The sequence below is a fragment of the Callithrix jacchus genome, chromosome 4 (assembly GCF_049354715.1).
Source record: "Callithrix jacchus isolate 240 chromosome 4, calJac240_pri, whole genome shotgun sequence".
Lineage (NCBI taxonomy): Eukaryota > Metazoa > Chordata > Mammalia > Primates > Cebidae > Callithrix > Callithrix jacchus.
The window spans coordinates 141,679,141-141,808,025 of NC_133505.1; the positions used below are offsets into that span (position 1 = coordinate 141,679,141).

Here is a 128,885-nt window from a genome sequence, read left to right on the forward strand (position 1 = left end):
TGTTAATTCCTGCTCCTTTGTAGATTTGACTTTTCTCTCTGACCAATTTTAGAATCTTTGTCTTTGGTATTCTGCAGTTTCACTGTAATGTACTTAGAAATGGATTTCTTTTTTTTTTATTTACCATTCTTGAAATATATTGTACTGATTCTATTTGTGAATCCATATCTTTCATCAGTTCTGGAAAATTTTTCAGCTATTATAATTTTGGATATTATACATCTATTCTCTGTATTTCCACTTTCTGAAACTTTAATTTTATATAATATATACCTTCTCATTCTCATCTCCATTCCACATGAATTTTTTCATATCTTTATCTTATTGTGCTGTATTGTGGGTAAATTTTCTGATCTATCCTCCCAGCCACTAATTATTTCTTTTGCTCTATTTAATCTACATAGTTTTTAGTAGCTGTATCTATTTAATCTAAAAAGTTTTTAGTTTCAATTATATATTTCACACTTAAAAGTTATATTTGATTTTAAAACACATATGGTCATTTTATAGTCTCTTCTTGTTGACTCACATTTCCACCTCTTATAAGGAAATATTAAACATTTAAATATTTTAACTAGCCATATTGTATTTTATAACCAGTAATTCCCACACCTGTAGTCCAGTTACCTTTTAGGTCTGGAATCATTTAAATGATAATCATGCCTAAGCACAGACAAAACAAAGTCACTGTGCAAACCATAAATAACCAACCTCCTCTTGTGGCTAACATGGGTGGCTGTTGCTTCTTGTCTTTCCTCCCTCCCACAACATAAAAATTAAGATACCCAATTGCAAAATCACTCCCACTTTCTGATAGCTCTCAATCCAGAAGAAACCCTCACTCACTTGAGCCCTCCTTAAAATCAGCTACATGTGCTCAAATTCTTAGCAAGCCCCTCCTTAGACCTTCCCACTGAGAAGTACCTATACACCCCAAAGGTGTGCAGTCTCTCTTGCTGCAGCAAGCATTAGTAAAACTAATTCCAACTACAGTTATACCCTGGTGATCTCTGATGACATCAACAAATGCTTGCCACAGAATTTTCTACCATCACTTCCCCTGCAGTCTTAAGTTTAAAGTTCTGAATTATCTCTTTTTGATGAAGACCCAGGCCCCAGAGCTTTCTCTTGTGCCCAGAATACTGCAGGCTCATAATTAGATAAGGAAAGAATGAATGTTTTTCTACTTATATATTTCTATAAATATTTTAGAGGGAAATTAGAAGATGATGATTCAGTAGTTTGTATTGGGCCTACTTGTCTTGATTTTTTTAACTGTCTAATTTTCACTAATTTCTGTACATCAGGATCTGTAATTGTCATTTTTGTATCAATAAAAAATACCTCTAACATTTCTATTGAAAAATATTGATTACATAATAAAATGAAAATAACTTGGCTAATGCTCACAACTATGTAAAAAATTGCATTGGAGAGACAGAAAAGAAATCCATGAAAACATTGGCAGCAGTTACCTTTAGGTGACAGAACTGTGGGTTAATTTTATTCTTCCCTATATTTTCTGTATTTTCCAGATTTTCTGAAGTCAGTATGATTGCATTTTAATAATGGTTAAAATTATTGATTTGCATATTCATGGGAGAAAAAAGGCTATGCCTAGAAATTGGTGTCTAAACCATTTCTCATAGTAGAGAGGCCCAAATGTCATGAATGTGTGAATAATACCAACAAGTCAAAACACAGTTCCGTAACATGTTCAAGCCAAGTTATCCTAGAGGTTAACTGCTTCGTAGAATCTGACAAAGAGTCAAAGTCAGAGGACAAAGCCATTAGTGTGAAGAAACAAAGAAACCATAAAAAAGAAGAGTCAGGACAAGAAATACCTGAAGCAAAATGACACAAAATGAATGCATTATAAATTATGGATGGAAGTATCAGGGTAAGGAAACCAGACCATAACCAAGCTTGGGCATGCCTGCTGTACCTCTTTGTCACTTAATTAACTCGAGCCTTCCACTGCCAACAGTCTTCTCACACAGTGGGTCCTCTAAATAATATCACCACTCCTTTCAACCACAGTCGATCAATAGAATGCAAATAAAGACTGTACTTAATCACTAGTGGAGAATAAATGAATAAATGCATTCATTTCTTCTACTATTTGTTTATGCTAAATTATAAACTAAAATTCTTAATTCAACCATGGTCTTATATAATACATAGAGTGGATGGTTTCCTGTTTTTACCCCCCTACCTTAAACCCCACTCCATTTCCCCTTCCTAACAGCAACCTGAATTTCCAACCCTCCCACAACTGTTAGCTGTACGCTTTGCATAATATTTACTTCACACTCAAACACAAGATATCCTAAGGAAGAACTAATAATTAAAACTCAATCATAGTCAATGATGAGATGTATCTAGGACTTCTGGAAAAGATAAGCTCTTCTAATCTGTTCTTGCTCTGGATGGAAGATCTGAGGATGTAAGTGTGAAATTATCACATTTTGTTAAGAACCTGGCATTACAGGAGAGGTTTTTTATTTGTTTATTTAAGACAAGGTCTTGTTTTGTTGCCCAGGCTGGACTGCAGTGATGTGGTCATGGCTCACTGCAACCTTGACTTCCTGAGCTCAAGTGATCCTCCCACCCCAGCCTCCTGAGTAGCTGGGACTACAGGCATGTGGCACCACACTCAGCTAATAATCTGTTTTTAAATTTTTTTCCTGTAGAGACAAGGTCTTACTACATTGCCGAAGCTGATCTCAAACTCCTGGGCTCAAGCTATCCTCCCAACTCAGCCTCCCAAAGTGTTCTGATTACAGGTGTTAGCCACCGTGCCCAGCCAAGAGTTCTATAGAGTCTGAGGGCAAAACCAGCACCAGGGAAGGCAGATTGGAGATGAGTCCTTGCTGACATTGTGTGAGCTGCTTGATCTACACTGATTAAAGCTAGAGCTAGCTCTAATTTTCTTAGTTATGTCATTCAAAAGTTTTTCTTTGTTGCTTAAGTTACCTGAAGTTAGATTTCTGTCACATGTATCTGTTAAATTCCTGCTTAACATTAATATATAAATAAAACCTTCTAACTCAGTGAATTTATTCTGAACTGACAACTATGTATGTATTTTGGTAAAGAAATATACAGGTGTGTTCACTTGTATATTTCTCTTGAACTGACAACCACATATGTATTTGGTAAAGAAATATACAGGTGTGTTCACTTGTATAATCACTCACTAAGCAACACATGTATAATCTGCCTACTCTACCATATAGACATTATGCTTCAGTTAAGAAGTGCTTATGTTTAATAATGTCAGGTTCACGAAAAGGGGCAGGGAGAAGAAATGATGTTGTATATGTTAAGCCATCCATATGCAAATCATGCTGCTCTCTAATAAAAATAAAGCTTATTTTAAACAGTCCATCAGATCAGAGTTCCAGGTTCAGTTGAGGACAAAATCTATTCTAAAGCTCCTTGCACCCAGGAGGCAACTCAATGAATACTTGTTTTCAAGTAAGTAAACCTTGGGATTTGTTATGCACAGGGGACTTATAATCTATAAGGTAAGCAAGATAAAGATAGGACCACCACAGGTGTAATTCTAAAAGTGAGAATTTTAGTGGAAAAGCAAGGTATGTTTAAAAATGGATGAGATGAAATTGGATCTGCCATTAGGATAAAAAGGAATTCATGTGCCAGAGCTAGGAAACTCTTATGTGAAAAAAGATCCCACAAAACCCCTAAATCATATTTTGTGTTAGTGGCAGAGAATCTTTCATAAATATCTAAAGAACAAAACACAGTTTGTATTATGCTCAAACTAAGGCATTTTATTAGCTGGCTTTAAAACTTAAATAATATCTTGTCTATCAAAGGAACAGCTTCCACTAATTCCAAATTAAACTTTCACAAGTTTACTTGTTTGGGGAGGGGCATTCTTATGCTCACCACAAAATACCTTTATTATAACCTTCCCCAAATCTTTTCTTAGAGTTAACTTAAAAAAAAAAAAGTTTAGGTCAAATATCAACTGCCTGAAAAACCCAATTAAATTACTTTTCCTTAAAACATGTGCAGTACAATTGACTCAAAAGAGAAAACTGCAAATACATTGTGCTTTGGCTAGAAGTAGAGTTCATTTCATGATGATTCAATATCTTCAGATACTATTTTTGACAGGTGACATAAATCTCAGCAAAGTAAATTAATTTACTAACATTTCCAAGGAGAAGTTGTTTTTAATACTAGCCTTTCTTGGCCAGTTGGCAACTTAGAATTTTGCAGAGGTGATTATTAATACTTCTTTGCAGCTAATTTTATCTTTAATTTTTCTCTCTCATCTAAAAAAATATCAGTTGTACATTGTTCCTTTGACTTAATAACTCGATTCTTTGAAACAGAAGTTGACTATTTCACTGTATCCGGAAACATGGTAGAAATTCTGAACCGTCATTCTTTTATCTGTTGAAAAAACAAACAAAAAGATATTTGCTATAATTTAATCAATCACATTATAAGAACAACAAAGGGAAAATTACGGTGAGAGAATTATTATGTCAAGAGGAAATATTTCTCTTTGTCTGGCAAATTTCTTCCTTTCTATTCATGCTATTTCTGTAACTATACTCTCTCCGTTATTCTCCACAAACACAGTTATGCATTCTAGAAATTCTTATTTCTAGAATGCTCTTTTAGAAAGAGTGCTTTGATAGATTAGATGTGAAGTTGATGACAACGATATCATCTACCAATATCGGATGCTCTGCAGGTGCCAACTACTGTGCCAAGTGCTTTGTACGTTATCATTTCATTTCACAACAACTCTAGGAGGTAGATTCTATTATCCTATTTTTAAATTGAAGGAGGCAAATTGAAGGAGAAATGCATTTATGCCGCTAAAAGTTGGTGGAGCAAGAACACAAATGGGCAGTTTGTGTGAAAGCTTCACCTCCACCCCACACCACCTTCCATATGTATTTTACATAAATTATGTTTATGAAGTTTCTTAGTGCGACTCGTTTTTAGCAACTTAAAAGAAAGATTTTTCATGATATGTGTAACTCACTTGTGATGCAACTTAAAGCTTATGTTATATCCAATTTTTTTTTAACTAGTTTTAGGCAGAAAACAATCATTCAGGGTAATGAAGTACCCTTTAAAATATACAATATTCATAAGATTCATGTTAATTATGATAGTGTAGAAGAAATTAAATCATTGAAATTTTCTGGCTCATTTCTATTTCCTCCAGCACCTTGCATTATATAATAGATACGCTGCAGAAACATTCTAATATGTTAAATTTGTTGGATAAATCACTCATATACAATGAGAGCCAGTTTTTTGAAGAAAGTAATTTTTTTTGTTTTTGAGATAGTTTGCTTTTGTTGTCCAGGCTGGAGTGCAATGGTGTGATCTCGGCTCACTGCAACCTCTGTCTCCCAGGCTCAAGTGATTCTCCTGTGTCACACTCCCAAGTAGCTGGGATTATAGGCATGCACCACCACACCTGGCTAATTTTGTATTTTTAATAGAGACGGGGTTTCTCCATGTTGGTCAGACTGGTCTTGAACTCTCTGAACACCTCAGGCAATCCACCCACCTCGGCCTCCAAAAGTGTTGGGATTGTAGGTGTGAGCAATAGTGCCCGGAAGAAAAAAATTTTAATGAAAGCTTTTCTATTAAATAAAATCACTACCCTAATTCATTTGATTCCTAAAGGCAGTACTCATTTAATTTTGAGCAATATCACTGTTGGGAATATAATTTGAAAGCCTTACTATGAGAAAGTATAAAACCAAACATTTTCTTCCCATCATTCTTTTAATTTTTAAGTATCAATTCTAATTCCTTGTTCTAATAGCATAACTGTGTTACCTTTAAGCCATAAAATCTCACTGAAGATTTTACCATCTTCCAAATGTAACTCTCTCTCTTAAAAAACCACTACAACCTAAAATGCTTAAGGCCTCTCCTCATCAATGCTCCTCTTTTATTCCCCCAGTGCTTTCTTTTTATTCCTAAAAGGTAAAAAAGAAAAGACATCATAACTATGGCTATATAATGAGTCACTTGAAAATAAAATACCTCCGTGACCACACCAGCAGCTATTGTAGAACCACCATAACGTAGCATAAACCTCCCCAGCTCTTTAAAGTCTTTATATAGCTCAAGAGCTATTGGTCTTTGTGTCTGTAGCTCCACCAATGCATTCTGGCCTTTAGTCAAAAACCTATTAAGTAAAAAAAAAAAAGAACAAATAAATATATGATAGAGGTGAATAAATGCAATAATAATCTGAAAACCAAAGATTTCACAATCAACCAACCCATCAACTGAGTCTTTCAAAAACAGGAAAAAGATTTTTTTTGAATGAAAATGTATGTCTTTGGACTTTCTGCTTTAGTGAAAGAAATGAGGAGTAATTCTAGATTTAAGAAACATTAGGTAGTTCATTTTTACTAATCTTCCAAATATAACTCTATCCCTTACAGGACCATGACAGCCTGAAATTCTTAAGGCCCCTCCTCATGAACGAAATGTTTTTCTTTCATACTCTCAAGAAATTGAGTTCAATTATCCAATCACACTCTCTCTCTCTCTCTCTCTCTCTCTCTCTCTCTCTCTCTCTCTCTCTCTCTTTCCCCACACAGGAATAAAAGTTCCTTAGCAGGAATTCAGGATAAAAATTATGTAAGTAGCTTTTCCACAATACAAAACTTGTAAAAAATGAAAGGAGACAGGGCATGGGCCAGACTGTATGTAAATGGCTTCACACAAATAAGTAAACAGAAATCTCTACACTAGTCCCTGCTCAGACTTAGTGAGAGAGGCAGAACCTAAAAAGGGCCATTTTGGAATTGTTTTCTAATTTAATTTTGATATACTCTAAAAGGATAGAGGACAGAAATCACAAACTCTCCTTTTGAAAAATTAGTTCAGGGAGAGACAGAGTAAATCAAAGAAGTTTCTAAAAAAATACACCAAAAATTCCAAGTATTCATTTTGGATGATTTCAGCCTTAAGTTCATCCCTTAGGAAGGAGAGCATCTAATATATACATGGCTTATTCCAAATTAAGTTTCTAGAAAATTAAATTCCATTTTTCATAAAGCAATCAAGAGTCTACTATGTGCCTGAACAGGAATAAAAGGGAAAGGCCAAATGGTTGTGCAAAATAAAAGGATAAAGCTACAAATAAGGTGACAGGAAACACAAACACGAGACTACGTTAAACCCTACCATCGCTGAGCTAGGACTTTGTAGCAGGAGCATGGAGGAAAAGACTCAGGATTATACATGATCAGCCAATTTCAGTTTGAAAATTCTGCAAATCAATTGTCTGGGTCAAACAGCCTGGCTCCTGAACAAAAGAATATAATTTATGTAAACCAATTGACTAGGTTAGAATCCTGCCTCTACCACTTGAGTTTTGTGACACTTGCTAGATGCTTCACAAGATTGCTAAGAATCTAAACCTTGTGAAAGCATTCACAATAGAGCCTAAAAAATAGTGGTCCTGAAGTAACATTAGTCATATAGTTATATCATGTTTCTCAGAACATTATGGCAAACACTCATGCCAGAAGCTAAAGACTCAGGTTAAATATAAAGATCTACCTTTAGGAGAGAGGTAAAGTAGCCCTTTCCTCTTAACAGAGAACAGGCAAGGGTTTAGAGCAATGCAAGATTTTCTCTTCCACCTGCAGCCAGCCTATTAACCCACCAACCATGTTTGGCCTCTTCTGCAGGTGTAAAAGATGAGGAACACCAAGGACAGAAAAAAGGGAATTTGGGATGTTATTCCCCATGCGATGAAGTTGGAAGGAGAACCCCAAAGCTAAAGCAGCCAAGCCAAACTGCAATTAGCTTTAACTTAGATTTGGGTAAGAAATCTTTTTTTTTTTTTTTTTTTTGAGATGGAGTTTTCACTCTTTCACCCAGGCTGGAGTGCAGTGGCGCGATTGTGGCTCACTGTAACCTCCGCCACCACGGTTCAAGCAATTCTCCTGCCTCAGCCTCCTGAGTAGCTGGGATTACAGCTGCCCACCAGCACGCCCAATTAATTTTTGTATTTTGGTAGAGACGGAGTTTCATAATGTTGGCCAGACTGGCCTTGAACTCCGGACTTCAGATAATCTGCCTGCCTCGGACTCCCAAAGTGCTAGGATTACAGGCATGAACCACCGCAGGCAGCCAAGAAATCTATTTTGTCACATTCATGTCTAGTCTTGTATTTTGTTTTTATTTACAATACTCAGTTTCTGAGGAAGTGCTTCCTTTGAAAAATCCCAATCTTGTCCTAGCCAAAGGGAAGTGTCACACCTAGGCCTGGACATTAATGGTAATCATCAGGCCCAACAGAATGTGTTCACCACAACTTAAGGCTCCAGGTGGACTTCAAGCAAAAAAGAAAAAAAAAAAACCTTTCCACATGGGAAAAGAGCAGGCACTACAGAGTGTGTAGATGATTTTCTTCTTAGCATAGGGAATGATCTTATTAAGCATGTGACAAGAAACTTAAACACATAGTTGAAATTTGGAACCAGTGTCTAGACATAGTTCAAATTCATCTTTAAAAATGTAAGTCTGGTTTTTGAAATGCCCTTATGTTCACATCATCAGTATCTACGGCTTAAAATGTACATACATATATGTTTACATTTACGTTTATTTATAATTCACATCCTCCACCACCATGCATAACAGATATTTATATCTAGCATTCATATCTAAACAAGAGCTTAAATACTTGCTTGTTTTTGTTTAATTTAGTCCTTGAAGAAAAATAATTTCTCGAACAAGCAAAAATGGGTTTCACTTACCACAAAGAGAAATACTATACAAATGAGTTGATCTTTAAAAAATGTGTTTAAATTGTTGATCATTTCTGCATTGAAACACTCACTTAGGCTTTTTCTTTGTGACTTCACCCGTGCTTTTGTTTAAGACACTAATCAATCGTTTAATAACGGCGGGTTCACTGACAGTTTGGTAGTGTAACAGCACCTAAAACAAAAAATTATAACACTAAAAATCTGCTTCCATAGCATCTCTGGCCTTTTCTTTTGGCACTTACACTTAATTATCTTCAATTCAGCACTACTGCTTGGAGTCTTTCAGGATCTCCAGTTGCTTTCTCTAGGGCCTAACACTCTAATCAGGTGGTTACTTAACTGGGAAAAATGTCAGAAGAGGCATTTCACATTTCTACTTCACCAATTACTGTATCAGCTTTAGTTCAGTGCATAACCTGCCAGCTTTTTCCTCTGTAATGACGGAGGGTAACAACATCTTAGGGCTGTCATAAAGATTAAGAGAATTCGTCATATAGAACAAATGTTGTCATTGATGTCATTTTTACCATTATAAGCAGTAGTAGGGAAAGAACCTGGGATTGAATCTCAACTCTTTCTTTCTCTTCTATCTGTCTGTACCTCAGTTTCCTCAAGTGTAAAATAAGTAGACTTTTAGAGCGTTGTGATGAAAATTAAATAGGATCAGACCCAGTGCCTGCCATGGTAGATGTTCAACAAATATGAATTGTCTCATCATAAAAGTTAAGAGAGGGGGATAATATCATATTCACAGTAATTAATGTATTCATTGTTGGATAAGAATAAAATAAATATAGAGGTAAAGAGGAAGGAAAATAACATTTTTAAGTATATTGGGTACAAGCATTGTATGGTATGACTTACATGTACTATTTAATTAATGTGGCAGCTTAGTAGGCCCTGAAGTCAGACAGACCTGGGTTCAAATCACCTCTATTTGTGTAAACTTTGGGGCAAGTTCTTTTTTTTTTTTTTTTGAAACGGAGTTTCACTTTGTTGCCCAGGCTGGAGTGCAGTGGAGCAATCTTGGCTCACTGCAACCTTCACCTCCCAGGTTCAGGCAATTCTCCTGCCTCAGCCCCTCGAGCAGCTAGGACTACAGGCGCACGCCACCACATCCAGCTAGTTTTTTATTTTTAGTAGAGACAGGGTTTCACCATGTTGGCTAGACTGGTCTTGAACTTCTGACCTCAGGTCATATGCCTGCCTCAGCTTCCCAAACTGCTGGCATTACAGGCATGAGCCACTGCACCTGGCCTGGGGCAAGTTCTTTAACAATCCTCTACCCACAAAATCCCCAGCCTCCAGTTCCTTATAACTGAAATAAGGAAAATCAGATAATGTTATTTTAAAGTGGTGCCTGGCACACAGTAAGCATTCAGTTAACTGATAGCCTTTTATATAAGCTATTATTTCCATGTTTTATATGTAAGGAAAATTAAAATGAAAAAGATCAAGGAATTTAATGTGTCCATAATGCTATGTATAGCATCATGTATAGAGCTGAATTTAGGCTTACATCCGTTGAAACTACAAATTCAAAGCTCTTCCCACTGGAGGCCTATAGAAATCATATAAATGGAACATTTCACTTTATGAAAGATAAAGCTAAGGTTTGGATATGTCCTAATCCAAACCAGAACATAGTTAGACTGAGTATCCTCATTCAATAAGTGTGCAGGCTGGGCGCGGTGGCTCACACCTGTAAATCTCGGCTCTTTTGGAGGCTGAGGTGGGTGGATCACAACGTCAGAAGTTCAAGATCAGCCTTGCCAAGATGGCAAAACCCTGTCTCTACTAAAAATACAAAAATTAGCCAGGTGTAGTGGCAGCTGCCTGTAATCCCAGATACTTGGGAGGCAGAGGCAGAGAATTGCTCGAACCTAGGAGGCAGAGGTTTCAGTGAGCCACGATCGCGCCACTGCACTCCAGCCTGGGCAACAGAGCAAGATTCCATCTCAAAAAAAAAAAAAAAAAAAAGTGTGCAATAAGCATTAAGTGTGCAATATGTCTACAGTTTGGAGATATTGAAAAGACCAAATTCCCAGGACACATCAGAGCTATCAAAGTTTAATTGGTTTATAAGTATCATTTAATGCTCTTTGTAGAAACATTGACACTTCTACTCCAGAATCTTCTAGCCAAAATAGTTTGTACATTCAGAAAACAGAAATGCAAGGGGGGCTGTAAATGTACAATCCTAGACTTTGGGAACTTTCTAAACCAAGTCATTCGATTAAAAAAATAAAAAGACACAGCTGAGCCTCCATTACTCCAAAAGGACAAAGTGGTTTTCTGTTTCAATGACATTTGAGGAGTCAGAACCAGAAAGATCCCAAAAGAATTAAAAACTGACTACTGGGGTTGAAAAACTTGCTACCGTGCATGGTAAAGTGGTGAGAAACACCTCTGTGCATTCAAAGGATTCAGGTCTTACCCAGTATTAATGTGACATAAATGTAATTCTAAATATCTAAGAAACATTTCTTTTGTAGCAAACAACTTACGTGAGCAAGTAGAATTCACTTCACTGAGCCAGGGTTCAACTAAGGAACTGGAACCAGTCTCCATGGCCAAATTTGAAAGAACAGAGGCACACAAACCTAATTACGTTTTTTCTACCCTTGGTGAGCTATGTGTGGATTCCAGGTAAAATCAGGGTGGACAAAGGATGGGTGTGGCAGCATGAAGGTAGGTCTTGTTTTTGTTCGTTTGTTTTTTTGAGACAGAGTCTCACTGTGTCCCCAGGCTGGAGTGCAGTGGTAAGATCTTGGCTCACTGCAACCTCTGCCTCCTGGGTTCAAGCGATTCTCCCGCCTCAGCCGGGACTACAGGCATGCACCACCATGCCCAGCTAATTTTTGTATTTTTAGTAGAAACAGAGTTTCACCATGTTGGCCAGGATGGTCTCCATCTCTTGACCTTGTGATCCGCCCTCCTCAGCCTCCCAAAGTGCTGGAAATACAGGCATAAGCCACCGCGCCCAGCCAAAGTTAGGTCTTACGTCTTTTTAGCTCCTCAGTATCTTACAAATAGTAGCTCAAACAAAATATTACATGAAAATAACAGATAGAAGTGACTGTACACTATCTCAACATTTTAATTCATATTATATTTAACCAAAGTCATCTGTAATTCAAAGCGATGTGCAGCATAGTGTAATAGGGGAAAAAAGTACTCAATTTCAGAGCAAAAGTAATGAATAAGGAGTCCTGGCTTAATCATTTATTGAACATGGCACAACCTCTCATTCCTTTTCTATAAATGAGAACCATACTAATACAGGTCCACAATCACTTATCTGCAATTCCCAAGTTCCAAAAGACTGAAAATCTAAAGTTTTTTCCTAAGTCTGTAACAAGGCCATTTAAGTGCGAAACCAGACCTAAAGTGAAGTAATTTATAGATCTTATTTATCTCAGTTAATGTTAATAAGTTTTGGTACAGAAACATTAATATTTTGATTTTAGAGTTTTGTTCTCTTCTATTATGTAACTTGCATGCATCACTTACCTTTTTAAAGTTCTAACATTTCTGAATTCTAAAACCATTGGCCTAAAGGGTTTCAGATAAAGGCGGGGATTCTATATTTCATGTAGGGTCATGAGAACCAAATTACCTAGTGTTTTATAAACTCAAATGGGCTATATAATCTGTTAGGTGACCAAAAAAAATTATTTTCCTTAATTTTCTAGGTAACCTGTATTTTTTAAATATTAACAAATATATAGTCAATTGGTTTTCAGCAAGGGTATCAAGTCCATTCAATAGGGGAAAGAACAGTCTTTTCAACTCATGGTGCTGGGAAAATTGGATATCCACACACAAAACAATGAAGATGAGATTCTACCTTACATATATACAAAAATTAAATGACAATGGATCAAAGACCTAAATATAAAAGTAAAAACAACAAAACTCTTAGAAGAAAACTTAGCACAAAAAGCTTTATGACACTGGATTTGGCAATGATTTCTTAGATAATACGCCAAAAACAAAGGCAACAAAGTAAAAAATAAACTGGACTTCGACCTAAGTGCTCATCAACCAATGAGTAGCTAGAGAAAACGTACGTGTACAACATGGAGTACTACTTGGCATACAAAAGGTAGAGATAGTGTGTTTTGCAGCAACTTGGATAGAGCTGGAGGACATTATTCTAAGTGAAATAACTCAGGAATGAAAAACCAAATAGCGTATGTGCTCATTTAAAAGTGGGAGCTAAGCTACAGGTACACAAAGGCATATGGAATAGTATAGGAGACACTGGAGACTCAGTAGCAGAGAGGGCTTGAGAGGGATGAAAGATTAAAAAAACTTGCATCTTGGGTGATGGGTGAGCTAAAATCTGAAACTTCATCATTATATAATTTATCCACATAATAAAAACCCGCTAGTTGGTAAAAAGAAGTAAAAAGAAAATAGACAAATAAATTTTAAAAAACAAAGGAAAACCACTTGTACCCCAAAAGCTATTGAAATTTAAAAATATATTAAAAAACATAGAGTTTCCCATATAAAATAGGGGAAATTTAAATATATTTACATAGTATTATGCAATTAGTCCCTAAATAGTAACATTTTAATAGCTTAGGAAACACCTTTGCTTAAAAAATTTTTTTTGAAGTTTTTCTCCCATAGAGGGTAGATTGATAAAATATGATCATTTTTTCCGAAATAAATTTGATCCTGGTGTTTCTGAATCAATAAATGCGGGCAGAATCTTCTAAAGGAACACTGAAAAACTTGCAATTCGTGATTATTTTTAAGAAACTACAGTAGTCAAGAAGACAGTATTAGTTTTCAAAGTAACTACTGACCTCTTGACCTCTCTACCTCCCCATTGGCAAACATTATCATTGCATGAGTAAAACATGCCATAACCAACCTCTCCTTTGTCCCATAGGACATACTGCTTTCTATGAATGAGTTCCATTTGCTCACAGCAATTAACTTGTTGTTACTTGATGATCAATACATGAATTCTGAATATTTAAGTATCTTCAACTATAGCATTTATTTTTTTAAAAAAAAAGCTTTTATTTCTGTTTTAGTGTAGGAAGAAATGGAATATAATTATGAAAGTAAAGTACTTAAATAACACCTTAAAATACAATTTTACATAATCAAACTAATATAGAAATAATTACAAAGAATTATAAAGTACATGGTTATCTCAGATATAAGTGTGTAAGGATAAATGATCCAAATAAATGTATTGCCAACCTCTAAACCACTATCACTAACTTAAAAAAGTCTTACTTTTATTTCAAATATGCATCAAATGGTAGAAACATCATGGAGAAACAGTTATTGTCATGCAGAATCTGTAGTATATGAGATAATCAGAAAAAAAAATTCTAATGGGAAAATGGCCATCTGTTGTATGGCAAAAGCAAGATACCAAACTACAAGAGTATAGTCCCAAATATCTCAAAATAATTACACATAAAACAAAAAATCCAGACTATTCATAAGTAACAACTTTTCAAGGTAAGTAACATTATTGTATAAAATCTCCCTCTTCACATAAAGTGTATATGTTCAAATGATGCTGGCAAACCAACCTTACAGCATGCAGGGTCTGAATGTGTTGCTTCAGCACCACTGAAGTTTACTGATGTCTAGGATCCCCAGAATACACCCAATACCTATCAGTATATACACAGACGGGGTGGATAATATGATTACATAAAAACACTGACATGTAAAGATACATGTATTTAGGTATTATGCAAGTATACGACATTTTTATTTTCCATGTTTTTATATGTTTTCCAAAATTTTCTAAAGAATCTATTACTTTTATTATCAGAAAAACTGCAAATCAACATATTAAACAAAATGGTAACCCAGAAAGATTCAACCTAAAAAACTTGGGTAAACTTCAGAACACAGTGAAAATGTGTCTATCATTTTTCTCTGGATAAATTTTATTATCATTATTTTGTATCCTATTTGTTATGAAATATCTTCTCAATGCCTTTTAAAAAGTCCTCAGGCTCAAGGATCAAAATAAAAATGATTTTCTAATTACAATTTTAAGTTTTTCTAGACTATAGCAATAAGATGTTAATTGAAAATAAATATAGTTCATCACTTGTAAAGAAAGTTATCACTTTTAGGATAAAGTTACTTTGAATTTATAAAAATAGGAACAATAAAACATTTTGGAACTTACAGGAAATCCTTTAGTGATAGGAATTTCAATATTAAAGATGAGGATTCGGGCTCTGAAACGAGTGCAAGCTTTAATGGGTTCTTTGGGGCCGCAAAATACACAGCCAACACTGTAAGAACAACAAAAGGAGAAATTTACATCAAATAGAAAGACCTCAAAACCATTTACAAGGAAAGTAAAACAATTAAGTAAATTAGGGACTTTTTCTAAATACTCCCTTCTGAGTTAAACCATGGCTTTAAACTTACATCACTTTTACACATTAGAGCTTTCACTCGAAGCACATGCCAAGTATGTGCACTGACATGTATTAATTCAAATTTTAAGTAGTTTTGCTTACATTTCCACAGAATTTGGTCAAATGAAATTCTAAATTGAACTAGTAGACTGCAAAATATATGTGTTTAGAGGTGAGGTCCTATATGAAGACAACACTTGCTTAAACTCATTTTCTCACTCACTTGATTTTAATGATATCCATCCCGACCAAAGTAAGACTAACATGATCGCCTGCTGCTGCCCAGTCGACAGGTTCATCATGCAGAGTAATTCCTGGAAATGAGTAAGAACCAAAGCATACAGTGGAACACCTCCATATCCAACCATAACAACCAACAGTCTGGCTGATTTGTGCTTCATCAGTCACTACTCATCATTTTCAATATGAATGGATTGAGAGTAAGAAATATAACTGTGAGCGTTGAGGAAAACACACATCCTCTAGAACTGATTCTCCTAGAATACCACCCTAAACATAAAGGGACTTGTATTTGCCCATAAAAGGCTGACGTCTGCTTATTTAATCAAGATTTTTAAACTCATTGACACAATTGGTATATTCATTAAACAGGCCTCATTCAAATATTTGAATGTTATATTAATGGATACAGACAAATAAACAGTTCAAATTATTCAAAATGACCTAAAACATGGGACTGGAAAAGATGTCTAGCAGTATTTTCTTCTCTTGAATTTTGCTTTTAATTAGACAACCACCTAAACAACTAATCCTTGTTTTCCAAGTAACCTATGGGACATGTACACTAGGTAAGAATTTCAGATGGTCTTCTCAGCAGGCCTTTTAACTACTCCTGGCTTAAAAAGAACTTCTTCCCAGAGAAAGATCTGCATACTAATGACTGGTTATATAAAAAGAAAAACATTAAGGACATAGTGATAAGATAATTTAAAAATGATCCTAGGTGTTGCTATATATCTGGAGATATACATGTATTTACCTAGACACAGTCCTGAAGGTAGTCATAGAGAGAAGTTCCCAAAAGCAATAGTCAGCTACCTTATCCAACGGCTTTTAAAATATATCTCGCATTGTCTGATTTCATGAAATACATTTATGGATTAAGTTCCTTTCCACATTCTCTTCACAAAGAGAATGTGTCGGCCAACCCCCGTGGATAGTCCTTGACTGACATGTGGACATGTTCTTAGTAAATTATAATACACCCATATCTTTCTGAAAATACTCATTTCCTATGCAGCAAGGAGAGTTTCTGACTTTTAGGGAGTTCAAGGATAACTTTAAGATCTCTGAGACAATCTAGAATTTTATGCAAAACGTCATGTATGTGCACATGTGCATTAATTTGAGAAAAGAAGGCATAACTTTCTTCAAGTATCAGAGATTCTTTCTCCAAACATGTTAGCAATTGTGGTATTAAGGAATGTTTGCTAACTATCAACTAACTAGATTAATTTTAAAATGTAAATTTAGAATGAACTTATCTGAGTTTTGCTATGAAATATGGAACTGAAAACAGAAGCTAGATATTTACATATAATAGAGATTGCCTCTGGCTTAAAAATTTGTACAGGTTTCAGACTACAAGTATAAAATTTTCCAAAGGTACTTATATTATTTGGTTCCTCTTTCCCTCAATCAGATTACACTATTCCACATATAAAAATTATCAAAATAAACTTTTCTCATGGGACAAACATCACAAAAAGAGGCTCTTTTTTAATACTCCAGGAGTTTGACATGTTAATAAAGTAGAAACGGAATTGAGAATTTCTATTTGTTGGTAGGAGATTCAGTCAAGTCTTTCTTTTGGGACAGTACTGGTCAGAGAGTCACAGTAGTGCCTAAAAATGTTTAGATAGAAGAGTGTATTCAAGAACCTAAAACCAAAGCAAAAGCAGTAAGGTGAGAAACTGAGGACTGAGAACTCACCAATTTAAGTTAAAACCCTCAATAAACTCAGTATTGTCGGAACATATCTCAAAATAATAAAAGCTATTTATGACAAACCAACAGCCAATATCATACTGAATGGGCAAAAACTGGAAGCATTCCCTTTGAAATCTGGCACTAGACAAGGATGCCTTCTCTCACCACTCCTATTCAATATAGTACTGGAAGTTCTAGCCAGAGCAATCAGGCAAGAAAAAGAAATAAAGGGTATTCAAATAGGATAGGAGGAAGCCAAATTGTCTCTATTTGCAGATGACATGATAGTATATCTAGAAGACCCCATTGTCTCAGCCCAAAATCTCCTGAAACTGATAAGCAACTTCAGCAAAGTCTCAGAATACAAAATCAATGTGCAAAAATCACAAGCATTCCTGTGCACCAATAACAGACTTAAAGAAAGCCAAATAAAGAATGAACTGCCATTCACAATTGCTATAAAGAGAATAAAATACCTAGGAATACAACTAACAAAGAACGTAAAGGACCTCTTCAAGGAGAACTACAAACCACTGCTCAATGAAATAAGTGAGGACACAGACAGATGGAGAAACATTCCATGTTCATGGTTAGGAAGAATCAGTATCGTGAAAATGGCCATACTGCCCAAAGTAATTTACAGATTCAACTCTATCCCCATCAAGCTACCAATGACCTTCTTCACAGAACTGGAAAAATCCACCTTAAACTTCACATGGAACCAAAAGAGAGCCCACATAGCCAAGTCAATTCTATGTCAAAAAAACAGAGCAGGAGGCATCACACTACCAGACTCCAAACTATACTATAAGGCTACTGTAATCAAAACAGCATGGTACTGGTGCCAAACCAGAGATATAGACCAGTGGAACAGAACAGAGGCATGAGAGGCAACACAACCTATCTACAATCATACAATCTTTGATAAACCTGACAAAAACAAGCAATGGGGAAAGGATTCCCTGTTTAATAAATGGTGTTGGGAAAACTGGCTAGCTATGTGCAGAAAGCAGAAACTGGACCCCTTCCTGACACCTTACACTAAAATTAACTCCAGATGGATTAAAGACTTAAATATAAGACCTAACACCATAAAAACCCTAGAAGAAAATTAGGCAAAACCATTTAGGACATAGGAGTAGGCAAGGACTTCATGACCAAAACACCAAAAGCATTGGCAACAAAAGCCAAAATAGACAAATGGGACCTAATCAAACTCCACAGCTTCTGCATGGCAAAAGAAACAGTCATTAGAGTGAATCGGCAACCAACAGACTGGGAAAAAATTTTTGCAGTTTCCCCATCTGACAAAGGGCTGATATCCAGAATTTAGAAAGAACTCAAATAGATTTACAAGAAAAAAACAAACAAGCCCATTCAAAAGTGGGCAAAGGATATGAACAGACACTTTACAAAAGAAGACATACATTAGGCCAACAAACATATGAAAAAATGCTCATCATCACTGGTCATTAGAGAGATGCAAATCAAAACTACATTGAGATACCATCTCATGCCAATTAGAATGGCGATCATTAAAAAAACTGGAGACAACAGATGCTGGAGAGGATGTGGAGAAATAGGAACACTTTTACACTGCTGGTGGGAGTGTAAATTAGTTCAACCATTGTGGAAGACAGTGTGGCAATTCCTCAAGGACCTAGAAATAGAAATTCCTTTTGACCCAGCAATCCCATTTCTGGGTATATATCCAAAGGATTATAAATCCTTCTATTATAAGGACACATGCACACGAATGTTCATTGCAGAACTATTTACAATAGCAAAGACCTGGAATCAACCCAAATGCCCATCGATGATAGACTGGATAGGGAAAATGTGGCACATATACAACATGGAATATTATGCAGCAATCAAAAACGATGAGTTCGTGTCCTTTGTAGGGACATGGATGAACCTGGAGAACATCATTCTCAGCAAACTGACACAAGAACAGAAAATGAAATACCGCATGTTCTCACTCATAGGCGGGTGTTGAACAATAAGAACACATGGACACAGGGAGGGGAGCACTACACACTGGGGTCTGTTGGGGGGAATAGGGGAGAGATAGCGGGGGGTGGGGAGTTGGGGAGAAATGCCAGATATACGTGAAGGGGAGGAAGGCAGCGAATCACACTGCCATGTCTGTACCTATGCAACTATCTTGCATGTCCTCCACATGTACCCCAAAACCTAAAATGCAATTTAAAAAAAAAAAAGACTGGCTCTCAAGGAGTAGTGTGGTTCTTCCCTGGGGCTTCTTCTGATAAGACTTCTCTCTTAACAAACACTGATTAAAGATAATGCTTCCAGTTTCTCTGTATGAAAAGTAGAGAGAAGAAGGGGGTAAAGAATGTGAGACTTTCAGAGGTCACTAAGGATTTTAGAGGTTATAAGAGAGTCAATCTTAAGGTCTGTGAGAACTTTAGGATCATGGTTTTAATTCATGGCTCGACCATAAAAAAAATTCTTGTTCTCAAAAATGATCGTTAGCACACCAAAAACATAGTGTTTCAAAATTATTATAGCTCGTCACTTTATAACACAAAAGCAGAGAGCTGTACTTGCACACAATGAACAGATCTATAGAAAATGACACTATTTTTAAAGTGCATGTTACTTTCTATCAAAACAGAAATTTCATGATCCCTAGTGGGCAGAAATAAAAAAGGTCAAATGGAAATAACTGGTTTTCATTCCCTTACTCATCTTTAAATGTAGGTTAAACCATGTAACTTCAAGAGATATTCATTAATTTCTTAAACTTTTCAAGAAATCTTCTTTTAAAGACAGTATAATAATTCAAGCAAAATATACATTCAAATTTATAAATCAATCAGGTACAACTCTAGATATGAACTATAAATTAAGAGTAACAGGGAAAAATACTAAAATCAAAAATTTTTTCTTTTTAATAGGCTATACTTCAGCTTAAAATGGTTACAAATAATGTTATTTTATAGTATAAAATAGATCTTCACAAGTCAGAGGCTAAGTTGGAAGCCAGAATAAAAGAGATATAGAATTATAAAGCTTTAGTCAAAATTTGGAAAATAATATTATACAGACATATACATGTAGCATATAACATGTACTCACATACATAAATATGTATGTATATATGTCTGTATTAGAAGACAGAAATAATTATCAGTTACTATAAAAAAAATTAGGTCTATGTGCAGAAACAGTGACTGTGGTAATTTACAAGCTCAATTTCTCCTTTCAACATTGGGTTTTTCTGCATTTGAATCTTACTTACATCTTCCTATAAAATAAACATATATTTTTGGCATAAACGTGACCAAAGCTGTTAATTTATAGTTATTCTGAAATATACATTTCAAAGCAGGCTGCTTTGCTATTGACTGGTTAGGGTCAGGCTAGGACTAGATTTAATATCTGCTACAGAATATTATTCCAAATGTATCTGTGAGGTATCCATACATATCTGGTTAAATCCTAACCAGTCTACTCTAATCAGTGTCAAAAATAGAATGCTACCCAGTTAGAATGTGATATGTAAATATACATACATAAACAGTCACAAAAGAAAAAAATCGTTTAATGTTTTCACATTTTCATCTTCAACAGTTAGTATCATTTTGACAGTCAGTCACAATTTCAGTAAGAGGTTACTTACTTTGGAGTGGTAACTGAACCACTTTTTAAAAATTTGCTGTCTCAACTTAAGGCTTGTTTAGCAAAAGCATCTTGCAGATAAATACCTTTTACGGTACAAGTTTCATTAGGAGGCATTGCCAGTAGTCGGTCACCAGTTTGAATATAACCAGCTTCAATTTTACCAGTTATGCAAAATCCTGATCCCTGATCTGCAAAACATACCAAAATCTTATGATTCATACAGCAATGTTATCTGATGATTAATATTACTAACTATACTTAGTTCCTAAGTAGTTACATAAAACTAGTAGTTCAATGGACAAATAATCATTTCAGAGTTAACATCTCTACTAAATATGGCATATATTTTACTTTTTTGGAAATAAAAGCACTCATATTACCAAAAATAGAGGTTCATTCCTTTCTCAAATATTTATTGAGAAATAATAAGTATTTCTCTATAAGTACCAGACATTATACTGAACTTGGGGGATAAAAAAATAAAAATATAAGTCCTTGCCCATAAAGATATTATAGTAGTAAAGAGAAAGATGAAAACAATTACATTGTCCTGAGACAAACGCTATTTAAAATGTACAATAGAAACAGAAAGGTATACCAAAGAACCCATGATGGTGAGAACAGAAATCTGGGCACTTTGAAGAAGGAATAAGTGTTTATTAGGTAGCTTGTATGTGGGAAGACATTGCTGCCCCAGGAAACTGTGCAAAGGCATAACCAAATAAAGGATGTGCTAAGAGCCATCTGTCACTTTTGGGGGCTGTGGGGAGGGGACCATACAGAATAATGAAGAAAATGCAAGACAGGAGGCAACAGAGATAGGCAAGGGAGAAATAATAGAAGGGACTCACAAATCACACTTCGGGTTTAAATTTCATCCTGCAGTTAAGTACTAGGAAGCCAGCAAACATTGTGAACGGAGGTATTTCTGTGTTAGAGTAGAAGCTGATACAAATGCACACACACACTACAGAAAAATCAACTCAAGAATTTGGGAATAAGGATTTGGGAACAAGTTTGGAGAGGTAAGAAAAGTGACGAGTAATGACAGAAAGGGGAAAATCTGAGATCATGATGCATTAACTGTGAGATATGAAACTAAAGACAAGATCCATTTTAGGCTTGGCAAATCTGAAGTGTCTGTGAGACATACACATGCAGAAGTTGCATTCCAGTGGGGACCAATCACACCACATTCCATGAGAATGGTATCCCCAAAAGAAAACACTCTCAGGAGAGATGTACAAGTGTGCGGAAAATGAGAAAAAGGTTTGGGTTAGAGACAGAGATTTGGAAAGCATCAAGATGCAGAAGGTAGAGAAGCTCATGAATGTCAGTTCAAAAGGAGCTTGCAGAGTAAGAAGAGGACTGAGGCAGCAGAACACTGTTTAAGAGACAGAGAATGACGAGCCCATAGAGAAGATACACAGAGGTCAGAGAACCAGGCAAGTTAACGGAAGAAAGCAGGTCACAGAAACCAAGGGAGGAAAGTTTCTAGGTGGATGTGGCTACCAGCATCAGAACCAATACCAAATTCAAGTAAGATAGAATTGAAAATGTGATTGACTTTAGCAGCGTAGCAAGAAGCCAGAGCAGCCTGAATGGGGAACAGGAAGTGAGAAAGTACAGTCAGCAAACACTGTTAATAAAAGAAAAGTAACCAGCTCTTGTATTCTTGATAAACAATGGGCATTCTGGAAACCATTAGCATATTTCCTCTATTACTAGAACACTGGAAGCTAATAATGATAATGATAAATTTCAATTTCATTGCATGATTTTTTCAAAGCACATTCATTCATTCATTTTTTAATTCATATATTAAATGTATTATGCGCCAGGCACTGGGCTCGGGCTGCAAATATAGATAAAGAAGAGATAGTACTTCCCTTCAAGGAGTTCATAATGTAAGTGAGATAAATAGCACAGAAAAAATTTTGCATGAAAGTGCAATGACAGAGGGTAGAGAGAATACAGAGGGATGCATCAGGGCATGTGCTCAGGTAAGCACGCCAGTTATCAGTTTAATGCTGCTCAGTTCTAGATCCACTCTGCATTGCTTACTCTGTGACAATGAAGATTTAGAGAACAAATGACATCCTTACAGTTTTTATTATTCTAATAGATAAATCTTATATCCTTTTATTTATTGAGTTTTTACATTGTATTTCCATTTTATAGTTTTCTATATAGGATCTTGCCTATATTAAGTTAGGTATATTTTTGGGCATTTAATACATTATCTCTTACAGCAAGGTCTGAATCTGTTCTAAGCTGGTCCTTGCTCAGGCCTACCTATAAAGTTTCTGTATATCTTTTAGCTGCATTTTTATCATAGTCAATAATTCTTTATATTACATTTGCCATTTCACCTATGTGTATCTAACTCCTAATTGGACCCAGATGGCTACAGATGGGTAGGAAATGGACAAGTAAAGGGAAAGAATGACACAACAGGGAAGCATGGGTAGACGTGTGGCAATAAACACATCCGGTGTGGTTAAAAAACAATGAACAATCCAGTTGGTTGAAGAACCCGAAAACTAAAGGAATCTAACGGTACGAAAAAAACTATAAAGTTGGAAAGACAAAAGGTTTTCTTATGCTTGAAAGACGAGAAATGGTAAGTAAACTGAGGGTTTTCCTAGACAGGGAAGTTAAGTGACTAAAACTGTGCACTTTAAGATTGACAGTGATCCTTACTTGGGCATGAAGAAGAGTGACTCTGAAGGCAATATACTGCCATAACTTAGTCCAGGAAAGGTCAGGAGGGAATGGGGAAATGTGGGCTCTACTGAAGAAGCACTGCCGAGGTAGCACTTACCTTTGAAAACATCGGATACACATAATCTAAAAGGCTTGTCAATAGATCGCTGGGGAGGCTTAAAGGAATCTGGAAAAAAATGCAAAAGGCAAGGTTTAATTTAAAATTAAATTTTTGACTCACTTCAATAAACTCATTATAATTCCACTTCTACTTGAAAATAACTACTTTTTATTATTACTAATAGCAAATGAACTGTCACTAATATACACATTGAGCATCCGAATCCAAAATTCTGAAATCTGAAATACTCCAGAATCTGAAACTTTTTGAGCACCAATAAGATGCTCAAAGAAAATGCTCACTGGAGTATTTTGAATTTCAGATTTTTGAATTTGGGCTGCTCAAATGGTAAGTATAATATAAATATTCCAAAATCCAGAAAAATATAAAATCCAAACACTTCCAGTCCCAAACATTTCAGATAAGGGATATTCAACCAGTAATACTTTGCAGTTTATAAAATGAATGTTAATCTCATTTAATTTCAACAATACTCTATGAGATACGTAAGGCAGGCACTGGCTTCATTCACTGAGGAAAACAGAGCTAACAGGTTAAGTATTGCACATGTGGACAAAACAGGCAACTTAGTTCCTCTGACTACAAATTCTATGCTTTTTCATACATGTGATTATCTCTCATAAAGAGCTCTAAATAATAATTAATACCAAGTTTATAATGCAGTAAAGCTAGAATGGCAGTATACTTACCAATTTGTTCTAATAAACACAGTCCTTTATACCATTTTGTGAGTTCACTTGACTGAGATCTTGTGATTAGATTTTCACCACTGAGACCACTTGTAGGAATAAAAGCTACGTCACTCTCCTATTAAAAAGATTGACTTATGAAACTTAACACATTTTTTAAAAACTTAAAAGATTCACCATTACCATAACTGTACCAAGTTTGCAAAAGCAACCATGTACTTTTTAAAAGGTAATAGAAATCATAGAACTACAGCCCCAAAGTTATCTGATCTAATAATTTTCAACTTTTTTGATTTTGGGAAACTTGCAAATTTATTCCAAAACATTCGAGCATTTGGTATTACATATGCCTCATGGACAAATTCCTCCCTATCAATTTCTACATTCCTCTGTGACCTCCCTAAACCTATACCATCTAATTTAATAGGTAGGATATAAGTATTTTGCTTATGTAAAAACGAACCTGAATGTTAAACATATGCAATTTTCTAAGGTGAAATAATCCAAAGAATATATTATATACAGGATATTCAAGAGGAAATAAAGCAAAGAGAATTAAACAAATTTAATAAGAATATCAAAGTATTAGTTTTCCTCTCATGACTTAAGGAAAGTAATAACAAATTTAAAATGATCTTACCTTGAAACCTGCTTGCTTAAGAAAGTGCCCCAGTTTTCCAGTAATCTCTTGAAATCTTTCTTGTTGCCAATTAACCTGATAAAGATCCAATTTATTTTTAAAGCTATGCTTCAGAACATGATACATAAAATTAAAATTTCTGCAATGAAATATAAATAATTGACTATATAAAATATAAATATAAAATCCATTAAAATCAAAACACAGAATATCAGATCTTGACACTAATACAATTTAAAAGTAATTTTCCCTAAAAGAGAAAGCCTAGAAATAATCTCCAGTACATTTAGAATTTTATATATATGCTCAAAGTGATTTCAAATTTAGGTTGGAAAAGTGAGTATTTTACTCCCTTTTGCTTGGGCCAGCTGTTAGAATAAAATAAAATTGTTAGCACTCCCCTCAAGCCAAAGAGACTAAAAAAGTATATGTAATATGAACTCTAGATAATGACATGCCACTGCAGTATTTAGGGGTTTGCAACTTACATGGAAATGCATGCCAAAGAAATGGATTAATGGATGGATAAAGAAGTAGACAGAGAAACCAACATGTGATCAAGTATGAGGCAGAGTTTTAGTAAGTGGGTGTAATATGGGTGCTTACTGTAAAATTCTTTCAGCTTTTCTTTATATTTGAAAATTTTCATGGTCAAATGCTGGGAAAAAATTTAAAGTACATGTACTTTTAATAATACCATAAAGGAACTAATAGCAAATGTAGGTGAATCAGATCCCAGGGTAAGAAAATACCTAAGTAGGCTGGGTGCAGTGACCCACACCTGTAATCCTAGCACTTTGAGAGGCTGTGGCAAGAAGACAGCTTGATGCCAGGAGTTCCAGTCCAGCCTGGGCAACACAGAGAGACATTATCGCTCCAAAAAACTAAAAATTAGCAGGGCATGGTGGTACACACCTGTAGTCCCAGCTACTAGTGAGACTGACATAGGAGGATTGCTTGAGTCCAGGAAATGAGGCTGCAGTAAGCTATGATGGCACCACAGCACTCTAGCCTGGGCAACAGAGCGAGACTCCATCTCAAAAAAAAGAAAATACATAAGCATAAAGACAGAAGTCAAAAGGAACTATTTATAAAGTTGAGTATATATCCAAAACATACGATAAACAAAAAGTAAAGTAACAAATTGGGAAATATATCTAAAAGAGGATAGAGGGGTGATATCTTTAATAAATAAAGTATGTTTACAAATTGGTAAGAAAAAAATACAACTCCAAAAATGAGCAAATTATATAAATAATTCCCAAAAGAAACAACAAATTGTAAATACACAGAATATATTTACATACCAACATTCACAGAGGAGTAAATTTTTTAAAAAAGAGGAATTATGTTTTATATATAAATTGGGAAAACAATTTTGTAATAACAACAGTGTTGATAAGAGTTAAGGAAAGTAAATACACCATATGTGCCAGGAGTAAATAACTAGAATTTTGCTCAAAGGCATTTTAATTATCAAATCTTATAAGGTTCAGCAAATCTTAAAAGGTATATTCCCTTAGGCCCAGAAATTTCCATGGAATGAACCATTTCTAAACACACACAGAGGAAATGTTCAAAAGTAGATATCTAATAAATTATATCTTTAAAATAGAATAGAGCCATTAAAACAGCACCCTTTTTATCCAAGGATTATTAATTACTTGGAAACATGCACAAGAAGACAAGAAAATTATCTTTTTTAAAAAAGCAGAATAAAACAGATAACCCAATGTTGTAAATAAGATTATTTTTAAAAATTGGATGAATATATAAAATGAAATGTTATAAGCTGCTGGGTGGGAAGGAGAATTGGAAATATAGGTTTTTGTTTTTGTTTTTGAGACGGAGTTTCACTCTTGTTACCCGGGCTGGAATGCAATGGCGCGATCTTGGCTCACCACAACCTCCGCCTCCTGGGTTCAGGCAATTCTCCTGCCTCAGCCTCCAGAGTAGCTGGGATTACAGGCACGCGCCACCACGCCCAGCTAATTTTTTGTATCTTTAGTAGTGACGGGGTTTCACCATTTTGACCAGGATGGTCTCGATCTCATGACCTCGTGATCCACCCGCCTCGGCCTCCCAAAGTACTGGGATTAGAGGCTTGAGCCACCGCGCCCGGCTGGAAATACAGGTTTATTTCTGATTTTTATACTTTCATTCCACTATAATAAACATGTATTCTTTTATAATTTAAAACAATGTTCGGGTTTTAAAAATTAATTTTGAAAATAAGAAGACATTCTCTTGCTTAAAAATTACTAACATCTCACTTATTTAAGATGAGAACAGAGAATTTATTTTTAAAAACATGGCAATTGACTAACAAAATACATACTAGTCACATTTGAGGTCATCCATATGAGCAGAATAACATCTTAATTAACATCTTAAACAAACCCTTGCAAAGCCTTTAAATACCTGATCCATTTTATTAACTGCAACTGCAAGCTGCGTCACTCCCAGAGAACGGACCAAGAGTCCATGCTCTCGTGTTTGTCCTCCAGTCTCAAATCCAGCTTCAAACTCTCCCCTGCTGGCGTCTACAACTAAAACAGCTACATCTGCCTAAAAAAGAAAAATAATTGAAACCAGAAATAATATTTCAGCATTTTAATTCAAAGGACAGATTATTCAATTAATTATGTTAATCATATTTTTAAAGGAAGACCCTAACTACCACCACCAAAACAAATCAAAAAAAAGACTCCCAAAGATGGATTAAATTTTAGGATAAAAAAGTCACCAAAAATAATGACATAAAGAACAAGAAAAAAGGTCCATATTTGATTATATAAAAATTAAAATATCTAAGCAAAGGAGGAAAAACAAACAAAATTAAAAACATAAGTAAACAGCAGCTGGGCACAGTGGAGCCAGCTGCTGTTGGAGGCAGAGGCACTTTTGGAGGCTGAGGCAAGAAGATCATCTGAGGTCAGGAGTTTGAGACCAGCCTAGCCAATACTGTAAAACTCCATCTCTGCAAAAAATACAATAATTAGTCACATGTGGTGGCACACACCGGTAGTCCCAGCTACTTGGGAAGCTAAGGTATGAATATCACTTGAACCTGGGAGGCAGAGGTTGCAGTGAGCCAAGATGGCACCACTGCACTCCAGCTTGGGCAACAGAACGTGACTCTGTCTCAAAAAAACAAAAAGAAGTAAACAAAGAGGGACAAACATTTGTAATATATAAGGTAAAAGTTATAATCTCTATAGAGTCTTTACCAAAAAAACAGAAAATGGTAAGACATAACTTTAAAGGATACACGCAAGCTATTTGCTAAAGAAATATAAATGGTCAACAAACATGAAAAAAATTCAAATTCAGTAGAAACCAAAACTTTTTAAAAAGTAAATTAAAAACACATTGACATATTCCCCTGCTCCACTGTTAAAGATTTAAAAGACAAAATTATTTGCTGTAAGCAGAAGGACATTCTCAAATATTGCTGTTGGGACTGTAGGTGCACAACCTTCCAGGGGGCATTTTCATGAAAAGTATCAAGAACTTAAAAATTATTAATATTCTACCTCCCATCAATTCTACCTCTAGGAATATATCCCAGAGAAGTAAGCAAAGATTTACAAAGCTATTCATCAGAATATTATTTAAAATGAAGAAAAACTGCAAATAAATAAATTATCAAAAAGCAGCATATTCATTCTCTACAGCTATTGAAAAAGAGCCCTGTATAACAAAGTTTTCTAACCTCTGTGGACCATCTTGTGAATCAGAAAGACGTTTCTTTCAGTCTCAAATTACACACCCCATAAAAGAAGCAAGCTAACCTTAGCTTATCACTTTCTTTGTTAGCCTTATTGAAACCAACTTTACAGGTTCCCACTATTCTTTTGTGTTGATGCCACATCATGTGGATCCAGCCTTTTAAAATGTGCAATAGACAATTTGTGCAACCATAGGTGTTCCTCCTTTTCATTCTTATCAATTATTTCTGTCAATGCACTGTAGGGGCATTTTTTTAAAGAACACTCTTATTTTCTCTTTTACAGCTTTTATTTTGTATGTGTACTTGTTTGTTACAGAAATCCACTTTTGTGTAATCCAGCAAACAATGACTATACATGGCATTCCCCTCTTTAGCTATCTAGAGACTGTTAATGACAATCACTTTCTCTCAGGGTCCTCTTATATTCCATCCACATCATTAAGTTCTCCTGCTTCCTGGTCAGAACAAAAGTCCACCACAGCTTGTTTTTTTGTTGCTTCCCGAATGACTGTGCTGTCCAGTTTTTAAAGAATTTCAGCCGGGTGCGGTAGCTCACGTCTGTAATCCCAGCACTTTGGGAGGCCAAGGTGGGCAGATCACGAGGTCAAGAGACCAAGATCATCCTGGCCAACATAGTAAAACTCGTCTCTACTAAAATAAAATACAAAAATTAGCTGAGTGTGGTGGCACATGCCTGTAGACCCAGCTACTTAGGAGGCTGAGGCAGGAGAATGCTTGAACCCGGGAGGCGGAGGTTGCAGTGAGGTGAGATCGCAACACTACACTCCAGCCTGGCGCCTGGTGACAGAGCAAGACTCTGTCTCAAAAAAATAATAATAATTAAAAATAATAATTTCACATGTAATATATAATCCTCACCATAAGGAAAACAAACGGTCATAAAATATGTCAAGAATGTCTCAGATAATTTCTCAAAATAGAACATTACAATTTAAAGTGAAGTATCTGGCTGGGCTGGGTGGCTCACACCTGTAATCCCAGCACTTTGGGAGGCTGAGGCAGGCATATCACAAGGTCAGGCGTTCGAGACCAGCCTGACCAATATGATGAAACCCTGTCTCTACTAAAAATACAAAAATTAGCCAGGCATGGTAGTGCGCACCTGTAATCCTAGCTACTCAGGAGACAGGAGAACTGCTTGAACCCAGGAGGTGGAGGCTGCAGTAAGCCAAGATAGTACCACTGCACTCCAGCTTGGAAGACAGAGCAAGACTCCTTCTCAAAAAAATAAATAAAAATAAATAAATAAATTGAAGTACCATCCATATACTTTGTCTGGTGGGGCAATTTACACTATTTCCATTTCCTTTTACTTGTACCTAAATACTCCTGCTTTGTCTCTGCTCTTAAGTGCAGTCTTCACTTCCAATCCTTCATATTTTATAAAGCTGAACACTAATTTCCTCAATGAGATCCAGCTCTTTTGATCAAGGATTCTTAGATAAGAGTACGAACAGAAGCAATCAATTTGAAAATTGGCTCTTTCACATATACCTGTAGTCAGTAACTGTTCTCCACATCTCAGGCAAGTTGTCTACCCTGTCTGGATTGTCAATGTACTTACTTCACAGAAACACTAGGGGATAAATATAGTTTATTAAAACATTCAGACCTGAACTTCCAAGTCCTAGTCTCAGTTACTGAAAATCTTTTTCTCATTAGGTTTTCATAATAACTGTAAAACTCTATTTACCTTCTTAGATTAAAATGCGAAATTCACTGAATTGGTATTAAGATACCTAAGCCCACAAATGTTCTACCTAATCTTCCTATTACAATCGCCAAAAAATTACTGGGCAATTTCTCTATTAATATTATTTCTAGGCAATAGCTCTTGTCTTTGCGAATCCAAATGCCTACTACACGTTTTCCAGGAAGCCTCTGAAGATCAAGCAGAATAAAGCGATCTCTCTTCACAATGTGTATCTTCTCTGTTCTTCCTGGAGTGCAACTGTTAGCCTTTCATCTTCACGTCTCATCTTCTACACTGTCAGTCATTTCCCTGAGGCAAGGGAGATGCTTTGTATGTTTCGTGTTCCCAAAGCCTACTGCAATATTTTGTACACTGGGCAAGTTACTTAACATCTTTGAGTCTCTTTATTTGTTACATAATAGAATTCAATTAGATGATCTCTAAAATCCTTTCCTACCATAATTCCAGAAAGAGTTGGAAATAAATAATTTTTGTTTTTGAGGCAGGGTCTCACTCCCTTGACTCACAGCTCACTGCAGCCTCAACTTCCTGAGCTCAGGTGATTCTCCCACTTCAGCTTCCAGAGTAAGTGAGACTACAGGTACCTGCCACCACACCCAGCTAATTTTTTTGTATTGTTAGTAGAGATAAGGTTTTGCCATGTTGCCCAGGCTGGTCCTGAACTCCTGGGTTCAAGTGATCTGCCCACCTCAGCCTCCCAAAGTACGGGGATTACAGGCATGAGCCTCCACACCCGGGCCTGGAATAAACAATCTTTATAATAACTATGGCTCTAAGGTCCCAGAATTCAAAAGCATTTTTGCTATAACTGCTTGTTCTGGTGCGTCTCTCCCATTAAACTATCAGTGCTTTGTAGACATTGTATTCCCAGACTGCCTACCACAGTGCTTGCCACATAGCCAGCATTCAAAAAGTAATCACTCAATGAAAAAAAAAAGAAAAAGACTTGCAGACACACACACACACACACACACACACAAAGAAGAAACAAAACTATATTGTATTCTTTGGTAAATGCAATGAGAAGTATGGTTTCCCTCAGTATCAGTGAGGGATTGGTTCCAGACCTCCCAACCCCCACAAATACCAAAATCTATGAATGCTTAAGTCCCTTATATGAAAGGGGTAGTCTTTGCATATAGCCTATACACTTCCCCTCACACACTTTAAATTATCTCTAGATTATGTGTAATGCCTAACACAATGCCTACACACCACTTGACTTCACTTGCATAGATTCAACACAGTATTCAGCATGCAGCAAATTCAAATTTTGCTTTTTGGAACTTTGCGGAATTCCACCACTCCCCCAAAATATTTTTATCCACAGTTGACTGAATCCACAAATGCAGAACCAATGCATATGGAGGGATGATTGCATACTAATTTAAAATGGTGATAATATATACTTCATAGAATTGTTATAAAGATTATATTAAACTAAATGCATATAACACCTAATATAGTGTCCAGCCCATATTCAATACTCAATTAACAGTGATAATTACTTTATTTCAATCTTTTATCACATTCAGTCCATGAATTTTGAATTAATATTCTAAAATTACATATCAGCTTTCTAAAATGGAATCAAATAATTTCTCATTTATCTTCATATATATTATAATATAGTCATACAATATCATTTTTGGTTGACAAATGTTTATCTTAAAATTCTTTTTGGCTGGGCACAGTGGCTCACACCTGTAATCCCAACAGTTTGGGAGGCTGAGGTGGGAGCATTGCTTGAGCCCAGGATTTTAAGGCCAGCCTGGGCAATACAATGAGATCCCATCTCTACAAAAAATTTAAAAATTAGCCAGGCATGGTGGCACTGGCCTGCAGGCCCAGCTACTCAGGAGGCTAGGGTGACAGGATCACTTGAGTCCGGGAGACTGCAGATGCAGGGACTGGTGATTGTGCCACTGCACTCCAGCCTGGGCTACAGGGTGAGATCCTGCCTCAAAAAATTACTCTTTTAATGAGTGGAACCCAGTAAATGGTTAATTGCTTGAAGTCACACTATTGCCGTGTTACAGAACCGAGTTATTTGAACTCTTCCTGTTTTCAAGTAATCATCCATTATGAAAGAAATCAAGGCCCTATATATACAGTGCTATTTTCATTGCTTTAATCATTTAGAGTTACTGTGATATGCAGCACAATGTTTTGGTCAACCATGGACCGCATATATGATGGTAGTCCCACATTAAAATTATAATAGAGCTGAAAAACTCCCATTGCCTAGTGATGTCATAGCTGCCACAATGTCATAGCACCATGTATTACTCATGTATCTGTGATGATATTGCTATAAACAAATCTACTGTGCTGCCAATTATTTAAAAGAATATCGCATATGCAATTATGTACAATAATTTATAACAACTATGATAGTGGTTTATGTACTATTTTTCACTTTATAATTATTTTAAAATATATCCCTTGCATTTATTAAAAAATAAGTTAACTGTAAAACAGCCTCAAGCAGATCCTTCAGGAGGTATCCAGAAGAAGGCATTGTTATCACAGGAGATGGCAGCTTCATGCACGTTATTGCCCCTGAAGACCTTCCAGTGGGACAAGATGTGGAGGTGGAAGACAGTGATATTGATGATCCTGATCCTGTGTAGGCCTAGGCTAATGTGCATATTTGTGTCTTTGTTTTTCACCAAAAAAAAGTTTAAAAAGTAAAAAAAAAAAAAAAAATTTAAAAAGCTTACGGGATAAGGCTATACAGAAAGAAAATATTTTTGTACAGCTATACAATATGTTTTTGCTTTAAGCTAAGTGTTAGAAAAGAGTCAGAAAGTTTAAAAATTTTAAAGTTTATAAAGTAAAAAAAGCTACAGTAAGCTAAGGTTAATTTATTATGAAAGAAAAATATATTATTGAATAAATTTAGTGTCCCCTGAGTGTACAGTGTTTGTAAAGTATACAGTAGTGTGTAGTAATGTCCTAGGGCTTCACATTCACTCACCGCTCACTCACCAAATCATCCAGAGCAACTTCCAGTCCTGCAAGCTCAATTCATGGTAAATGCCCCATACAGGTGGATCATCTTTTATCTTTTATGCCCTATTTTTACTGTACCTTTTCTATAATATGCTTAGATCAGTTTAGATACACAATTACCACTGTGCTACAACTGCTGACAGTATTCAATACAGGAATATGTTAAACATGTTTGCAGCCTTGAAGCTACAGGCTCCACATAGTCTAGGTGTATAATAGATGTTACCATCCAGGTTTGTGTAAATTACACTAATATGTCCACAAATGAAGCTGCCTAACAACTAATTTCTCAGAAATATCCTTATCATTAAAGGATGCATGACTGCAAATTATATTTGATTTTTTGTAGCATTCTTACTAAGAATCATGTAATTTACAAATTGTAATGCTTTTTAATACTATTAAAGGAAGTAAATAAACCACTGGGTAAAAATACCCAAGCTTCATTATTTCTGCATAAATAAGCTCTTTAAAAAGATACAGGACTTGAATATATCGAAAGACATAAGGCAGATTTTGAAATATTCATGCCAACTTATCAATAAAGGAAATATGAAGCTATACCTCAAGTCCTTTACCATTCCTTTTACAATAAAGAAATTCATAGCTTTTATACATAGTTTCTTTGTAAGAAATTTAACAAGATTTTACAAAGTACAGGTAAAAAGATCATGAAAAATACAATATTGCTGTTTTCTTGTTCAAACTTGATAAAGGTTAAAACTTTCCATTTTAAAATATTTTAAAAGTTAAAATCCTAGAATTGTAACCTCAGCATTAGGAAATTTTATAAAGTACAGTCAGTACACTATTGTGAAGAAAATATTAGTTACCTGGGCTGCTCCTGTAATCATATTTGGAATGAAGTCCTTATGGCCTGGAGCATCCATTAATGTAATAACTTTGGTTGTGGTTTCAAACTTGGTCATACCAACATCCATGGTTACTCCCCTTAAACAAAACATAAAATGGTTAGAACGTACTATGTAATAGTGCTATAGAGTAAATTAATAATAGTCTACATGATTATCTAAATTCTTAGGTAAAAATGGAAATTTTATTTATAGACCATTATTTTTGAAAAATTAAATTATCAATCAGGGCTGGAATGTCTGGTATCATAGAAGTGCATTCATATGGCTTTAACAACATGAAGTTGTGTTCGCAGTAAGAGCTCAATAAAAATGATAGTTATGCCCTCTTACCTTATTTTTTTTTGTAAGAAATAGTGTAAACTGTGAACAAAGAAACATATATGGGGACAACTCTAAATGGGGGAAAAATACTGCACATGAGAAAAGATAAATGAAAAATTACCATTACCAAGAGGTAATTTTCTTCATGTTCTATGCTTATGCTTCACTAGTTATAGAAATGAGCTTCTAAAACTTTCATTTGCAAGGCTGGTCAGTATGTTACATATTTAGAAAACACAAGATATCAAAGCAGATGCTTAATTTTCAAGAAACGGAGAGACATGAACAGCAGACTGCTTTTTATCCTATTTAATTCTTCTTGTAGACCAACACAGTGCCTTTTTCAGCCACAAAAAAATATAGATTCAGATTAGTGAAATGCTTGGGATTAGAAGTTTTTCAAATTTCACATTTGTTTGGATTTGGAATATTTGCATATACATAATGAGATATCTAAGGGATGGGACCCAAGTCTAAACACAAAATTCATTTATGTTCCATATACACATTATACACATAGCCTGAAGGGACTCTTATGCAACATTTTTAGTCGTTTTGTGTGACCTGTCATATGAGATCAGATGTAGAATGTGCCACTTGCGATGTCATGCCAACACTCAAAATGTTTCAGATTTTTGAGCATTTTGAATTTCAGATTTTCAGATTAGGGATCCTCAGCCTGTATAAGAGGCCTAAGGAGGTCTACAGGGACACTCAGTCATTCTAGGCCTCAGACATTTAGATGGGGAAATCATGCAGGCAATAAACGAGGTCTGCCCCCGAATCATCCAAAGTAATGAATAATAGTACTCCCTTTTACTACCAAAAGAGTACAACAATTAGAATAACAAACTATAGGTTTGCCCTAGCAATAAAGTAACTGTGGGTCTCCTTAGTCAAGACATTTGAGTTTAACCTGAAAGCCTGGGCCATCCAAGTTTGACAAAGTGATGCTTAATTCTCTTTAATAATTCCCAATAATCCAAGCACCACGGGCACCTTCAGAATAATGGCGAACTAAGACTTACTCCGAGATCCTCTGTAGACTGACCTGAGTATACTCTGCTGACCCAGCTCTGATTTCAATTTGTAACCCTAAGGATATGAAATGTCATTGCAACCCAAAGGATATGAAATTTACTCATTTCTGTTCTTCAGTATCTGAGAAGAACAAGGGATTTACAAATATTTAACATGGTGGGATAAGCAACATATTACATTTTGTAAATGCTATTAAGGAACATATGGTGGTGAGCTAAAACTCCCATTATATACCTGAAAGCATCTGCTGTCTATGGAATGAAGAAATATTCTAAAACTTATGCTGAGCAATAAAGAACCAGCAGCAGCAAAAATATGAAAACCAATCAATAGATAACATTATCAAAAAAGCTAAAATGACTGACCATTGTAGGATTCAAATCAATTATTAGTTCACTTGCCAGCTCAACTAAGATACTAGGTAACTTAGTTAACTTCAAGTGAACCATTCTAACTTAAATATACTGTTCTCAATGTCTTTACCTACTTATTAGATAACGCAGAGAAAACTAAAAAACTACATACTTTAATAATGTGCTTGTTAAACTGACAGGTGAAAATTATTTAGGCTTCTAATATTGTATCATATACAATTCCATTGTTTTCCATAATTGGCAACTGTCCAGCTAATTTTTCTTACTAGGATAGAAAACAGGCCTGTGATACTATATAGAATTAAAGACACCCGCAAAGAAAGAGAAAACATTATGATACAAATTCTGGTTTACCAGAAGAGGTAAGGAATACTGTGACCTGCTCTACAGAGCATTATCTCATATATTATAATGGATACTATGCAAGACTGCAAGAAAATACATATTAAAAAGGCATGAATATCCAGATACATTCTCCAATAATCAGACTGAAGACATCAGGGAACACAGTTTAATCTCCTTGCTAATTTAAGACTTTCACAGGACTTGGTTTGTAAATAGTTATTATTTTGACACAGTTGATATATCTGCCATGACATTATCAAGGTGTCCTTTGGCTCTCCCACCCTAGCATGATATATACTGTCACTCTAAATATACTTCAAAAGAAATACTATTCTTTGGCCAGAGTATATTAGTAGCTGCATATTCCTATTAGAATCTCCCCAAAATTAGCACTTAACACAGTAACAGAGAAAGATAAGTAACTGACTGCATTATAGCTACAGAATTACTTGTTTGCTGTCTCACAAAAACAGAATATATAAAGTATAAAAATGAATTATTTAGTAATTTGAATTTGCTGGTTACTTAGATTCTAGACAAAAGAGGTTTTACTACAGTTACATTTCCTTTGTAAGCTGACATGAAATTAAAAGTCTTACTTTTAATTCAAAATCAAGACAATTTGACATGTACTTAAGGAAGTAACAACTGAAACTTATCCCATAGAATAATTAGCTTATGATTTTTACTGTTTTTTTTTCTGCATGGCTTTTGTTTTACTTTGTTTCTGACAAACATTCTTTTAATCTATTTCCATAAAGTTTCGAGGAGTAAAAACAGTATGTAGATTTTCCCTGATATTTAAAAGCTATTTTCTAAAAATAGTCTCTAACGTATTTCATATGTTTTACAAATTTGAGACATATTATACACTTATTTTAGAAGACTATATGACTTCAAACTGAAAATTACAAAATATAGTGACTACCTTTCCCTTTCTTCGCCAGTCTCATCCAAGACCCATGCATATGCAAACGAAGCTTTGCCAGCCTTTTTAGACTCCTGTTCATACTTATGCATAGTTCTTTTGTTTACATTACCCAGAAGATAAAGCATATGGCCCATCAGAGTACTTTTCCCAGCATCAACATGACCTAAAGAAAATTGATTCAGGATTAATACCAGGTACATTTCCAGACGTTCACACTGAGGCATTGCATACATGTATAACTCACTATTTCATGTCAGTGGTTTACAGTAATAATGCCAGTATTTATCAAATGACAGTTAAAACATCTAAATAGAAAAAAAAAGAGCAAGTCTCTTTACAGAGGGGGTAAGTTTCTCAGATTTTTGGAAATTAAAATTGTCAACAAGACATGCCAATTTCAAAATGTTCACAAAACAAAAAATCCCACAACCAAGTGTAATGACTTCTTCGGTAACTTGGCATTCTCTCTCCTCAGGTGACTAGAAAGCATTATGAGGCCGTGCCTCCTCGCTTTCTGTCCATTCCACCTATCGAGAACTCGGAATTTCCATGCGGCCACAAGACAGTGGGCAGGGTAAGGCATGGAGGCTGACGATCCAGAGGGACAAAGGGCATTACCAATGACCACTAAGTTGAGGAGCTGCTTCCCTCCTTGCCGCTTCTCCAGTTCCACCTTCACATCTATTTGCTGTCTCAGCTTGCCAGACTTTCTCATTGATGCTGGGGCTAAACTCTGCTCTTCTGAGGCTTGAATCATGTGGGGTGGATTAGCAGATTTAGAAGCAGTCTCAAGAACATCAGAAGCAGCAATGCTGACATCTTCACTGGGCGGTCCCTTTTGAGGTGTGTGGAAACTATGACCATTTTCTTCAGAAGTTACTCTACAGAAGGCAGACAGGAAAAAAGCATTTTAAACCAACTCGACTGATGTTCTATAATGTCAGAAGGGCAGAAAAACTGTTTCTTCATAATTCTTTATACTCCAGACCAAAAATAATCTCTGCTAAGTAGCTAGAGTCTGTTAAGGTGGAAATGATAAGTAGCTAGACTCAAACCACACAAATACAGATGTGGAAGATCCCAAGAGAAAAACAGTGTACCAAAAAATGAAGGTATGAAGAAAATATCTTTAAAAATAACTGAAATTCAAAATCTAAGCCTTGGCGATATAATCCATCCTATCAAAATCAATGGTATAAAGGGGATATTTTGTAAAAATGGCACCAAATATATTACTGGAGTAGAATTAGTACTAAAATATAGTTTTACCCCAACTCATCCTTCCAACATGATAAACTTATGATCCTTTTTATTATCCCCCTCAGGGGAGATATCTCTAAATGACTACAGTTCATAAACATTTTTGACAGTGGAGCTTTAATTAATTAATTCAACAAACACCCGATTTACTAAAAACTACAACATATACTAGGGACTGATGTTGAAAAGAAAATGACATAGAAATGAAAAAGCTAACTACCACTCCCAAAAGATTACAATCTAGTGAGGAACTCAGATATGTAAAGGAGAAACAAGACTATCCAGCTTAACTTATTCTTTCCTTGAAAGAATATAAAATCCTTAGAACAATAACTTGTGTATTCTATGTATTTCCTCTCTCTCCCTCGATGGAAAAATCCCATAACAGAATTAAATGGCATTCAAGATTAAGGAAAAAAAGGTCAATTATTCTGATAACCCAATCCTAATTCAGAAGGAAAAAAGACATACATGAAGATTTTTGAGACTGAATCAGAATTCTAAATTATTTTAACAGGTGATAAAAATTAAATTAAATTTTTCATTCATCCAATCATTCAATTAATGTATACTGAATGTGTACTATGTCTTAGAGAAGGAGTCCTTTCCTTCACTGACTTTGAAATCTATAAAATCCAAAAATTGAACTAGGTGATGATTAACATTCTTCCCAACCAAAACTCATGATACCGCACTAATTTAGATAAAAGAATATTGTAAGGGAAAAAAATAAGGCTCCTGAGTTTGTGTTTCTTAAAAAATATAATTTTGGAAAAGGGAGAAAAGAAAGAAAAAAAAGGATATAAAAATCTATTGTTTATAGTAAAAACCTATTGTTTATATTTGATAACAATGTTTCTTTATCAATTTGGCAGACAAAATACATATAATTTATAAGTAACAGCTTTATTGAACAACTGAAAATTCTGAAAAATTTTAGAACTTGAAAATTAATGGCTTCAAAGCAACTCACTTCCCTTGTCTTTAAGAACTCCTGGAAGGATTCTAGAGACTGTGATGAGAACAAACACGAGCTACCAAGGTGTGGTGACTTCCATTTTCACAAGATATTTGAAATTCCAGGTGTGTTTCATATCATCTGTTTGCCACAATGATCCAATTCATTCAATATGAAAATTCAAAAGAGTTTAAAAATATTTCAGTCATTAGAAAATTTAACTAATGATTCCATGATTTGCTGACTCATTCTGAAGTCTGGTTACCTGTGCCACCTAGCGGTATAAGAATTCCCTATCTGACGGTGCCAGGTTTCACCAAATCAGATTTTTTTTTATGTTAAAGTAGCTATAAAATATTTATGTGAGAAAATTGATGGTGAGGTAGGATAAGTAATACACATACGTAAGGCCAGAATCAAGCCTAATTTCTCCTTTTGTCTCTTTGTACTATGTTATACGGAGGATATATGATACTTCAATGCTAATGACACATTATGCAAAATTGAAAGTCTCTTTCTTACAGACTAATAGGAGACAATCCGTGAGGTTGGGGGTGGACATGGGGGCGGGGGTGACGGAGGTACTCAAGTCTTACCCAGGCACTTCAAATCCCATAGTTTGCTTCTTTCCAGATACAGTCATTTTGGCAACTTTCGGCACAATTTCAGATTCACTTCGCGATGACTGGGAATCTACTGGTTTTCCTAATTAAGGAGTAAAATATAAAAGGCCAATTAATTAATTTCTTTAGTAATATACAGAAATCTATTACATACTATTTTAAATTATAGATTATAATTTTCACAGAATTCATGTCTTTATAAACATACTATCTTTTCTCTAAAAAAACTTTGTGAGATATTAAAGCTGAAAGAAATTCTGTCTCTTTAATCTAGGAAATCCCCTATTGTCAGGACTCTCCAATGCTTAACCTCCACCAAATCTCTTCCTAATTTTGAACTGACTGTTAAGTTTCAGTATGAAGAGGTCACAAGGTAGTTTCTACACTGAGCCTTGTTCTGACATTATACCTAGACCCTATATCTCCCTTTCCTACCACGCCCTTTCACAATACTAAAATTGTTTGGTCAGTTAGCAGATGGCTAAACTATTTTTAATCCTGTGAGATTTATGAACTGATGAACAAGTTGAGAGTCTGCTAAATTACGCTGGAATATTGTACATATTTTACTTGCACACAACACTAGACTTACTAAAATACGGATATCTACAAAGAACCTGGGGAACGAGGTTAACGTAGAAAAAATAAATTAAGAACATGGGGGAATTAGTCAGGCATGGTGGCAAGTGCTTTTAGTCCCAGCTACTTGAGAGGCTAAGGTGGAAGGTGGTTTGAGCCCAGGAGTTTAAGGTTGTAGTGAGCTACAATCACACCACTGCACTCCAGCCTGGGTGACAAAGCAAGACGCCATCTCTTAAAAAAGGAGGAGAATAAATTATGAGCTAGATCAAATTTTTTTTTTGCATTTGATCCCTACATAATTCATTCAACTTTTAAAAATTTATCTTTATAATCTTCAGAAAGAATGCCGTCAGGATTGGATCCACATAAAACTATGGAAACTACGTGAGCTACATTGGTAAATACATATACAGAAACCACAAACAATTAAGAAAAGATAAGTTAATGTATAAAAATCATTTAAAATATTTGCTATTTACCTACTATGTACCAGGCACTATGCTGGAAATGTGATGGTGAAAAACAGACATAACACTTGCTCTAAGAGAAATTACATTCTAGTGGGGAAAACATACTAAATGATTTTTTTTAAGTACAATTAAATCTATTATTAGTGTTATAAAGAATCCATATATGGTGCCATAAGATTTGATGATAGGGCAAATGACTTACAGAGGAGCTTCTCTAGGAAAGTGAGAAATGGAGATATGATGGGGAAAATGAATCAAAATTATAATAACTAGCACAGAAAGGAGGAGCATTCCAAGCAGAAAGAGAAGCTTGTATAATGGCCCTTTTGTAGGAAGAAGCACAGTTCTTGAGAGGGAATGACAGCAGAAGGGGAGCTACATGAAGCTGGAGAGATGGGCAGGGCCAGCCAGTGCAGAACCTTTAGGCCATACCAAAGATCCTAATGCTTATTCTAACAAAGACGGAAGTTACCAAAATGAGATAAGCAAAAGTGAGGGGAAGTGGGAAGAGAGAAGAGAGGATGAAGTAAAGGAACATCTGAAAATAAACAGTTTAGGGATGGGAGAATTTTGAGATTGAGACATATTAGAAATTTAGACCTAATAGTTGAGATTTCCAAATGACAATGAAAGTCAAATAGGCAGCTGAACATGTTAGTCAACCTCAAAGGAGAGGTCTGAGCTGCATCAGCACATAATCAGTAATTGAAGACATAGACACAAGCATGAGCACCAAGGGAGAGAGCACAGAGGAAGAAGAGAAACAGTCCTAGGAAGCCTTGAAATAACTCTAGCATTTAATGCCAAAATAGTGGACAATATGCCTACAAAAAGGTGAAGGAGAGCCAGGGAGGGTGGTACCAAGGAAGCTAAGGGAAGACAGTGTTTGATGGAGTTGGCATCACCAGGATCTGGGGCTCCGGGCCAGTCAACTTAATGAAGACCAAAAACATTCACTGGTGATGTGATCACTTTTGGTAAAAGTCATTGGTAGAGTTAGCAAGAACAGCTGAAAATAGTGGGAAAAGTAAAAGCCAAACTAGGTTAAAAAATATAAGGTGAGAAAATGAAGGCATGTTCACTACTTCTCATCTGTAATTTCAAAATCCAAAAGCATTGAAATATTAACGTTCTGGGTTTTGTTATTTTAATAACTCACTTGGAAACAAAATCTGACATGGATGACATAAGGCTATTTATCTATAGCACTTATTGATCCTACTTAAAGTGACAAGCCACACACCTCAGGGCAGAAATAGCAACGTGTCTGATTACAGGGAACTGCTCCACAATTCACTGGGGCTATTATACTACAGATGGTATGTAAATGTTAATCTTTTTCTAAACACAAAATATTCCAAATTCTGAATCTAATCTAACCCCAAGGGCTTTAGGGATTGCATAAGTTTGAAAATGATTCTTTAAAAAGTTTGTCTGGAAAGGGAATAATATGGCAGAATAGCAGTAGAAGGGGGATATGGGATCAAGCTGATGGAAAAGATTAAATGGAGAAGATTTAGTTGAATATATTATGAAGATAGGAGGTCATCAATATTTTGGAGTTTCTGAGAAGGTAGAATGAGATGGAATCCAAAGTACAGGTAGAAACTAAATTGAGACAAGAGAAACACTCTTTTATTGCAATAGAAGGCAGGTTTGCATGTTTAGGAACTGGAAAATGAAAATTCCTAATAGATGACTTCTATTTTCTCCATAATACAGCACCTAGTTATGCTCTGGGATCAACCAAGGAAAGTAAAAAGATTTGTAAAGTAAATAAGGTTTTTAATAACTGTTGTGTAAAAAGAGAGTAAGTTGAACATTTAAAAAATTAGAGAAATTGCTAGACAGTATTGAGGTCCCAAGTAAGATCTGTGATAATAAATTTATAGTGGAATTAATCTGCCTTTGTGTGACTTTCTCTAGCAACGTTCAGCCATTCACAAAAAGGCATAGAGAAGACATTAACTGCTTCCTTAAGAGTTAAGGATGTATCACACAGGTATAAGAAGAAATGATATGGCATTGAAATTACAAGTAATGAAATCTAAGCTGATTTTTAAAAATAAATAAAATGACAAAGGAAGAGTCCTGATGCACTAGGAGAAAGTAGAGGGGTCTGTAAGTAAAGAAAGAGAAGAAATCTTTAAATTCCTGATGAGAGGCGAAGCTCACTGGAAATATAAGGTAGTCAAAGAACTGAAAAGCCAGTGTTGGACTTGGTGGTGTTTTTCCACACACATGGATCAATGAGCTGTGATCATGAAGAGCTTAGGGGGAGAAGAAAAGAGTAAGCCAGCTGCCAAAGTCTCCAATGAGTAAGGAGAAGTGACCGTGAGGCTGTTCACTAGATGACAGCAGCAAGGACTAACAGAAGGCTGGCTCCGCTAAAGACAACAACTTCAAAAGAATAGAAATCAAGGGGGAAATGGATGAAAGAATAATGATGGGAAGAAGGAAAGAAAACAAAGGTATCTTCCAGAGTCTGAGGTTTAAGCAGCTATAAATGAAGTAAAGCAAGAAGTAGAAAAAAAAACAGGAAATGAGATTGAGAATTACAGAAGGATGGCTTTGCATGAAAAAGCAGTTCCTAGAGTTACAGCAATAGTGGAAAGGAGATAAGGAAGAAGGATACTTAAAAGCATTATGATGATGATGATGATAGGGTGTGTGTGTGTGGGGGGGGGAAGGGGAAGACACCCTGACTGGATTAAAACAAGGAAAAGTGGCATGGGCAATTCTGGCCTCTGTCATAAGAAGAAAAGAAGACGGAAAAAAAACATATAGCATAAAAATGTCTCAATCCAGCCTTTACCATACTAATTCCAACTTCCCACTACAGTTCATCTTACTATCTTCCAACCATTTTGCACATAAAAAATTTATTGTCCCACTTAACACATTTAGTACACTGAAATACTGAAATTTCGACTTTTAAAAAAGTAGGTGGGTCATACAATGGCATAAAAGGTCCTAAGCCACAAAAAATCACAATGTGATCCTGTAATATTTCTGGGGATGCAATAAATATCACGTTACTTTTCTTTTTGGTGATGTTTTTCTAACATCGAACATTGAACTTGTGACGTAACATTTTTAAAATGTGGTTATTTAAGTGAAAGTAGGGGAAGTGGAAGTCTGATATGGATTTGAATACCTCCCCATTAAAGCAGTGGTTCTTAAATTTTTACTTTCAGGCAGGTACCCCTTTTAAAAGCTAGTGAAAATTATGTGGCATTCTTCATCAAAAAAATATACCATACATATAAAATTTTACATGCTATTTCAAGTAGATCAGTAAGCCCAACTCTAGAACCCTTCCTTTGAGAGATAACCATTGGCTAAGGCTATTTTGGAAATACATTAATTTAAATTAATGATGTTATCCACAGTCTAGGGCAAACATGTACATCCAGTAAATTACCCACTGAGCTGTTCTTAACAGCAGGTGATATACTTCCACTTACCCAATCACATTACAAAGTCCCCTTCATGACTAGCACCATTCTGGAAGGCAGGAAAACTCTACTGACATAAGTCAGAAAGGAACTCATAACTAAAATAACCAGTCACAGATCAATAAGAGATACCTATACATAATTATTCAAATCCATCATATTTTTGAAAATGTAAAATGTTTACTGTGTTCTCCCATCTTCCCCAAACAACTGGAAATTCATTCACCGTTTAACAATCCCAAGAAATTGAACACTAAGTTTTCAGTAAGTCCCAAAATATGACAGTAAGAAATGAATACTGGATAAAAAAGAAGGAAGCTTCCATTCTGGTCCCTGCCCTACCACTAATTAGCTGTTACCTTATGGCTTAAGCAGTTCATCTAATTTCACTAGCTTCAGTTTCCTCTAAACTCTTCTATGAAGTACGTAAAATTTCCACTTCACAGAGTGAAGTGAACTAAATCACAAAGATGTCCTTTAAATCAACTAGCCCACTGTGAGATAAAAGTAAAATGCACTATTTCAAAGGAAGATTATCAATGTCCTCCCCCAAGCCTCACAAGACCCACCCACCAAATCATGGTCACCTAAAAGATATGCATTCTGAAAACTCATATATTCATGATTAGTGTCCAGTCTCTAGAATAGAGAAGAACTGATCATCTGTTAGGTATATTTTTTTATTCAGATAGAAATAATAGCTACACGGCGGAAGGGCTACTCAACTGATCAAGTCTAATCTTACAGACGAAGAAACAAAGGACAAATAAGTGGCTTTACCTTAGTGGCAGAGCTTGCACTTAAACCAAATTACCCTGCAGCGTGTCCAGTTGACCTCTCTCACACCCCAGCTATCTCTGCAGCAAAGCATGATTAAAAACTGCATCCTCTGTCACTAGTGTTTACCTCTTGGGAAGCTGCTTTCCCCAGGGCTCTCCTGGTTCCTTCCTGAGGCTAAGATCTAAATAGAGTCTAAGTTTTCTCTTGAATATGAAATGATGTAGGTCTTTTGTCCTGAAGATTTTTTTTTTCAATGTATATTCATTTGTGAAGGATGCAAAGCCAGATCTCTCTCACATCACACAACTGATACAGACTTGCTAAATTTAACAAAACCCTCAGCTTGCATATCCCCAATTTATGCTCTTCTGATTCATTCCTTTGGTCTTTAAGCACACTCATTAATAGAATACTAGCTGTCAGGGGCAGGAAGTGCCTTATACACATTCACACAGGAAGTGCCTTATACACATTCACACATGACACAGTGCTCTGTCCATAATAAGCCACCAATAAAATACAGTTTACTGATTAATCCCTAAGAGTTTAAATTGTGAAACTACAAGGTGACCTCTATTGTCTTTACAAGTTTCCTTAGACAGCAATAACCTCCTCAGTTTGCTCTCTTTACTCACTCACTCCTAGCATTTAACACCAGCTACCTCCCAAAGTTGAAATACAAATTCTGGAAAGCCAGCTTGGCACTCTCATATGCTCTTCAGCCAGGTGCTTTACATGGTCTTCTACCTTTCCATAACCACGCAGAATAGGTATAATTACTCCTACATTTCTTTACAGAAACGGTGGTTCATACAGGCTGATCTGCCAGAGGCCATACAACTGTGGCCTGTGACATAAATTTAAAAAAAAAAAAAAAGATATGAATTACATGGTACTATTATCAAAAAGTGTCTTCTACACTATTCTGAGAGACAAGTCATAGAAGGTGTTGAGCTGAGCTGTAGAGCTAATAAGCAAGAGAAATTCAAAATATGTTCCTAATTGTGGAAGGCTTAAAAAATAATGAAATTTGACTTGACTGAAATGTAATAAAGAGGAGGCAAAATAATATGAGAAAAGGAATACGAAGAGGTCAGTGGGGTAAAAATTCTAAATGTGGGCACTCACCAATAAACTTTAAAAGACTATATAATTGAAGTTTTGAAAACAGCTTTTTTTTAAAAAAAAAAAAAAAAAAAAAAAGATCTTTTGGGCACGGTGGCTCACGCCTATAATCCCAGCACTTTGGGAGGCTGAGGTGGGTGGATCACAAGGTCAAAAGACAATCCTGGTCAACATGGTGAAACCCCGTCTCTACTAAAAATAAAAAAATTAGCTGGGAATGGTGGCGCGCACCTGTAGTCCCAGCTACTCGGGAAGCTGAGGCAGAAGAAGCGCTTGAACCCAGGAGGCGGAGGTTGCGGTGAGCCGAGATGGCGCCATTGCACTCCAGCCTGGGTAACAAGAGCGAAACTCCATCTCGATTAAAAAAAGAAAAGATCTTTTGTAGATTTATGTTCATGGACTCCTTTCCTCATTTAATAAGTAGAAAGTAAAAGAGAAGTAGTACTAAATATTCTTAGGAAGAATAATTAGTAAAACTGTCTGGAAATTAGGAAGGCAAAATTAAGATTATGGAAGAGAAAAACCACAGAAATTTATATGTGATGATGATTTCTCCATAAAATATGCTGCTGTGTCTCATCATTCTAGAATTCCTTACTTTTTCGAAACCATTAATAAGGTATTCCCTAAGCTTTGGCTCTAGGATCCTATTTACATTTACACATACCATTTATAAGCAAGGACAACCAATCCTAATAGTCTACTATGGCTAGAAATCGAAGGTTCGGTTCTTCAGACAATTCACAGAACTTGAGCCTTGACCTAGTCATCAGATATTTCAGAGACTGAGTTTACCCCGTTCGAAAAATATATCACCTACCTCACAATGATATAATACATATTACATACATAAAAGCATTTATGAAATTCTCAAACAAAATTTAAAAAGCAGACTTTTATTCTATAAAATTATTTTGTTTCTATAATATCCCTGGAAGAAAACTCTTAAAAGTAATCGCTGAAGTTTGTTATCAGGACATGTGTACCGATACTTTTTGGGTTTCCTGGATATTTCTGCATCCACTAACCTCTTTCAGTTTTTTTTGTGGTTTTTTTGTTTGTTTGTTTTTGAGATGGAGTCTCAATTTGTCACCCAGGCTAGAGTGCAATGGCATGATCTCAGCTCACTATGACTCCCTGCCTCCTAAGTTCAAGAGATTCTCCTGCCTCAGCCTCCTGAGTAGCAGGGATTACAGGTATGCACCACCACACCTGGCTCATTTTTGTATTTTTAGTAGAGATAGGGTTTCACCATGTTGGTCAGGCTATTCTCAAACTCCTGACCTCATGATCCACCTAACTCGGACTCCCAAAGTTCTAGGATTACAGGCGTGAGCCACTACGCCTGGCCACCACTTTAAGTTTTAGAATGATTTTAGGTGATAATAGGATCAAGAAGTACAATAAATATGTATCTAGTCATAGATAAATAGTATCACAAAGTACCTTACCTTGGCTTGAACCCTGTGTTTTTCATTTGCTTACGTGTCATGCACATAAATGTCAAGGGTACAAAACCAATTAAAAATGTTCTGGTAGAACAAATCCAGTGGGACTATTTGGGGGGAAAAATGCTAAGTTGATGCTGAAGGTCATCTGGAAGAGTAAATGTGAAAGAATGACCAACAAAACAAACTAAGAATAATGACGGGGGAGATGAACTACCAGATTATCAAGATACCAGATATCTAATTCAATGAATTAGAATAGGGCATTTGCAAATAATCCGATTAGTGGAAATATATTTACATGAATGTTATATGTAGAAATTAACAGGGATTAAGCATATGGAAAAATATATAGAAATGTATATATTATATGTAGTTAGAAATATAAATTCAGTATATGCAGAAGTGTTTCAAATCAATGGGAAAGGATGAGTTATTCAACACATTATACTGGGAACATTGGCAATTCATTTGGAGAAAAAGTCCTCTCATATATATATAGTATATCATATGTAAATTCCTTATTAATAATATGCACATAAAGCAAAGAGAAAAACAAAAAAATATGTATGATTACTTCAGGTAAGACAGATATACAAATCTGTTACAAAAATTTCTGCCTGACCAAGTGTGGTGGCTCATGGCTACAATCACAGCACTTTGGAAGGCCAAGGTGGGAAGATAACTTAAGGCTAGGAGTTCAAAACCAGCCTATGCAAAAAAGCAAGACCCCGTCTCCACACACAAAATAATTTTTTAATTAGCTGTGTGTAGTGGCATGCACCTGTAGTCCTAGTTACTCAAGAGGTCGACACGGGAGGATCAGCTGAGCCCAGGAGCTTGCGGCTGCTGTGAGCTATGACTGTGCCAATGAACTCTAGCCTGAACAGAGTGAGACATTGTCTCTTTAAAAAAGGTTCTCCATGATTAAGGATACTACAAGCAAGCATAAAATATGTGGGGAAAATACATGGAAGGGGTTAGTCAATATATACAATAAAGAGTTCCTGGCTGGGCACAGTGGCTCACACCTGTAATCCCAGCATTTTGGAAGGCCAAGCCAGGTGAGGAGGTCAGGAGTTCGAGACCAGTGTGGCCAACATGGTAAAACCCCGTCTCTAACAAAAAATACAAAAATTAGCCAGTCATGGTGGCATGTACCTATAATCCCAGCTACTTTGGAGACTGAGGCAGGAGAATCGCTTGAACCCAGGAGGCGGAGGTTGCAGTGAGCCAAGATCGCGAGATTGCACTCCAGCCTCAGCAACAAGTGTGAAACTCAGTCTCAAAAAAAAAAAGTTCCGACAAGCTAGTGAGAAAAAACTCCTCAGAAAGAGATGAGCAACAAATGGACTAGGTCAATAAACACAAGTCAAAGGCATAGCAGAAGAAAGGGAAAACAAACGTTGCTATGTACACCATACTTCTGAGAATATGGTCTATAGAAACATTAACACTAACGTGCAACAATATATAAATGAGATTGTTCACGGTGGTACCACAGATAATGACAAAAAATTGTAGATGTACATAAGGGAATGATTATGATATATCTAAACAATGGAATAGTATGCTACACATAGAAGGCCTACATGTATGAAAAGATAGCTATGACACATGAAATAGAAAAAAAACCTGCAATATAATATAGCAATGGTCCTATATCACTATGTGATTGGCATTAAAAAGTGCACAACTTTTTAAAGTGATTACTTCTAGGGAGTGATAGTAGGAAAGAGAGGAGTTGACTTTCAATTCAAACTTTATATACTTCTATGCTACAATGACTACATATTATTTTTCTAATAAGAATGGCTCCTGCCTGCAGTGACTGATACGGTGTCTCTGCTTTCTATCTCTAGCTTTTCAAACTATGTTCTATTTCTGTTCACTAGGGTTGTCATCTCACTTGCTAAAATATACTCTGTAGCTCTGTACAGAAAAATCTACTTGTACATTTAGTCTTTTGCAACATGGCTCCAATTTACCCTTCAAGATCTATCTCTTCCTTCCAACTTCCATAAACAGACTGAGAACCCCTGACGTAAACTTTTGTTTTCCCACATGCATGGCCATGGCTCATCAATTTCCATGTTTCATGCAAAAACCACTAGTTTCATGAAAATTATACTTTAATTTTATTGCACTAAGATTTGTGATTATAAATAGAAGGAAGTTGTAGCTTCTTGGTCATGAATCAATCACAGAGATCAACTTCACCAATGTATGATCAAAGACTCTCAGACTCATTCCACAAAGATTTTTGAAAGCCTCTGAGGTAATTACCAACAGAACGAAGTACCAATAAGGTTACATGCATATTTTTCATGCTATCACAGGAGAATCCCAACAACCATTCCACACCAAATGCCTCCAATTCACCAGCCAGTTAGGTTAGTAGATAAGACATGGACTCTGCTGCAATACAACCTGAGTCTGAAGCCAGGCCTTGCCAACCGCATGACCTCAAGTGAATCATTCAACTTTTCTCTATGCCTAGTTTCCTCGTCCGTAAAATAATAGTATCTGCCTAACAGGGATGGTAGAAGAACTGAGAATTAAATGAGCTAATATATGTAAAGTACTTAGAGAAATGACTGGCACATATGAAATACCTAATCACACAACTAACAGAAAGCACACAGTCTGTGGATCTCTGATAATCACCAAAATATCAACTTTTTCTTTTTCTCATGTGATACTAGGAAACTTAAAGACACAAAGTACTCTCTGGCTATCACATATTCATTCATGATGAGAAGGTGGGAAATGCCAACTGTGTGACACTGCGCCGGGTACTGAAATAAACAGATCCAAGAACATGGTGAGATATAAGGTTAGAAAAGCAGGTATCTCATTTAGGACCATGTGTAACATTTAAGGCACTTGATCTTGAGACATAAGAGCCACTGAAGGAATAAGCACTGGAGGTACATATCATAGCTTTAAAACTTACTCTGACTCCAGAATGAAAAATGGATTGTGGAGGCAAGACACTGAAAGGAAAGCAGTTAGAAGATTGTTGGACAGATACATGTAAGAAATTCTATTCATTGATATAAGATAAGACCAATGGAGATAGAGAAAGGAATATTTAAAAGATATTACAGTCAGTTCTTTATATCCTCGGGTTCTACATCCATGGATTCAACCAAACAAAAATTGAAAATATTTGAAAAAATTTTAAAATACAGTATTTAACTACTATTTACATAGTATTTGGTATCTATGTTACTTATAATCGAGATTCCTTTTCATGTAATGGTAATAAAAAAAGTTATCTAGAGATAATTTAAAAGTATACGGGAAGATATGCATAGGCTACATATGCAAATACAATAACATTTTTTTTGTATTGCAGATGCTTCCTGGGGAGGTACCAGAGCCGCTACCCAAGGACATGAGTGTCAAGTGTACAAGGTAAAATCATGAATCCTTGATATTTGAATAGAAGAGATGAGAGAAAGGACGGTCCTCAGATTTTCTGCCAAGAAAGGCTAGATGGGGATGCTGTGAACAAACCTTCCAGGAAGTAAGAGAAGTCTGCTGGTCAGAATCTTGTTTCTCTTATTCCTTTCATTCAGTACAAAATTACAACAGTCCATAGAGGAACTCTGCTTCCTCTTCCTAAGTAGATAGAAACTGTCAGCAAAAATTTTATTTTATTAAAGACTGCCCAGAAAGCATCTTGGATCTTTAGAGATTTTCAGGTTAAATAATAGCATGTTTTTGGCAATGAAGACACAAAGATGAGTGACAGACTCTGTGTTCCGATAGCTTTCATTCTAACAGATATGATGAACAGCAAGATAGATATGATGAAAAGAAAAAAGAGACAGAGAAATTAAGATAAGTTTCTAGGCGACCACAAGCACTGTGACTGCAGCTGAACAAGTACTATAGTACCGGAAATGAGTAAGCAGGAACAGACATGAGAGTCATTAATAGAACATGAAGATTAACTAAATCTTAGGAAGGTAAAACATAGAAACTTAAATGACTACTGTGACTCTAACCTAGGCACTGTTCATGAATATAGACACAGTTGGTCAGAGATTCCTTCGAGACATACAGGTAGAGGTCAGGTGCAGTGGCTCACGCCTGTAATCCCCCTACTTTGGAAGACTGAAGTAGGCAGACCACCTGAGCCCAGGAGTTCAAGACCAGCCTGGGCAACATGGAAAACTGTCTCTACAAAACAACACACAAAAAAATAGCTGAGTGTAGTGGTACATGCCTGTAGTCCCAGATAGTTAGAAGGCTGAGGAAGAAGGATTGCTTGAGCCCAGGAGGCAAAGGTTGCAGTGAGCCAAAATCATGCCACTGAACTCCAGCCTGGGCAACACAGCAAGACCATCTCAAAAAAAAAAAAAAAAACAAAAAACAACCCAGACATACAGATAGAAATCCACAGAAAACTGTTGGATAATCAGGTTTACAGAAATCTTGAACAACATTAAAACAGATGAAGCAATTCAAGACCTAGATAGCTTACAGAAAAGAATGAGAAGGCAACCAATGAAGGAACTCTAATATTCAGGAGAGGGAGGCTGAAAACAAGTATTTACCTTCCTCATAGAATCCTTACCTAGAATTGAGAATCACATATCATATAATTTGAGAGCCATATTTTAGAGGTCATTTGATCCTATTAATCATTTTACAGATGAAAATTTAAGTGACTTTCCAAAATTCACATGGCTGATCAGTGGAGTTTTTACTCTGGTGTTCTCCAGGCTGCTTCTAAGGCACCCTCTCCTTTCTACTCCCTGCCCTCTGAATCTTCTCAGGACTTCATGGAAGTGGTGCTCCAAAGGTAACTGAAGCAGAGTGATTTTAAAGTTGAATGTACACAAAAACTGCCAACACACACATTTATTTATTTATTTTGAGGGTGGGGACAGAGTCTCGCTCTGTCACCCAGGCTGGAGTGCAGTGGTGTTATCTTGGCTCACTGCAACCTCCACCACCCTGGTTCAAGCAATTCTCCTGCCTCAGCCTCCCAAGTAGCTGGGACTACAGTTGCATACCACCAGGCCCAACTAATTTTTTGTATTTTAGAATTTGCTCAGACTAGTTTTGAACTGCTGAGTTCAGGCAATCCACCTGTCTTGGCCCCCCAAAGTGCTGTGATTACAGGCATGAGCCACCACGCCTGGCATTTTTTTTTTTCTGAAACTGAGTCTTGCTCTGTTGCCTAGGCTGCAGTGCAGTGGTGCAATCTCAGCTCACTGCAACCTCCACCTCCTGGGTTCAAACAAATCTCCTGCCTCAGCATCCTGAGTAGCTGGGATTACAGGTGCCTGCCACCATGCCCAGCTAATTTTTGAATTTTTTTGTAGAGATGGGGTTTCACCATGTTGTCCAGGCTGGTCTCAAACTCCTGACCTCAGGTAACCTGCCCATCTTGGCCTCCAAAAGTGCTGGAATTACAGGCCTGAGTCACCATACCCAGCCCCTCTAAAAATATTAATGTTTTGTCCAAATCACAATTTTGTCAGTTTTAGTGAGGTTAACCATCACTAACATCTACTCAGATACTTCTGAATAAGAGTTAATGTTAAAACCAATTATTCTGATTAGGTTTAATGTTTGTATTTCAGAATGTCCTAATATACATAGTTAAAGCCTAGCAGTTGGATCATTTTCTGCTTAACAGAGAGAAAGTTTCTGTTTAATATAATTTTAACTTCCAATGGAAAACCAGAAGGCTAGGCTATTCTTCCTTTAATAATGAACACTTGGATACCGTCCTGAATGTCGATTTTGGGAGGTGAGAAAGGTATATTTAGGCTCTAAAACATACATCAAACATAATGCCATCAACTTTAGGTCACACATGATAATCTCAAATTGCTAAAAATAACAGCTATAAACCAAAATGATATAATTTGCATATCAAGCCTTTATTGCATATTCTTGTGTAGCATATACTGTTTTCTGTCTGCACTGTAAAATATATAGTGCCTCACCTCTTCAAATAAACTAAGAGCTCCACAAATTTACTTTTTGATATATTTTACAACACCCAATCCAGTGCCTGGTACATACCAGGCACTCAAATATTTAATAAAATTCTTTATTTTATGTATGAAAAAAAGGAACATACTCTCTAACCCAATGATTCACAGCTTGGGAGGAACAGGTAGATCCAAATAACAGGGATATCCTTGCTCCTCCCCCTTTTAAAAAGCACTGTCACTAGGAGACACTGATACTGACACGTGTTCTCTCATGTGTCCTGGAACAGAAAAAAAAAGATTTAGAACTATTTATCTTGTATAAAACTAATTTTATAGATAAAGAAGTCAGATTCACATATATTAAACAATTTACCCATTTAACATTATTTACAATTATAACCACCAATCTAGTGTTGACTGGTTTCAGGTTCCTAACCAAAAAGATGTTTGAAGACCTGCCTCAAATCAGAAAACTAGACGACCTTTTAGGTTTTATGTCCTTATAATCCTAATCGCTCCCCCATACAGATAGATCATTATTTCTAAATGACATCAAATGCAAGATGTTTGAACGCTTTCATTCTATTCGACACAAAAGAGGGTACTAGTAAATAAAAACTGCCGCCTAGGGATGATGTTCTTAAATGCAATCCAAGCCACCAAGCTGAGTTTCTTTCTTCACACAAAATCCTCAACTGAATGTGAGAAATATTTTTAAAAGTAAACTTGTGGCATTAAATAATTTCAATTGTAATTAGTATCTATAATGCTGTGAAAACACTAATGTAGAACACTAGTTTGTATTTTAAATTAAAAATGCCTTTATAACTTTTAATCAATATTTTGAAAGTATTCTGAATCAAACTGAGATCTAAAAATTTACTCCACATTTAAAAATATATACATAAAGAAAAGGAGGAAAATACAGGATACAGAAACATATGTACCATATAACCTTAACAAAAAGAATAGAAATATAGTTCTATTCAGTTTTTCTATTAAACAAAACTGAAAGAAAATAAGGCAAAACATAAATTATGCTCTCTCTGGGTGAGAAAATAATGAGTGACTTTTCCCTTTTTATTATATATTACTTTGATATTGTGAAAAGTTGATTTGAAAGATTTCAAAATGGGGAATTTTTAAATATGTATACGGTTTAGAAACAGTCAAAACAAATTCACAACAGACTTTTAACGTGAGACCAATTCACAATTTAAAATCATTCTGATCAAAATGCCTTAGTGATAAAAAAAAAAAAAAAAACATTTAAACTTATTTTTTTAAAAAGGGGTAGGGAGGGTTTCCAGGTAAGTACACATTTTTGCCATCAATTGATATTTTTTCTATAAATGTTTCAATATGCCAGAACATACAGATATGAAAATACACACAAAAAATTAAGATTTTCAAAATTTCAGCGTTAAATTTCCAATGAAAAAAAAAAAACACTACTTAAAATATGAAATCATTTCACTGAATCTGACTAAACAATTAAATTCTAGTTAGCAGATGTACATTCAGAAAGTACATCACCTGGGCTATGGAGAATAAACCACTTCCTTCAATAGAACTGCTGCATTGACTGTGATTTATTTGTTATGAATTGTCTTCTTGCTTTAAAGCAGCCTTATGGCATAACTTGCCTCATCAAATCCATTATAAAGCATCCATCTCCTATCACATTAGAACAAAAAAAACCTAAAAGATTCACTAAGATCAGATTTTAATTATATGTAAATATCACTGAACCACCAATTTTTTAAAACAAAGACATTTAAATGAACAAATTAATCTACATATTAGATTGGATTACATACCTTGAGGAAGTATATAAAAAATTTATAATCTAATACATGCAATAAATTTAAATTATCATATTACCATTCTATAGTACTAAGAATTCTTGTAACTAATAACTTTCCTTTAAAAAGGAGATTTATTTAAATTTCATTTGTAAACAGTATTACTGTGACTCAAAATTTTGATAGACTAGTAATGGGACAGCCTACAAAACAAAGCCTTTTTACTTTACAGAATGAAACAATATACATCCTTTAAAAAAAAAAACTCACACTAAACAAATACACTGGTGTTTTTTACCATTCTGCCCTAGGCCTTTTCTTTCATTTATCCCAAACTCTCTCTGAAAGATCTGATTTATATACCCATCCCTGGAACTACCTACCCTTGAATCTCTCCCTAATAAATCACATTAATTCTTCTGTCCTAAGCTTAGGCATATTATTTACAAGCAAAGCTAAGAATGTATACTTAAGAAATACCTTCTCAACAATGCAGAATAAACTAAATTGAATGAGTACCAACCATGCACCAAGAAATGCTATAATGACTTAATATATACTATAACAGCTCATTTAGCATTGCAACCACCAGAAAAAAGAAGAATTATAACCCTACTTTTGCAAATGAGGAAACTGTGGCATAGTGTTAAGTAATTTGTTAAAGGCCACACAGCTAGTAGCTGGTTCAGCTTAAATCTAAATCCAAGCAGTCTAACACAAGTACCAGCGCTCTTCTAAATTACTGTGGAAACTAGCAGTGAGAATAAACTCTGGTCATAAAATCAGAAAAAGAGTGATCATTTGGAGACAAGAAAAAGTTCAGGAGAAATAAAAGTTTAATAGTATGCATGAGCTGAAATAAAGAAAAAAGGCTTACGAGGACCTTACTGAAAACTTCAAGGGTTCTAGAGTCAGAGATGATAAATGAAAATTAAATCATATTAATCAAATTTAAAAAGCATCAAAATTTATTAATATTGTGTATATTTAGGTGCCTGTTTTCAGTGACAATGAAATACACATACATAGGCCTTCACAGATTCAGTGTAATCCTTATTTCAATCTAGTCTTCAATGTCTTTAATAAATTTTACCTTTGGGACTTTCAGGAACATAACCTTAATTAGAGACAGGGAGAGGTTACTCCACTTGAGTAATCCTAAAAACAATTTAAGTTTTAAAAAGATATATAACAAGGTCATTGTATATCTCCATTATTTCCAAATACCATTTTGAATTCTTATGTGTGAGCAAGATGGCTTAAGAAGACTTGGTAATGGCACCAATATCCAGAAATAATTACATAGTAACAAATGTAATGAATTTTAAAGCAATTAGTAAAGGAAAAGAAAATTGATATTGTTTAGGACTACCATTCTAGCATGACAGTGTATTATGGGGGAAAAAAGGAAAAAAAAATATAGTATGCCTTTTATTTACAAAAACATAATCAAAAATCCCTCTCTGTATGTGTCTATTTTTAGAAATGATTATGTGAAAGAATATACACCAGATTGTTAAAAAGGCTAAGTGGAGAAAGGGACAACAGGTAAAAGAGCCTACATAAAAACATCATGAATGATTAAAAAAAAAAAACCCTCCAAAAATCAGTGGAAGCAACTTGAGCATCTCAATTCATTAGACTTTAACATAATAATCCACTTTTTAACAGAATTTGTTCCTTAAGTGGCAATAAAAGAACACTATTTCTTTGAACTAAGTTCAATGTTCATTTCCTGGGCATTTTTCATGAGCAAGACATTATGGTAACTGCATCACATAGTTACTTTACTTCTCAGAAACTTGTAAGGTAAACATTATTTTCTCAAGGATAAATGGTATTTTTGGCAATGCCAGCCTATAATGGCATGGTCAATGCACTTTAGACACAATTTTCAGAGACACAAAGTAACTGCCATTAACAGGCCCAAGAAAAACTCTTTTATCCGCTTGTCAATGAATGAAACTTCAATACGAATACAAAATCCTTCAGTGGAGTGTAATTACCCTTTATAAAATAACACTATCAATGCTATTTATGAGTAATAATTAAGTTTAAGAATTTGTATAATCTTTCTGAAGGGTGAACTAAAAGTACTATATGTATAATATGTACTAGAGGTCTTGAAAATGCCCATATCTTTTTATCCAGCAATTCTACTCTAAAATCGTATCTTTTAAATAAGAATAAATGGAAAGATTTAAGTTCTTATAATACCAGACAGCCAGACAATGGAATACTATGAAATCTAAATTTATTGGTATTAAAAAAGAGTCTACTTGTGGTTGTCAGAGACTAGAGGCAGGGAAAAATGAAGAGCTGTTTAATGTTGCACATGATTAAGTTAAAATGGATTTTTTAAGGAGGCAGATGATCACTTTTTTAAAAAAAGGACTAGTATACCCTAATATGTAGAAACACACACAAAGTATAATAATGAAGACTTCAGTATTAGAAACATATTGCTCTGAATGCTGGTTCCACCATTTACTGGTTTTGTGGCCTTGAGGAAGATATTTACACATTATGGAGCTTCAGATACTACAACTATAAAACTAGGATAAAAATAATTCCTATTCTGGGCCGGGTGCGGTGGCTCACGCCTGTAATCCCAGCACTTTGGGAGGCCGAGGCGGGTGGATCACGAGGTCAACAGATCGAGACCATCCTGGTCAACATGGTGAAACCCCGTCTCTACTAAAAATACAAAAAATTAGCTGGGCATGGTGGCATGCGCCTGTAATCCCAGCTACTCGGGAGGCTGAGGCAGGAGAACTGCCTGAACCCGGGAAGCAGAGGTTGCCGAGAGCCGAGATCATGCCATTGCACTCCAGCATGAGTAACAAAAGCGAAACTCCATCTCAAAAAAAAAAAAAAAAATTCCTATTCTATATGATTATTGTGAATATTAAATGATAGCAGATATAAAGAATTCAGTACATTTGGTGTAAAGTACTCATTAATATTGCCAACATTTACTGCTTAAATGCATCAAAATGCTAAATAGTTCTAGATTCCACAGGATTAGGTCTGTACTTCCTCATAAATTGGTTCCCAATAAACAATATTATTTATTTAAGCTTGTACTTAACAATGGCACCAAGCTACAAATATTTAAAAACTAAATTATACAGTATTTTAAATCAAATAGAATAATTGTTTTACAACCCAAAGGCCACAGAGTGATTTGAAATTTAAACAGACAAGCAAATGACTTGATTTCTTCGGACTGCTAATTTGCACGATTTAGAAACTGATTAAAATTCTCTATACATGAATGACAAGTCTCTTGGTTAATACTAGCAGAAAAAAAAACTAAAAATATGTTTAAATACCCCACTAATGATAAAGCTGGTTTCCTTGACAATGGATTCAATTTTATCCCTAAGATACTTATCACCTAACAAAATTAAACTGTTACAGAATAAAAGTTAGTTGCAAGAAAGTAATATGTAACAATGAAAAGGGCACTGGAGATTCAAAGAACTCTGTTCAAATTACAATTGGCCTCTTAACACCCATGTAAATAAGGCAATTTCTTTATATTATATGAGCCTCAGTTTCTTCCACCTATCTCAAAGGTTCTTATAATGACCAAATAAAACATATACAAAGCCTGATGTATAGCTGATATTCAACATTTTAATGCACCTTTCTATCTTCTCTTGAGAGGTAGCTCCCAGAACAGAAAGCTTTACAGACAATCAAGAAAAAGAAGCAGATAACATGTTCGGAGTGAAAGCAGTTGGCCATATATAGGCACTTCTATTAAATCAGAGACCTAGCCCCTGAGGCTACCATGAAACTCAACGGGATAGTTTGTACCTTAGTTTGATGTCCCCTATGCCTAGCATGTTTTTCTAATTTAAAAAAAGGAACATGCAAAAAAAGCTGGCTAAACTGAATTTTATTTGTCCTCTCCCTCCATTCTATTCTTTGGCTAAACTATTTAGCAATGCCTAGCACATAAAAAGCACTCAAAAATAAGTTTTTATTAAAAGGATGTATAATTATTGCCTTAGAATAAACTAGAAAGTACATACAAATATACATAATGTGATTAGAATTTGTAAGATTTTTAAAAAGCAAGGTAATTAGTATTAAAAGAAAACTCTATATTTAACATTCATGTAATTCATAGATAGTCCCAGCTGTTCACGAAGATATGCTGTTTGAGAGTCTAAAGCAAATTATTTTTAAATTAAGCAATTAGTGTTTCAGTTTTTCCAGTGTAGGTGTATATACAAAGAGAATCTTAAAACATAGCTGAGAACATTCTGAACTACGTTTTTGATTGAAATAAACCACTTCCTTTCAAAAGCTCACATAATTTTAAGCAGAAAGCCAATTAATTCTGAAGTTACCTGTATAAATATAAAATTCTCCTGTCTAAATAAAAAATATTCAGTGATGAAATTAGTGAAAAAATATTTTCAATGAAAAATATATTTAAAAGGGGAAACCAAAAGAGATACAGTTAAATATGACTATGTTAACAATCTACTAAAAAGGATTAAAATGAAAGATGCATTTTAAGTGCATTATTGAAAAGTTCCTACAGATTTTGGACTATTCATAATATCTCATATTAATAATCTTTTTTTGTAACATAAACTTTTCAAATTAATCATAGGATTTATTTCCAGGACAAGATAAAATCTCATAATACATTTGACCTAAGCAGGAATAAAAAAAGTTTGTATCTCCTCATAAAAATCAAATGTTACTGTTTCCCATTTACTGATGAGATATAGTGATGATGTCTAAGAGAAAGACAAATACAGCAAAATAAACAAGTAGAAAAAAAAATGATCTGATGGAAACCTTACAGCTCTGCTTTATCTTTTTTTAAAAAATTATTGAATCTTTGATAGGGAATAACCTGCCATTAAGAACCAAAAATATGATAATCATCACCTGAGTAGAGTTATAAATAACATTAAATAGATATTCATATACAGATATATTATGTAAAGTTTGTTTAATAGATTATTAACACTTTGAAAATGGCCAACAATGCTAGAAAAAAATAACTATATCCTCATTATATAAAATTAGGCTTTCCTTTCTAAATAAAAAGCTTTCCTTGAAGGGAAAACTAGGCGAAATTCAAAAGAAAAGGAAATGACATATAATAGATTTCTACCCCATATAGGCAAACCACTATTACTAAAAGCACAACTTGTCAAAAATAGTAGCTCAATTATTAAATACATTTATTTCTTCAAGCCATGCAATACTTTTAAACAATCAATTCTCTTAATAATCTGATTAGTATAAACATTTATTAGCTACTTTATTTATGAGACAATGGAAATGCCAATTTTGAAAACTGTAAGCACATGATACTTTTAAATTACACATGATACTTTTTCCAGATTTTTAGAGCAAACATTTTTTGAATGCTCATTTTTTTCAACATTAACTATTTTTTTAATGAAACAAAATTAGTCCAATGGTAGGAAACATCTCAAAAGGAATCATAAGAGTGAAATCTCACTTATATAATAATATCTACCCTGTTGAAAACTATCTTCCAGTTGACTCATTATAAAATTTTAATCCATAAATAGTATTTTGCTGACAAGAGTTTCCTTTAAAACAACAATAATGTATGGATTTTAATTTCTGAATTTTCCAGAGAAGAGTCTGTGTTACTTAGTTTTATATTCTTGGGACCGTTTTTTTGTGGTTTTTTTTTGGTAGGTTTAAGGTGGCAAGGAAAATAACATCAGAAAACTAAGACTATTCCATGATTTTGTTCCCCAAATACATGCTCTTTCGGCAGTTCATTCATGGGAATGTATAACACAATTACATGATAACATTCTAAGGTTATACGTATTTGCTATTAACAAAATGAACTAAAATGTACGAATTAAGATATGTCAACATTTAATATATTATTTTAGAAGTTAGTTCTAATTTTTACCAGAAGAGGCTTATTTTTATATAAATACTAGGAAGTTCACATTACAAAACTATAAATATATTAAAATACTGAAACTTCTCTGAATGAGGGGAAAAAAGAATTCTTCTTCTAGAATGTTTAGTGATATCAAATTGATATGATACTGGAAGCATTATATGTAAGCTCCTAAATCTTTAGAACAAGGCCTGCTGTATCACATACCAAGAAAGAAATTATCACAAGTCTCTCAGATCAGTCAGTCTAGTTTCATAGTTGAAAAGGGGGTATCTAATCTAACAAGTGCCATTGGAAAAATAGAGCCAAAGCAAAGACGTTTCTATCCCATTCTTCTTCCAAAAAACACCCATCTCATTTTCCCAAAAGCGACACAGCAAGAAAAACAGAACACTATACTTTTTAAAAAGTAGGAAATAGTCATAACACCAAAGTAAAAACTATGAAGAACATCTCACTGAACAGAAATGTGAATTGAACTGAGAGCACATGAGAAACACAGACTCCAGATTCTGCCCAGAAGGCAGAGTTCTCCAGAGTTGAAAGTGTACCTCTGAAGGACCCAACTAAAGAGTGATCAAGAAAACAGGAATATCTGGAGATTTGTGAAGGCTGAGGAAGAATCTCAAAACCCATCCACACCAAGGACAAGGAAATCATAAAAACCTTCAAAAGAGAATTTCACTTAGCCTTTCACTGCTTGCATTTTGCCTCAAAGAGAAAAAACTGGCAGTGCTAAGACAAGTGTGCTGCAACATGACCTCAGGATAGGGTAAACAGCAAGTTCAAGAGTACAAGGTGGTCCCAGCTCAGTCACCACACCCCTCGCATTATTATTCATAAAATGCTGCCAAAAAAGAAATCTGTCCCTTTTCAAATATAAGAAATATTCAAAGAGGGTATGACCTAGAAGCTATAAGTAGATACTCTAAGAATAAATATGGAGGAAAACAAAAGGCAGAAGAATATATAACGTTAAATGAAAAAAGAAAAAACAGGCCAGGCGCGGTGGCTCAAGCCTGTAATCCCAGTACTTTGGGAGGCCAAGGCAGGTGGATCACGAGGTCAAGAGATCGAGACCATCCTGGTCAACATGGTGAAACCCCATCTCTACTAAAGATACAAAAAATTAGCTGGGCACGGTGGCACGTGCCTGTAATCCCAGCTACTCAGGAGGCTGAGGCAGGAGAATTGCCTGAACCCAGGAGGCGGAGGTTGCGGTGAGCTGAGATCGCACCATTGCACTCCAGCCTGGGTAACAAGAGCGAAACTCCGTCTCAAAAAAAAAGAAAAAACAGTCTTGTTCAAGTTTTATGGTATCAAATACAGCAAAGAAAATACAGCCTCTGAGACAAGAGCTTAAAAGAAAGACATAGAGAATAAAATAAAGATGATAAAAACAAATAGGAGGAAAAACTGAAAAGTAAGCCAGCAGGGCTCAGGAGAAAAACAGAGGGGGAATGGGAAACTCCTACAGAAATAAAGTCACACTGGAGGTAGCAGAACCGAGATAGTTAGCAACATACAATAATAGAAAACAGTAGAGCAACAGCTACAAAGCCCTCCAGAAAAGAAAGAGTAATGCTAAACTATTATTTTCCATTTGTCATGCAAATATAGGCCACAAAATAACTTTTAAAATAACTAATAAACTGTTTTTTAAAACTAATAAATTGTTTAGAAAAATAATTGTTTAAAAGCTAATAAATTCAGTTAACAGAAGTTTAAATATACTATCAAAGGTGTAAAGGTGAATACTTTCCCTAAGAATTTAAAATATTAACAAAATTAATGAGAAATAGAAAGGGGTGAATTATAAATGTTCGTGTCTCCTTTTTTAACAGTGAGAGATCAGTATACATTGTTTAAAGTTGGCAAATTTAAAAAGTTAAAGTATGTTATTACAAGAAAAAAATAAACTATATAATTTCCAAATTATCAAAGAATACACAATGATCAAAACAACCACAAATCATATCAAAATATGTAACTATAAAAGATCACAACTTTTAAAAAAATGACAGATGTTATTATCTGGTCTATTAATCCCATAAATGAGAAAAACCTATCTATTAAAACAAAGACTCTCTATCAAACCCAAGTATATACAAGTATATACAAGTACAGGAGATACAACTAAACCAAAGTGACTCAAAACAGTGAAAGCAAAAGAACGAAGGAATAAAATTTAGAGAAAGCAGCAATCATGTTACTAATGTTAAAAACTGAATTTAAGGCAAAAAGCAAAACATTAGTGAAAAGGGAACTTTAAAGAAAAATTCAAATCCATAGAAAGATCATGTATCTTTACATATCAAATTTTACAAAGTAAACTCTGCAGGCATTATGAAATAAAAATGCCAAGAGTGATATTAACTTAACACTCTCAGCCTATAGCCAATCAAAAAAAAAACAGAATGTAAGAATAATGAATAGGCCGTGTGCCCTAGCACTTTGGGAGGGAAGGCGGGTGGATCACTGGAGCCGAGGAGTTTGAGATCAGCCTGGGTAACATGACAAGATCCCATTTCTACTGAAAATACAAAAATTAGCCAGGTGTGACTGTGGGTGCCTGTAATCCCAGCTATTTGGGAGTCTGAGGCTTGAGAAATGCTTGAACCCGGGAGGCAGAGGTTACAGTGATCATGCCAAGAGTATGCCATTGCACTCCAGTCTTGGTGACAGAGAACCCATCTCAAAAAAAAAAAAGTACAAGAAAATTATTGTAGTATTTTGTATTCTGCAAACAGAACAGTATTGTTGATAAATGCCTATGAAACTACATAAACTACACTGGGCCACAAAGACAAACTCAATAAACAAGAGTACAGACCAGATACTCTAATAAATGGTACCATAAACCAGTTATAGTAACAAAAATAACAAAACTCCCCAACAACCAAAAATTTAAAACTCTCTTGGACTCTTGACTTAAAAAGGAAATGAAAATTAAAGTTATGGATTATCCAGAAAATAACAGTAACTCTAAAAGAATCAGCCACAGGAAACGTAGTATTCATAGGAAAAATAATGACTAGAGAGATATAATTAAATAAGAAAGAGTGGGAACGACGCCTATCAACTTTAAAATATTAGGAAGGAACAAGCAAAGGATGAGACTAGATTCCAAACTAACAATTTAAACAGAAATCTGAAATATACACGACAAAATGTTAGCCTCTGTTAAAACCAAGTGCTAGTTCCATGACTGTTGGTTACATTATTTTCTGCATTGTTGTTTGAAATCCCATAAATAAAAACTACCTTTTTTTTAAAGACAGTCTCACTGTATCACCCAGGCTGGAGTGCATTAGTGCAATCTTGTCTCACTGAAACCTGTCCCCAGGCTCAAGCCATCCTCCCACCTCAGCCTCCCAAGTAGCTGGGATCACAGATGCATGCCACCACACTGGCTAATATTTTTGTATTTTTGGTAGCGATGAGGTTTCACCATGTTACCCAGGCTGGTCTTGAAATCCTGAGCTCAAGCGATCCACCTGCCTCAGCTTCCTAAGTGCTGGGAATACAGACATGAGCCACCAAATCAGGCCATAAAAACTTTTAAGATGAATTAAAAATGCATGTAAGTTGAATATTCTACTCAGAAGGGCAGGAAATAAAAAGCAAAAATATAAAGAAAACAGCTTAAGTCATACATGAACTTACAAAGTAATAAAACAGGAGAACTAATTATAGATCTAGGAACCAAAATTTAGGGAAGAAAAAACAAAATAAATTGCAAGGTAATCCAAAATGAAAAAAAAAAATGCTGGGTAGAGAGAAAGGGGAGACTAGAGGAGAGAAAACAACACTAAAAATGAGAATGGAGAATTAACCAAAGACATAGAAAATGTTAAAAGAATAAGACAATGTTTGGTACAACAAACAACAAATACATGTGTCACCCTGGATAAAATGGATCTTTTTCTAAGAAAATTAAAACTTTCAAAACTGACCCGAGAATCTTCAAAAAGATAAATCCCATCATAAAACACATCATTTCAATGCTACTAAATTAACTGAAGATAAATAAAATCATTCTAAATTTTCTGTAAAACCATCACAAGAAAAACAATATCCAAAGAGCATACATATACAATCGCAAATAATTTTATGAATAGGTGAAATCATCTTAAATAAAATGTTAGTAAATAAAATCCATCACATTAAAATAATAATCCACCATGACCAACTGGAGATGGTTCTATATCATAAGGCTAGAACAATACTAGAAAATCTACTAAGATAATAATAATAATGTCTAATGTTATCTAAAGCATTTGGCATCTCTGGAGACAGCATTTTTTTTTTTTCCTCCAAAAATTTCTTGCTGGCATTAAATACAAAAATAAAAATTATAGCCGAATTTTTTTCTTTTCTTAGTAAGTAGATAAGCTGTTTCTAAAGCTCATTGGGAAAAAGAATCATGTGAGATAGCTCAGGAAAACTACAAAAAGGAATGAAAAAAACAAGAAGTCTACCAAGTATTACAACAGATACTAAAAAGCTATAGTAATTTTAAAAAGTACTATGATAAATCCATCTTTCCATAAAGAGAAAAGATGGTAGAGAAATGAGATTCCTATGTTAGCCCTTAATATCAGCTGAATCAAAAATACAAATGTAAAATAATGACTCTGACAAAGCTGTTAGAAAAAACAATGGATACTTTAATTTTTGTAGTAGAGCATAACTTTTTAAAACCCATAAGAAAAAGGGCTAATAAATTTGAATATATAAAAGTTCAAAATCTATCTTCTAAAAAATGACTTAAGAAATGACAAACTAGAAATCAGAAAGTGTTTTCCATGCATATAACTTTGATGACTAATTTCCTTAGTATATAAATACTCATGTTTGTGTGTATATGAATCCATACATATACATACACACACACACACACACACACACACACAGACACAGACACACACTCTCTAAGAAGTCATGAGAGATAAACCAGCACAAAAATGGGCAGATTAAGAGCAGACAGGGAGAAAAACATAGCTTCATATATAAGAAATATAAACAAATGAAAAATATTTTCCAATTATCAGGTTAGTATAATACCAAAAGCAGTATTACCCCTATCCATAAGAATATGGGCAGAAATGCTCATAAACTAGTGGGAAGGAAATTAATTTCTATTAAGGGCAATTAGGCAGTAAAAATTAAAAATGCATGTAAGTTAAATATTCTACTCAGAAGGGTAGGAAATAAAAAGCAAAAACATAAAGAAAACAGCTTAAGTCATACATGAACTTACAAAGTAATAAATTAAAACAGGAGAACTAATTATAGATCTAGGAATCAAAATTTAGAGAAGAAAAAACAAAATAAATTGCAAGGTAATCCAAAACTTTCAAGTATATAAACTCAGCTTCTAGAAATGTAGGATGTTCATTTATCATTAGCAATAACAACTGGAACACTTAAAATGTTCATCAATAGAGGCTGTTTAAATGAATTATGGTACAACCATATTAGAGAATTCTAGGTAGCTGTTAGGAAAGAATGAGATTGATCTGTATATGACGGTAAAGAAAGATCTGCAAAATGCTTTATTAAGTGATGCATATACAGGTGTTACGATATAGTCTCCATTTGTATAAACGTATATGTACATTCACATATGTATAATACACTAGTGAAACCTTTGGAAGAATAAAGTGTATTTACAGTGGCTTCCTCGAGGAACAAGATTGTGGGACCACATTAGGAGAAAGACTCAAGTTTTACTTAAATCCTTGCCTATGCTTATGTGCCAGACATATTCTGAGTTGGGAATATAGCAGTGAATACACAAAATTCCTATATTTGTAGAACTTACGTGGAAGAGGCAGTGGAGGGAGAGCAGAGAGCAAACGTAACAAAAACAAGTGTATATACAACTAACACAGTGTCAGAGGATACAAGTGCCATGAAGAATAAAGCAGAGTTACAATAGAAGGTCTATATATGTGTGGGGGAGGAATTATGACTTCACATGGGGTGGAAATAAAGGGAGAATAGTGAAGTATGGGTGCAGATGAAAGTTCCCCTCCCCCACGACTGAGAGTAGTGATACCGAAACTACAATCCAAAGAGCGATTAGCCAGGAGGGAAGGAAGAGAGAAAAAAAGGCAGGCATTCCAGAAGCAGAGGAAACTCAGGTAGGTGTTCTTGGGTAGGTTTGGATAAAGAGGTACAAAACAGAAATGAGTTCATAAAGGGGCTTAGAAAATAAAAGGACTTAGGGAGAAGATTAGATACTTTGTTTAGAAAACTTATTCTGGGCCGGGCACGGTAGCTCACGCCTATAATCCCAGCACTTTGGAAGGCCGAGGCGGGTGGATCACGAGGTCAAGAGATTGAGACCATCCTGGTCAACAAGGTGAAACCCCCGCTCTACTAAAAATACAAAAATTAGCTGGGCATGGTGGTGCGCGCCTGTCGTCCCAACTAATCGGGAAGCTGAGGCAGGAGAACTGCTTGAAACCAGGAGGCGGAGGTTGCGGTGAGCCGACATCATGCCATTGCACTCCAGTCTGGGTGACAATAGCGAAACTCCATCTCAAAAAAAAAAAAAAAAGAAAACTTATTCTAGCCAAAATATAGAAAGAATATTTTAAGGAGAGTAAACTGAAAAGTCAAGAAACAAGTTAGATATTTAGGTAATTCTGCTAAAAGCTAATGGCCTTTAAGAGGAAAAGTGACAATAAATAAAATAATAAAAATAAATAAAAAAACAAAAAAATAAAAATAATAAAAAATTAAAAAAAAACAATAAAGAGGAAAATAACAGAGGAAAAGTAACAATAAATAGTAGTGGGTCAAAAAAGGTACAGTTGATTCTCATTATTCACAGGTTCCATATTTGTGAATTCACCTACTTACTGCAATTTACTTGTAATCCCAAAATCACTACTCACATTTACACTCACTTGTGGACATGTGCAGAGCAGCAAAAAATTTGAGTCATCCAACATGCAAGTTCCCAGGTGAGGTGAGGCAAGGCGACAGTCAGCTTTCTTGTTACCGCTCTCATACTGTAAACAAATGTCCTTTTCATGGTCTACTTAGTGTCACATTTTTTCCAGTTTTGTACCTTTTATTGGTAATTTTGTACTTTTTATTGGTAATTTTTTAAATGGCCCGCAAGTGCAGTACTTAGCATTCTAAGCACAAGAAGGCTAGGATATGCCTAACAAATAAAAGATGTTAGATAAGGCATGAATTACAGTGCTGTTGCCTATGAGTTCAGTGTTAATGAGTCCGTGCTATACATATATATTAAATACGGTGTCTTCAAATAGAGACACATATAAAACAATGTTACATATTCACTGATTGATGAAAATGTTATAAGAAACTCACAGGTACCTACCCCTGTATCTCTTGTAGGAGCAATGGTTCAGTATTCATTAATTCAGTGTTCGTACTGACTATAAAACTAACTACTGCAAATAACAAGAGTCGACTATTTATGTATGCATATTATGTGCACACACACATACATGTACTCATTTATAAGGTGGGAATAACAGGAATGGTAATCAATTATGAGTAGTAGGTGAAGAGAGATGAACCAAGGATACTAGGTTCCTAATTTTGGTTAACTAGATGGTGATAGTAATAACAAAGATGGGAAACAGAAGAGAAGGTGGAACCTTGAATAAGGAAGACAAGGATGTCAGTTTTGAAAGGTGTAACATGCCACACTGTAATAAAGATAATCATGTGTTAAAGTGTGCATATCTCCCCTCCCCTTTGACAGTAAGAATCTTATCTTTGTTCATCTTGGGTTATATCTTGCATCTAAAATGCTTTCCTTCACTCATCTAATATAAATCTGGCACATCAATGTCAGAAATAAATATGTATTTTATCATTCCTTTTTTTTTTTTTTTTTTTTTGAGATGGAGTCTCACATTGCCCAGGCTGAACTTGAACTCCTGGGCTCAAGTGGCAATCCTCCTGCCTCAGCCTCCCAAACAGCTTGGACTCTAGGTACATGCCACCACACCCAGGTTATCATTTCTTTTGCCTTCTACTGTCATCTTTACAATTGCGTTATCAATATTTACCACAACCTGTACTTAGTGTTTCTATGTGAGTACTAAAAAGTAAAAAGAATATATAAAATTTTACCCCATGAAAAGCAAGAATTCTAAATGCCAAATACATTAAAAGAAAATTTTCACAACCAGGTAGTTTGTTTTTTTAATTTGTTTATAGAAATAAAATAGTACTTTCAGCGTAAATTATTAAAAGAGCATTCAGAAATATCAAGTTTATATAGAAAATCCTAATGGATAGACTGCATGTTTTTACAGTTGATTTAGGAAAAGCTCAGAATTTTAATTTCTTTCAATGTAGCTTTTACAAAATGTATATATACACTCAAAATGTAACACATATTTTACAATCTAAAAACTAAAATTGTATAACTGCATAAACTGAGCTTTATGTCATTATAAGTATATAAATAAAGGAAAATTAGTATAGAAATTCATATTAATCCCTCCCAGTCCACTCAACATTATCTATATACATTCTACTGTTTATATATAATAGAAAATAATTCCTAAACTACTATAAAACTGACTTTATAACCAAATCTATAGTTGCATGAACACAAAAGAGAAAACATGTTGACACACAGTTCTTTCTCAATATACAGTGTATACTTGTTTATTTGCAATGGTCCACATACAGATTCAGGGTTAATTTAAAAAAGGTAAATAATCATATTTACTAATTATTTTTCTCTTTAACTGTATTTATTTTCAGTGGTTCCTTTTACTTACAAAAAATGAGCACCTTATTAGTTTTATCCCTGGTATAGCAATTAGTTACATGATTCTCCCCACTGAGTACTAAAACCTAATTATAAAATACTGACTATAGTTATTATTATATATGAGAAGCAAAAGGACAAAGGACGAATTTAAGAAAGATAGATGCAAAAGTGAAAGGAGAAAAAGAGGTTAAAATGCCAGTTTAGTAACTAAGAAAGGGGTAAAGGTAAAACAAAAAGGAAAAGTTTTAAGAAGTACTCTGTACAGAAATGAAACCCTGGTTCTTGGCAATTTATTGTATATCCTTTAGAATATAATCATAATATTATTTCTATTCCTAAAATAAATTATTAATGCCCTTGATCATAATGCAAATAAAAACAGCTTTGCATTTTAAAATTTATAAGTGAATTGAAAAATAAAGTAAACTAAAACATCTAGCATACCTGAGCCACTAAGACAGCAGTCAATCAATAAACAGCAGCTGATACAGAATATACACTTAGTGCCAACAATCATCACAAGGAATATATTCAAGAACAAGCAGGCACTTGGCTTTTCATCAAGGACCAATGGCCAAGGGTGTTAGATGGAAGGGTCTGCACAGTTCCACCTTTGCAATCTCAGAGACTGTGACATTCCCTTAGTCTACAGCGCAAGCACTTGTCATATACATGCCTGTCATATACAGGCCAGCAGCCAAGCCAAGGAAAATAGGAAGCCTGGAAACCTATTTAAGACATTGTTGTCTTCTCTTACTACCCTATACTACAGAATCTCATACATGGTAATTACAACCCCCTCAGCCAACAAATGCAGACCTAGTTGACCCTACAAGGTCTACTACATGGCTTTAAAAGTACTTCCACTTGAAAATCACTTTGTTATAAAAGAAGGCAACACAATAGTGCTGCTATTCAACTACAGTTTACATTAAATAAGTATTTGTGGATTCATGTGCAATGTGGACCACTTGTGTAGCACTGAATCCATCAGGAATATCATCAGTTACAAACTAACTCTTAGAATTCACTTAATTCACTCCCTAAATTGTAGACTGCCTATACATACATCTAGTTCAGTCTTACACTAATTCAAAGTTACTAAATTGTTTGATCAAGGTCCTAGACTAGAAAAACAATCTCAACCATTGGGATAATTCAAATTTTGAAATCAATCACAAAATATAGCTTGTGATTTAAACATCTCCTAAGCATTAGTATTATGGTGCACTGAAATACTCAATTAAAAAAAAAAAAAAACCTGGGCCAGGCGTGGTGGCTCATGCCAGTAATCTCTGCACTTTGGGAGGCCAAGGCAGGCAGATCACCTGAGGACAGGAGTTTGAGACCAGCCTGACCAACATGGAGAAACTCCATCTCTACTAAAAATACAAAATTAGCTGGGCGTGGTGGCGCATATGCCTATAATCTCAGCTACTTTGGACGCTGAGGCAGGAGAATCACTTGAACCCAGGTGGCAGAGGTTGCAATGAGCCAAGATTGAGCCATTGCACTCCAGCCTGGGCAACAAGAGCAAAATTCCATCTTAAAAAAAAAAAAACCTGAAGACACCACAAGAAATCAAGAAGTATTTGGTTTAAAAAAAAAAAAAAGGACATAATGCCATCTTAACTTTTCCCTCAAAATACTGAACATAAAAACAACACATAGAGATTAAAATTTTGGAACATCATTCTGAAAATAAACAGAAACAAAATAATACAAAAAATTATCAAATGCACAGTGAAGTAGCTGCCAGAGGAAAAAAAAGTATTATTTGGCCAGGTGTGGTAGCTCACACCTGTAATCCCAGCACTTTGGGAGGCCACAGCAGCCAGATCACCTGAGGTCAGGAGTTCGAGACCAGCATGGCCAATATGGTGAAACCCCATCTCTACTAAAGTACAGAAATTAGCCAGGTATGGTGGGGCACGCCCATAATCCCAGCTACTTGGGGGGCTGAGACAGAAGAACTGCTTGAACCTGAGAGGTGGAGATTGCGCTGAGATTGCGCCACTGCACTCCAGCCAGGGGAACAGAGTAAGACTCCGTCTCAAAAAATAGTAACAAAATATTTTAGATACTACTGTATTATGTTTTTGCAAAGAATACTACTAATATCTGCATCATTTTGTGCAAAAAGCCATACTTCCTAAGTAGCATTTTTCCTTGGTATTCCTGATTTCTAGAAATTATTCTTTTCAAGTTGGTCAGACGTTATTTTAGCATTGGTAACTCCATTCTACTGATTTCTCCCTTTAAGGCAATGGTTCTTGGACAGAAATACACATCATTTGGGGGGATAATTTTGAAAATACACATTCCCAAGTACCATTCCTCAGAGCCTGCTCAAGCATGTATGGAGTAAAGCTACAGTATCTGTGTTCTGAAATAATTTCTCGGGTGATTATGATTGCTAGTTAAGAACCACTGCTTTAAGGGATGAATTACAAACTTACTCTAATGATTAAAAAAGCTCTTACTGATCCTCCATTGCTGAAACTTTGTCACTGTGGGAAACACAGCTGTCAGAAGCAAAAACGAAAGCTCCATATTCCATTACTTATTGTAAAGAACAAGTTAAGCCAGGTGCAGTGGCTTACCCCTGCAATTTCAGCACTTTAGGAGGCTGAGGCAGTGGATCAGGAGGTCAAGAGCTCGAGACCATCTTGGCCAACATGGTGAAACCCCACATCTACTAAAAATACAAAAATTAGCTGGGTATGGTGGTGTGTGCCTGTAGTCCAAGCTACATAAGAGGCTGAGGCAGGAGAACCGCTTGAACCTGGGAGGCGGAGGTTGCAGTGAACCAAGATCGCACTACTGCACTCCAGCCTGGTGACAGAGTGAGACTCCATCTCAAAAAAAAAAAAAAAAAAAAAGAACAAGTTAAAGAGATCTGGTAAAATTCTCCATTCAAAGAACATGCAACCATACTTGAAAACACTTATTATATATTTATTTATTTTAAAGTGTATCTTCAGGACAAATGGTTTTAAAAATGTATAAAAATAATTCACATATTAATCCAACTTCTCTATTTACATGGTCCCTTAAAAGATTTTCATTTTATTATCATCAAAAATGTATTTCAACAATCTCCATAGCACTCTCAAAAGTCAGGAATTTTAAGACTTCCTAATAGAAAAATTCTAGTATTTATCTACAGAAAAATAAGAATTACATCCTACTTTAAAATATAATGTCTCAGCTATGCTGTGCCACATAAGAAATATCTTCACACTAAACTATAATAATCCCAAGTGCTGGCATTTTCGTTTAAGGACAAAGTACAAAAATATTTTATCACAGAAAAAAAATATTTCATCATAAAAAACATAGAAAGTTGAATGCTTCAAACAGAAATATCTGAGGTCTGATTTCACAACATCAAGTTTCCATATCCACTTTGTAAACATATACTCAGTGTAAGTTACCAACTTAAATAAAGTCAGTTATCACTAAAAGAAGACGTAGTTAAAAAAAAAATTCAGTGCAAAAATATGTATCAACCAATCAACTGACCTATAACAATTTTCATAAAAATCACAATTTGAATCCCATAATATAAAGTGATCCTCTGAAGACTTTAATTAAAAATAAAAAGCTCTACAACAGCAATTGAGTTTTCCTTGTGTTACTATTCTCTAGTAAATGCTTTTTTTTGATTAGCTTTTACAATGTCATCAGGTGATGCTGATTTGAAGTCAAATGGTGTTATTGCTACAAGAGGACTTATTTCTTTGTCCTTTACATCTTCAACTTGTCTACTATAAACAAAAGTCTTATAGAGGTTAAGGGTGCGTCGCTTGCAGCTTTTCAGTGGGTAACGAAGACACAGTGTTGTGGCAAAAGCTGAAGGTCTAGCAGCAAGGGCCTTGGTCCAAGAGAGAGAAAAAGGTGGTTTCCTAGTCAGAGAGCCTTTATTGTTTTTCCTATTATCCTTAGCAAAATTGGAATTCTTCCCTAGCTTTGAACTTAGAACTTTAGATCGTGATGATGGAGCAACCATTTGGTCTACTATAGGCTTTGGAACAACATCTGGGTTTTTTATAAGGACACTAAGATCAATATTTGAATCTATTCCAGGAGACCTAACTTCAGATAAACTGACCTCAAAGGACTCCTTCTTAATCTGAGAGTTGTCTATGTCAATGGTTTCTGCAATCAGTTCAGAAAGTGACAAATTCTCAAGGTCTCTTGTGGGAGAAGCTTTATGAAATGCCAATGATGACAGAGATCCTGTTAATTCTGATATTCCAGGTGAAGACTGACAGCGATTTGCTAATTGTGACAAGGGAAAGGATCCCAAACTTAGATCTGTGAAACTGGCAGATGACTGGTTACAAAGATCAGATAAAGTAAAGCACTGGTTTATATTGTTTTCTTTGTGTTCTTGAAACAGTTCAGTTAGGGATGGACTTTCACATTGAGAAACTTGCAAATTGTCATTTTTAAAACTGTAATTCTTGGCACTTTGTTCAACTGAAGGAACACTTCCAACTTCAGTTTTTTTACTAGCATTTAAATTATCAACAGTCATATTTTCCAATGAGCTAGTTAAGTACAAAGGATTATTTGAACTTCCTAAACCATCCTGTACTGGAATGTTTTGAAAATCAGATAGTGAATTATTTTGAACATATAAAGAATTATTTGGTGTTGTGCTCTTTATCATTATGGACTTCAAATCTGGTACTTCTTTGAATGCAGAATCATCTATGGAAACACATTCAGATGCATAAGGTCTCAACAAATCAGCATCTAGTTTCTTTGAAAGTAGGCTTTCCAGACTATCTGTAGATGATAATCTGACTGATGGCTGACTTTCACAGGAATCTCTTGATATATCATGAATTAGGTCAGCTAGTGAAAGTTCTTTTGTTAACTTACATGATTCTAGTTTCTTTTCACTTTTAAGTCTGTTAAGATGCTTTTTTCTATGGAGCAAACAGTGACTTGGAACTGAAGAATTAAGAGATAATCCATATTTTCCTACTGAGCTAGAAAAATCAAAGGGTTTGCTACTATAATCCAAATGATTTGCTGACTGAGGATGAGAACTTTGACCATCATCAGCTGAAACTTCAGAAGAAAATAAGACTCCTTACCTTACAAGAGCCATTAATTTTCAGATGAACAGGTTGATATACGAAGAAGACAGTCACAGCAACCAAAAGGAAACATGAAATGAGGCATTTAATTACTAAATGCTTCTTTTGATTATGACATGAATAAAGTGATACTTGATCATTACTTAACATTAAGTGAATACTCCAAAACACAATAAGGGAATATTACCTTCCTTTAGCAATTTAAAGTAACCTTTATATTCTGCTCACTGACATACACAATGTAAGTGTCAACTCAATCAATGTTCTAATTTTCATGAATTTAAAAATGTGAGGTTTTAACCATAATTAAATTATAGTCAGGACTGTCTCAAATTCAAAAACTTCTTTAAAAAAAAAAAAAAAAACAGGAAAAACTAGGTTCATTTTCTTCTGTATTTTAATGTATTAGAAACAAACAAGCAAAATAACCCCCGGTAATTTCTACCACAAACTTGTATACACTATCAATACAAGATGACATATTCAAGACTCATTCCCATCACAGCCAGTTAAAAGTGCCCATCTGTGCGCCCACCGTCCCCCCAAAACACACTCTTATTTCATGGTCACCAGGCTGTATGCAGCTTTGTTGTAGCAAAAATTTAGCCCAGAGTTTACAATCAACACTGACATAGTTAACAAATCGCCATACTCATACTGAGAGATAGCATGCCAATTAATATAATAGTACCACCTCAGTTCCCCTCTTATGTCCACTGAATTCCAAATTTAAACCCAAATTTTACAAATTTAAAATTAAATATCTGGCTATAAAATGTAAACTAGTATAATACTTATATCTAATGATATTTAAATAAAATAAAATTATATATAGTAAAAGGATAAAGGCATTTTTCTTTAACATAATTGACTGGCTGTTAATTTCATTTTCCTATTGTATTAGAGTTAAAAAAAAAATTAAAAAGTTCTGTAAGCTACTAACAAAAAGAAAAAGATGTCTTATCGAATTTTATTTCCACTATGTCGTTAGTTACAAAATCAAGTAGTAACGCTGGGTGTAGTGGCTCATGCCTGTAATCCGAATACTTTGGGAGGCCAAGGTGGGCAGATCACTTGAGGCCAGGAGTTCGAGGACAGCCTGGCCAACATGGTGAAACCCCATCTCTTACTAAAAATACAAAGAAAAAAACATTAGCCAGACATGGTGGCATGCACCTGTAATCCTAGCTACTTGGGAGGCTGAGGGAAGGGCAATCACTTGAACCCAGGAGGTGCAGGTTGCTGTGAGCAAGATCACACCACTGCACTCCAGCCTAGGTGAGACTGGAGTGAGACTGTCTCAAAAAACAAAACAAAGAACAAAAAACAAAACAAAAAAAAAAATCAAGTAGTGAAATAAAAAAAAAAAAAAACAGAAGATGGGAAACACAGTACTCATCCTAAAAATTCACAAACTAGAAGATCAACTGATAATCAAAAGTTAACAGTAATATGCAAGATTTTCTTAATAGCTCAAGCAAATTAAATTTTTTCTTAAAAGCTCAAGCAAATGAAAGCCTCTCTTTAGGCATTAACCATGTAAAACAAGTGAAAGAGAACCAGTAAAGGCATACCTTTTGCTATCTTTCCTGTAGATACAGTTCCCTCATTCTTGTCCTTCAAATTCTGCACACTATCTTGTTCCAGAACCCCTGACAAAGCCTTCTGCACATCAAACTTGTTCTTCAGAACTGCTTCAATTAATATGTCATCTGGCACAGCATCTCCAAGTACCTCTCTCATGTGATCAAGGCATGAATAAAGACGAGCTAGAAAAGACAACAATGATCAAAAGCTACACTAAATGGTGCCATGAAAGAACTTTTAATCTTCAAAACTGATTTTAAAATTTACAGCTGTACTAGAAGATTAAACTCTCCTTTCTCTTTGGCAAAAATTATTTCTATTGATCATATTTTTATCTATAATCTACCCATCTTCCCTTATCAGAGGAATGATTTCATTAATTTAAAAATAACTATAATAAAATGTCTCCTGAGATGTTTGAAAAAAGCGTGTATTGCAAAATATACACGGATATCTATTTTCAGTCAACAATAATGATGGTATCTGCATTGATCATTTTTTGCATGTACACAAAGGGAAGGGTGAGTGTGGAACTATTTTTAATTTGTTAGTGAACCCAGTTACTCACGAAGTATATTTCTTATATTTCTCAAGCTGCTACCTTAAGTTTCCTTTTTGGCTAACTTCAGCTATTCCCAGTCAACTAAAATAATCCTTAATGACTCTTTTAGAAAGAACAAGATAACATAATATAAACATGCCATAAAAATAAGAAAGTCCAATAGATTAAGAGAAGAATAGGTATTCTTACTTTTTTTCTTTTAAGACAGTCTCACTCTCTTGCCCAGGCTGGGGCGCAGTGGTGTGATCTCAGTTCACTGCAACCTCCATCTCCCAGTTTAAGCAATTCTCCCACCCTAGCCTCCTAAGTAGCTAGGATTACAGGCACCTGCCACCAGGCCTGGCTAATTTTTGTATTTTTAGTAGAGATGGGTTTTACCATGTTGGCCAGGCTGGTCTCAAACTCCTGACCACCTGCCTTGGCCTCCCAAAGTGCTGGATTATAAGTGTGAGCCACCACGCCCGGCCAGCATTCATTTTTAAAATTAAAAAAAATTAGGTCTGGAATTATCTAAGCTGTTTAGGAATTTTAATTTTCTGATGATGACATAATTATAAAAAGTATTTATTAGTAATACTTATCAATATTGTAAAATCCATAAGAGCAGAGAGGCTTTGTACCCCTAGAACCCAAAACAGTACCAGGTAACTAGGGGCCAATGAATAAAAATGAATGATATATTCCTTCCTATTTGTATAGCACTTGACAATTTTCACAATGCTTTTATGTATATTTCTTTTGTCATCCTCATAATAACTGTATGAGCTAGATATATCAGGCAAATTCTAACTTAATAAAGATAAGATTGAAAATCATGACACTATGAAGTTAGCAATAATCAAAATAGAACTGAGGTTTTCAAACTCCCTAGTAATATAAAACCATTTCGTAAAATGCAATTTATATTTAATTGTACATGTTTACATGTTGAACAAGTAATCTACCGGCAATACCCTTTCTTTAAAAAAAAAAAAGTATTTAATACTTTTTCCATTGGCCCATTTAATTATTAAAATTAAATTTCTGAAATATTTGCGCAATTCTGCTTTGTTTCAATGTAAAATTAACTTTTAAAGGCTAATAAGCTATACTGGGAAAATAATAGTTATTTGATAAATCCATCAATTATAGAAACTGTAATAAAATACTTAGCATAGCTAGCATCAGGGCCTCTTCTAATTGTAGAAACTATTTTCTATACACACCCAAAGAGGCAGTATAGTGAAGGGGTTAAAAGTAGAGGTTATAAGGCCGGGCGTGGTGGCTCACACCTGTAATCCCAACACTTTAAGAGGCCAAGGCAGGTGGATCACGTGAGTCAGGAGTTCAAAACTAGCCTGGAGAACATGGTGAAACCCCATCTCTACTAAAAATAGAAAAATTAGCCAGTCAAAGATCAATTCCCAGATTCATAAATTTCTTCGGTTTTAAAAATATTATAAATTTTCCATGTAAAAATCACAGTGGCTCACGCCTGTAATCCCAGCCCTTTGGGAGGCTGAGGCGGGTGAATCACTTGAGGTCAGGAGTCCAAGACCAGCCTGGCCAACATGGTGAAACCCCTCACTACTGAAAATACAAAAATTACCCAGCTGTGGTGGCAGGGGCCCATAATCCCAGCTTCTCTGGGGAGGGAAGGAGGGTGAGGCAGGAAAATCCCTTGAAACTGGGAGGCAGAGGTTGCAGTGAGCTGAGATTGTGCCACTGCACTCCAGCCTGAGTGACAAAGTCAAACTTTTTTCTCAAAAAAAAAAAATATATATATATAGAACAAAAACACACTCCAGAGAAAGATCGAATCAGCTCAGCCATGTTATCAACCAATGGCATTATTGTTACACTTGGTCATTTTAGTTCTGCTATCAAATCTATGGCTTGAGTGATGTTTGAAGCCATGTCATGTTTGAAACTTATTTATAAAAGAAGGAAGCCAAAATATAAATATCTTCATTAAAATGTTTAAAAGAGATGAAAATATGCAAACTCAGAACAAGTGTCATTACCAAGTTCTACCTTGAAAATTAATTCACATAGATGTAAATCCTGAGGACACTTACACAGTGTACGTTAGACTTCAACTGTTTTTTTCAAATCTTTTGAACTTAACATCTTAGTAAGTAAAAGAGTTTATGTATTCTAATCATAAGCTCCACATACAGCTTATTAAACAATTAAATCATCTCAAAAAGTTCTTTTTAGCAAATCACTGGAGTTTCTCTCGAAAAAAATTTTTAAATGGGATAGTTCAATTAAAATTCCAGTTACTAAACAGCCATACAATTTTCCAATCATAGTTAAATACATTCCTCACAAAACATACTTAATAAAACATAAATTTTCCTTGAATATGAAAGACATGTTTACATTGTTACTGTTCCCAATCACTGTTATAAACAATCACAATAAAACTGATACATTCTGGTGTACTTGGTTATTAATCATTTTTCAGATAAGAAACACAGATCTTTTTGCTATACCTTGATCAAATCCACTGAGCTGATGGTTCGAAACAGAATTGGAAGATTCTTTCAGATCTTCATAATCATATTCTTCTACAGGCTCAACGGAAGGTTTGTCACGCCGTGAATAAATAAACTGAGCAGCTAGAATATAAAATGATCAAAGAATACTATGGTGTAGCCATTTCCTATTAACTTTTTTTACAAAAGTTAAGGTTAAAAAAAAAATTCTGATCAATCACCTATAGTTACCCACATTTCCTAAGAAATGAAAACAAAAACCATATCACACCGAAACATATACCCAAAATCCTACTCGAATGTGCTTACTACTTATTAATCTCTTCTAATCTTCTTCCTTCTTTCCCCCAATCTCTGAAATCATTCCACTCAGCCTACTTTCCTCATGGTTTCCAAAATCCACCTTTCCTAATCTCTTCTTGGTATACTATTCTGTGTCCCCTGAAATGTTCTCTTCTTTGATACAAATATTTCAAACCAAATTTCAAACTTCTAATTTGCATAATGAAGAAAACACAAGGTGGCCAGATGCCGTGGCTCACCCCTGTAATCTCAGCACTTCGGGAGGCTGAGGCGGGTGGATCACCTGAAGTCAGGAGTCCAAGACCAGCCTGGCCAACATGTTGAATCCCCATCTCTACTAAAAATATAAAAATTAGTTGGGCGTGGTGGTGGGCACCTGTAATCCCAGCTACTTGGGAGGCTGAGGCAGGAAAGCCACTTGAATCCACCTCCAGGAGGTGGAGATTGCAGTGAGCTGAGATTGCACCATTGCACTGCAGCCTGGGTGACAAGAGTAAAACTCTGTCTCAAAAAAAAAAAAAAAAAAGAAAACACAAGGTTAATTTTCACTTCCCAAGAAGTACTGATTTTGCCTGAATCTAAGAGTTCATGAAAAATACAAACTTTAATCTTTAAACAACTCATGCTTTCAGTCATACACTTCCAATCACACACTGACACTGTAAACTAGTGTCATATACCTAACTTTAACTTTCAGATGTCTGTGCTACTCTGCAATACTGCCAATATCATCACTCAATATATAACTGGATGTGTGTGTGTGTGTGTGTGTGTGTGTGTGTGTGTGTAAAATCAAGGAAAGAAAAGGCAGATTATCAAAGTGCCAATACATGCCTGAGTATCATAAATGAAATACAAGTGAGCAAAGGATAGATTCACAGGTATATGCAAAGTACTAATGCTTCCGGCTCTACTGGATGGCTACTGAACTTAATCCTGGAGACTGTGTTCAATTGTAAAGGAACAAAATTAAAGAATATGTTAAGAAGTACAGAAATATAGATATGATTTTCAAAAGGCAAGGTATTCTCTAGCTTTCTAAAAGAGCATGAAACATGTTAATTCCATTGACTTGTATATAGGTCATCACGAAGATATTTATGAAAGGGAAGCTACATTCAAAATGTATAGACATACAATCACATGGGGGGTAGAGAAAAAGAAATCAAAATTTATAAATAACGTTTAGAACATAAAGCTGCAGTGTATATGTAACACCTGTACTCAGAAGGTTAATAAGCATTCTCTCTTCATTGTAAAAGTCAATGGCCTGTGCCGGGCGCTGTGGCTCACGCCTGTAATCCCAGCACTTCGGGAGGCCGAGGCAGGTGGATCACAAGGTCAAGAGATCGAGACCATCCTGGCCAACATGGTGAAACCCCATTTGTACTAAAAATACAAAAAATTAGCCAGGCGTGGTGGTGCATGCCTGTAGTCCCAACTACTCAGGAGGCTGAGGCAGGAGAATTGCTTGAAACCGAAAAACAGAATTTGCCATGAGCCGAGATCGCACCACTGCACTCCAGCCTAGTGATAGAGTGAGACTGTCTCAAAAGAAAAATAAAAAAAAAGTCAATGGCCTGACAAATTAGCAGGCAAGACAAAGAAGAAAACCGTAATGATTTATTTTAAAAGCCAAATGAGTAATACAGACAACAAGCACTGTGGAAGCATAGAAGAAACCAATGAAGACTGGAGCATTATAATAAAGGAGGCAGGAATAGAGAGAAATTTGAAGAGGTAGAAGAGACCCTGAACAAGGACAGAGTAAGAGAAATATTAGTAAAGAGCAGTTGAGATAATTCAATCCATTCTACTATAATGCATGTTTCCTTAAGACAAAATTAGCACATATCAATGGGTATACAGAATGATGAAAGTGTAACATTGAGAATGCTTCAGTTTATGAAATTTTTCTCCCAGTACTTCAATGGTTGCATAAAGCTGGATAACATGAACCACAGCAGAATATTATATTGTAACTGTAATTGTATTATAATGTTACATAGCTCCACATTCTTCCCCTTGGCTCAGTTTGGACATGTGCTCTGTTTGGAGAGCCCTTACTGTTTGGCTCTCCAAGATCTGTGAGCATTGGGCCTTTGCAACATTACTCTTTAGTTTCAACCCTTTCTTACACCTCCTGTCAAGCTTTCACCTTTTTTTAGTGTAAAATCCTGTATATACTGGAGTAGTTATTAAGAAATTAATAAATCTTTTCAAATGTGCAAGCATTTTATTATGATGATTATTGGTTTTGTTAGCACTCTATAGCTGGAGTGGTCTGTCCTGATCCTGTTTTTCCCATAAGTTATTTTTAGTATATAATTCTGAAGACCACAGAGTTTAAGAACATACATTATGTTGTACATACACACACACACACACACACACACTATCTCTCACACACACACACACATATATCCCTATTTTCCCCCTCTTGTACAAGGAGATAACACTATTGGTATAAAGTTAGCATGGCTAAATAGCAGAAGACACATCCTATTCCACAAATTCTCTAAAAGAACCACTTTTTTTCACATTACAAATCTCAGAATTAGAGATGTGTCTTTCAATCAAATGACATCTTAGCATTACATAATACTTAGACTGATAGCCTTTTGTTTTAGAGTGGTCCTTAAAATAATGATACACCTTAAATTTTAGATTTAATAAAATACAGTATAAATGAGGCCATTTTGTGCATGGTGCTTTCTTGGCTTTAATAGATTGTATTCAGTTTAGCCTAAAAGTAACAAATGCTTCCCCAACTTCTCCTCACATCCATGAACTATGAGGGAGAAACCTAAGACCAAAAAAAAAAAAAAAATTAAATGAGATATGAAATCAGATGTTTCCCTCAACAAGTTTCATTCAGGAAATAACAACAGGGAAGAGGAAGTTTTCAATGTACAGGCTCCTCCTCTGCCTCCTAGAAGCTACTTTTTCTTAGTGATGGGGGTGGGGGTGGTCCTGTACCACCACACACACCCCACACGTAACTCCAACTCAGAAACCTATACTGTGGCCACTATTTTGGAAGTAGTAATGGTTGGATTTGCCAGGGAGGGAAAAAGAGTAAGAAAACTCCCCCAGAAGAAATACTGGGTTGGTACAAAACTGCAGGTTTTGCCATTACTTTTAAAAAGTGGGTGGGTGAGGCAGGGAGTGGTCCAAACCTCTGAAGTTGTACTGACTGCCCCAAAAGCAACAAAAACAAGTAATGGAGTAAGAGAAAAGTAATAGTGAGAAAATGAAAAATACAAAATGTTATTCTCTAAAATTTTTTAAATCACAAACTTTGATGGAAGTGCTTTCTGAAAAAAGACACCTATACTAATTTTTTAAATTTAAGTTATTTTGACAAACATAAAAAAGTGCAAAGAATTCAAAACCTAACACCTGGAACCTCCTAAAATTGTTCCCTAAACATCTTAAAATAAAAATCAAGTGTAGCAGTCATTAAAAATACAGCTTTCTAGGCATCTTCCCCTGGAGATTATGATGCAGTGGTGCTGGAATGAAGCAGGAAATTTGTGTTCTTAAGAATCATTCTGGCTGGTCACTGTGGCTAATGCCTGTAATCCCAGCACTTTGGGAGGCCCATGCAGGTGGATCACCTGAGATCATGAGTTTGACACCAGCCTGGCCAACATGGTGAAACCCCATCTCTCCTAAAAATATAAAAATTAGCTGGGCATGGTGGCGGGTGCCTGCAAACCCAGCTACTTGGGAGGCTGAGGAATGAGAATTGCTTGAACCTGGGAGCTGCGTGGAAGGTGAGGTGAGCCGAGATCATGCCACTGCACTCCAGCCGAGGCTACAGAATGAGACTCAGTCTCAAAAAAAAAGGGAATTATTGCCAGGTGATTAATATCACAAGGAAAGATCAGGAAATACTGGTGACCTACAAGTCTCCCCGCTTTCTTCTGTCCCACCTATACGCCACTTTGTAGACCATGATAGGTTATCTGCACAAAGTATTAGCTCCAGTACTCAAAAAACTCCAATAAGTTGCCACTAAACACACAAAATTAAAAACTGTCTTTCACAATTTGGTTCCTATTTTCTTTCCTAGCCTTCCTTCCTCCCACCACTTGCATTAATCCTGCCAGTCTGATGAAACGAGCCTCATGTACAGGTCATTGCTTAAGCAACATTGTTTCCTCTAGCTGGGATGCCATTTTTACTCCCAAATTTACTAGCTCCAATCCCAACTCCTTCCAGAAGCCTTCCCAGACTTCTTCAGTGATGGGTTATTTTCTTTACCCACCATACTGTTGTAGCAAGTTATTTGAACAAGACTTTAAAACAAGCTTCCTTACACCAAACTGATTTATAAACTTACTAGAATAGGGTTTTTCTTACAAAAAAAAATGAATATACAATAAAGCTTTGAAATTAGAGTGGAGCAACTTCTAATCATATTAGTTAAAACAATATATCATCATTCAAATAAAGTTTTATGTACAAACTCTTTTTGCTATCCCCACTCTTGGGCATAGGTTCAATAATCAGTATCAAAGTCAACCTTTCTAAAAGAAAAGAAAGCTAACATTTAAAAATCACCATCATAGGCTGGGCATGTTGGCTCACATCTATAATCCTGGCACTTTGGGAGGCCGAGGCAGGAAGATCACTCGAGCTCAAGAGTTCGAGACAAGCCTGGGCAACATAGTGAGACCAGGAAAACGGGGCTTAATTGAATTCAAAAATACACACATGCTGATGAATCTGATAGAAATCCCAATTAATTGGTAAAGTCATTCAATTATCAGACTTCATTACACCATGAATATAATCAGCTTTTCAATGACATTGGCTGCTTCTTTAAGAATAAAAAATATTCTTCTAAAACTATTCAATTTTTTATTGAAAATTACTTGAGACCATTAAGAGGAAAGTAAGTTTCTTATTTGATGTTCCTGCTGTTTTTAAAATGTTTTGAAATAGCAAATTTCAAAAAATCCAAAATTTAAAAAATCCAAAGTCATCTGCTTTTGTTAAAAATATCAGTTTATCACAAAAGAAACTCAAAAATATTTAACTATCTCCTGATTTGATAATATCAGTTGACTTCTTGGTATGTACAAAAAGTAACTCTCAGAGTCAGACTGTCCTGAATGCAAACCACGTGCAAGAGTCACTTCAAAAGCTATGAGACACATGGATAAACTCTGACCCTGTTCTCAAGAAAGCTAGGTCATAAATGCAGATCTCAAAGAAACACCCTTTGAAAGTCTGACCTTGTGTACTGTTAGCTTATTATTCAAGATAACATATTATTTATCCAGAGAAGCCTAGATAAATGACTGTGTTAACATGCAATATTAAGGTGTCTTTCAGTAATCCCCAGCTCTGTGAAATATTCCACACTTACACAAAGCCATATTCAACAACTTTCAAGTCCTGTAGACTGCAACTCCTATAAATTTTCTCTTGAATGTATTTCCAAATCCAGTGCTACCACTGTTGCCCTAATCAAATGGTTCTCAATGCATACCATGAGTGTACTCCAGTGGGCTTGTTAAAACATCTGCTGTGCCTCACTCCCAGCTTCTGACTCTTGGGCAGAGCCCCCAACATTGCATTTCTAACAAACTCTCAAGTGATGCTGATGGTTCAGGGACCACACTTTGAGAACACTGTCCTAAAATAGCCTCATCTCCTCTAGATAAATACATATAATAGTCACCTAACGAGTCTACTTATATCCACTCATATACCACCTTTAATTCATTATCCATATATTAGAGAGATTTAACTCAAACCTAATATAACCAGTTCCATGCATATGCCATGCTCTTTAATGTGCTTAGAATGTGAGTGTGAGGATAGCGCTACCACACATCACTTTGTCACCTCGAATATTTAAGCTACCTAGTCAACTATGATGCCGAATTACAGTAGCCGCAAAGGGCAAATGCCTAGGAGTTCCTAGAAAAATGTGAAATTGTTTTGTTCCTGACTCACTATGTCTTCTCTTTTGAATACCTGAAAAAGGATCTGTAAAGGAATGCTGCTTATTAAGTCATCTCTCAGCTTCTAACCGACCACCCTTTACTCAGCTTTGTGATGCTAGATTGAAGTCACTGCAAAGCACGTTTCTTCTTCGATACCTGGCTCCCTTTTAGGATCAGCCAATAAGGAGATACTAAAGGGACACTGGAAAGCCAGAGAAGGCAGCCACATGCTCCTTCCTGTTTGCTCCCTGTTCCAGCATCACCCCAGCAACACTCACTTCACCTTCCAGAAGCAGTTTGTTCCAGTAACAGCAATTAATATCCGTTTTCAGTTTTTCTAAAACTCCCAGAACCAGCTTCAACTTGCCTCTTCACTCCACAGACACCACTACCAGCCAGGTGGTTGGAATTCCCTCTTTAAAAGCTGAATCCCAGTTCCAAGAAGATTCAGTGAGCTTCTGAGGCAGTAGCATCAGCCCTGCAGTACCTCCCTGCCCAGAGGTCTGAGTCCCGGTTCCAGAGTTCCGCTCGTGAACTTCAGAGGCAAAGCAGCAAAGAACCCTTTCCTCAAGATCCAAGTCCCAGCTCCAAGGAGCATATACCAGCCTCTTCAAGGTGGTTTCAACCTTGCCATTTGTTCCCCTAAGAACTAGGGACAGTAAAGTGCTTCCTGAATTTACCTGCAATTTGACCTTCTTGATATCCTGGTTGTACTTTTTGCATTCTTTGTTCTATAATACCTGGTTAACAACTGTTTATGTTAAGTGCTGTCTGATAAAATAACTGGTGCAATTTTTATCTCCTAACAGAATATGTACTGATAACAGTGAAACATTAAAAGATGAGAGGAAAAGCGATGATTAAGCTAAATGAGAAAAGTACTTGGCCAGAAGAGCAGGCCTATAAATAAAGAGCTAGATGCATTTCAGAATAACCGGTTAACAGGAAAAAGGTGACAGAAAGAGTAGATATAAGGAAGCACTTGACCAGAAGAACAGGTCTATAAAGAGCTAGATGCATTTCGGAATAACCGGTCAACAGGAAAAAGATGACAGATAAGAGTAGATATGATAAAGAAACTTCTATCATACTTAAGCATTTATAAAGAAAAATAAATTACTAAAGTCAGAAGGGACATAGTTGGTCTACAGAGGCTAAAAATGGGATTAAAGCAGGTACAGTTCATAAGATAGCCCAGCAGACTACAGGGTAATTAAGACAAGGAGGATGTCAGTCCATTCAGGCCGCTATAACAAAATGCCATAAACTAGGCACCTTATAAACAGAAATATGTGACAGTTCAGAGGCTGGGAAGCCAAAATCAAGGCAGAGTCTGCGTCTGGTGAAGGCCTGCTTTCTGGCTCACAGATAGCACCTACTTGCTGTGTCCTAACATGATAGAAGGGCAAGAGTTTTCCTTGGAACCTCGTTTATTAGGGTACTAGTCCCATTTATGAGCACTTTACCCTCATGGCCTAACCACCCCCCAAGGGCCTCACCTCCTAATACCATTACCTTGGGCGTTAGGATTTCAACATGTAAATCTGAGGAAAACACAAACATTCAGACCATGGCAGAAGGTTCTGGAAGAAATGTTAATTAGGGCTAGGCAAATGGCTCATGCCTCTAATCCCAGCACTTTGGGAGGCCAAGGCAGGCAGATCATTTGAGGTCAGGAGTTCAAGCCAGCATAAGTAACATGGTGAAACAGTCTCAGCTAAAAATATAAAAAAAAAAATTAGCCAGGTCTGGTGGTGCATGCCTATAGTCCTAGCTATTTGGGAGGCTGAGGCAGAATTGCTCAAACCCAGGAGACCAAAGTTGCAGTGAGCCAAGATCGTGCCACTGCACTTCAGACTGGGAGACAGAGCAAGACTCCTCTCAAAAAAAAAAGAAAGAAAAGAAAGAAATGTTCATTATATTAAATATTTAAACTTGTCAAAAATTAATTTTTTGAATTTATGCTACACCCGACTATAGGTAAATAACACCATACCAAAAAAATTTTTTTTTCATTTTTTGAGATGGAGTTTCACTCTTGTTGCCCAGACTGAAGTGCAATGGCGCAATCTCAGCCCACTGCAACCTCAGCCTCCTAGGCTCAAGCAATTCTCCTGCCTCAGCCTCCTGAGTAGCTGGGATTATAGGCACTCACCACCAGGCCCAGCTAATTTTGGTATTTTTAGTAGAGACAGGGTTTTACCATGTTGACCAGCCTGGTCTCGAACTCCTGACCTCAGGTGATCCACCCACCTCAGCCTCCCAGAGTGCTGGGATTATAGGCATGAGCCACCACACCTGGTCTATACCATACTAAAACTTAGCAGGGCATTTTAACTTGTATACATAGTAGGCTGAAATTTGAATACAAATGTAGTGTTAGGGAAATAAGTGAGAGGAAGATCAAGATTAATGACTTAGTCTTTGCTGGAAAGAATATAGGAATGTTTTCCATATATGGTGGCAGAGAAGAAATCTTTGGGCTGAGAATCTAGAAGATGTAGCTCTGATGTGGAATCATACATAAATATGAATGCCAAATCCCTCTGTGGCTCCAAAAGAAGTCTGGACTACAAGTACTTGGTTTATTTACCGAACTGCTTAATAACAGATAAAGTATTACATAAAGGAAAGTCTTTGCACAACACCTCCATGTTTCTAATACTCAAAGATCTTGGGGAGACAATGGTTGCCTGCCTCCAGAGGCTTCAAAAATTCATTACTGACTAAATTACCATTTCAGCACTTTTAGATTAACTGCATGATACAAAGTATGTTGGGAAAAAAAGCCAGTCTTTTTCATATTGTTTAAATAATAGAATCATTACTTTAAGTTCTACTCACAGGTAAAGAAATTATTTTATTTGCCATTAAAAACTGATATACAATTATCTTTTTAAATGTTACATATTACAGTCTTACCAAACACTCTAGTCCTTGAATGACAATAACATTAAAGTGTTTAAACACCAAATCAAAGGAATCAAATTATTTCTAAAAATTCACCTGTTGATGGCGAAATACAATAATCATCCTCTACAGACTGGCCATAGAGATCATCATCTTCAAAATCTAAAATAAAGACAAAAAAGATAAATTCATTTACAAGTTCTTTTTATATTCTCAGTTATTAGTAAGGAAGCATCTGAATCCTCTCCAAAATAAACTGTTTATCAAAATTAAGGTATCTGGAAGGTCTATTTTCAAAAAAATTCTAAGAATTTCACCCACAAAATAGGTATTTACTACCTCTGTATTTATAAAGATATACACATATCTTTAGTTGTTAATTGGGTTTATGTTTTCCCAAGTCCCAAGTTTTCACCTCATGTGATCAAAATATAATATAATCCTATAAATATCATACTTGAGGCCGGGCACAGTGACTCACAACTGTAATCCCAGTACTTTGGGAGGCCAAGGCAGGCAGAACACAAGGTCAAGAGTTCAAGACCAGTCTGACCAAGATGGTGAAACCCCATCTCTACTGAAAATACAAAAATTAGCAGGGTGTGGTGCCATGTGCCTGTAATCCCAGTTACTCAGGAAGCTGCGGCAGGCTCCTGCTTGAACGCAGGAGGTGGAGGTTACACTGAGCCAAGGTCACGCAACTGTACTCCAGCATGGGCGACAAGAGACTATGACTCAAAAAAGAAAAAAAATAATAATTGTTCTCCTTTTTTTTCCACCCAATGCCCTCAATAACCAAAGCATTTTTCTTCCACAGAACTAACATGGGGGTATATAATAGATCATGAAAGTAATATTTCTTCATGGAGAGCTAGGTAACATCTATACAAACCAACTTACCCTAAACACCCTGCACTCACCGTTGATGGCTAACTGCCCTGTTTTTTTCCTGCTTCCTGGGATATGCTCTTTGCCTAGATTTTCCTAAGGCCATTTCTTTCTGCTAACATTCCAGCTCAAATGTCTCCTCTTTGTACAAGTCTTCCCTGACCACTCTGGGTAAAGTAGTAAACCCCTCTGCCACTGTCACCCTCCAGCATACTTCTCCAATTTACGGTATGTCTTCAAAGCACTACACCTGTTCATTCCATGAGACTATCAGCTTCTTCACGGCAAGACTTGGTTTAGACAACTACCTGGCACGATGTGGCATTAAATTAATATTTGTTTTATTATAAATTAATAAATCAAACTAATTACAACTAAAAACACACAAAAAACGTTAAGTATATTTACATAAATTTCATTTGACAAACATTAACGCCATTCCAGGGAGGAGTTGAGACAACCGTGGTATAAGTGAACACATTTCTAGTTATCCACATATCCAGCCACACCTAAAATCTAACAAGGAATACACACAAGAAAATGGGCAATTACAAAAACTATGTGACAAGTGCCTGACATAAGAAACACAGAGCAATTTGAGAACACACACATGAACAACAAAACTAGAACTGGGAGTGGGGTGGCTAGGGAAAAGATCCCCAGCAATACAATACCGAAAACAATTCCAAAGGATAGAGTTAGCTGGTTTCTGAGGGTATGCATGCGGCAGGAACAGCATGCTCAAAGGCTGAAACCAAATGCCTACAGCAAAGAAAAATTAGGTAAATGCTACTATTGGGCAAAAAACGTATAAGATTAAATAAATTATTAGATCATAATCCAAAGTTTAAAAAATTTATTTGCAAATAAACAAGAGGCCATTCGTAAACAAAATATTTTTAGATGCTGAAGACAGCAATAGGCCAGGCATGGTGGCTCACACCTGTAATTCCAACACTTTGGGAAGCCAAGGAGGGAGGATCTCGCTTGACCCCAGGAATCTGAGACCTGCCTGCACAACATAGTGAGATGCTGTCTCTACTAAAACAAAAATTTAACGGGGCATGGTAGCACATGCCTTTAGGCCTAGCTACTCTGGAGGCTGAAGCAGGAGGACTGCTTGAGCCCAGGAGTTAGAGGTCAGAGAGAGCTATGATCAAGCCACTGCACTCCAGCTTGGGCAACACAGTAAGATCCTCACTCATAAAATAAAAAAAAAAAAAGATTCTTTTTTACTAGGTCAGTTTGTCAATGCTGAAGTTGACCCTAAAGTGCCACAACATAAAAAGATGAAGAGAATTCTTTCCTGCAATCTTTGTAGTTTGTTTCCTCAATCAACAAAATTATGGAGCATTTACTACATGTAAAGAACATTGTGTCAGCTACTTAAAAGTATGGATTTTCCCTTCCTGGGACTTTTAAATCAGCAACTGAGACAGTCATGCAAAGTATTATATAAATTACAGAGAAAAACGAAGTGGGAATTAAGTAGAGGAACCGGTAGGTTTTAGAACACAAACTCTCTCTAATGAGGTTATATTACTTTAGACAATTTTAAAATTATTATTCTGAGAACTGAAAGCCTAACTGGGAAGAAGAGAAATAAACTGGACCTTGATGATAAGTAAAACTTATATAAACAAGAAAAGGAGATGAACCTCCTTAATGTTACAGGAACAGCTTGGTTATGATGTCACCAATTGTTCCAAAGAAACATGACAACCTGACCTTAAGTATTAAGTAGCCAAGGTGCTCCCTGAGGCCAAGCACCTCTCCTCCGTGAAGCATTCCTCGCACAGAAATCCTGCTTAGCTCCCGTCCATTCTGAATTTAGTGTTCTCATCTGTGTATCCCTCCCATAGCATTGTCAGTACTTTTTGTAGCGTTTTTCATACTCTAATAATGTGTAACTGGTATAATCTCCTTTTAGACTACCCTCAAATACCTTACTGTCAGTCCCCAAATCTTAGAACAGTATTCTAAGCACTAAATTAATGGTGGCTGAGGAAATGATAAACTACTATTAAAGAAAATGAATACTACTTAGGCCTATTCATGTACTTTATATTTGCAAAAGTATCTCTCAGTCTAAAGTCATTTCTTAGGTGACAATGGTCCACATGCAATGCCATCCACCGCAATACTTATTTAAAAGGGTCTCCATTCTAAAGTAACCACCAGAAAATTCACATGTTCCAGATGGACTGGGGTCACAGGTTCCAAATGGAGAACAGAGTGTTCGCTGCCCCCACTATAGTTAGAGCACACTGATGTTCTGTAATAATCTATTGGGAGTGCCAGTGCCAATCACCAACATATTAAGCACTACATGTTCTGTACTTTGCAAAGTATAGATCTTTATTCTTCTTCTGCATTAGTTCATATTTGTTTATATTTTTAGTTTATGTGATGCTTGGTGATGGCTATAGTTATCCACTGCATGAAGAGGGATGTGCTCCTCCTAAAACTCCTGTGAACTACTACAGAACATTCATATACATATTTTTCTTTTATTTTTTTTAATATCAAAAAATCTTTTCCCATACACTCTTTCCTCTAGTACTGTCATTTATTTACATTTCAAAATAGCGAAGAACTGAGTATAAACTTCATGATCATCTGATCAACTTACTCTCTGGACCTTTTTAATATGTGTCTTCCACTATCTCCTAAGTTTCCACTTTGAAATTCGTTGAAAAATAAATTAGCGCAAACTGGTTCTGCACTAAGTAAGTATGTATGGACATACACAAAAGATTTACCATGTAAATCTAACACAGATACACGTCCGTTGAATGTAAGCATTAAGTTGATCCGTGTTTTACAAATAAGCAACGTTTCATGGACATTTCTCAAATTTTGGGGGAGAGGAGCAAGAAACAGGCACGTGAGTGCCCGACCTGGGAGAAAACAATGGAAGAGGTGATAATGCTTACATGCCTTAACACCAACGGTTCCCAACCTCACCAATGTCCTATCCACATGACGCTATGCAGCACCTCCCCCTCCCCAAATAAAATCAACCCCACAGGGCAGATATCATGACTTAAAAACAAAGGCAGTTGGCGGCACTAGAAGTCCTGTTATTTTCCCCAACTGAGGCTCTCCCAGTTCCGACAGGGCAGCACTGACGAGAAACTCAGATTGAAGTGGATGCCAAAGGGATAGTATCCCAGCTGGAACCGCGAAATGAAGGTCCCGGCCTGACCCTGCCACCTACCTTCATCGTAGTTATAACCTCGAACATTCCGATGCCGGGCCATCACGGCTGAGAGGGAGTTTGCCACAGCCCCTTAACTCCTTCCAAAACACTCCGCTTAGATACTGATACGGCGCCAACTGCGGCCTGGAAAACACCTCTGCGCCATCTTAGCTTCCGGCAGTCCTCTAAGCCGAGCGCCTGCGCACGCTCGACGTCTTATCTGTGCACCGCGCGACAGCCTCTGGGTCACTGCCCGCCTCCCAGAGGGCGCCTGCGCACTCTTGAGCGTGGCGGGACCTAAGGAGGGAGAGTTTGGGTGTGGACCCACCCAGAGGTTGGGGACAGAGGAACTAGGGGGAATCCGGCCGCCTGGAATTGACTTGTTTGGACCGAATGTTGCAAGCGGGGATCCTTGACCTACGGCAGCGTTCTGGATTATTTTCCAAATTTGGTTACTGATAATCTGAGAAAGCTATGTGCTCAATAAGAGCAGGGACCTTGTTTTATCAAACTTTGATCTTTAGGCATACAGTGGGCATTCAACAGAGCTGTGTTAACTTGGTATTAAAATTAGCCGAGGCCGATTCGGTGCCTCCTGCCTGTAATCCCAGCACTTTGGGAAGCACAGGAGGGCGGATCGCTTGAACCCAGAGGTTCGAGACCAGCCTGAACAACAGAATGAGCCTCCGTCTCTATAAAAAATACTAATATTAGCCGGCCCCGCGTCGCACCCCTATAGTCCCAGCTACTGAGGAGGCTGAGCCCGGGCGGTTGAGGCTGCTGTGAGCTGAGATCCGGCCTCTACACGCCACCCTGGGCGATAAAGTGAGACCTTGCCTCAAAAAAAAAAAAAGAATCCAAGCCTTAGAGGAGGAAATAAGGCTATTTTAAAACGGGCATATATTATTAAATTGAGACCCTGGCTATAATAGGTCACCTGCTTTCATATAATTTACGACTTCGTGTATTCACTCCACTCGGCATAAGTATCTCTAGTAAACAGCGATTTGCCCTTAGCTATGTAAAAGATTTTAGCTATGTAAACGATATTTATCAACATCATAAAGAAGGATTCACTGAACATTCATTGAACACATAATTGTGTGTAACATTGGGAGTATTAAATATAGCTTTGAAGACATATTACTGGCCTTGGTTGGTAATGATGAATGTTGTTGACGCATGACTCTATAATCTACTATTAAATGTCCTCATTTCTTAGAACATAAAATTAATAATGCTATATTAAAAAACCAACCTCATTATCATACTGAACAAACCACTTCAGTCTTAGCTTGTGTTTTTCAAATGATACTTCACATCAAAGGCAAATGTCGAATTCTAGAGATAATTAAAAGTTTACTCAGCTTTTTGCGATCCACAATACAAAGAAATAAGAGTAATCCAAATTTAGTTTATATTTGTAAGTGGCTTGGAATGTAATTTATTCATGCATTTGAATGTGTTTGACTACAAAAATAGTTGTTTAATGTAGCTCCAAGATAAAATCTTACAGAAAAATGTCGTTGCTAATTTTATATGGCTTAAGTAATTTTATTATTTCACACCTTTAGAAAATTTTTATATTGCAGCCTGTTTCTTTGTAAAATAGAGATAGTAATACTAACTCGCAAGTTGTGAATAATAATTTATCCATATAAGAGGATTTATCACAAATTATAGTAGGTGCTTAAAAATATCGTTATTGTCCAGGTGCGGTGGCTCACTCTTCTAATTCCAGCACTTTGGGAGGCTGAGACAGTGGATCTTGAGGTCAAGAGATGGAAACCATCCCGGCCAACATGGTGAAACCCCTTCTCTACTAAAAATGCAAAAATTAGCTAGGCGTGGTAGTGCGTGCCTGTAGTCCCAGCTAATCGGAAGGCTGAGGCAGGAGGATCACTTGAACCCAGGAGGCAGAGATTGCAGTGATCCGAGATCATGCCACTGCACTCCAGCCTGGCAACAGAGTGAGACTCCGTCTCCAAAAAAAAAAAAAAAAAAAAAAAGTGTTATTAAAATACAAATGGCCGCTTCCATTCCACTGTAATTGTCCATTACAAGCAAAAATACAACTCACTGAGGTATGGAGTTACAAATTGACCACGTAAGCAAAGTACTACAGGAGCAATGAATAAGAAAACATTACTTCTGCCAGGTAATACATAACTTGCCCTTGAGTTGTCAATAATCACTCCTTTAAAAGTCTGAATATTGCAGTCTCTACTGCATCTCCAACAATATGGCCTGAATAGCAAAGCCTTCATTGACTTCCTCAGAAAGAGGTCGGATTTTTCCACTCCCCTCGGGACTCTGTAGGTGTGGGCTGGGCACTGTGGCTCACGCTTATAATCCCAGCACTTTGGGAGGCCCCGGTGGGTGGACCGCCTGAAATCAAGAGTTTCAGACCAGAGGTGAAACTCCATGAAAGAAAAGAAAGAGAGAGAAAGAGAGAGAGAGAGAGAGAGAGAGAGAGAGAGAGAGAGAGAGAGAGTGGGTACTCAATAAATACTAGTTCTCTACCCCCATTAATTAAAAAGCTTTATCTTTGTTTCTCCAGCACCGTCTGGCACTTTAAATGTTTGCTAAATGAATTAATGAGTAAAAAAAGATAAAGTGACATTCTCTTGCTATGGAATAGTTAAATGTCATAAATAGCAATACAAATCATTTTATATAGATTTGTGAAAAAAATTATGAATGAAAGAATCATAACTACATTACTGAAAAAATGTTAACAGCTTTATTAAGGTATCATTGACAATAAACTGCACATATTTAATGTGTAAATTTTGATACATTTTGACATATGTATACAGCGGTGAAGCCATAAACCCCATCGAGACAATAAACATATCCAGACTTGCAGAAGTTTCCTAAAGTACCTTTATATCCAGAATAAAAATTCCAGAATATCCAGGGATCCTTCCTGCCAGTCAAGGCCTCCTCACCATGGCCCCTCACAACAACTGATCGTCTTTCTGTCACTAAAAGTTGTTTGCATTTTTTAAAATTTTATTTAGGTGAAATCATATAGTATGTATTCCTTTTTATCTGTCTTCATTCACTCAGCATAATTATTCTGAGATTCACCCATGTAGGTGCTTGAATCAGCAGTTCATTCCTCGTTATTAGAGGAGGATTCCACTGTGTGGATATACCACAATTTGTTTTTCCATTCACCCACTGAGAGATATTTGGGTTGTTTTCCATTTTGACGACTTCTGTAAATATCTGTGTACAAATCTTTGTATTAACATAAAATTTAATTTTTTTCTGGGTAAATACCTAGGAGCAGAATATGATAGGTTATCTTTAGCTTGTTAAAGAAACTGCCAAACTGTTTCCAAAATGGCTGTAACATTGTACGTTTCCACCAGCAGTGTAGTTCCATTTTCTCTATTTTCTCCACATCTTTGCCAACACTTCACATGGTTTAAAGATCTTAAGCTTATTTGACAGTTCTGTATCAGCTTTGGTGAAGTGTTTGAATCTTTGGCCAATTCTTAATAGGGTGTTTGTAGTAGAGAATTTTTTCTATATTCTGGATACAATTTCTTTATCTGATATAAAATTTTGAAACATTTCTTCTAGTACATGACTCATCTCTTTATGCTTTAACAGTGTCTTTTGCATAGAATTTTTTCATTTTGATAAAGTCCAGTTTATCAAATTTTTCTTTAATAGATTGTGCTACTGATTTTGTATCTAAGAAATTTCCGCCTGGTCCAAGGTTACAAAAATTTTCTCCTTTTTAAAATAAGTTTTACAATTTGGGATTTTACATGTAGGCTTATGGTTGATTTTCAGTTGGTTTCTGTATATGGTGAAAGGTTTGGATCAAAGTTTATTTCTTGTCTGCGCATGGTGGCTCACGCCTGTAATCCCAGTGCTTTAGGAGGCTGAGGTGAGCAGATCACTTGAGGTCAGGAGTTCAAGATGAGCCTGGCCAACATAGTAAAACCCCATCTCTACTAAAAAATACAAAAATTAGCAAGACATGGTGGCACGCGCCTGTAGTCCCAGCTACTCAGGAGGCTGAGGAGAATCACTTGAACCCGAGAGACAGACAGTGGTTGCAGTGAACCGGGCAACGGAGCAATAATACCCTGTCTAAAAAAAAATCAAAATAAATTTTTTAAAAGTTTATTTATTGCTTATTATGGACATTCAGTTGTTCCAGCACCATTTGTTGAAAAGAAGGTCCTTTCTGCAATGAATTCCATCAACATCTTTATCAAGAATCAGTTGCTGGTGTGAGTCTATCTCTGGACCATTGACATATCTGGACCATTGATCTATTGATCTACCTTAACACTACTACCATGCTGTTGTGATTAATGCCATTTCATAAATCAGAAAATCTAGTAATGTTAATCCTCCAACTTTGTTCTATTTTTTCAAAGATTACTTAGTTATATTAGGTCCTTGGTATTTCCACAGACATTTTAAAATGAGCTTTTTCAATTGCTACACGTGTTCCTTCTGAGTTTAACTCGTATTTTCCTTACTCTATAGATCAATTTGGGGGAAACTGACACTTCAGCATTCTTTCACCACAGGAACAACATATGTCTCTCCATTGATATGGGTCTCCTTTGATTTCTCTTAATAATGCCTTTTGTTTTTCAGTGACTGGGTCCTTCACAATTTTTGAAGATTTCATTCTAAATACTCTGTACGTGTGTGTGTGTGTGTGTGTGTGTGTGTGTGTGTGTGTGTGTATACTTTTTTTTTTTTTCATGAGACAGAGTCTCACTCTGTTGGCCAGGCTAAAGTGCAATGGCAATCTCTGCTCACTGTAATCTCTGTCTACTGAGTTCAAGCAATTCTCCTGCCTCAGCCTCCTGAGTAGCTAGGACTATAGGCATGTGCCACCACACCTGGCTAATTTTTGTATTTTTAGTAGAGACAGGGTTTTGCCTTGTTGGCCAGGCTGGTCTCCAACTCCTGACCTCAGGTGGTCCACCCACCTCTGCCTCCTAAAGTGGTGGGATTACAGGCGTCAGCCACCAGGCCCAGCCAAGTACTCCGTATTTTTTTTTTTTTTTGAAACAGTTTCGATCTTGGTACCCAGGCTGGAGTGCAATGGCATGATCTCAGCTCATCATATCCTCTGCCTCCCAGGTTCAAGTGATTCTCCTGCCTCAGCCTCCCGAGTAGCTGGGATTACAGGCATGTGCTACCATGCCTGGCTAATTTTTGTGTATTTAGTAAAGATGGAGTTTCTCCACTTTGGTCAGGCTGGTCTCAAACTCCTGACCTCAGGTGATTTGCCCATCTTGGCCTCCCAAAGTGCTGAGATCACAGGCATGAGCCACTGCACCCAGCCTACTCCATATATTTTTGATGCTATGTAAATATTTTTAAATATCAAGGTAAAGTACAATTAAACTATTCAAATTAATAAATTAATTGGCATGACCAATACACAAAATTGTATATTTTATACATTGTAAAATTTGTTTAAAATTGTGAATATAGTTGTATAAATTATATATAATTCATATATAATTGAATAAAATTATACAATCTTGTATATAATCATGAAATCATAATTTATATATAAAAGAAACAATAGAAAAATAAAAACTAAAAATTAATTAGCTACATTAGCATAGAAATATCATCCAGCCAGGTGTAGAGGCTCATGTTTGTAATCCAACACTTTGGGAGGCCAAAGCTAAAGGATGGCTTGAGCCCAGGAGTTTGAGACCAGCCTGGGCAATGTAGGGAGAGCCTGTCTCTACCAAAATACAGAAATTAGCCAGGTATGGTGGTGCCTGTAGTTTCACCTACTTGGGAGGCTGAGGTGGGAGGATTGCTTGAGCCAGGGAGGTCAAGGCTTCATTGAGCCCTGATTGCACCACTGCACTCTAGCCTAAGCAACAGAGTGAGACCCTATTTCAAAAAAAAAATATTAACTTAGGTACATTTTTTTTTAAATCCTACGAAACTAGAAAACATTGCTAAGAGAAATATAGAAAATCGCATTAAATGGAGAGTTATTCCATGTTCATAGATTGGAAAAGTCACTATTATTATGTTGAATGGGAGAGATGTCAAATTCCCCCAAATTAATCTACATTCAGTGTTATCTCAATCAAAATCGCAGCAGGTTTGGTGTGTGTGTGTGTGTGTGTGGAATTTGTCAGTCAGATCCTGTCATTTAAATGGAGATGGAAAGATCCTAAAATGGCTAAAATAATCTCAAAAAGGCACCAAGTCCAGGCTCAGTGGCTCATGCCGGTGATCCCAGCACTATGGGAAGCTGAGGCAGGAGGAATGTTTGAACCCAGTGGTTCAAGACGAGCCTAGGAAATATGACAAAACCCTGTCTATACAAAAAGTACAAAAATTAGCCAAGCATGGTGGCACACACTTATAGTTCCAGCACCTGTAGTTCCAGCTACTCGGGAGGCTGAGGTTGAAGGATCACTTGAGCCTGAGAGGTAAGGCTGCAGCGAACCAAAAGAAACCAGACCTAAAGCGTGTGTGCTGTTTGATTCTATTTATGTGAAATTCTAGAACAAAACCACACTATAGGGATAGAAGTCAGAATGATTGCTCTATATACTTGCCAGTGCAGAAAAAGAAAAATTAGGCTGGGTGCCATAGCCCATGCCTATAACCTCAGCACTGTGGGAGGCCAAAATGAGCGGATCACCTGAGGTCAGGCGATTGAGACCAGCCTGGCCAAGATGGCAAAACCTCATCTCTACTAAAAACACAAAAACTAGCTGGGTGTGTGCCTGTAATCCCAGCTATTTGGAAGGCCAAGTAAGGAGAATTGCTTGAACTTGGGCAGCAGAGATTGCAGAGAGCCAAGATTGCGCCACTGCACTCCAGCCTGGTGCCTGGTGACACAGCAAGACTCTGTCTCAAAAAAAAAAAAAAAAAAAGACAGTTACTTTTGAAGTCGATATTAATGGAGTCAGGGAAGAGAGAATTAAAGGGAGCTTTCATAGGTGCTGGAGATGTTCTATATATTGATGTGGATTGGGATTATAAGGTTTTATACATGTGTACAATTTTATTGTACTGTACATTTAAAATGTATGTACCTCTTGGAAATAAGTTATACCTCAATTTAAAAACCAAATTAAAAAGCATAAAAATTTCTTAAATGGAATTTTCATTACTATCTTTAATGTGAAATATATATATATATTTCAGATGTTTCCTTTATGCCTCATAGTGTTTTATTTATTTATTTATTTTCTTCGTATTGACAAGTTCTCACTATGTTGCCCAAGCTGATCTCAAACTCCTGAGCTCAAGCCATCCTTCCACCTCCACCTTTCAAAGTGCTAAGATTACATGCATGAGACACCACGCCCAGCCTATAGTGTCCTGTTTTAAAGATATAAATAAAAACTAAGCACTGTGATACATCTGAGTTAGAATTTACTTAGCAATGCATCAATATTCATCAGAGTATGGGTCTGTTTCTACCCTCTATTTAAAACTAAACATCTCTTTAAGTGCGATTACTGATCTATTTGCACTTAAAATTTTCTGTTGTTCTAAAATAGCACTATCCTTGTTAGCTACTTAAATACTCATATAAGGTTTGGTAAATAAATTATAGTGACACCTGTACTCCATAATTATTAAAAAGAAACAAAGAAATTGATCTTATTCATTCTAAGAAAGGAAGAACGAGACCAGGTGAAGTGGCTCAAAAAAGCACCAAAGTGCCTGTAACTAATCCAGCACTTTGGGAGGCCAAGGCAGGTGGATCACCAGAGGTCAGGAGTTCAAGACCAGCTTGGCCAACATGGTGAAACTAAAAATACAAAAACTAGCCAGACATGGTGTCGGGCACCTATAACCCCAGCTACCTGAGAGGCTGAGGCAGGAGAATCACTTGAACCTGGAAGGCAGAGGTTGCAGTGAGCTGAGATCACACCACTGCACTCCAGCCTGGGTGACAGAGCGAGAGTCTGTCTCCAAAATAGAAAGGAAGAATGGGAGGGACAGAGGATAGTTATAATTGTGACATTAGACATAGTATATAAGAAAATTTCTAGAATTTTCTAGTTAAATAAATGCCTAGGAAACTAGGGCCTATGCTGCAAACTATAAAATGTCATGGGCATGTGGAAAGATGCTTTGGGGTCCTTTGCAGTTTTGTGATTGTTTTGAGGACTTGTGAATTATACATGTTATTATACATTAATAATGCAAATCTACTCATCTATTACCATATATCTGTAAAATTTACAAACAGATGACTTTATTTTCCTATTGATATTCCGAATTACTTCTATAACCCTCTGTCTGAATGAATGATATTCTTACCTTCCTCTTTGCAATTCCCCCTGACTACTTTCCTCTCACATATTATTCACTTCCTCTCTTTCTCTCTCTGCGCCCCCCTTTGTTTCCTCACAGAAATCCAGCTGAGTAAAAATTGGCAAGATCCTGTGACCCGGTCCTTCATCAAGACAAAGCTTTGCCCCCAAAGGACTCGAGGCCATCTGTGAATTCCATGTTTGACAGAAAAGCTGACAGCATAACCAAGCAAACAAGAAGGTATTCAGAGACGCTGAAACAGATCTTCAAAGAAGACTCAGTAGGTGATTTTTAATTTCTGTGCGGTATTATAGAGCTTAATGCAGAATATACTAAAACCTTGGAAAGGTAATGGTAGGGTCATGCATTTCATAAGGCAGAGTCATGCCGTGCAACAAAAAAGAAAAGTCGAAGGGTTCTACACTGAGACATGAACCAGTAAATGGGGAATACAAGCAAAACAACAACACCTGGGTGAAATCTTCTTCCTGCACAGATAGGTTCTTTCAACCACCAACTCTGAGCTTTCTGGCTGTCAAACACTTCATCCCAAAATATAAAAATAAAGATGTTTCAGGAGTTCTTTATGATACTCGCTTTTTCAAAAGTTCCTGTTGTTGTAAACGCTCTAATAATAATCAGTTCTCCAGGTTAAACATCTTTCAATGGAACCACAGTATCTACAAAATAAGTCCAAACCCTTAGAAAGACATAGGAGTTCCATTATGATGTCAGTGCTGCTTGGTTTTCCACCTAAGCTGCCACCTCTCCACAACCAGACGTGAGGCTCTCTATGTCTCAGCTCCCACTTTTATAGTTCCAAGTTCAGCCATGCTCTTCCTGACTCAAGACATTCACACATACTATTTCTTCTGCCTAGAATGCCCATCTATGCCCATTCCCTCTTTATTGCTCAGGAGAGAGCCCAGTTTGCATCACACGTTCTCCGACACCTTCCTTGACGCTGCAGCATAAGTGTTCCTCCGGTTTGCCCTCAAAGCACACTCTTTGTTACTGCTACAAAACACATTAACAATATTCTAATTGTCTATGTTAACTTCTACTCCCTTCTCTTACCCAATTAGATGTAAGTTCCTTAAAGTTAGGGACACTCTTTAGTTTATCTTGTATCTCATGCATCCAGTGTAGTGGCTGGTACAAAACTCGAATAAATAAATAAGTGTTCTTGAATTATTGTTGAATAAAATTATGACATAAAAATAAATGTATTTGTAAGAAATTCATGACTTCAGAGACCAATATTAGTAATATTCTAGAGGACACCATTTGCAAGGAATGAGAGAGTGCAAGAGAGTGGGAGACAAGGCAGTGAGGGAGATGAGCAGAAATTTCTAGATTTAAAGATATCTTTTACATGTACCCCAAAGAAACAAAAATATATGTCCACATACAGACTTGTACACAAATATTCATAACAGCATATTGATAGGAGTCAAAAATAGAAGCAACTGAAATGTTCATTAACTGATGAATGGAAAAATAAAATGTGGTCTATTCACAGAGTGCACGATTAGTCAACAATAAAAAGAAGTGAAGTACCGATAACAAGCTACAACTTGGATGAACCTTGAAGACTTTATGTGAAGTGAAAGAAGCCAGTCTTCTGAGCTGTGGGGGAATACTTCAGTGAAAAATGAAATACTTCTTTTCTGGATTCATCCTGGTCTGAATCCAGGCTTGCCAAATATGCTTTGTTAGGGTATGCACAACCGAAAGAAATATACATCACATGATTCTGTTTACTTGACATTTCCAGCACAGGCAAGTCTATAGAGTCAGAAAGCAGGTTAGTAGTTGCTTAGGGATGGGGAGGTTGGGGGAACTGGGGAGTGACTGCTGATGGACAGGAGGTTTCCTTATGTGGTATGGAAATGGTCTAAGATTGAGGGTGGTGATGGTCACAGAACTCTGTAAATATACCAAAAACCACTTTTAAAAACTGTACACATAAGAAAGAATTTTTTAAAAATAAAAGAATTTTTAAAAAACTGTACACTTTAAATGGGTAATTTTTTTTTTTTTTTAGACAGGGTCTCTCACTCTGTTACCCACTCTGTCATGCCACCATGCCCGACAATTTTTTTTTTATTTTTGTAGAAACGGGGTTTTGCCATGTTGCCCAGACTGGTCTCAAACTCCTGAGCTCAAACTCATCTGCCTCAGCCTCCCAGAGTGCTGGGATTACAGGCATGAGCCCCCATGCCCGGCCTAAATGTGTAAATTCTAATATAGGAGTTAAGAAGCAATTACTGGGCCAGGTGCAGTGGCTCACACACCTGTAAAGTCCCAGCACTTTGGGAGGCCGAGGCGGGCGGATCACCTGTTTGAGACTAGCCTTGTCAACATGGTGAAACCCCACCTCTACCAAAAATGCAAAAATTAGTTGGGAGTGGTGGCACATGTCTGTAATCCCAGCTACTTGGGAGGCTGAGGAAAGAAAACAGCTTGATAAAGCCTTGGTCTCCACAATCTCCTATTGTAACCCAGACATTCCTTACTACTGACAATAACTCTTTTAACCAATTGCTAATCAGAAAAATTTAAAATCTATGTATGATCTGGAAGCCCCCCCATCTTCACATTTTCCTACCCTTTCAAACAAAAGCAATGTAAATCTTACATGTATCAATTGATGTATTATGTCTCCCTAAAATGTATAAAAGCAAGCTGTACCCTGAATACCTTGGGCACATGTCATCAGTGCCTCCTGTGGCTGTGTTACAAGTGCATTCTTAACCTTGGCAAAATAAACTTTCTACATTGATTGAGACCTGTCTCAGATACTTTTGGTTGCACACTGGAACTATAGGCATGCTCCACCGCACCCTGCTAATTTTTTTTATGTTTAGTAGAGACGAGGTCTGACTATCTTGCCCAGGCTGTCCTCATACTCTTGGGCTCAAGGGATCCTCCTGCATAGCTTCTTGATTGCTGGGATTACAGGCATGAGCCACTGCGTAAACTTGGGCCAAATGCTTCTCCTCTCAGTGTGATCTTAGGGTCACACTGTGAGATCGAGGATAAAAATTAAACTTACTTTAAAAAGCTATGAATATTTGAATGGCTTAATTCATTAACGTGTCTAGAGCAGCTCCAGGCATATAAAAGTACTCTAACAATGCTTGTATTCATCTATGGCACCAGTGACTTCCACTGCGTAGGACAGATTCCATCTGGGTCTTGAAAATGATGAGATGAGGTTGGTCTGGTGGTTGCCTGGGTGGTTACATCACCACTGTTGCCCTTGAACTTTACCACTGTATCCAGTGATGAGGCCCTCAGGAGTCCTCCCTGTCTTTATGTCACACCTCTTGGTCCAACAAAACATTTAGCATTTTCTTGCCCTTGGCAGGGCTCATGATTGTCAAGTGTTTTCTCAGCTGTATGCTGCAGCGTGCAACACTCAGTGAGTCTGCCCTCAGTCACTCCTTTCAGTCCCTAGCCAGGTAATATCACCACCCTCCTGCCCAACTCTCAACGGTGCACCAGGCCAAGTGGGAGGCTTTTGAGGGACTTTCAGCCTCTCTAGGTTATGTTCTTAAGAAATTAGCACAGCTTGGTCAGGCAGGCATGGTGGCTCACGCCTGTAATCCCAGCACTTTGGGAGGCCAGGCGGGTGGGTCACCTGAGGTCCAAAGTTCGAGACCAGCCTGTCCAACATGGTGAAACCCATCTATACTAAAAATAGAAAAATTATTAAAAATTGGGTGTGGTGGTGGTCACCTATAATCCCAGCTACTCGGGAGGCTGAGGCAGGAGAATTGCTTGAACCCAGGAGGCAGAAGTTGCAGTGAGCCAAGATTATGCCATTGCACTCTAGCCTGGGTAACAAGAGTGAAACTCCTCCTCAAAAAAAAAAGAAAAGAAAAAGAAAAAGAAAGAGAGGAAGGAAGGAAGGGAGGGAGGGAGGGAGGGAGGGAGGGAGGGAGGGAGGGAGGGAGGGAGGGAGGGAGGGAAATTAGCACAGCCCTCAATATTTCTGGACATGTCCAGTCTCTGGAAATCTTTAATACAAGAGCTCCCGCACAGATTGAAGAGAACTGCCCATTTTGAGTATAGTATTCTTTAAGAAAGGTGGGTGGGAATATTTCAGTGAAAAGATGAAATACTTATTTTCTGGATCCATCCTGGTCTGAATCCAGACTTGCCAATATACCTTGTTAGTGTATGCACAACTTCTAGGATTTACAGACTGTCTACCTTGGGTATCTCCTTAGCACTCCCTGTGTATGTATAACACAGGGACACATACAGCTCTTCAGCCATGGGAAAGAGGTGTGTCCACAGTACAAAATGCTGGAAGGCACCAACGAAATGTTAATGACAAATCAAAGGGCAAAGCATCTTTATATCTTAAAATTCAAAGCAAAGAAAATTTGCAAATCAAATCTAAACCAGAAAAAAGCACACACATAAAAAGTAGAGTTTTAAAAGGTGAAAGCGGCTCTCATTAGAAGTCATTTAAAACACTAAACTGTTTGAGGAATTTCCCTTCCTTGCCCTGTCATGCTCGGTTTTCTTTGAAAAGGCAGAAGATGGGCTATAGTGTCAATGTGTTGTTTAGAAACCTAAATCTAGAAAAACTTTGAGAAGAAAGGAGTAAAATAATTTAAGTCAAACCTTTTAAGCCATGAGATATGGTTTGTACTAGATTTCCTTCAGAAGGACAAAACAAGTTGGAAAATGGGAAAGGCCAAAGGGAAGCATTTGTTTTCCTTCTCACCTCAATATATGTGTAGGGTTGAGCCCTTGCTCATCTTGAAAAACTTGGATATGGGACAGTCACACAACAGTGTTTCCTGTATATTGGGTAATAGATTTTGCAAAATATCCTATAATATTAATTAGAAGCTCTGAAAAACTCACACCAAGAAGAGGCCGCTTGATACTGATTGACTGCATAATTTTACCAGGGGTCGTTTAGAAGACTTTGGTTCCTAATTTCTGTTTCTCTCAGGAAATGGTTCAATATGATTCATCATTTTCTTTGTATTTCTTTATATTTTCCTTGTTTCCTGACTTGTGATTATGGGGCATGGTTTAATGAGGCAAGAGTTGCTTTTGACTCTGGTTGAGGTGCACATAATCACATTGCTATAACTAGAAGTTTTTAAAGCCATGTTTACATTTAGATAAATAGAATAGACATTAATCCTTTTCAAGGAGAGCACTGGGCAAAACTTAGTCCTTTAGGTTTCCCATTATGACTGTGGTATTGTGGTAGATTGTATTTTCCTAAGATGTCCACACCAGTATATTCTATCCAACGTGATCTTCTTCCCATGTAATACTGACTGATATGGTTTGGCTCCATGTCCCCACCCAAATCTCATGTTGAATTGTAATTCTTAATGTTGAGGGAGGGGCCTGGTGGGAGGTGATTAGATCATAGGGGCAGATTTCCCCCTTGCTGTTCTGGTGATAGTGAGTGAGTTCTCCTGAGATCTGGTTGTGTGTGTAGCACTTTCCTCTCCTGTAGCTCTCTCTCTCCTGTCGCCATCTGAAAATGTACTTGCTTCCCCTTTGTCCTTTTGCCATGATTGTAAGTTTCCTGAGGCCTCCTAGCCATGCTCCCTTTACAGCTATGGAACTGTGAGTCAATTAAACGTATTTTCTTCACACATTACCCAATCTCAGGCAGTTCTTTACAGCAGTGTAGAAACAGGCTAATACACCAACTTTTCTCCTTTGAGAGATTGGGAGACTTCTTTGAAACACACTTTTCCATTGAGAGATTTTTTTTTTTACATTTTTTTTTTTATTTTTTATTGGATTATAGGTTTTGGGGTACATGAGCAGAGCATGCAAGACAGTTGCATAGGTACACACATGGCAGTGTGCTTTGCTTTCCTTCTCCCCTTCACCCACATTTGGCATTTCTCCCCAGGCTATCCCTCCCCACCTCCCCCTCCCACTGGCCCTCCCCTTTTCCCCCCAATAGACCCCACTGTTTAGTACTCCCCTTTCTGTGTCCATGTGTTCTCATTTTTCATCACCCGCCTATGAGTGAGAATATGCGGTGTTTCATTTTCTGTTCTTGTGTCAGTTTGCTGAGAATGATGTTCTCCAGATTCATCCACGTCCCTACAAACGACACGAATTCATCATTTCTGATTGCTGCATAATATTCCATGGTGTATATGTGCCACATTTTCCCAATCCAGTCTATCATCGATGGGCATTTGGGTTGATTCCAGGTCTTTGCTATTGTAAACAGTGCTGCAATGAACATTCGTGTGCATGTGTCCTTATAGTAGAATGATTTATAGTCCTTTGGGTATATATCCAGTAATGGGATTGCTGGATCAAATGGAATTTCTATTTCTAAGGCCTTGAGGAATCGCCACACTGTCTTCCACAATGGTTGGACTAATCTACACTCCCACCAACAGTGTAAAAGTGTTCCTTTTTCTCCACATCCTCTCCAGCATCTGTTGTCTCCAGATTTTTTAATGATCGCCATTCTAACTGGCGTGAGATGGTATCCCATTGAGAGATATTTTCTCCCCATAAAACTGGGTAGACTATGACTACATTGGAAGCAACATTATGTAACTGCTAAAGCTAAGCCATAAAAGGTGACATAGCTTTCACCTGGTCCTCTTTGGATGCTCACCCTCAGGACGTAGCCACCACATTGTGAGGAAGGCAAACAGCCATTTGAAAAGGCCATGTGTAGATGCCCAGCAGTGTCTTGATGACAAGCAGCCTTCATGACCAGACATGGATGTGAATGAGGCTTCAGAGGATTCCAGTGTCCAGCCTTCCAGATACCCCAGCTAATGCTAAGTAGAATAGAGATCATCTGTCCTCACTGATTCTACCCACATTGCAGAATTGTGAACAAATGTAAATGTTTATTTTAAGCCACTAAGTTTTGGGGTTGTTGTGTAGCAATAGATAACCAGAATAATTACCAATCCACAAAACATCTCACAGGGGACAGTAGTAAATACCTCCATGTTACATAAAATGATAATGATAGTTATATAAAGTTAATTAGAAGTACTATTGATTGTGATTATTTATATGACAAGGAATCCAAGTTTAGAAAGTCTGCGTTCAGTGAGATTTTCTTTTGTCACTAGTCACAATTCTGAAAACTGCCTCCTAGGTATACCATAAATAATCACAAAAGATCTTTTTATTCCATCCCATTGAAATGTTACACTAAAATGACTCAGGAAAGCTAGTGTAACAAGGACTTGATTTTCTGTGTGGAAAATTTATATTATGAAATTCTGTAGTTCCCACTCTTTCACATGTTACTCAACATATTAATTGTCTGAGAAGTTTTAAGGAACAAATATTTTATTCAAAGGTTGATGCTCTTTAAAAAAATGACAGCTGAACAAGGAAACTTTTGATAAAATATCTTCTCCCCAAGTAATATTAATGTAGATCATTTATTATTTTTTTTAATTACTACAGGGTTGGCTGGGTGTGGTGGCTAACACCTGTAATCCCAGCACTTTGGAATGCCGAGGTAGGAAGATCATGAGGTCAGGAGTTCGAAACCAGCCTAGCCAACACAGTGAAACCCCATCTCTACTTAAGATACAAAAAATTAAGTGGGCCTGGTGGTGGGAGCCTGTAATCCCAGCTACTCAGGAAGCTGAGACAGGAGAATTGCTTGAACCCAAGAAGAGGAAGTTGCAGTGAGCCAAGATTATACTATTGCACTCCAGCCTGGGCAACAGAGCAAGACTCTTTCTCACACACACACAAAAATTACTGCAGGGTTATTAAATTTCACTTGCACTGATAATTGATTCAGAAGTGTCCCAAGGACTGTTTATTCCTTAAGTCATTTTTTTATTAGTGAATGAAAAAGAGGACAGGAAATTCAGCAGCATGCAATGAAGCACACTGTCATGTTATTAGGATAGTCCTAATCCAATTTAAACACAGAAAATTCTCTTTAAAAATGTTCTCAAACCTTCAGTAAAATACTTATAAATTAATTATCCCATTCCAAGGGTTTTAGACCAGACAAAAGCTGACATAACTTTGTTCCCATATTCAGAATATATTAGTGTGCATAAATCTGTCTTAACATACAGGTAATTATTGCTTTATCTACTGGTCATACCTATTGACAGTCAATGAAAAAGAAGAAAAAGGAATAAACAACTTTAGAGGAAAAATACACTAGAAATCTTTATTTTTAAAAATCACAATTTGGTTAATGAGACCAATAGGAAGAGCCAAATAGACTGGCCTTTGTATTTGCCCCTCTTTCTTCTTCTCAGCCCTGGAGCTAGGGTATTTGCTTGAGGAATTCTGGCCTCCTTGTATAGAGATGTTGCCTTCTGATTTACTCATTCCACTTAGGGAAAAGAACCTTTCAGGGGCACACTGATGTTTAGGGAGGGAGTGTCCCACAAGGAGAGAGATTGTTAAATTCTTTATGTGCCTTAATATGGGCACTCTAGAGTAAGGGGTGAATTGGAAATTCAGAAATAATCTATATCATGGTAAGCCTATAGCAGGACTGACTTCTGGTACCCTTCACGTCATAACAAATTTCCAGTATTTAGCATATGTCCCAAAGAACCTAAGAATAGTACTTCATCTACCAATATAAGCAGTGGCTGGAGAAACCTTTATCATGAAGGAATGCATAGGAAGACTGCTTTATTTCGCCTCCTTTCAAAAAGCAACTTGGTGCAAAGCAAAGAATATCTACCTATATAAGAATAATTTAGGAATAATAATAATTATTATTATTATTAATTTAGGACCTCTTCAGGTTACCAATCAACCAACCGTTGAGGCAACTCACTTTGCCAGTCTCTGTTTGTTTGCTTTTAAATGGGTTTTACCACATGACCTCTAAGTTTCTTTCCAGTTTTTGTTTTTGTTTTTGAGATGGAATCTTGCTTGTTGTCCAGGCTGCAGTGCAGTGGTGCAATCTTGGCTCACTGCAACCTCTGCCTCCCAGGTTCCAGCGATTCTCCTGCCTCAGCCTCCCAAGTAGCAGGGACTACAGCCATGCACTACCATGCTTGGCTAATTTTTGTATCTTCAGTAGAGACGGGGTTTCACCGTGTTGGCCAGGCTGCTCTCAAACTCCTGACCGCAAGAGATCTGCCTGCCTTGGCCTCCCAAAGTGATGGGATTACAGACATGAGCCATTGTGGCTGGCCTCCAGTTTAAAATGTAAATGATTCTTGAATAACAGCATTTATAGCATTTATCATTTTTTAATGTAAAAGCAGAAAGCACATTAAGTCATGGTGTGCTTAGGTTCTTACTAAGTCTGAAAATATGAGCAAATTTCTAGCTTTAATTCTTTTTTTTTTTTTCTTGAGACAGGGTCTGGCTCTGTTACCCAGGCTGGAGTGTGGTGGTACAATCCTGGCTCACTGCCACCTCTACCTCCTGGGCTCAAACAACCCTCCCACCTTAGTGTCCTGAGTAGCTGGGCCTACAGGCACACACCAGAACACCCAGCTAAATTTTGGGGGGTTTTTTTGTTTTTGTTTTTTTGTTTTGCAGAGATGGGGTTCCACCATTGTACCAATGGCTGGTCTCAAATTTCTGCACTCAAGCGATCTGCCCACTTAGGCTTCCCAGAATGCTGAGATTACAGGTGTGAGCCACTGCACCCAGCCTCTAACTTTAATTCTTAAAAGAGACAATTCTTCCAAGGCCAACAAAATGTTTGCATGACCTCTTTATAAGAAAATTTTTATAAATTGCAGTAAATAATTAACTATAGTATATGTTCTGATTTCCACATAAGAAAAGGTATTTGAAACATTTCTTATCTTCATATTTATTTTAATATTTTAGGATTGAAAATGTTGCCCATTTTTCTCTGTCTTTTAATATATATTATACAAACAAAATGTAAAGGACAACATAGTATCTACTTGAAAGTTGCTTATAAGCAATATGTACAAAATTGGACATCAGATAAAATGCAACAGTTATTTTAAATAACTATCTTAGTCCACTTTCTGTTGCTATAACAGAATATCATAGACTGGGTAATTTATAAAGAAAATAAGTTTATTTAACTCATGGTTCTAGAACTAGAAAGTCCAAGAGCATAGCACCAGCATTTGGTGAGGGCCTTCTTGCTGCATCATAGCATGGCGGAGGGCATCACTTGGTGAGAGGGCAATAGTAAGAGAGCCACAGAGAACTCACTTGTATAACAAACCTACTCCCATGATAGTGCCATTAATTCATTAATCCATTCATGAAGAGAAAAATTAGGTTTCCAACACATGCACTTGGATGCATTCAAACCATAATCATAACCAAATAAATGTTAAAGGTAAAATAAATGTGTACTGGGAAATGGATGAAAGGGAATATTATGGATTAAGTTTGTCACCCAAAAATTCATGCTATAATCCTAACCTCCAATGTGATGGCATTTGCAGGTAGAGCCTTTGGAAAGTAATTCATTTATTTCTTTGGAGCCCTCATAAATGCAATTAGTGTCATTACAAAAGATATCCCAGACAGTTCACTAGCCCTCTTTCTGACATACACAGAGAGAAAATGGGCATCTATGGACTAGGCAGTGAGCCCTCATGAGACACCAAATCTGCTAGCATCATGATATTGTACTCCTTTAGCCTTCACAACCATGAGAAATAAATGCTTGTTGTTTAGGTTACCCAGTCCATGGTGTTTTTGTTTTAGCAACCTGAATTGACTAAGACAGAGAACCATGCACAGTGGCATAAAGACTGGGAGTTAAGGACCAAGATGATGTAAGATAATGAATAATACCATGTTATAGAAAACAAAAAAACTGAATGTCTTGGAGCTAAGTAGATTAGAAAATAGAAGGCCAAAGGAATACATGACTGCTATCACCCAGTAGCAGACTAAGTCATCAAATTGCAATTCTAAGAACTGTTCTATAGGTTTTAGAATAACTTTATTTTGTGTTGTCCTAAAGAGTGGGATTTACAAGGATGAAAGTCTCAGTTGAATATGAGGGGAATACAAGCAAAGCTTTTCAGCAATGGAATGAAGTGTCTCAAGAGATAGTGAACTTCCCACTATGGGAAGCATCCTGTTGAGAAAATTTTAAGATTTTTTTTTTTTTTGAAAAGACAATGGACCAGATGTTCTTTTAAGAGCTCATTCAACTGTAATTAGCCTGCGATTCCATTTTTAATTAAATAGTAAATTAAGGCAGGAAAGTATCTTAAGCATAAAATACAGAATGAAAGAAAACTCAGCACCAGGAAAATAATAAGATATAAATGGGAAATTAAACAGAAAAGAGAAAATGAAATAGAAAAAGACAAGAACAGAAAAGAGATTTAGCTAGGCGTAGTAAAGTATTTTGACCTTCAGGGCAAGTGTTAGATCTCTCAAGAATGTCCATAAGCCAAGTGAAAAAAAAAATAATGTCAACCACTAAAAGAGGTCATATCCATGCTCCAGATTCCTCCCTCTTCATAGATGGAGTCAAGGGGCTTGATCCAAAATGCAACAGGAAGTTGACAGATTAACCAGAAAAGAAAAGTACAAATAGAAAGTTGATATGTCCTCCTAGAGGATTGTGGTTAATGATTGTTAAAACATGCCCTTGCTAAAGGTAGACAGCATCTAATGACTTTGAAGCAATTGAGGTGGGAAATGACAAGGATGTGGGCTAATCCCTGATCATTTGTTTCTGTGTAATTTATGCTAGTGAGATATGTGATGGGGGAGAGAGAGGAAGACAAGAAGTTGGGAAAAATGGGTGGAAAGGGAGATGTGAGAAACTGTTGTGAAGGTAAGGGAGAGAGCTTTCCAAAAGACCTGCAGAGTTTACACATCATATTTTTGTACAATGTTACTTCTCCATCAAGAAAAAGGGAATCCGTTTCCAGAAAATAAAATAAAACCTGGGCCCTTTACACATCTGTACTTTAAAAGATCATAGAGTACTTCAGTGGGAAGGTATGCTAATACCCCTACATTTTGGTTAAACTCCAAGTCAAATAATTTCATTGTATCTACCTAAATCCTTTGCTGTTTAATTGAGGGAAGTCATACTTTACTCCACTTGCTTAAAAACTAATAAAACATGTCTGGAGTTGCTTGCTCTGTTATACTATGTGGTATATTGTGATTCTTAGATTTTTTAATGTCCACAAAACTCTTTGTATCCCTCAAAAGAGGCTCTTTAACTTTTGGTTGTTAGCATTTTCCCCAGCAGTAACACTTTAGATCTTTATTATGTTATTAATATATATTTATGAAGAATCATGATTAAGGAATATAATTTAATAGGATTATTTTTATATAGCAATTTAGCATCTTCTCTAACACTACATTGATGAGATGCATCTTTTCAACTTTTCTCATATTTTATACGGTACTCTTTGGAATGATTTTTAGGCTCACCACAGAAATCCAAGAAAACGTCAACTTTTGCTTGCTTCTTTACTTCACCTCTCATTTGTCAGTTTTTCTGAACTCTCTTTATATTAAGGCAAGATCTAACTTGGCTTGGTTGTTGGAAAATCCTGGCATCATAAGAGGGCAGAAATTTGACCGTAATCCAATAAACTTTCACAACAACACTCTTTCAGCCTCATTTTGGTGACTTGATCTGAAAGCTAAGAAGAAAAGAACACTTAGCAATATGTCAGCTTGCTATCTAGTTTGGTTTACATGTCGAAAAAGTATAGAAGTCTATCACCTATTGCTAGGATAAATGTCATATCTTGCAAAGACCAATCTTGTTCAAACGGACATGCTTTTTAAATGCAGAAATCTACTTGAAAACTAATCTGATAACAAAGACATGCCTGCAGAAGGATGATTCAGTTGTATCAATGTACTTGTCACTCAGACCTCAACCAGAAAAAAATAATATGATGGGGCTGGGTGGGTGTTAAAAGCATGCAAAGTCTTGATAATGGGACATTAGCCACAAAATGAAAATAAGGAACGTTTTCTTTAAGTCACAGGAAAAAAAAGTTCTAATGAGTTTTTTTAGACTTTATGACATGACTACAAAGAGACAATTGTCAATTTGCCTGAAAAATTAGTAAATCTTAAGAAAATTTGTATTTACTTTGGCTGTAATTATTGTTTTAAAATTAAGATTATATATATCTTCCTGGCTCATTCTCAGATGAAATTGGGACTATAACTCTTGAAAGTGGGACTATACCTCTTACTTGTTTCAAATATTAGAGACATTTTTGCATACCAGTGAGAAGGGGGCTGTCTCTTTACTTAGAGAGATTGTGTTCCCAGTTTTCTCTTATTTTCTTGCCTCAGAGACTTTGTTTAGCTATTTGTGAGTAGATTTATAATATGGCTTTACTTATAGAAACCACTGGCTGAGTTCAACAGCCTGTAATTGAAAGCAAAGGTTTATTTTTAGACACTCTTTAATGCTTTCTTAGGGTATTTTAATTTAACTATGTCCAATTTCAAACGTGAGAAACTGCTCCTTTGAAATCTAGTTAAACAATTCTAAGGTAGAAACATTTTTAAAAATTTGAAAGTCCAACCCTAAAAGGCCACATTTTCCTAATTAATTCAACCAACTCCTCCCTGTCTCAGAGACCAGATCCATGCATAGATAATCAAATAAAAGAGTATTCAATTACACATTGGTTAGGGTATTCCTACTATTCCCAGGACCTAATTTTTAAAAATATTACTGGATACTATATTAGGATCTCTATCCTTACTTTGTAAATGGATAATTAATTGCTTTCACCTGACTTTTCCCACTTGTTCTTGACCTTGGCTTGACTTTATCTTGACACTAGGTGGCAGGAATAGAAGTTTTCCGTCCTTCTCTCCCTCCCTTCTTCCCTCCTTCCTCCCTTCCTCAACCCCTCCCTCCCTCCCTTTGTTTCTTCCTTCCTTTGCACTATGCACTCTAACTAAGAAGTTAGGAATTTATCTAAAGCCCTTATTTTGTATTGCCTTTTAGTGCTCTTTGTTTCATTGATTTTTGATTATTACGTGTTTGTGCTTATTCATTTAGTCTAGTTAGGAATTTGACTATGGAATACTGAAATAACTCATATGCTATTTTATTATTATTATCATGGAATAACATTTCACATCTCTTGTTGTTAAGAATTTTGTTAGAAAACTTCAGGTATAGACCAAAAAATAGCTTTCCCTTCCTATGGCCACTTAAAACACGAACATAAAAGTATTAAATGAATTAAATGATTGCTTTCTACTTCCACTTTAGAGAACTGATGAAACAATATTGATATTTTATATTTGAATGCTGTAGGCAAGGCTAAAACATGACAACATCTGATTTCTCCTTTAGAGATCCTGGGTCTGGCTCAGTGAAGCTTCACACGTGAGTATTGTCGCCAAATGTTCTATTATTGACTGAATATGACTCTATGCAATATTTCTTTTTAGGAAGTAGACTCTTTGGTGTATTCTTTCTTGTTCTTTTTTTTGGCTGAGGTCTTGCTCTGTCACCCAGGCTGCAGTATAGTGACACGACAATAGCTCACTGTAACAACCTTGAATTTCTAGGCCCCAGCCACGGCCTCTCAAAGTACTGAGATTACAGGCATATCTTTGGGTTTTTCTTTTTGGAGGTACAGTCTTGCTTTGTCACCCAGGCTGGAATGCAGTGTCGAGATCTTGGCTCACTGCAGCCTCTGCCTCCCAGGTTCAAGGGCTCTTCGTGCCTCAGCCTCTCCAGGAGCTGAGACTACAGGCACATGCCACCATACTCAGCTAATATTTCTATTATTTATTTATTTATTTATTTATTTATTTATTTATTTATTTTGAGATGGAGTTTCGCTCTTGTTACCCAGGCTGGAGTGCAATGGCGCGATCTCAGCTCACCGCAACCTCCGCCTCCTGGGTTCAGGCAATTCTCCTGACTCAGCCTCCTGAGTAGCTGGGATTATAGGCATGTGCCACCATGCCCGGCTAATTTTTTGTATTTTTAGTAGAGACGGGGTTTCACCATGTTGACCAGGATGGTCTCAATCTCTTGACCTCGTGATCCACCCGCCTCGGCCTCCCAAAGTGCTGGGATTACAGGCTTGAGCCACTGCGACCAGCCTCTTTTTATTTTTAGTAGAGATGGGTTTCGCTATGTTGGCGAGGCTGGTCTCGAACTCCTGGCCTCAAGTGATCTGCCAGCCTCAGCCTTCCAAATTGCTGAGATTACAGGCGTGAGCCACTGTGTGCCTGGACAGATCTTTGAATTTTTTTTTTTTTTTTTTTTGAGATGGAGTTTTGCTCTTGTTGCCCGTGCTGGAGTGCAGTGATGCCATCTTGGCTCACTGCAATCTTCTCCTCTTGGGTTCAAGCGATTCTCCTGCCTCAGCCTCCCAAGAAGCTGGGATTACAGGCATGCACCACCACACCCAGCTAATTTTTGTATTTTTAGTAGAGACTGGGTTTCTCCATGTTGGTCAGGCTGGTCTCAAACTCTCAGGCAATCCACTCACTTCGGCCTCCCAAAGTGCTGGGATTACAGGTATGAGCCACCAAGCCCGGCCCAGGTCTTTGGATTTTAAACTCAGCTTCCTAAAACCAAAACGTCTAGACCTACAGATATGAATACCTACTAGTTGGAATCTCTGTTGCAAGAAAATCAATGATGTTCAATATTTTGGGAAAAGGGAAAACACATTCACTCACACAGTTTTCATACATTTATTGAACATCTGCTATGTGACAAGCCTTTCTTTGGAAATCAAAGACACAACACCAAAAAAGGAAAGATAATATAAAAATAACTGAAAAGAAAAATATAATAATGCAGTCTAGAGAAAACAATATTATCACTGAATATGACCTATGGTGTCCCGGGAATATGCTTTCTTCACTCTTCCTTCTCCTAAGTCCTCCTTTACTCAAAACTGTCCCACATCCCTCTTCACTACTCCCTCCCACTTTCCACCACCTGCTTAACTGCCATCCTTCCTTCAAGCTTCAACTTAAACCTTACTCCTTTAGGAAGACACTTTCCAACTCCGTAGACTTGGATAAATATACTAGCTATAAAGTGGTCATTTTTCCATATAACAACACCCAACTATTTTATTACATTACTTGCTTAATGTCTATCTTTGGAGATTTAAAGGCAGAAACTATCTTGCCTTTGTTTGCTGCCATAACTCGAATACCTTGCACATTTCTGGGCCCATAGTAGGTGCTCAGTAAATATTTAATGAGTGAATAAATGAATGAAAAGATGTTGTTTAATATCTATTTTTTAAAAAGTATATGATGTCTTAATTTATAGTATACAAAGAAAAAATTAAATAGTTTAAAAAATTGGTAGAGTAAAATAGAATATCCTTTGTTTGTTTTTTAATTCCTGGGTCTCCAGAGAAGAATACACTTATTAAAGCAAGGGGAAAAAATATGATAGTATTGTGACTCCAGTGTTACAATTTTGTGCCTGCTGTTTACAGTCCATATGCACTTTCAAGCCCTTTCCACTATATCTTACAACTAGGTTCTATAACTCCATCTTTATTAATTTCTGATTGCTAGTTTCAGATTACATAACCATCAAGTTAACTTGAAAGGTATGGAAATATGTTCAAACTTTCTTTTTCACTATTTGTCAAGAAATAACAAAGCACATCTCCATATACTTATTCAAGATCAAAACAATGAATACTTTGGGTCTTGTGAAATGCCTCTCTTCCTAGCACCTAATACCATATCATCGAATCCCCAAGATTAGTCAGAAGTCCAGGTGAGTTCATTAATAATTAAAAGCCATGGTCAAAACTGTGTGTCAACTATTAAGCTGTGAATTCTCATCTCCAAACCCACCCTTTCTACGCTGTTTTGTGATGCTGGGGCTGAGCCTCTGTAAAGAGCTTTTCTCTTTTGTCTTCCAACTCCCTGTTAGTCTTGGCCAATAGAATGTGCTGGAAGCAGGCAAGAAAGCCAGGTTGAAGAAAGGATTTGCACCTTCCTGTTTGTTTTACAGTGCTATTTCAGCACAAGTCCCAGCCTCGCAAAGGCCACGTCTCCTGCCTTTCTCAGCACTCCCAGAGTCATCCTCATGGTGCCACTACAGTGATACCACCAGAACCCAGTCAGGGAAATAGAAACTACACTAGTTTAATATAATGAATTAAATATAAAATGAATTTAGTATAATGAATGAAAGATTGATCATTTAATATAATGAGACCATTTAATATAATGAATGAAAGACTGAGAACTTTCAGGTGTTAGAGAACTAAAGCAAAAAGAGGACACTAAGGTAACACAGGGGTACGTCACCCCAGGAAGAAACTACCACTCTAGGGCAAAAAGAAAGACATGGGGCTTGTCAGAACTTAGAAACCCAGAAGAAGGACCCAGCATAGCCAGGACTCAGGCTTCTGAAGAGGAGCCACTGAGGGGCTGGCGCTGATGCCCAGCAGCTCAGAGGGAGAGGTTGATGGACCCGAGACTCAGGCCTTAAGGTGTGGGTGCTGCCTGACTGGTACACTATGCCCAGAGGAAATCTATGTGAGCTCAACTGTGTCCACTATTGTGATTCAGGAATATCTAAGCATATTTACCGAGGCTATAAGACAGCCCAAGAGAAGCCAATTTTTTTTCTTTTCTTTTTTTTTTTTTCTCTTTTTTGAGACGAAGTTTAGGTCTTGTTGCCCAGACTGGAGTGCAATGATGTGATCTCTGCTCACAGCAATCTCCACCTCCCAGGTTCAAGCAATTCTCCTGCCTCAGCCTCCCGAGTAACTGGGATTACAGGCATGAACCATCACGTCCGGGTAAACTTTTTTGTATTTTTAGTAAAGACAGGGTTTGTCCATGTTGGTCAGGCTGGCCTTGAACTCCCAACGTCAGGTGATCCATCCGCCTTGGCCTCCCAAAATGCTGGGATTACAGGCATGAACCATCACGTCCGGCTAAACTTTTTTGTATTTTTAGTAAAGACGGTTTCTCCATGTTGGTCAGGCTGGTCTTGAACTCCCAACGTCAGGTGATCCATCCACCTTGGCCTCCCAAAATGCTGGGATTACAGGCATGAACCATCACGTCCGGCTAAACTTTTTTGTATTTTTAGTAAAGACAGGGTTTCTCCATGTTGGTCAGGCTGGTCTTGAACTCCCAACGTCAGGTGATCCATCCGCCTTGGCCTCCCAAAATGCTGGGAGTACAGGCATGCACCATCACGTCCGGCCAGAAGTCAATTTTTATAAGTTGATATATTTACTTATTTTGGTTGGTTATCTATCTGTTTGTTTCTTTGTTTCAGCTCAAAGATGAGAAAATAGTGACTCAAGGGGGAGGAAATAGGTGACCAAGTGCACAGGGAGAAAGATTGGAGACTAAGAGCATAGTGTGCGATAAGGTTTGGCTGTGTCCCCACCTGAATCTCATCTTGAATTGTAATCCCCATAATCGCCACATGTTGAGGGAAGAACCTAGTGCAAGGTGATTGGATCATGGAGGAGGTTCCCCCATGCTGTTCTGGTGACAGCGAGCGAGTTCTCATCAGATCTGATGGTTTTAGAAATGGTAGTTTTTCCTGTGCTCTTGCACTCACTCCCTCTTGCCACCTTTTGAAGAAGGTGCCTGCTTCCCCTTCTCCCCTGTTTGTAAGTTTCCTGAGCCTCCCCAGCCATGCAAAACTGTGAGTCAATTGAACCTCTTTTCTTCATAAATTACCCAGTCCCAGGTATGTCTCTACTAAAAATACAAATATTAGCTGGGCCTGGTGGTGTACACCTGTATTTCCCAGCTACTCAGGAGGCTGAAGCACAAGAATCACTTGAACCTGGAAGGTGGAGGTTACATGGAGCCAAGATTACACTACTATACTCCATCCAGCCTAGGCGACTGAGTGAGATTCCATCTAAAAAAAAAAAAAGCCACATGATCATAATACATAATCCTAGGATGAAATTTTGATTCTGCTAAAAAATGTGCCAAATGAATTAGACATTGCAAATTATGTGAAGTACGGAAAATATGTCACAAATATTAAGACAAAATATTTAAATTAATATAATAATACTAATTTAATATTCAATATTGTGCTTGTATTCATACACTAATCATGTGTTCTGCTACGAAAATTGGTGTGCTAAGATCTGTAAAAAGAACCATAGAAACCGTGGCACCAAATTCTAACCATGAATTCCCCTTAAAACCGTTAAATCTTAAATTAGATTAAATACTCCTTTATAAATGCTTTTCATAGCTTGTGTCTTTAGAATTTTTACTAATTCTAAAGATCATTAAATGTTTAATCATGCTTTGGGGTATACACAAAAAGACATAGAAAGCAACAGAATATTTCAAAATGTTCCGAGACATTGCCACTCCATATGCTGGAGTGCATATTGCAGTATTATAGTGAATTGTTGAATGTGTCTACTCACTGTAACACTTTTTATAATAACAATGATATTTAAGCAGACAGTCTGTTCAAGACTTCTGCCTGCTCAATTATTTACACTTTAAATCTAATGTAAGCCTAACACATTTATTTCTGTGAGCAGCAGTATTTTACCGTGAAAAGAAGGTGTTTGTAAGCATTGACACATGGTTCTTAGAATGTCTGAGCACAGCAAGATAGTCATTTCTTAAAATTGGAAAACAAACACAATGCAAAGCCTTGAGAGAAGCAGTGTTGGGTTTTGATGTTTGAGAATGTTTTAGGGATATTTACATTGCTTTTAATTTAAGAAACAGAAGATATGTGGTATAAAAAATTCCTTTTTTACATAATAAAAAATCTCTATTAAAATCGAAAGCAAGCCTCAACACACACAGATGTGTGTGCACACATGCATAGCTTTTCAGCAAAGTATAGTAGCTATACTATCCAAGCCATCAAGGAAATCTTGGATTAATCATTACCTGACCACTAAGCTAAACACGCAGAGTTTAGTGGCCACACACAGCAACAAAAGACTTTATGGAATTAGTTTGGAAAGTCATTAAACAAAGAAACAGCAGCAATAACGGCAAACCCTTCAGGGAGAGGGAATCTGATTACCAGAGTTGCCACATTGTAGTATTTTAAATGCCGAAAAAATATTGCAAGAAATACAAACAGGAAAGTATGGTTAATACACAGGAAAATAGTAGTCAATAAAAACGATCTCTAAGGAAACAGACAGTAGACTACCTAAACAAAGACTTTAAAGCAGCTATTACAAATATGTTCAAAGGACTAAAGGAAACCATAGCTAAAGAATTAAGGGAAAGTATTAAAATGATGGGAATTTTTTTCCTTCTTTCCCTTTTCCTTCCTTCCTTCCTTCCTTCCTTCCTTCCTTCCTTCCTTCCTTCCTTCCTTCCTTCCTTCCTTCCTTCCTTCCTTCCCTCTCTCTGTCTTTCTCTTTGTTTTTCTTTGAAACCGGGTATTCCTCTGTCACCCAGGCTGGAGTGCAGTGGCACAATCTTGGCTCACTGCAGCAGCCTCCACCTCCCAGGCTCAAACTAACCTCCCCCTCAGTCTCCTAAGTAACTGGGACTACAGGTGCATGTCACCATGTCCAACTAATGTTTGTATTTTTAGTGGAGATGGTGTCTCCCTACATTGCCCAGGCTGGTCTCAAACTGCTGGGCTCAAGTGATCTACCCACCTCAGTCTTCTCAAGTGCTGGGATTATAGTCATGAGCCACTGTTCCTGGCTAAGAATGATGTTTCATCAAATTTTAAAAAATCAGTTAATTGGTAAAAATTATCTTTAAATGAACCAAATAGAAACTCTAGAGTTATAAAGTACTATAAATAAAATGAAAGTTTCACTAGAGGGGCTCTAGCAGATTTAAACTGGTGAAAGAAATAATCAGTAAACTTGAAGATAGGTCAACTGAGAGTATCCAACCTAAGAAACAAAAAGAAGAAAGAATGAAGAAAAGTTAACAGAGCCTCAGTAACCTGTGGAACATCAACTGTACTAAGTATACATAATGGAAATACCAGCGGGAGAGGAGACAGAAAGAAGCTGAAGGAATATTTGAAAAAAATAATTGTCAAAAAAATCATAATTTGGTGAAAAACGTTAATCTGCAAATTCAGCTTTCAGGAAGTTTAAACTCTAGGATAAAGAGATCAACACCCACATGTACACTCTCATAGTCAAAAGACAAAGACAGAATCTTAAAAACACAAGAGACAAGTGACTCAATATGTACAAGAGATTCCTAAAACAGTAGTATTTTGATTTTTCATCAGAAACTGTGAAGACCAGAAGATGGTATGATGCCATATTTAAAACACTGAAAGAAAAAAAAATTGTCGACCAAGAATTTTATATCCAGTCAAACTATCCTTTAAAAATGAAGAAATGGAGACATTACAATATAAACAAAATACAAAACATACTAAAGTAGACCTTTAAACTAAAATGAAAGAACTAGATAGTAACTCAAATCCATGTGAATAAAATCCACAAGAAGGAAACTGCATAGATTAATATAAAAGATAGTATATATGCATTTTGGGGGTAACTCTTTCCTTCTATTGGATTTAAAAGGCAATTGTATTAAGCAACAATTTAATACTGTGCTGACGCTCTTATAATCTATAAAGATGAAATTTGTGGCCAGGTGCAGTGACTCATGCCTGTAATACCAGTACTTTGGGAGGCTGAGGTGGGTGGATCACTTGAGGTCAGGAGTTCAAGACCAGCCAGGCCAACATGGCAAAACCCCATCTCTACTAAAAATACAAAAATCAGCTGGGCATGGTGGCACATTCCTGTAATCCTGGCTACTGGGGAGGCTGAGGTAGGAGAATGGCTTGAACCTAAGAGGTGGAGGTTGCAGTGAGCCATGATCAAATCACTGCCTTCCTACCTGGGCAACAGAGTGAGACTCTATCTCAAAAAAAAAAACAAACAAAAAAAGATGTAACTTGTATGACAATAATAGCACAATGAAGGGGGGAGGAATAAAGATATATTGGAGCAAAATTTTTGTATTCTATTTAAATAAATCACTAGTAATGTAAATACATTATTTAAATTTATAAGTGATTTATAATTTCCAAGGCAACCATTAAGAAAGTAGCAATATATAACAACAACAAAAAAAAACCCAAAAGAATTATAACGTTATATAAGAATATACCAATTAAACACAAAAGGAGGTAGTTATTAAATTCCATTTAACTTTCTGGTTTAAGGTTATGAAACTAAGCACTGAGTTCCTGTTAGGTAAGGTGACCATCATTCAAATCAAAATAGTTTGAGGACATTATTTATATCAGGACAAATGACCTAAACTGTCCCTAGCCAACTTTGATATAAGACTGCCCTACTTTTAACAGAAGAGTTCAGGTATTTTGAACAATCAACTTAGTTTGCATTGTATCAAAGACTACATTTGTAGTATTCGTATTTGGCTACTAACTTGTAGGGTAAATTAAACACAATGTTTTAGCATTCTGGTACAATCTGATTATGAGAAATTACTTTCAGTGATTTAAATCTGGTCACTATCACCAGGTAAATACTGTGTTTGGGATTGCATTGGTTCTATAGATCGATTTGAGGAGAATTTTTTTGTAGTTTGTAGTTTTCATTTCACTATATAGGCCTTATATATATACTGTTAAGTTTATCCTCAAATATCTCATGCAATTTATGATATTATAATTGGTTTATTTTTATTTTTATATTGCTAATGTAAAGACAGAATTGATTTTTGTATATTAACCTTATACCCTGCAACCTTGATAACATTTTGCTTATTAATTCTAACATTTCTTTCCCTAGATTTCATTTTACCCTGTCAGATAAGACTAAACTGTAAAAGTATGAATGTTTCTACTGGTGGGATGCAGAGAAATAGTATTTGGAAATGTGAAATATTAACCTTTTCGGAAAGCATTTTGATAACATTTATTAAAATTTAAGTGAAAATAGATATTTAGTTTCAGTTCAGCAATCTCACTGGTGGGACTCTATTTCATAGCCAGCATAAGGATATACGCGAAAAGATGTTGATTGCAGTCCTCATTTGTAATGGCAGAAACCTGGAAATGAAGTGAATGATCAACAATAGGCGAGTGGTCAAGTGGTAGTATAGCCACCCTTTGTTTTAGCTGGCTTGAATGGGTTTCTCAGACTAGTAGAAATAACCTGTTTCAGTAAAGGACCATATAGTACCAAAATAATATTTCATTTCCAGATATGATTATGTATTGCTGGAAACTAAAAAGTTTTAAAGATCGATTACTGTTCCATGGAACATTTTTATTCCTTCTAAAGCTTTGTCTTGCTGTGAGAAAGGTATACACAGTCTGCAAAACAAGCCCTTGCTCCTTTCAGATTTGCATAATGTGCATGCAGTTACAGTTGCTCAATTTTTTTCTTCAATTGCCAGAGGATTTTCATAAGTTATTCAATAGAATTCACTCAAATACAGCAATTTTTATTCAACCTTCTACTTACCTTTTTAAAACTCTGATGTCTAAGTCTCTGCCATTATTATTTTTTTGAAAAACAAAACAAACAAAAAGAAAACATTATTCTGACAGAGATCACGAGATTACCATGTTTCTGCCTATTTGTACCACATTATTTTCACAAACACTTTTAACGTTGGATGTGATCTGACATTATTCATTGTATCACTGTATATCACAGTAAGTGCCTATTTAATTGCTATAAACACTTTATTGCCCTTTGGAGAAATGCACAAATACATTTGTAGTAAAAGTAAAGAAATAAAGTAAAGGGGTATAAAGGTCAGCTCTTCTGCAAGACCATTAACAGCATACCATGAATTGAGCATGACTTGACATATGAGAGAAATGATTTATAGCAAATTCTTGGAAAACTACTATCTGTAGGAAGTAGGAGAGAGAAAAAAAATACAAAGACATAGAAGAACTCAAAACATAAGCCAGTTTTGCATAGTCATTAACTGTAGATTATATGGTTTATGCTCTTACAAAGAATTATTTGAAGCATCAGATGAAGAGGGAAGGTAGACCAGTGAGAAGTCTTTGAATGAAACTTTTGAGCTGGTATTGCAGGCTAGGGAACTAACCTCCTGTACTGGGGAAAACAGGCTGATTATTTGATTCTTTTTCTCTTTAAAAAAAATACTCATAAATTTCTATTTAGCTAATATTCCTTTGCCTGAAATGTCTTTTTTTTTTTTTTTTTTTTTTTTTTTTTTTGAGACAGGGTCTGGCTCTGTTGCCCAGGCTGGAATGCAGTGGTGTGATCTAGGCTGACTGCAACCTCCACTTCTCAGGCTCAAACCATCCTCCCACCTCAGTCTCCTCAGTAGCTGGGACTACAGGCACGAGGCACCACGTCCAGCTAATTTTTGTATTTTTGGTAGAGACGAGATTTCACCACGTTGGCCAAGATGGTCTCAAACTCCTGGCCTCAAGCGATCCTCCTGCCTTGGTCTCTCAAAGTGCTGAATTACAGGCATGAGCCACCGCTCCCGGCTGAAATATCTTCATTCTCCTATGGTGTCCTAAATTTCTACAGTTAAACTCATTAATCAGAAATATTTTACTGTGTTTCCCCCATCCTTTGCCATGAGCCATTCACACAGGAATAAGCTGAAATTTAGTGCTAACTACATTCTTCAGAGATAAGTAACTTCTCCTTCAACCTTCTCAGACTACAAGATGTTCTTATAAGTGCTCAAAATTCTTAGAAATAGCTGTTAGGCTAATATGCAAGGTAATCCTTCAGTCTAATCACTAAAGGTATTAGGTTGTTTCTGCTGCAAAGGAAATCGACAATAATTATATTGAGTGTTTTTATACATTTGATTAGTATAACCAAATAATTTTAGTAAGTATGAAGACTTAAAATGAACATTTCCTTAATGTTGTTTAATCTGCATTGTAGGTTTCATTTATAACTCAACCCTTACCCATAAAAAATATTCTCAAATAAATATTTACTAAAAATATATTTTATGTATATCACAGTCATGAAAACAATCAAGTTAGAAGTAGCATTTGCAATATTAGTCATAGATAGAAAACCATAATTTAATAAAGAATAGCAAAAATAAATAAATATAAATTGACAGAAATATAGCTAGCTAGCTAGATAGATTCTGAAATTTAACCTTGGCTTTACCCAACCTTGTTGAGAATGAAATCATGTATGCAGGATTTCTTAAAGACACTTTTTCCTAAAATTGTATATATTGGAAATAGTTCACCAAGGAAACCCTAAGAAAGAAAAGAATCTGTGTGATTGACTTTGGGTTATCAAAGCAAAGACTATTCAGGATAAGTAATAGGCAGAGGATAAGGATTACAGCTTACTTATTAAAACAGCAACATTGGTGCATATCTGAGTCAAGCTTAGAACTACCCCTCCCTCCCAACTAGACAAGTTAGGTCTTAAAAATACTGTAAAAATGGAATCAAATTGCCTGCCTCTTAGAAGAATTTCTTAGGTAGTGGTCTACATAATAAGGCATGCGCCAACCAAATCTGCAGTCCTATACTGGGGGGGAAGAGCAACAGTGATATGTTTGTGTTTATTTAAATGTCTTGAATATTTTAAAAGTTAAGTTCTTGGCTTTGGCCTAGGAATCACTAACCAATTCCGGGAAATGTACTATATCTTTCCTTGAGGCCAGCAGGGAAGCCCCTTAGCAAGGGAGTCTGGAATGGCCTCTTGACATCCCCAGCACATCTCTTGCGAGAGTTACCCAGGGCTGCAGACAGAGAGACTGATGTGCTGCCACGGAGTGACTTTAGGGATGAACAGAACAACTAGTTTGGGCTGATGTGTTAAAGTGTTTCTGTGTATGTAAGCATACCATAGAAAGACAAATTCAACAGCTTTCACTTTGCTTTCATACAAGGTTTTCTCTTATGTGTTTGCTATTTTTGTTTATATACTAATTTCCTCCAGATTGACTGGGTTCTAAATTTATTATGAATTTGGTAAAGCCTCTGAACTTTGTGTTTCTATATTACACACCTTGTGTCTGTTACTACTGTTGTGGTTATACATTCAGGATTTTAAAGTCTCAAAGATAATCACCATAAGTCATTTTTAGCAGCTCTGTTTAAAAGATTCCACCAGCAGAAACTCAGCACGGGTAACTTTCACTTAAACGTTCCAGACTCTCAGAATCCTTTATATTTAAATAATGTGTTAAAAACAATGGCACCTCTTTTTACTTAATTTCAGTCACATTTGGAAGAATATAAGAAAATTTATTCTGAACTCCATCACTTACTATTACTGAATTTGTTTCATTGTTGAAACTAGGGAAAACTAGTCTGAGATTTCAAAAGAGCAACTAAATAATCTTTTTCCAAATTCTTATCCACCATGACCATGGCAAAAAAAAAAAAAAAGAAAGAAAGAAAGAAAAGAAAACACACAGACAAAAAAACCCAGAGACAAAAACACACTTCAGCTTAGTAGAAAGTGGACACACAAAGACACACTTCCCCAAGTTCTCCACTTACTGGGTAAGTACATTTTGTTGAGCTACTTAATGTCACTACACTTCAGTTTCCTTATTTGTAAAATAGAGATGACACCTCCTTCATCACATTGCTGAAGGATTACAGCATGATAGGTGAATTGTAATACTTGGTACATAGTATATATTCAATATACGTTAGGAGGACCTCTTTCTGCTCATTATGTGGACAGAGGTAAAAGTACCTGGACAGGATATTTATAATGACTATGTGGAAAGACTGGCTTCTATGGGGATTGCAGATTATAGGGATCAAAACTTTGACATTAAATACTTTCATATCCCTTTATGAAATTCAGTGAAAAAGAAAGAGCTGTTGGTGCTGTGGGCTAAACATGAGGACAGTAATGGTTGGATTAACACAGCTGGACCACAGGGTGCCAGATGGTGTAAGACACCCTGCCCCTTCCCCTTCCCAACCCATAAATCCTAGAACCCTGAGCCCCCTAGTGTAAGCTTTGTGCATTTGTGCTTGAGGCAGTGAGGTTCTCCCACTGCAGGTCCCAGTTGGCATATCCACCAACAGCTCTCACCAAATTACACTTGTATCCTGCCTTCCTTTCCACACCCACCTGCATGTACTCCCACCACACCCAAAGAAGCACCTTT

At 36.4% G+C, this 128,885-nt stretch overlaps 1 protein-coding gene across 3 annotated transcripts; it reads right to left on the minus strand.

Annotated features, from left to right (window-relative positions):
• Positions 1-3,770: 3,770 nt before the first annotated feature.
• Positions 3,771-93,746, minus strand: HBS1L (HBS1 like translational GTPase). Of its 3 annotated transcripts, XM_002747054.6 has the most exons (18): positions 93,573-93,746; positions 89,561-89,626; positions 80,286-80,411; positions 77,234-77,428; positions 40,183-40,291; positions 37,987-38,249; positions 37,366-37,531; positions 34,315-34,432; positions 27,420-27,566; positions 24,999-25,073; positions 24,359-24,476; positions 23,646-23,714; positions 20,905-21,009; positions 15,447-15,537; positions 14,986-15,094; positions 8,876-8,976; positions 6,055-6,199; positions 3,771-4,428 (listed from the first exon to the last, which is right to left on the minus strand). In XM_002747054.6, exons 1-18 carry the CDS (start codon positions 93,613-93,615, stop codon positions 4,417-4,419), a joined length of 2,058 nt encoding a protein of 685 aa, XP_002747100.1. In that variant the 5' UTR covers positions 93,616-93,746; the 3' UTR covers positions 3,771-4,416. The 3 variants fall into 3 exon arrangements, with proteins under 3 accessions (XP_002747100.1, XP_078226938.1, XP_008993358.1); XM_078370812.1 differs by lacking the exon at positions 77,234-77,428; XM_008995110.5 differs by lacking the exons at positions 3,771-4,428; positions 6,055-6,199; positions 8,876-8,976; ... (9 more) ...; positions 37,987-38,249; positions 40,183-40,291 and adding an exon at positions 69,957-75,651.
• Positions 93,747-128,885: the final 35,139 nt, after the last annotated feature.

What these genes read in the sequence shown, in the direction of transcription:
- HBS1L (XM_002747054.6), bottom strand. Translation starts at nt 93,615, where the DNA reads ATGGCCCGGCATCGGAATGTTCGAGGTTATAACTACGATGAAG. An exon ending in AGGTTATAACTACGATGAAG is followed by an intron (nt 89,627 to 93,572) that starts GTAGGTGGCAGG and finishes TCTTTATTTTAG; the next exon opens with ATTTTGAAGATGATGATCTC. An exon ending in TACAGGAAAGATAGCAAAAG is followed by an intron (nt 40,292 to 77,233) that starts GTATGCCTTTAC and finishes CTCCTTAATTAG; the next exon opens with GAAAACCAGTAGATTCCCAG.